Source organism: Medicago sativa, chromosome 5 (genome assembly GCF_051527215.1).
Source record: "Medicago sativa cultivar Bolivia chromosome 5, Bolivia_mono, whole genome shotgun sequence".
Lineage (NCBI taxonomy): Eukaryota > Viridiplantae > Streptophyta > Magnoliopsida > Fabales > Fabaceae > Medicago > Medicago sativa.
Genome location: NC_140753.1, coordinates 54,603,957 through 54,708,992, shown reverse-complemented (window position 1 = coordinate 54,708,992; position 105,036 = coordinate 54,603,957). Strand labels below are relative to the sequence as shown.

General features: G+C 33.0%; 4 protein-coding genes and 6 pseudogenes across 5 annotated transcripts; 6 read left to right on the top strand and 4 right to left on the bottom strand.

The window, feature by feature from the left end:
- Positions 1-4,595: 4,595 nt before the first annotated feature.
- LOC146923125 (F-box/kelch-repeat protein At3g23880-like) lies at positions 4,596-5,875 on the top strand. Its single transcript, XM_085710877.1, has one exon. It carries the CDS (start codon positions 4,703-4,705, stop codon positions 5,873-5,875), a length of 1,173 nt encoding a protein of 390 aa, XP_085567003.1. The 5' UTR covers positions 4,596-4,702.
- Positions 5,876-8,156: 2,281 nt separating this feature from the next.
- Positions 8,157-24,754, top strand: LOC146923124 (F-box/kelch-repeat protein At3g23880-like; annotated as a pseudogene).
- Positions 24,755-27,972: 3,218 nt separating this feature from the next.
- On the top strand, positions 27,973-29,382 carry LOC146923123 (F-box/kelch-repeat protein At3g06240-like; annotated as a pseudogene).
- A 1,504-nt stretch (positions 29,383-30,886) lies between these two features.
- Positions 30,887-35,448, top strand: LOC146923122 (uncharacterized). The gene is made up of 5 exons (XM_085715845.1): positions 30,887-32,361; positions 32,887-33,665; positions 33,863-34,255; positions 34,459-34,635; positions 34,780-35,448. The coding sequence occupies exons 1-5, from the start codon at positions 31,113-31,115 to the stop codon at positions 35,299-35,301; spliced, it is 3,120 nt and encodes a 1,039-aa protein (XP_085571971.1). The 5' UTR covers positions 30,887-31,112; the 3' UTR covers positions 35,302-35,448.
- An 836-nt stretch (positions 35,449-36,284) lies between these two features.
- Positions 36,285-39,631, bottom strand: LOC146923121 (putative disease resistance protein RGA1 pseudogene; annotated as a pseudogene).
- Positions 39,632-41,857: 2,226 nt separating this feature from the next.
- LOC146923120 (65-kDa microtubule-associated protein 1-like) lies at positions 41,858-47,719 on the bottom strand (annotated as a pseudogene). Its single transcript, XR_015010887.1, has 16 exons — positions 47,640-47,719; positions 47,477-47,545; positions 47,260-47,396; positions 45,751-45,841; positions 45,583-45,663; positions 45,353-45,495; positions 44,953-45,028; positions 44,791-44,865; positions 44,579-44,703; positions 43,947-44,040; positions 43,806-43,859; positions 43,503-43,718; positions 43,107-43,373; positions 42,775-42,990; positions 42,448-42,603; positions 41,858-42,368 (listed from the first exon to the last, which is right to left on the bottom strand). The product of XR_015010887.1 is annotated as a 65-kDa microtubule-associated protein 1-like (transcript).
- A 15,751-nt stretch (positions 47,720-63,470) lies between these two features.
- On the bottom strand, positions 63,471-67,736 carry LOC146923119 (protein FAR-RED IMPAIRED RESPONSE 1-like; annotated as a pseudogene).
- Positions 67,737-77,074: 9,338 nt separating this feature from the next.
- LOC146923118 (N-terminal acetyltransferase A complex catalytic subunit NAA10-like) lies at positions 77,075-77,998 on the top strand. The gene is made up of 2 exons (XM_085710876.1): positions 77,075-77,406; positions 77,654-77,998. Exons 1-2 carry the CDS (start codon positions 77,116-77,118, stop codon positions 77,810-77,812), a joined length of 450 nt encoding a protein of 149 aa, XP_085567002.1. The 5' UTR covers positions 77,075-77,115; the 3' UTR covers positions 77,813-77,998.
- An 18,979-nt stretch (positions 77,999-96,977) lies between these two features.
- Positions 96,978-97,606, top strand: LOC146923117 (uncharacterized; annotated as a pseudogene).
- Positions 97,607-102,732: 5,126 nt separating this feature from the next.
- Positions 102,733-104,849, bottom strand: LOC146923116 (uncharacterized). The gene has a single exon (XM_085710875.1). The coding sequence runs from the start codon at positions 104,734-104,736 to the stop codon at positions 102,889-102,891; it is 1,848 nt and encodes a 615-aa protein (XP_085567001.1). The 5' UTR covers positions 104,737-104,849; the 3' UTR covers positions 102,733-102,888.
- Between the last annotated feature and the right edge of the window lie 187 nt (positions 104,850-105,036).

The following is a 105,036-nucleotide window of genomic DNA, read 5'->3' as shown; positions in this document are numbered from 1 at the left end:
CCCAAGAAAGAAGGTAAGGAAAAAATCAAATAAAACATGTGGTTAAAAATCTAATTTCACCTATGATTTTCGTATTAAATAGAAACAACAGAGAAACAATAGAGTGTGAAATGAAGTAGTTTACAAATAAAAAAAACCACTTGATTTTTACAACGGAAATCGTAGGTGAAATTAGTTTTTTTTTTTTTGTTAAATTATATTACTTTTCTCTCTTGAAATAGAAATTACATCAAATAAACGATTTTATTTTGCTGAGTGTTGTGGAGTATCTGAAAATTAATAAAGAAACAACAAAGTGTGGAATGAGATAATTGATGCTCAAGTTTATGTTGTGGAGAGGGCAAAAGTTATGCTTCATATTTGGCAAGATGCACTTAGGATTTGTAAGACATCTTGTGCACGGTCGCGACAAGAAGACAATGTGAAATGGATCAAACCAATTGAAGGAAGATTTAAGTGCAATATTGATGCTTCTTTCTCCTAGCTTTCTCATAGAGTAGGAATAAGAGTTTTGTACAAGGGATGATACAAACACTTTTGTTTTGGCAAAAATTGAATGGGTTCATGTTGGCGAAGCTCTTGGATTACTATCTCCTTTATAATGGGTTCATCAATTGCACTCGAAACCAATCGATTTTGAGCTTGATGCCAAAAAAGTGGTGGATAATTTTTCATATACACATCAGGATGTTACATAATTTGAGATGATTGTCCATAATTGTAAAACTATTTTTAATTTTGAACAATATTATGTCAACTCTAGTGTTGAGTTTGTGAAGAGACAAGCAAATGTTGTAAAACATAGATTAGTTAAGGCGACCACATCCTCAGCTAATTTGCAGATTTTGGTAAAAATACCAGATTGTAACACATTTTAAGTAAGAGATTAATTAGAATACTCTGACAGTGTAAAATCACTTTACACTGTCAACCAATTAAAATCACTTTTTAAGACACGTTAGTTAAGTATTAATAAAATCACTTTTTGGCTAAGTATTAAAATAGAAAAAATCAAATAAAATCTAGAGTAATAATTGTCATCAGGCCACCTTTAATCTTTTACGTTTTTGATACAATTATTAGAGTGTTTTAGATCAATATGAATCATCATTAAAAAAAAACTGAGCTTGGTCAACATGAAGAAACCAAAAAAACAGGAGGTTATGGCACAAAATGACATCATCAACTCAAAAACTTCCCAATCAAAATTATTAATGTGCTCCCTATCTACCGATTTTACAATGATCCAACAAAATTACAGAAGAAAGCAACCATTTGTCATGAAAGCTTGGTATGAAAGGTGAAAGGATTAAGTAGCATTCTGAGTATCTAAATGAGATTGAATCAAAATTGTAAAAAAATTAAATGTGGAGTGATGACCATTAGTACTCAGATTGTATTTGATTATTTCTATTTTTAACATTTAACTGACGTGTCTTAATAGATGGTTTTAATTGGTTGACACTGTAAAGTGGTTTTACACTGTCAGAGTATTTTAATTAATCTCATGAAATGATATAAACTTCTTTCCTTAAAAAAGAAACATAGTAATATTTTTTTTACATGTGCTATTCATCATTTTCCTTTTTTTATATGCGTATTGCAACAACGATGAAATATTATATTTAAAAATATAAGAATGAAGGACTTGTATAATACGACGAACTTATTTTTTTTTTTTTTGAAACGGCAAAATTTTATTAACCGACAAGCCCGTGCGAGAAGCACTAATAAGCTCGGGTGGAGAAAAAAAAAACAAATATGGGGAAATCGGTTGCCATACAATCACCAGGCTCGAACAAAAACCCTTTAAAAAATCACCCAAAAACAAAAGAATCAACCCAAAGAGTAATGACGCAAGGATATACATTTGACGAAACACATGCATACCCCTACGTCAACACCAAAAGGCCACCCTAACAACCTAGAGGACCCAACAAGACCCCAACCGACTTCCACAACTACTGCAGCAAAACAGAATCAGCTAAGAACCAAACCAGCTGCTGCAGAAGACCTCTAACTCGCCACACAGTTCAGCCAAAAGGAACCATCTGCCAAAGAGCCGCTCCAGCAGAAGCCACCGCACTCCACCAGTCAACCCACATCAAACAGCAGAAGCAATCCACGCCACTACCGAACCCACTAACAACACCAACACAACACCAGCAGCAGAACAAAACAAAGGCCAACCACACAGCTGGACAACCGAGGGAAGAGAGCAAGAGACCAGCACCACTAACCTGCAGAAAACAGCGAAACCCAACCAACCGGATCACCCACCAAGACAAAAGCGCGGGTTCCAGCACCATTCATAAAACAAACAAGTTGCAATTTTCAATCTAGACAAGCTCCATTGCCATGACAACACTTTAATTTGTTCCACCAACTCCTCCACCCGAATAATCTTATTATTAAGGCTTAATTAATGCTTTGGTCCCTTAACTTATTTTTGGATTTAAATTTGGTCCCCTAACTTTAAACTGTCTCAAATTGGTCCTTTAAATCTTACACCGTTTACCATTTTGGTCCCCTCCGTTAGTTTTTTTCAAAATCTGTTAACCCTTTGTCCACATGTCATTTAAGATTGGTGATTAATGACTGAATTTAGAGAGCACACAAATATACAATGGACTCACAACATATGATTATTTCTATTGAATTTCCTAAAAATTAAAATTAAAATATAAAAAAAAAAAAATCTCTTCTCTTCCCCGTGTTCCTTTCCTCCTCTTCTTTCTTTCTCCCTCTTCTCTTGTTCATTCTCTTCCCTCTTTGTTCCTTTTCTCTTCTTCCAATCTTTCATAAAAAACTCATTTTCGAATTACAATCCTTCATCATCAACATCAATCCTTTCAAATTCCAATCTAAACCCATTTTTGGATCTAATCTAAACCCTTTCAAATCCCAATCTAAACCCATTGTTTTATGAACATTAACCCATTTTACTGTTGTTGTGTTGTTGTTGGGGAGCAGATTTGGGCCAGATTTATTGTGTTGTGTTATTGTTGTTACTGGATTTTGCTTTGATTTTTTTCTTCTTCTGTAGAATGAGCCATAGGTTTCCCTCGTGAAACAGCTCTCAAAGAACCATGGCTTCTTTCCTCATATACCCACAATTCAATTCTTCCAATTTTGAAATTTTGCTATCCAAAGGCTTCAGCTTCTTAAATCGCGCGTTTGTTAAAGGTGAGCTTGAGAATTACAGAGTAGTTTGGAGAATAGAATAATTCTCTTTTCCTGTGGAGTTGAAACAAACTCATTTTGAACCTAAAAAATTGGGTTTAATAAATGGGTGTTAGTTTTGATTGTGAGTTAGATGATAGTGGTGATGTTAATTCTAAATTTAAGGGGATGAAGATTGACAATCTTAGATTCAAGGATGAAGATGAAGTAGAGTTTTTGTTTTGATATTTTTTTTTTTTACAGATTGAATGTTTTGATTTTGTTTTGCAATATTTTCTGGAATTTGCTATGTTGGAGTTTCTCAAAAATAGCTATGAAATTTTATAATTTTCTGGATTTTGTTTAAGATGGATATGAATAAAGATGCAGATGAAGAAGATTGAAAGGGGAAGAAGATGAAGAAAAAATTAGGTGGTTGTGGTTCATTATAAGCTACAATAGATCCCTCCATGATCCAACCATTGATCATCAATCAAAACTGACATGTGGCAAAGGGTTAACAGATTTTTAAAAAACTAACGGAGGGGACCAAAATGGTAAACGGTGTAAGATTTAAGGGACCAATTTGAGACAGTTTAAAGTTAGGGGACCAAATTTAAATCCAAAAATAAGTTAAGGGACCAAAGCATTAATTAAGCCTATTATTAAAAATCCGATTATTCCTCGCCCTCCAAACCACCCAAACCACCGCATGCCAAATCAACCAAGCACCCCTTCGAAGTTTCTTAGAATACACCTCCCGCGACCAACACAAAGCGTGAATGAAAAGGTTGGGGGGTAATTAAATTAAAATCTAACCACCTCATTACCTCCCACCAAACTTTAGAAACCACCTCACAATGGAGAAAGAGGTGAACCGCCGATTCGACTTCAATATCACAAAAAACACATCGCTTCAATATACGACGAACTTATTATTTATGTTTATCCTTTTTCTTCTACTATATTTATGTTCCCCAATACTTTGTTTTTCTTTTTTCAATATTTATTGTCTTCAATATTTTGTTATTCTTTTTTCATAAACGAATTTCTAATTTATAAAAAATGAATAATAAGATTCAATCATTTATCTTTCAAAACAAAAATTCAATCAAAAATATATGACTTGTGATATTTATTAAATGACGTGAAAACATATCAATGAATTCAAACTCAAAACACCATAAAAAAAGGTTGTAAAACATTTTGATATTATCATATCTTTTTTTTAGAGAACATTACCGTAACTAGAAGTTAAACTTTTTTTCATCCTTATTTAAAAAACAAATTTTTCTCTCTCCAAAACAAAATTAAGTTTTTTTTTCATAAGGTATATTATATATTAGATTTTCCTCTCAAAAAATAAATAAATTAAATATTAGATTTTACATGGATTTAATTGTTACCAAAGTTTTTTTTTTATTTTTTTTAGGGAAATTGTTACCAAAGATATATACACCATATTTAATCTCAAAATTTGTTTTCTGTCTCTACACTGCCGTATTAGGGTTTAGCACTCTTCAACTCCAGCAAAGTTTGGATGAATCCCCCTCAACCCAAGTCCCCCAACTCCATCAACATTCTAATGTTGAGCGTATACCTCCCTGATGAACTCGTTGCAGAAGTCCTTTCATTCCTTCCTGTGCAATCTCTGATGCGACTAAGGTGCGTGTGCAAGTCATGGAAAACCCTTATATCTGATAAATCATTTGTCAAACTACACCTTCAGCGACCTTCAAGAAAGAAACACATAGCAGTAATCAAAAGAGAAGCAGGTTACAATGCCATAACTTTTCCTTTGAGTCATTTATTGGAGAACCCATCAGTAACCATCTTCAACAACTCTTACTACCGATTGGAGTACAAGGATTGTAGCAGAGTTGTTGGTTCATGCAATGGATTGCTTTGTTTGCTTGGTTATTCTTACACAAGTAATCATAATCAGGATGAAACAATCTTCTGGTTCCGTATCTGGAACCCAGCCACAAGGATAATATCCAAAAAATTAGGAACTTGTCACCAACCTTGCAGACCATACAAGCTCACTTTTGCATTTGGGCATGATAATTCAACTAGAACTTATAATGCGGTGGTTTTGTGTTCTAGTGAGGTGAAAGTCTTCCATTTTGGTGATAATATTTGGAGAAAAATTGCAAGTTTTACTCCTTATAACCTTATGGATACCCTTGGCAATAGTTATGTGAACCAAGGAGTGCATTTGAGTGGCACTGTTAACTGGATTTCCTTTTATCCGAAGGATGTTAGTGTTGAGAAGTTTGTGATTATCTCGCTTGATCTTGCTACTGAAACATACAGGAAATTGCTACCCCCTCCTGGGGCAGTTAATTTAGTGGCACCAAATATTGAACCAACTATTGCTACTCTGATGGATCGCCTTTGTTTTTCTCTCCATCTTAAGGAAACTCATTTTGTTATATGGCAAATGATGGAATTTGGTGTTGAACAATCTTGGACTCAATTCCTTAAAATTAGTTTTCAATATCTACAAGTAGATAAGTTTCCTTACTCGAAATATTATCTCTTCCCATTCTGTCTTTCTGACAATGGTGAAACATTGATATTCACAAGCAACCGAGTAGACAAAGCAATTCTATATAATTTGAAAACTAATAGAGTAAAGGGAGCTATTGGTAGTGCAATAACGTGGTGTTTTTCCAAGGATTATGTTGAAAGTTTGGCTTCGATTTGTTGAAAGTAAGTTTCTTTACAATGATTTACTTGTTCGAATCTATTCAAATTCGTGCATCTTATTTTGGAAACCATGTCATTTCATAGTATAAGATTGCAATAATATTTTATGCTAAATGATTAAATGTTGCCTACTTCGAAAATCAAATTCAGTTTCTCTTAATTAGACTGAAAAGTTAAAGGAGGAAACATGTCAATGGGAAAGTGACAAGTACGTTTAGACTTGGAAATATTTGTTTCTGGTAGAAGACTTAGAAATATTTATTATCAAGATATCATTACTGAGATGAGAAAAGGAAAAACCAGAGTTATTTTATTTCTTCAAACTTATATTAATTCAATTTGCTTCAAAATTTGCAGATGGTGAGTGTTTTGTATCGTATTGAAGTTTAAATTTGTTTCTACACACATTTCCTTTGTCACATTTGAGTGAACAGAGCTTTAGAATGCGTACATACTGCAGCTCTGAGCTCTTGAGAATTATGCATTCATTATTTTCCCGTTATTTTATTTTTACTGTGTATTTCAATGTATCACTCTCCTGTATTATCTGGCTCCTTTTCTCAGTGTATGAGTGTATCACTCTTCGGTACAATCTGACTCCTTTTTGAATTATAGGCCGACAACCCAACTGCAAGCGCATCAAGAGTTATTGGTGGCAGATGGTGGCATTATGGGAAGAAAGGAAGAAATAGTTTTAGAACTCATTTCATATAAGATAGTTATGGACCTGTTGGATGTTTCTTTTGGATTTCTTTGATAGTGTTGACTAATAGTGTTTAATACTGACTTTATTGGCTATGGATAAAATTTACTCTTCTTATTAATTTAGTGTCTTTTGGTTATTCCCCAAAGTTTTGTTGATTGATAATTCTCTAGCAATCTTTGAATTATTTCTGCTAATTCCAGTAAGCTCAACATCAAGAGAATATAACATGGTTTCTACTTCTGTAGTGTGAAAACTACATATGCTCTTATTTAATATCTTAACAGTTTCTTTTGTGTTGTTAGTCATATGCTTGCAGTGGTTTATTTTACAATCTATTCTTCTACTTTGTCTTGCACACTCTTGATGTTGTCAAACTCTCTGTTTTGAACTCTGTTAGAAATTATGAAAAATATCTGATAATGTCTTTTTTATATCTTAACATTGTTGTATATCATAAATAATTTGATATGATTTATTTTAATTAGGATTTTTATCATTTTCGGGCATATCATACCTTGTAAGTAAGAATTAAATCTCTTATGTTTGTTTGCATTTATTGAATCAAGTTGGTATAAAACAACATTCTGTTGTGTGGTAAGACACAAGAAGGAACAATTGTTTAACAATGTGGGCATGATAGTTTCTGCTTGTCTGACTAGGTTTCTGATTCTGATTTTGTATTACCTATAGCTGATATGATTTGGCATACAAGCAATAGGTTACGTGAATTCAGGTTTATTGTTGATGGTGCGATTACACGCGTGGTTCACCTAAAATGCTTGAATCATTTGTGTAGTTTTTTTGTTAGTCATTTGTGTAAATTTTGACTTAATTGTGTTCCAAACCAAGCCGCCTTAATTGGAGTATGTTTATGGCTAGCTGCTTTAACTGCTGGATTTGAGGGATGTGTTTAGTCACCTTACAAATGGTTTTGTGATTCGACCGATCACCACCTTACAAACAGTTTTGCGGTTTTGGTCAATCTTTCCTAGAAAAGCTGATTTTGTAGAGTTGAGTTAGACCTAATTTCGAGTTCTATCAACCTGTTATATAGTTTGTAGGTGAAATGATTTTTCCTTGATCCTATTGTTCATTTTTACCCTCATCTTGCTATATTTATTAATCATCCATTCAACATATAACCTAATCACATATTTGAACTATGTTAACGATCTAAATTATTGTCGATCTTAATATCTAATTTGTGTCAAAATATCATTTATCAAATTGAATATTATGTATATGTACGAGATTCCGGATTCCCAATGCTAATGTTATGTGTATGTATGTAAGAAACTACCAAAAATTAGAAGTACTGATGATCCTAATCCTGCTAGAGTGTATTTCAAACTGCGGGAACTGCATTACATGATATTAGACCGTAGATTCTAATTTGTATTTATTTCCAGTATTAGAATGAGGCCCATTAAACAAAGTTCATTATGTTTACACCCTATGCGTTACTTCCCTATTCACAAGAATTGGATAGACGTGAGCCATTTATGAACAGTTCGGATTATACTATCCGAACAAAGGGTATTTTATGGAAAATAAATAGGGCACCTAAGTAACACATATGGTGAAAAAAGTAATAGCCATTTAAGTATGTTTATTTCACCACCGCAAAAACAATTCAATATATAAAAGTAATACGCCGTAACTTTTTCTTTGAGACATTTATTGGAGAACCCGTCAAAAACTATCGCCGGCAACTCTTACTACCGATTGGAGTACTAGGATTGTAGTCGAGTTGTTGGTTCATGCAATGGATTTCTTTGTTTGCTTGGTTATTCTTACACAAGTAATTATTATCAGGATGAAACAATCTTCTGGTTCCATATCTGGAACCCAACTACAAGGATAATATCCAAAAAATTAGGATCTTTTCACCAACCTTGCAAACCATGCAATTCGGAGAATTTGGAAAATTAGGATCTTGTCACCAACCTTGCAACCTAGCTACAATTTGTTTACATTTGGGTATGATAATTCTGTTGGAACTTGTGTTGGGGATCTGCTGCAATAACTTGACCAAGAAGATGATGAAGATGAATACGATGAAGTGTGCACATAAATTCCAAAGATTGTTGTATATCTTGACTGTTGGGAAGAGGCTGCTGCACTTGAAACCTGAAAAGTTTAATGGTTATGCATGTAAACTCAAAGCGTATGGGGTTGCCATACTAACCTTTAGGTTCGATTCGCCCCCACCAATAACTGTATATTGGATGCAATAAGGAATGACTGACGAATCCCCTTCAGGATACTATGAGTTCCTTGACGTGTATTGCACAACCACACCAAGCGTATCTCTTAACAGTATTTTACAGATTTATGGTTCCAGCAATTCACTCATGCATTAGAGAATTGATGGATGATTTAGAGTAAGAGAATGAGGGAGAATTATGTTGTTAATGCAACAAAATTCTGTCCAAAATTGTGTGTTGTTGTTCTTTCTCTGTCAAACTAATGCCCAAATGCCAAGCATTTATAATGCATTATATAACCCTTCATATGAGAGAAAACACCCCTTTGATTTGAAACAATGTTATGGTTCATTAAACATCCCTTTCTCAAAGGTTATAATCATATACACTTGAATCAATGCAAAGGTTCATTAAGCACCCCTTTGCCAAAGGTTATAATCATATACATTTGAATCAATGCAAATGTTCATTAAGCATCCCTTTGCCAAAGGTTCCAATGTATATGAATGATTCCCATGAAGAGTTACAACTTTTGGTTCTAAAGTGATTCCATTATTTTGGAAATCACCAACAATCCCCCACCATTTTCAAAATACTAAATCACATAAATCCGGAAATTCCATGCCTTCAGATAATGGTATCTCGCGATTTGAACCATTACTTAGTAAGTTAAGTTTTCGCTCATTCCCAAATAGTATGGTAGGCAAGCTTTGAATCAACTATTCATTAGAACAAGTGTGCATAACTTACACGTAGAATCTCGGTACCATTGATAAAGAGACTTGTAAGATGACACATTAAGAAGGCCTTGTGTCATATATCCCTTTTCATGAGAATTTAAGAGTCAAACCCTTGAACTCCGTGAAGCGGCCAAACTTCATTCTCACATAGGTAGACTATATCGGAAATGCCCCATAAGTATGCATTCCAACAAATATATGCTATATATTAAGAGGAAAACCTCATCCTACCCTTTTTCTTCTTATGGTCCAAGTACTTTTGCCCCTTGGGATGTTATCTATTGTCAAGTACTTCAATTACTCTAATAGTGTACTTTCACCATTGAACCCAAGACTTGATGCTACTCAAGTGTGGATTGAGTTTCCACCATTGGTAATCAATTAGATTTGGGTTTGTACCACATCCCTAATAATGTCTTCAATGTATTCAACATCATTTCCAAAGACATCATTCCTTGTCAATCATTTCGTCAAATAATTGCAAGATTTTCTTTTAACTTTTATAAACTTTGAACATTCAATTATTCACATAGATTTTGTATTCTCACAGCTATGTCTATGGATCAACTTATATACTCTTGATAGTATTCACCAACTATCATCAAACCATGACACACTTTTGTCAATTGAGTATATTGTAATAATGCACAAACTTTTATGTCATTACACCTTTGCTATAACAATATTTAACATGCATTTCAATTTGAACTTCAACTTTTCTTTTATATCTAGCCAAGATATATCATACATTGAATGCATTAAACATACATAGCAAAATAAAAATTGATCATAAAAGAATGTCATAACCAAACTTCATAAGATGGGATTAAACATGTAAGTCATATACTCCACATAAAATTAAATATAACACAATCATTTTGATTTTAGTTATCATATAACTAATACATATATCATAAATTCATTGTGTTAAATTCAAGTTTATGTTTAAATATGTTCAATACTAAATTTCAATAAACAATGACATAGAAGAATAAACAATGAATCAAAATCATTAATATTTTCTATGACTTTCTTCCCTGAACATATATCAACTTACAATAATTCAAAACATACCCAAATTATTTTAATATCATGATAAACAAGAAATTAAGCATTACTTTTCATATTATCATGTAAATATAATATCAGCACAATATTAATGATAATAATTTCTTACACAAAGTAAATAATTGTTGGAACAAAATGTGTTTAACAATGAACCTTAAAGAGTTTTGATGATAACAAGGTATTAAAAATTGTAAATTGGACTAGCTAATATTTGTTCAAGTGTACAGGACCATAATTATAAAGTTACATCATCATTGGTTCTGAATGAGCAAATAAAGAGCTAAGGAAACAACAAAAATTTGAAGCTTGGACGCTCCTGAAGGCAACTTGTTACTGAAGTTAAGTCGCTTCTGAAGTTGGAATAGCGCTCCTGGAGTTAAGACGCTTCTGAAGTAAGAATAGTGCTCCTGAAGACAAGAAGTTCAGAAGTCATATCATCAGAAGCTGCATCATCAGAAGCTGCATCATCAGAAGCTGCAGAAGTCATCTCATCAGAAGCTGCCTCATTAGAAGCCATTTCACCAGAAGCTGAATATCAACTGGATTTGCAAAGAATCAAGAATTGAAGAATTATCAATGCAAAAGCTGTCTATTGGATTCGAAAACACAAACAAAGGATTAGTGGATTTTTGCAACGGTCATTTCAAAGGTGTTTGAAGGTGTGTGTTTGCAATTTGGACGAAAGCGTTGACATTGTACCCTGTACGAATTGTACAACCACGTTCTCCACTACTCTGTTTTGTGTCCACGCTACAGGACAAGAAAACAGCTCCAGAATACGGTTTTGCCTGCATAGATGTTCCTTTGGATAAGGAATGGATTTCAAATTTGTTCTTCATAGGACAACAACCATATCAGGCAAAAGATCATTGGTGAAAGATCAAGCTTCAACAACGACTCTTTGGTGTGCTGGCAATTTCACAACGTCTCTTTCACACCTCTATATAAAGGAGTGAAGACCTAGAGAATTGGTAATGCAAGAACGCTGAACGAAAGACTCACAAGATTTTCACAAGTACCAAACCTCTGCTGAAATTGTTCTGCATTCACTTAGAATTTCTGTGTCTCAAAGTCATATCTTAGAAATTCTTAAGTCCATTGAGTCTGTATCTGATTTGTATTGTGAGCACCTCTGATTGTATATCAAGTGTTCAACCTTAAACAATTTTCTGTGTAATTTTGTTAGTTAGGAAGTCTCTTGCAATTGTGCTTGAGCAGGAAGTCTCTTGATTGTGTTCTTGAGCAAAGGAAGTCTCTTGCTTGTGTGCCTGAGCAAAGGAAGTCTCTTGCTTGTGTGCTTGAGCATTTGTAATCAGATATTACTCATAGTGAAATATCCTTGGAAGTGCAAGGGGGACTGGACTACTTCCGGTTTGTGGAAGGAACCAGTATAATTGCTTTGTGTCGTTCTTCTTCTCTCTCTCTGTTTTTTTTTCCGCTGCACATAGATTCTGATCATCACTTCAGAAGCTGTCTCAATTAGCCTCTGATCAGTGTATTCAGTTGTTTAGAGAAACGAAGAATTTTTCAAAACACAATTCAACCCCCCCTTCTTGTGTTTTTCTTACCTTCAATTGGTATCTAGAGACTTGGTCTGTTGTGTAACACTTAACCGTGCAACAGTCAAAGATCTGAGAAAAACATGACTACTCCTCCTCCTAATGGTTCTGGTTCTAGTGATACTAGCTATAAAAATGTCTCACATGATTATAGTGATAGTAAGAAAACCAGTGTTGGAAAAGTTCCAAAGTTCAATGGAGATGCTGAAGAGTTCTCTTGGTGGAAGACCAATTTTTACAGTTACATCATGAGCCTGGATGAAGAATTATGGGATATTCTGGAAGATGGTGTTGGTGATTTAGTCCTTGATGAAGAAGGAGCTGCTGTGGATAGAAAGAAACATACTCCAGAACTGAGGAAACTCTACAAGAAGCATCATATTATCAGAGGAGCTCTTGTCACTGCCATACATAAAGCAGAGTACATGAAGATGAGTGACAAATCCACTGCTAAAGCTATGTTTGCTTCTCTCTGTTCAAATTATGAAGGGAGCAATAAGGTCAAAGAAGCAAAGGCTCTTCTGCTTGTACATCAGTATGAGCTATTCAAGATGAAGGATGATGAAACTATTGAGGAGATGTACTCAAGGTTTCAAACCTTAGTTTCTGGGCTACAGATTCTAAAGAAGAGCTATGTTGCTTCTGATCATGTAAGCAAGATTCTCAGAAGCTTACCTGCCAGATGGAGACCCAAGGTGACTGCCATTGAGGAAGCTAAAGATTTAAACACTTTAAGTGTCGAAGATCTTGTTAGTTCTCTCAAAGTTCATGAGTTAAGTCTTAATGAACATGAGTCTACTAAGAAGAGTAAATCAATAGCTCTTCCATCCAAAGGCAAGTCATCAAAAGCTCTCAAAGTGGTTGAATCTGAAGAGGAAGAACAGTCAAGTTCAGATTCTGAACCAGATGCTGCTGAAATGGCCATGCTCTCAAACAGACTTCAATATCTGGCCAAGAAGAACAGAAAGTTTCTCGCCAAAAGGGGTAACTCCAGAAGCTCAAGGAAAGAAGATCAGAAGGGATGCTTCAACTGTAAGAAGCCTGGACACTTCATTGTTGAATGCCCTGATCTTCAAAGAGAAAAGTCAAAGGACAAATCAAAGAGGTCTACATTCAAACCAAGCAAATTCAAGAAGCAGATTAAGCAGAGTTTAATGGCAACCTGGGATGACTTGGGTAGTGAATCTGGATCTGATAAAGAGGAAGCTGATGAAGATGCAAAGGTAGCTGTTGGGTTGGTAGCAACAGCAACTTCAGAAGCTGGATCAGATTCAGACTCAGAAGATGAAAACGAGGTATATTCCAAAATTCCCAGAGATGAACTTGTTGAGTCACTTAAAGAACTTCTTACACATTTTGAAGTAAGAACCAATGAGTTGAAGGATTTAAAAGAAAAATATGCTGATTTGGTACAACAGCAAAAATCAACTCTATTGGATCTGAAAGCTTCTGAACAAGGACTTAGGGGCTTTGACTTCATGTGTAAAACATATGAAGATCAGCTCAGGTTCTTATGTCAGAAGCTACAAGAAAAGTGTAATGAAAAACCTTTAAGTAATCATGAAATTGCTCTTGAAGATTTCATTATATCTGGCATTGACAGAAGCAGAGTAGCTTCTATGATTTATAGCATTTACAAGAACAATGGCAGAGGAATTGGTTTTCCAGAAGTGAAACTTGAGAAAACCAATCTAAAGTCTTGTTGTGAATGCATCAAGGAAGGTCTGAAAACATTCTTTGTACCAGAAGGGGCTGAGTTGGAAACTGTTGTTCAATTAGAACCTGAAGCTTCTAGTTCTAAGGCTAAGATTATTTCAAAGCCAAAGAACTCTAAGTCAAAGGCTATGATCAAATCTGATTCCAAGACTTCAAAGGTTAGGATCCTGAAAAGATCAGAACCTATTCCTCAGAGTCTGGTGAAACCAAAATCTGGGGTTCTGAAGTCTAAGTTTCAGAAGAAGACAGTTACTGCTTCTGAAGTACCAAAACCTAAGGTGATGGTTAATCAGAAGCAACCCAACTCACAGCACAAGGTACAAGAAGTGAAGAGTAAAGCCTTAAGTACTAACCTTCCAGGACCCATAGAACAATGGGTACCTAAAACTAAAAATGTCAATGATGCAGGTATGTCTAAGAGCAGTGCCAAAGCAAAGATCATGGTACCTAGACAGCGGTTGCTCAAGACACATGACAGGAGACAAGTCCATGTTCCTCAGCCTAACAATGAAAGAGGGAGGAAATGTGAAATTTGGAGGCAACCAGTCAGGCAAGATCATAGGTACAGGAACTATTGGTAATTCCTCTACCTCAATTAATAATGTATGGTTGGTAGATGGTCTTGAACATAACCTTTTGAGCATTAGTCAATTTTGTGATAATGGTTATGATGTACTTTTTGAAAAACCCAACTGTACAGTAATCAACAAGGAAGACAAATCCATTGTGTTCAAGGGAAAGAGAGTTGACAATGTCTATAAAATCAATTTTTCTGAACTGGCTGATCAGAAGGTGATTTGCCTACTATCAGTGAATGATAAGAAATGGATGTGGCACAGAAGGTTGGGACATGCTAACTGGAGGTTAATCTCTAAGCTTAGTAAGTTACAACTTGTAAAAGGGCTACCAGACATTGACTATCATTCAGATGCACTCTGTGGTGCATGTCAGAGAGGGAAAATTGTGAAATCATCTTTTAAAACCAAAGACATTGTTTCAACCTCAAGACCTTTAGAATTACTCCATATTGATTTATTTGGACCAGTAAGTACTGCATCCTTATATGGAAGTAGATATGGATTAGTCATTGTTGATGATTACAGCAGATGGACTTGGGTGAAATTCATAAAGAGTAAAGATGTTGCGTGTGATGTATTCAGTAGCTTCTGCACTCAAATTCAATCTGAAAAAGAATCAAAAAATTTGAAAGTCAGAAGTGATCATGGTGGAGAATTTGAAAATGAGCCATTTGAAGCCTTTAGTGAAGAACATGGAATTTTCCATGAATTCTCTTCTCCTAGAACACCACAACAAAATGGGGTTGTAGAGAGAAAGAATAGAACTTTACAAGAAATGGCCAGAACCATGATTCATGAAAACAATTTACCAAAACATTTTTGGGCAGAAGCAGTGAATACAGCATGCTATGTTCAAAACAGGATCTATATTAGACCTATTTTGGAGAAAACAGCATATGAACTCTTTAAAGGAAGAAAACCCAATATCTCTTACTTTCATCAATTTGGATGTACTTGTTACATTCTGAACAACAAGCTCTACCTAAAGAAATTTGATGCCAAAGCCCAAAGAGGAATCTTTTTAGGTTACTCTGAAAGGTCAAAGGCATACAGAGTGTATAATTCAGAAACACTCTGTGTTGAAGAATCTATGCACGTTAAATTTGATGACAAGGAGCTTGAAGATAAAACTTCAAAGCAAGATGAAAGTTTTGCAGAGATACAGGTTCCTGAAGCTACTCCAGAACCTGATCAGATAGTTGAGTCTGAAGATAGTCCAGAAGCTGAACCCACATCAGAAGCGCAAGATGAAACTGCTTCTGATGAAGCACAAGATGGCTCACATCAAGCAGATCCTCCCAGAAACACATTCTAACACAAGTCTTCACATCCTGAGGAGTTAATCATTGGAAACAAAGATAGTCCAAGAAGAACAAGATCACATTTCAGACAAGAAGAGTCAATGATTGGACTAATCTCAATGATTGAACCTACAACAGTTGATGAAGCACTTTCAGATGATGGATGGATCCTAGCTATGCAAGAAGAGTTGAATCAATTTCAAAGAAATGATGTGTGGGATCTGGTACCCAAACCTCAGCACAAGAACATTATTGGAACAAAATGGGTATTCAGAAACAAGCTGAATGAGCAAGGTGAAGTAACAAGAAACAAAGCCAGGCTTGTTGCACAAGGGTATAGTCAACAAGAAGGCATTGATTACACTGAAACGTTTGCTCCAGTTGCAAGATTGGAAGCAATCAGGTTACTTCTTTCCTATGCAGTTAATCATGGCATAATATTATATCAGATGGATGTCAAGAGTGCATTTCTCAATGGTGTCATAGAAGAAGAAGTGTATGTTAAGCAACCTCCTGGATTTGAGGATATTAAATATCCTGACCATGTTTTTAAACTGAAGAAATCACTATATGGCTTGAAACAAGCTCCCAGAGCTTGGTATGATAGACTAAGTAATTTCTTAATCAAAAATGATTTTAAGAGAGGACAGGTTGACACTACACTCTTCAGAAGGACCCTTGAGAAAGATATTCTTGTTGTGCAAATATATGTTGATGATATAATATTTGGTTCTACTAATGCATCTCTTTGCAAGGAATTTTCTGAGTTAATGCAGGATGAATTTGAAATGAGCATGATGGGAGAGCTGAAGTTCTTCCTTGGCATTCAAATCAATCAATGCAAAGATGGAGTCTATGTTCATCAATCAAAGTACACAAAGGAGCTTCTGAAGAAGTTCAAACTTGAAGATTGTAAAGTGATGAACACTCCAATGCATCCTACATGCAACCTGAGCAAAGAAGATGAAGGAGCTAAAGTAGATCAGAAGCTGTATAGAGGTATGATTGGTTCTTTGTTATACCTCACTGCATCTAGGCCAGATATTTTATTCAGTGTATGCTTGTGTGCAAGATTCCAATCAGATCCTAGATAATCTCATATGACTGCTGTCAAGAGAATCTTCAGGTATTTGAAGGGAACAACTAATCTTGGACTCCTTTATAGGAAATCCTTAGATTATAAGCTAATTGGATTCTGTGATGCTGATTATGCTGGTGATAGGATTGAAAGAAAGTCAACCAGTGGCAATTGTCAATTTCTGGGTGATAATCTTATATCCTGGGCTAGCAAAAGACAAACAACTATTGCTATGTCTACAGCAGAAGCAGAATACATTTCAGCTGCAAGTTGTTGTACACAACTACTTTGGATGAAACATCAGTTGGAAGATTATCAGATAACTGCTAACAGTATTCCCATCTATTGCGATAATACTGCTGCTATTTGTTTGTCTAAAAATCCAATTTTGCATTCAAGAGCTAAGCACATTGAAATCAAACACCATTTTATCAGAAATTATGTTCAAAAAGGAATTTTAGATATACAATTCATTGATACTGAAAATCAATGGGCTGATATATTTACTAAGCCTTTAACCGTTGAAAGATTTGATTTTATAAAGAAAAATTTGAACATGCACTTTATATCTGATTAGATGTTTGCTTGCTCCTGAATAGGATTTTAGGTTCTGAAGTTAGTTCAGAAGCGGTAGTCCATCAGAAGCTCTTTATTGAGGTTCTGAGGAAAACTCGCTTCTGATGATGACGTCAGCATCTGAAGTCCAGAAGCTGGATTTGTTGCTTCTGAATAGTTGAATTAGTGGAAACGTTGGAAGTTACCTTTTAAAAAGTAACTTCTGGCCCACTAACTTGGTAGTTACTCTGTGAACTTCTTACGTGGCCTGTATGTATTGGTGTATAACAAAAAGGGCAATGATGATTTAATAGCTTTGAAAGTACTTTTCACGCGCCCCCAATTTTGTCATTAATGTTATGTTTGTTTGTCTCTTTTGAATTGCAATCGTTTTACTTTTAACACTTTGACAATTCACACACTACTCACTCACAACAAACACATTTGCTCTCAAACCTCTTGCGAAGTAAGCGCATTCTCTCAACCTTAGAATCCTAAAATCTTCATTTTCTTCAAATCTTCGTCAATCATCAAATGGCATCATCTAGCTCGCAACGAGAAGATTCAGTATCTACTTCACGAATGGTCCCTGAATATGACTACAGAGGAAGAAGCATGAAATTGGAAGAATGGGATTTGCAAGTTCAGATAGAGAATCCAGTGGATTTTGATTCTCTGAATTTTCATAGGTGTTCAATCAGAAGCTACTATGAAGAGCAAGGACTCATGCATTATTTCAAAATGTTGAATGGACCAACATATGAAGCTCTGGTTAGACACTTCTGGGTAAGAGCAAAATTTTACAACAAAGCGGCATCCTTAGCTGAAGAAAGTCAGATGGTGTTAATGTATCCTGAATTAGAAGGGAAAACAAGAGAAGAAATGGGTCTTGCGCCATTTGTTGAAGATGAAATCAGGTCTAGCATCTGTGGTATTCCAGTAAGAATTGCACAATGGCACATAGAGTATGTTCTTAAGGCTGCAGCTTCTGGATACTACTCTGGAATTGATCTTTCAGATGCTGCTGAAAAACGCATTTGGAAAAAGCAAGCCAACTTGGTGATATACAATTCTGAGAAGGAGAAGAAATATGCTGAATTGAGCATGGAAACTAAGATGCTTCTGAAGATTCAGAATGAGAACCTGTTTCCATGTGGTGACTGTGTGAAACCAAATCTAGCTCAGAAGGTCCTTCTCCAGCATTTCATCAAGAAGGAAAAGGTGAATGTGCCCAAATACATGTTCAAGTACTTGGTAGAGTGTCTGAAACAGAGTCAGCTACTAGATAAACCCTGGGTTCCTTATGGAAGACTCCTCTCAGAGATATTCTATCAAGGAGGTGTCTTGGACAGTCTCAGTCAATCTCAAGGCTTCACAGATCAGCTACTTGACACAAAAACTGGAAAATTCATTAATGCTCATACTCTCTTGAATATGAAGCTAATCAGTGAAGTCACCAAACTTCAAACTGATTCAAGTGAATCTCTTGTTGTATCTGATCTTATGAGAGAATTTCCACCCATCTGCAAAAAGGATCCTATTGAAGTGCAGATGAGGTACATCAAAGATCACTATGAGGCAACCAACAAAGTCATCAGGTTGGATGAAGTACCTAAGGAAATGTTTGGTGGTGCTGTGCCTCTAGCAAAAGCCAGAAGGAATAAAAGGAAAATAACTGCAGAAGAATATCTGAAGGTTGAAAAGTCTGTTAAGAAGGCAAGAGTTGCTTCTGACAAGCTCAAGATTGGTGGTTCTTCAGTACCATCAATTGAGGAAGCTATTGGAGACGTGGATTCCAGGTTGATCATGGATGTTGGCATTTCTCTTGATCAACCTGCTATACCAAAGAGGAAGAGGAAGCCAGCCTTGAGGAGAACCAAGGATTTTCCTCATATCACCTTAACAGCTCAAGCTGCTTCTGATTTAGAGTTAAAAGAGTTACAAGAGAAGAAGGCGGCAGCTGAAAAAGTCTTGGAAATTGCTGCTGAGCTACAAGAGTCTGTAGTATCAGAAGCCAAGCAACTGTTGCAGATGTCCAGTGAGTCTGCTAAGGAGGATTCTGATCCTGAACCAGAGAAGGTAATTAATATATCATCAGATTCCGCATCCAAATCATTATCAGATTCTGATGATTCTGATGATGATATACCCTTAGCTCAACTGTTTCAAAAACCAGTAAAAAGCCAATCAACATCAACCAAAACCAACGATAAGCCCTCTCAGTCAACTACTTATGAACCAGTTGGTCACATAATTAATGAGAAGTTGGCTGAACTGGCTGAGCAGAGAGAAAGAGTCATTGATACTATTTTTCGCCTTCACCCTCAACCTCTTAACATTCAACCTCTCAACATGATTCCTCCAGAAAATGTTGAGTTTACCTCAGAAAAGGCCTCTGAAACAACTCCAGAAGCAGCTGCTTCTGAAAACGTTGTTTCAGAAAACCCCCATCAACAAACACCTGAACCACATAAACCCACAACACCCCCACAATCACCATTAGCTACCATTGAACCCCAACTCAACAATCAAACAACAAATTCACCACAACAACCAGCAACTGAAACTGAATTTCAACCTTTACCTGAACACTCTCCAGAACCAACTCCCATGGATGTTGACATCTCTCTAGTCAATGTTCAAGCCTCAACCTCCACCTCACACATTGTTTCTAACCAGCCTTCATCTTCAAACACACAAACACACCTTACCATTCCAGTTCCTAACCCTGTTCAAGATCTGGAAATCAGTGATTCTGATCTTGAAACCCTTGATCAACCACCCACAAACATCCTGGAATCTGGATATATTAATTCTGAGCTTCTGACAATTCTGAGTTAGATGCATAATCTGGTGGATCAAAGAAGGACGATTGATCTCACAGGTGCATATGAAGACTCCTGGGCATCTCTTCAGAACCGGGCAACTGAGCTTATCGAAGAAATCAAGGCTAAATGCATCAGAGTCAAGCAAGCATCAGTCATAAGGCTAATGGAGCATGTGAATCAGAGTCTTAGAGTAAGAAGTTCTACACTGCTCCTGGCAAACCAGCCTTTCTTCTCTGAAATGGATTACTTGACCAGAGAAGCAAGGTTGTGTAAGCTTCTGAAGAAACAGATGGCACAGCAGCAGCAAGAAGCTAGAGAAAGGGAACAAGCTCTTCTCCAGAGGCAACAACAACTTGAAGAACTGTTGCAGAAGAAGATTGAAGAAATGGAGGAGATGAAGAAACAACAACAAACCAACCCTTAGTTGCACACCCTTGTGTTTTACTTTTTGTTTGTTGTTTGTTTTATTTTCTTAGTCCTTGCTTCTGAAACCATCCTGTCTTATTTCTCTTGCTTCTGAATGCTTACTGATTCTGACTGTTTAGCTGCTTCTGACAATTGAATATACATGTTCATATATTTTGCTCTGATTTATTTAGTTCATTGCTTAGTATACTCTCTCATGTTTGAGTTTTTTTTTCTCATATCTTTTTGTCTTTTATGCTTATATATATTTCAATTTTTTTTGATAATGACAAAAGGGGGAGTATATGTGACAAGTATTTAAAGGCTCTGAGCCCCATTAATGGCATTTGAAATTTTTTGAAAAACTTCTATCATTTTTTTTACCTTATTGGTATAAGCTATGAACGAACGAAGGAGTATCAAAATTCAAGTAAAGTTAATTGAACCATTCTTCTTATCTATAAGTTAATTCTTTCAATGATTCAATTTTGTTTTTAAGCTCTGATAATATTATTGCGCGAAAAATGAATTTAATTAACCTGGATAGAACTTAGGGGGAGCTTACAAACCTCACCTTAAAGACTATCAGACTCAGGGGGAGTTTGAGCTTACAAACCTCAGATTCTGAGCTTACAAACCTCAGAACCCCAAAGTCAACTTGTTAATTAGATTAACAACAATTGATCAATTTTAAATACTTTTGTTTGTCATCATCAAAAAGGGGGAGATTGTTGGAACAAAATGTGTTTAACAATGAACCTTAAAGAGTTTTGATGATAACAAGGTATTAAAAATTGTAAATTGGACTAGCTAATATTTGTTCAAGTGTACAGGACCATAATTATAAAGTTACATCATCATTGGTTCTGAATGAGCAAATAAAGAGCTAAGGAAACAACAAAAATTTGAAGCTTGGACGCTCCTGAAGGCAACTTGTTACTGAAGTTAAGTCGCTTCTGAAGTTGGAATAGCGCTCCTGGAGTTAAGACGCTTCTGAAGTAAGAATAGTGCTCCTGAAGACAAGAAGTTCAGAAGTCATATCATCAGAAGCTGCATCATCAGAAGCTGCATCATCAGAAGCTGCAGAAGTCATCTCATCAGAAGCTGCCTCATCAGAAGCCATTTCACCAGAAGCTGAATATCAACTGGATTTGCAAAGAATCAAGAATTGAAGAATTATCAATGCAAAAGCTGTCTATTGGATTCGAAAACACAAACAAAGGATTAGTGGATTTTTGCAACGGTCATTTCAAAGGTGTTTGAAGGTGTGTGTTTGCAATTTGGACGAAAGCGTTGACATTGTACCCTGTACGAATTGTACAACCACGTTCTCCACTACTCTGTTTTGTGTCCACGCTACAGGACAAGAAAACAGCTCCAGAATACGGTTTCGCCTGCATAGATGTTCCTTTGGATAAGGAATGGATTTCAAATTTGTTCTTCATAGGACAACAACCATATCAGGCAAAAGATCATTGGTGAAAGATCAAGCTTCAACAACGACTCTTTGGTGTGCTGGCAATTTCACAACGTCTCTTTCACACCTCTATATAAAGGAGTGAAGACCTAGATAATTGGTAATGCAAGAACGCTGAACGAAAGACTCACAAGATTTTCACAAGTACCAAACCTCTGTTGAAATTGTTCTGCATTCACTTAGAATTTCTGTGTCTCAAAGTCATATCTTAGAAATTCTTAAGTCCATTGAGTCTGTATCTGATTTGTATTGTGAGCACCTCTGATTGTATATCAAGTGTTCAACCTTAAACAATTTTCTGTGTAATTTTGTTAGTTAGGAAGTCTCTTGCAATTGTGCTTGAGCAGGAAGTCTCTTGATTGTGTTCTTGAGCAAAGGAAGTCTCTTGCTTGTGTGCTTGAGCAAAGGAAGTCTCTTGCTTGTGTGCTTGAGCATTTGTAATCAGATATTACTCATAGTGAAATCTCCTTGGAAGTGCAAGGGGGACTGGACTACTTCCGGTTTGTGGAAGGAACCAGTATAATTGCTTTGTGTCGTTCTTCTTCTCTCTCTCTGTTTTTTTTTCCGCTGCACATAGATTCTGATCATCACTTCAGAAGCTGTCTCAATTAGCCTCTGATCAGTGTATTCAGTTGTTTAGAGAAACGAAGAATTTTTCAAAACACAATTCAACCCCCCCTTCTTGTGTTTTTCTTACCTTCAATAATATCATTAAGTCAACCACTTGATATTTTGACAATTTATCTACACTACTTTCATAAATAAAATAGTGTTTAAACATTCTTAACATATTACTATACTCATCAAAATTCATATACTTGAACAATTTCTAAATCATGTATATATATGTCACCACATGTTAAATCTAACATATTTATATTTACTTAGATACTATACACATGCATTTAGAACACCAAATATTATTTCATAATAGGTAATGTAATCACTTATATGCACATTATCTCATGTTCAAATTAACATTAAACAGATTTCAAACGATAAATTTTATACATATCAAAATTTATCATGCATATATTATCTACAACCACATGCAAATTTATCACAAACACATCATATATGAAATATTTATCCATAAATTTCCATAACATATATTCATAAAAGGAATTTGTTTACCGTTCACCGTAGTTATGGGTGAAAATATAAGCTTTCATCTCTTCCAAAAATTGTAACCATTAATCACAAGTAAATCATAAATCGAACCTAAAGATTGTTGGAACTTGTGTTGGGGGTCTGCTGCAATAACTTGACCAAGAAGATGATGAAGATGAATACGATGAAGTGTGCACATAAATTCCAAAGATTGTTGTATATCTTGACTGTTGGGAAGAGGCTGCTGCACTTGAAACCTGAAAAGTTTAATGGTTATGCATGTAAACTCAAAGCGTATGGGGTTGCCATACTAACCTTTAGGTTCGATTCGCCCCCACCAATAACTGTATATTGGCGAATCCCCTTCAGGATACTATGAGTTCCTTGACGTGTATTGCACAACCACACCAAGCGTATCTCCTAACAGTATTTTACAGATTTATGGTTCCAGCAATTCACTCATGCATTAGAGAATTGATGGATGATTTAGAGTAAGAGAATGAGGGAGAATTATGTTGTTAATGCAACAAAATTCTGCCCAAAATTGTGTGTTGTTGTTCTTTCTCTGTCAAACTAATGCCCAAATGCCAAGCATTTATAATGCATTATATAACCCTTCATATGAGAGAAAACACCCCTTTGATTTGAAACAATGTTATGGTTCATTAAACATCCCTTTCTCAAAGGTTATAATCATATACACTTGAATCAATGCAAAGGTTCATTAAGCACCCATTTGCCAAAGGTTATAATCATATACATTTGAATCAATGCAAATGTTCATTAAGCATCCCTTTGCCAAAGGTTCCAATGTATATGAATGATTCCCATGAAGAGTTACAACTTTTGGTTCTAAAGTGATTCCATTATTTTGGAAATCACCAACAAATTCAACTAGAACTTGCGGTGATTTTATGTTCTAGTGAGGTGAAAGTTTTCCGTTTCGGTGATAATATTTGGAGAAAAATTGCTAGTTTTACTCCTTATAACCTTGTTGATTCCCTTGGCTATAGTTATGTGAACCAAGGAGTGCATTTGAGTGGCATTATTAACTAGATTTCCTTTTATCCAAAGGATGATACTGTTGAGAAATTTGTGATTATCTCGCGTGATCTTGGTACTGAGACATACATGAAATTGCTGCCCCCTCCTGGTGGTGTTAATGAAGTTTCACCATATTTTATACCAACTATTGCTGTTTTGATGAATTGCCTTTGTTTTTCTCACCGTCTCAAGGAAACTCACTTTGTTATATGGCAAATGATGGAATTTGGAGTTGAACAATCATGGACTCAATTCCTTAAAATTAGCTTTCAAAATATAAATTAGCTTTCAAAATATACAAGTAGATAAGCTTGGTTATACTTGAAATTTCATCTCTTCCCATTGTGTCTTTCTGAGAATGGTGATACATTGATATTGGCAAGCTATGTTGATCACCTAACACTTCTCTATAATTTGAAAAATAATAGTGTAAAGCAAGCTACCGGCAAATTCAATATTATGGTGTTCTTCCAAGGATTATCTTGAAAGTTTGACTTCTATTTGTTGAAAATAAGTTCTTTACAATAATTTACTTGTTCGAATTTACTTGTATTTGTGTATGTTATTTTGAAATCTATGTCATTTCATAGTAAAAGATTGCAATAATTTTTTATGCTGACTTATATTCCTACATGATTATCTATTGCTTATTCCTAAGTGTTTGGTAATCTATAGATTGAATAAAAATGTTTTGATATTACATTATTGCAACTGGAAAGATGATTAAAGCAAATTCAATTTCTCTTAATAATAGACTGAAAGGTTAATGCAGGAAACATGTCAATGGGAAACATTTAGACTTGGAAATATACATAGAAAGATTTATTATCTATAAATCAATACTGAGATGAGAAAAGGAAACACCGGAGTTATTTTATTTCTTCAAACTTATATTAGTTGCATTTATTTCAAAATTTGCAGATGGTGAGCGTTTTTTGTATTGTATTAAAGTTCAAATTGGTTGAAAGTATGTTTCTGCACACATTTCCTTTGTCACATTTGGGTTGAAAATGGGTTGTGTGAGTCTGATCTTAGTGATGTAAATCAAAACCATTTATAGGCCTACAAATATATCAAGCTGTGTTTATCTTGTTTCTTTTCCAACGTAAGATTGCTATATGTTTAATATTGTTTGGATCCATTTTCTTAAGCTCATTGTGTCGTTTGTGTCCAATGTTTTTTCTGATAGTTTTAGTTTTCCCTTTTCTAAATACAATAACAACCAAGTTTATGTACTAATTAAGTGGGGTCGACTACATAGATCAAACGACACCATAATATTTTATCATATATCATATCTCTATCCAACTCATTAATATTTAGATCTTTCTCAATAGCTTCCATTTTCTAAATATTGCGAAAAATGATAAATATTAGACTTGTTGTTTATCAAGAAAATTCTATATTTAATTATTTAATGAATCAATTCCTGTCAAAGTGAACTTTGCTTTGTTCAGCTACCCAGTTATGGGCTTATGGCACTGCCAGAGCATTTTCATGACGTATTTTCTTACTTCTTTGTTGCATCATTTAAATATATGTCTTTCTCCATGATCTTTTCTGAAATCTTTGCATGACCTGTTGAGCTTTTTGAGGTAATTAGACGAGCTAATTAAAATTGTTATGCTTGATAACAATTATGTTTCGTTTCATAACAATTATGGGAAAGTGACAAGTACATTTAGACTTGGAAATATTTGTTTTCGGTATAATCTAGCTCCTTTTTGAATTATAGGCCGACAACTACATCAAGAGTTATTGGTGGCAGATGGTGGCATGATGGGAAGAAAGGAAGAAATAGTTTTAGAACTCATTTCATATAAGATAGTTATGGACCTGTTGATGTTTCTTTTGGATTTCTTTGAAAGTGTTTGCTAATAGTGTTTAATATCGACTTATTGGCTATGGATAAAATGTACTCTTCTTATTAATTCAGTGTCATTTGGTTATTCCCCAAAGTTTTGTCGATTGGTAATATTTCTCTATCAATCTTTGAATTATTTCTGCTAATTTCAGCAAGCTCAACATCAAGAGAATATAACATGGTTTCTACTTCTGTAGTGTGAAAACTATACATATGCTCTTATTTTATCTTGCACACTCTTGATGTTGTCCCACTCTCTGTTTTGGACTCTTAGAAATTATGAAAAATATCTGATAATATCTTTTTTATATATTAACATTTGTTTATATCATAAATAATTTGTTAGGATTTTTTTTATTAGGATCTTTATCATTTTTAGGCATATCATACCATGTAAATAAGAACATGGAGAAAGTTTATCATCACTCTCGCGCACCATTCGAAGAACTTAAACATAAAATACATCCATCATGCTCCCCAAATTTTTTGTCAAATATGTGTTTCGACAAATCAAGGTCCACGAGATTCCTAGTGTAGTGACCGAAAACCCGATTCTCTGTAGCATCGTCAATTATTAATGGTGTACCAAGACTCCCTAGCAATCTCAAAAAGAGTCTTTGTCCTCCATTACTCTGGTGGAAAATCCATGATATGTATTCATACATGTGCATGTGTTTGACACCATTTGTAAATTGAAGTCCAACGTCCACTTGGACAATTAACCTTAGCATCCCTAGCTTCAAATTCAACGCACCAACTGACCATACCTTTTGTTTATTTTCTGCATTTTAAAATTGAAACTCATAAAAGCCACAACCAAGTGAGATCAATATCCATCGTTCAATATCCTTCCATAAAGATCTCAACTTAGTAGTCAAAGTCACGTGCTGAGAAAGACACGACCGTGGAGATTGTTGCGACAATCTAAACCCATAAAATACACTTCTTACGAAATATTTATGCTCACAGAATCACCCTTAAGTCCTTAACACACAATTTTGAGAGATGACTCAATTGCACATCATAGAAACCAATAAGCGCATCAGCAAACGATAGAGGCTTGCCAATATTTTTTGTTGGTGTTTCATTCAGGGCGTTCTAGGGACGTTGGTTAAGAAATCTACGAATAGAATTTTTGTCTTGGAAATATAAATTAGAAAAAGAGAATAATGACGGAGAATCTGAGTGCTATGGTCCATGGATGTTTAATGTGCAACGCAAGAACATAAGTGGTAGGAAAGTTTCCAAAACCAACGGTAGTGATGGTAAAAGAAGACTAGTAAAAATGCCAGAATATTAAGTTGCCTACATTACATATAACAAAGGACATAATAAACAAGTTATTATTGTTGAGAAGAAGATGAAAAAAAGTGAGCAAAGTAATCTACTTGATCAAAAAGTAACATTGAAAGCTAGTTTGGTAGATGAAGCGCAAGGGCTAAAAGCAACATCAAAAAGCAACATTGAAAGTCAACATTTCTTGGCTAAAAGACTTCAAACATTAATATGCTATGTTTGTTATCATTTTTATTTTTAAATTTAAATCATTTTGAATCCAATATGCATATATATGTGTGTGTTACCAAAGATGTGTACACTATATTTAGGGTGCGTTTGTTCCAGCTTTAAAAAAAAAAATTATTTTGGGTTAAAAGAATCTAGAAATTTTTTTTTAGAGATTTTTTTTTAAAAATCTAAAACTATTTATGTTTTTTTTAGGAAAAAACTATTTATGTTTGTTTACTAAAATAAAAATAATTTTTTTAATATTTGAGGCTCTTACACACTTGAGTTCCTTGTATTTAGAAAAAAATAGATTTTGGAAAAGCTATTTGAAATAACTTTTCATTTTGAGGCTAAAAATGATTTTTTTAAACAAAATGGATTTTTTTTAAAAATCTTAAACAAACACTACAAAAATAAAAATAAAAAGTTGTAACCAAAAAAACAAAAATAAAAAAATGTGATTTTTTACTTGAAAAAATAGATTTTTTTTTTCAATAAAATCTCAAACAAATGGCCCCTTAATCTCAAAATTTGTTTTTGTCCACCTCGTATTAGGGTTTATCAGTCTTCACCTTCCACAAAGTTCGGATGAATCCCCATTAACTCAACTCGCCCAACTCTGTTCACACTCTAATGTCGTGCATATACCTCCCTGATGAAATCATCGCAGAAATCCTTTCATTCCTTCCTGTGAAATCTTTGATGCGACTAAGGTGCGTGTGCAAGTCATGGAAAACCCTCATATCCAATTCCACATTCCTCAAACTACACCTTCAGCGATCTGCAAGGAAGAGGCACATAGCAGTAATCAAATTTGGATCAATTTTGATAGAAAATAAACATCAAACATGTTGCAATGCCGTGACATTTCCTTTGAGTCATTTATTGGAGAACCCGTCAGTAACCACCGCCAGCAACTCTTACTACCGATTGGAGTACAAGGATTGTAGCCGAGTTGTTGGTTCATGCAATGGATTGCTTTGTTTGCTTGGTTATTCTTACACAAGTAATCATAATCAGGATGAAACAATCTTCTGGTTCCATATCTGGAACCCAGCCACAAGGATAATGTCCAAAAAATTAGGAACTTGTCACCGACCTTGCAGACCATCCAAGCTCAGTTTTGCGTTTGGGTATGTTAATTCAACTAGAACTTATAATGCGGTGGTTTTGTGTTCTAGTGAGGTGAAAGTTTTCAGTTTCGGTGATAATATTTGGAGAAAAATTGCAAGTTTTACTCCTGTTAACCTTGTTGATACCGTTGGCTGTAGTTATGTGAACCAAGGAGTGCATTTGAGTGGCACTGTTAACTGGATTTCCATTTATCCGAAGGATGTTACTGTTGAGAAATTTGCGATTATCTCGCTTGATCTTGCTACTGAGACATACAGGAAATTGTTGCCCCCTCCTGGCGCTGTTAATTTAGTGTCACCATATACTCAACCAACTATTGCTGTTTTGATGGACCGACTTTGTTTTTCTCACCGTTTCAAGGAAACTCATTTTGTTATATGGCAAATGATGGAATTTGGAGTTGAACAATCTTGGACTCAATTCCTTAAAATTAGTTTTCAAAATCTACAAGTAGATACGTTTGGTTACTATTTGAAATATTATCTCTTCCCGTTCTGTCTTTCTGAGAATGGTGAAACATTGATATTCGCAAGCTATGTAGCACACATAGCATTTCTTTATAATTTGAAAACAAATAGAGTAAAGCGAGCTTTTGGTAGTACAATAATGTGGTGGTTTTCCAAGGATTATGTTGAAAGTTTGGCTTCGATTTCTTGAAAGTAAGTTTCTTTACAATGATTTACTTGTTTGAATTTATTCAAATTCATGCATGTTATTTTGGAATCCATGTCATTTCGTAGTATAAGATTGCAATAATATTTTATGCTAAATGATTATATGTTGCCTACTTCCAAAATCAAATTCAATTTCTCTTAATTAGACCGAAAGGTTAAAAGAGGAAACATGTCAATTGGAATGCGACTTGGAAATATTTGTTTTTGGTATAAAGACTTAGAAAGATTTATTATCTATAAATCATTACTGAGATGAGAAAAGGAAAAACCAGAGTTGTTTTATTTCTTCAAACTTATATTAATTCAATTTGCTTAAAAATTTGCATTTCATATTGAAATTTAAATTTTTGAGCGTTTTGTATTGTATTGAAGTTTAAATCTGTATAACATGGATCCTTTTTGAAGTATAGGTCGACAGGCCTAACTGCAAGCACATCAAGAGTTATTGATGGTAGATGGTGGCATGATAGGAAGAAAGGAAGAAATAGTATTATTACTCATTTTCTATAAGATAGTTATGGATCTCTTGATCTCTCTTTTGGATTTCTATGAAAGTGTTGACTAATGGAGTTTAATATTGACTTATTGGTTATGGATCAGATGTATTCTTCTTATTATTACTTTAGTGTCTTTTGGTTGTTCCCCAATGTTTTGCTTGTCTGACTAGGTTCCTGATTTTCATTTTGTTGTATCATCTATAGCTGATACAATTTGGCATACAAGCAACAGGTTACGTGATTTCAGGTTTATTGCTGAATCAGTTGTGTAGTTTACTATGTATTTCATTTGTGTAATTTTTGACTTAATTGCGGTCCACGCCAAGCCACCCTAATTGGAGAAAGTTCATGGGTGCCTTAATTGCGGGATGTGAGGGTTGTGTTTAGCCACCTTACAAACAGTTTAGTGGTTTGGTCAATCTTCATCTTACAAGTTGATTTTGTAGAGTTGAATTAAACCTATCTCAAACTCTAAGAATATGTTATATAGTCCCTTTTTAGCCGAACAAAATGGATAAGAAACACATACTAAAATTTTGTAGAGTTGAATTTTGCCTTCTTAATTAATATTAATATCTATATACATTTAGTCCCTTTTTAGCCGTTATCAAAATGGATAAGAAACACATACTAAAATTTCTAAATTAGAGGATCCTAAGAAATTTTTAGCCAAACAAAAGAGTTTCCCAAAAAAGAAAGAGCTAAATTGCTATACTTCAATGGCTAACCATTTGTTAGGGAAAAAGACAATTAACTTTTTCACTTGTTGATCTATTTTCTCTCTTTATTCTTTCTTTAGCATTTTTTTCATGATGGTTTCTATGGACTCGGTAAAAAACATCACATAAATTTTTCTATGGTTGATCTTCTAGTTTGTTCTTCACCTAGAACACAAGTTACATTTTCATTTCATATTACATTTTTAATTTCAGCTTCCTATCCCAAACAATATTTTTTTAAATGGTTCTTCAATGGGGGTTTGTAACAAACATATTAATCCCTTTTGATTATTACTATGATGATTATAATTACTTTTTTGAATCTGGTTATGGCTAATTAAAATTACCTTCCATTTGAATATTCCATACTATTGGGTTGGTGACATGTGACAAATGCATAAAATACATGCAACTACGACGATCTTAAAAACATTATAGTTTATTCTTTGTACCTACATTCATAGAATCAAAGATGGGTTTGAATGCAAGAGACATGCAACGTCATTTGTTCAAAGTTCTTCATCTTTCAGTTGAAAAGAGCTATATTTTGATGAAAAATCATCCAAGAGTTTCATGTGCTTTGTTAGTCTTCATCATCATGTATATATTTCTTTCTTGTATATACAATTTCTTGGTTTTCTTGTCTCCATTTATTGTGTTCACTTCAATTTTGGTTAGAATATTTTGGAGTTCGGAGGAGAAACTTGTTAGATGTGTGGAGAAAAAGGGAGATGAGAAAAAGGTTGAAGCGAACAAACCACCTAAGGTTCCTAAGAATGAGAGACGCGGAATGCTTTATAAGTATCCATCACAAAATGCAACAAGTAGAAGAAGAAATTTCACGGGGAAGAAATTGGATGTATATGGCGATTTAGAACAAAAAGCTAAGAATTTATCAGCAGCGTTTTGTAACGAGTTCACTAGAAAGAACACCGAGATTAGATCAGGATTTAGATATTTTGAGAAAGAAATTGATCCTTTTGATTATAAATTTCCACCAAGAAAAGTTGATGGAATTGATCGTTTTGATTATAAATTTCCACCAAGAAAAGTTGATGGAATTGATCCTTTTGATTATAAATTTCCACCAAGAAAAGTTGATGCTATTGATACTTTTGATTATAAATTTCCACCAAGAAAAGTTGATGCTCCTAAAAATCAAACATTGCTTTCAGAGCCTTCAATGGTTGACCTTGTGACTTGTGGTACAAGTTATTATGATTGTCAAGAGAAAAGCACAGAAAAAATGGAAGATGAGAAAAAGGAAGTTGAGGATAACAGTACTAATAAAGTTGTAGAATTAAAAGAGGATGATCAAAAAAAGCTAATGGATCTTGGGATTTGTGAGATGGAAAGTAACAAAAGGTTGGAGAGTCTTATAGCTAGAAGAAGGGCTAGAAAACTATTGAAGTTGGAGATTGAGAATGGTTTAATTGATATGGAATCAATTACACCTACCCAAATTGCACCATTGTTTATTGCAGCAAGAATTAACCCTTTTGATTCTCCAAGATATTTTGATGACATAGAAATACCTGGTTCTGCTCCATCTGTTTTGAGAAGTCCATTTGATATTCCTTATGAGCCTTTTGAGGAGAAACCAAATCTCAAATGGGATAGTTTTGATCAAGAATTCACAAATGAAATGCTATTAGAACTCAGACAAGACCTTCATGTTAGAGAGAATAGAATACCAAATTCAAGAGTTAGAAGGCTTTCAGGTAATAATCACTTCATGTTTTCGTTATCCTTCTTTTATATCTCTTCCCTTTGAGTAAATAACAAAGGAAACAAAAGAGGATATGTCTATTTGTATAAATTTGAGAAATAAAGCTCTGTTTGGATAAACAACTTTATATTTTATGATAGATAAACAATTTAATTTGGTGATTATAGTATATACTATTTCTATAACAAAAGATAAAATAAAGTCAACTTATGAAATGTCATAATCTGTTTCCGTAAGCTCTCCCAAACAGTTTCAAAAGTGATTTGGTCAGTAGATAGGCTTGAATAAGTCAATGCAACCAGTCCATAAATTGAATGTATTTTTCTCATGTTGGTATGGGTAATCATCATACGCTCTCTAGGAGAGTTTATGGAAATAAGTTGAAAACAACTTATGGACAAGTCATAAGTTTTGTCCATAAGCTATCTCAAAAAGTTTCATAGTGCTTATGTCTGTAGATAAGCTCAAATAAGTCAAACTAAACAGTCTTTAAATTGAATATGTTTTGCTCATGCAGGTAGGGGAAATCACGGTAGGCCTGAAAAGTTAAACTCCAACGAAGGAAGTGAAAGTGAATTACAAGCTCCAAGTCCATCAAATGGAGGAGAGGAAACTACACATGAAGAGGAGGAGAAATGTAAAATTGACATTGATGGAACGAAAGGTGGGGAAGTAGTAGACAATAGCGATCCAACAAATTCCATTTCAGATCATGCAAGTGAACCAAACATAATTCAAACAACAAAAAATGTTGAAGTCCTTGATTTTCCAATATCTAGTACTGATGTTACTAACATAAATGATTCTTTGTATGATTCTCTTTCAACTCCTGAAGATAAGAATAAGGAAAACACGTTTACAAATGGGCTAATTCGTCATGCACCATCAGTTTCCTTAGCTTCTGATTTACAAGTTGAGTTTTCGGAAATTGGTTCACCAACATTGACAACTGATGAGAGTCATGAAGATCTGTGGGGAGAAAATGAAGTTAGCGAGCATGATGATATTTTAGAGGCAGACAATTGGAGTGACATTGGTTCTTCATCTATTTCTTTACAAAATAAAGATGAAGAAAATGCAGCTCATGTGAGTTTTATGTCATCAACATCCGACATACTTGACGATTCTCCAACTTATCCAATGAGTAGTGAGCATAACATCCTTGGTAATGTGAGACAAACTACTGGTGCATCTCAATATTCTTCGGATGTGTTAGGGCGTTGGAAGCGGTTGATGAGGTTGATGGATACTCGTGTTGATCATTTACCACAAGAAAGGCTTTCAGAAAATTTGGAGGTGAGTCATTTCGGTGATACTATAGTTGTTGAAATTGAGCTTTATAATCAGACATTTTGTGAATTCATACGTGAAATTCATGGTTTATTAGTATTCATTAGTCATACATTGAACATAATTGTATACATATTTGAAATGCGGTAATCGTGAGAATAAGACACTTCTAAAAAAAAATAGGATTCTTCTTTTTCTTATAGGGATGTAACCAGACACAGAATTTAATAAACAATGCACAAGTTATGAACGATGCGAATAACTCAGCAGTAACTGAGCAAGAAAATACAAAGGACTTGAGGAGTAATGAAGAGCCTGGTGCATCAGGAGTGCGGCCAGAAGTGGTTGATGAAGTTTCAACTATCACAAGTTCCTCATCGTCATCTTCATCATCACCAAGGTCTGTATTGCCAATACCACATAAGACAGAAGCAGACCAAGAGATAAACCTAGGTGTTCAACAATCTGACATGGAGAATGTGATACAAGAATCAGTAAACGGTGAAGGTTCACTTGAATCCATGTCTCAAAATGTTCAGCCTTCCATGGATGATTCAACTGATGAACCACATAATGGTGACTTGATTCATTCTCAGGTGTGAGTTCTGGTAGATTTTTGTTATCTGTTTTTCATTTATTTCAAAAAATCTTTAAAAAAACACAGTAGGAGTGCTTCAAAAACACAATCAAAAATCACAATATCATTTAAACATGCTTGTTACTTGGTTTTCCTTTCCTTAATGAACAAAAATAGGAGTGCTTCAAACCCTTGACTAAAGTTTTATTGGACACTGAATAGGAGGGAACTACTCTCTTCGAGAACTCCATTGAAGAATCAAATATGTCCAGTAACATGAATGATGCAGAAGTTTATAACCAAGAAGACCAAGAGTTAAAGAATAATGAAAACAGTGAAATCAAATTTACTTCCCAGGGTAGACAGGATACTTCAGAAGAACCATATAGACTAGCAGAGGTAATGACTTTCGAGGATATGAATGATAAATGAACAACATTATTGAAAACAAAAATGAATTTTGCATCTTTAAATTCAGTATATATATATTAGTACATTAGCCATTTCACTAACAGAGAATATCTTTCCTTTGTAACTTAATAGGTTCCATTGATTTCTCCAATTCTAGAATCATCCTCTGAAAGTCACATAGAGAATGAAGGAAAATCCCAAGCATCATTGGGAGAAGAGGCTATCACAGAACCAGTTATCAATGCTGAAGTAGTAGAGACAAGTTCTGATAATGATTTTGAAGGAAATCATAATGACTTGAATGAAAATCAAACCGAAAATCATAGTTCAAAAGAAGAGAACTATTTAAAAAATGAATCAAACCAAGTGGTTAAAGATCACATTGAAAAGGATCAGTCAGACAAAGGTGACATCTCTCAAGATCCTGCACTACCAATGGTCAATGAAGTAACCAATTCTGAAGACACGTTAGGAGAATCTGACAAGATGGACAAAAATGAAGTCACTGACGAAGAGTTAGGAGAATCTGACAAGATGGACAAAAATGAAGTCGCTGACGAAGAATTGCACAAAAATAATCAAACCATGGTTTTATCTGAACTAGAAGGAGAAACTGATAAGGTCACTGACATAGTACATACGAATGATCCTTAAGAAAATACTTCACCTTGAGGATATAACCTTAGCTATGTAGCACGACACATCATATTAAAGGCGAGACCGGTGTCTGACATTGACACATGTGGTTACATTAATCACTTCCATTTTCTTAAATTATTACGAGTGTTTACGTGTCAGTGCCAATACATCATAATAGCTCAAAAGGAAGTAGAGTGTTTCTGAATGGAAAATAGTGATAGTGATGACAATGAGAACTTTGAGCAGCCGAGGATCACCGATGCAACAATTCCAAGGAGAACCTTGCCAAGAATTTGTCAAATTGTGCAAAGTCCATTTAGAAAGTGAATTTGCTGCAGCCAAGGATCCCAGAAAGTGAAGTTTGCATTATTTAATTTTCGTCATCAGAGAAAAGTCATAATTTACCAAATTGAGAAGACTAAACTCAGATATAGATGCACTAATCAATTTTTAGTATATGGTTCTCTAGCTAGATGTTCATAATTGTATTCTATTAGTCACAGTGCACATATGTACTCTATCATATTCACAATCTAGGAACTAAGAAATGTAGAAGTACATTTGTATATCTTTTTACCACATTTTATTTAACTCAAACTCAAATCACAATCATTTTTTTTTTTTTTTTGTGGCTCCTATTATATAATTTTTCCTTTTATGAAAAACTGAAAAAAATTGTTGTTTCTGTTATGAAATTTTAGTTTCTAGACCACTGATTGAAAAAATATTTGTTGAATGATATACCGTTATATTTTGAACTTTGGAGTATTATTTTTAATTTTTGGGATGCTGAAAATACGTAGTAGACTATGCCTGAATTTGAAGATGAATTAAAATATTATCAACGAATAGATCTCTATACCTTGAATCTTGAAATGTATGCAGATGCAAAATGGTCACATGTTGTGTGACTAAACACAATTCTTTGGAATAAAACATAACAAAGGCACTAAGGTCAATAATTCAGGTATTTATTGACATTGCTAAATACAATAAAATGAGATTAACAAGACTTGTCGAGAATAGAAAAGTGAAGTTCTCAAGTTTGAATTATACATTACAAAATAATCCAATCTAGCGAATAGCTACATAATAAGTAAAAGAAAATGTTACTGCATAATAACAAATTCAATCAAAAGAAGGGTGGAAGGGAAGATGGAGCCTACCAGATCGGGTAACAAGTTGTACCAATGCTGTCCAAAAGTATACTTCCTTTTCTCCACGCTACCAAATCAGTAATTTTGGAATGCGTGCTATCTTTTCCCAATCCTCCCCTATTTCCTCCTCACACCGCTTCTTTAACGCAGAGCAACTACGAATAGTCAAAACCTCAACTGAAGTGAGGTGCCGGATACCTTCTGGCAAAGATCTCAATGCTTCACATTCAACAATATCGATCGTTCAAAGGGACCGTGGACCTTCCCAAATTTTCTCCGGTAAAGACTCAAGTTCGCTACAACGGTTGATACACAAATGCTCCAAAGCTTGGCTGAAGGGTTCATTTGGTAATTCCATCAATTTCAGGAAATCAGATATTGTCAGAGTTTGCAGACAAGTCAAGTTTCTCAACATGCCTTCAGGGAGGGTTGTCGCGTTTTCATTTCTGGTTAGATGAAGAGTGGAAAGACCATAGAAACTAGAGATTTGATCCAATAAATTTGTGTTACATCCATCTACAAATAGGTATTGAACAGATGGAAGGAGTTGCAACACAAGTTTAGGACAATTGATGATGGTTATATTAGAAAGATGGGGGAACATCTCTCCTCTTTCCACTTTCAACAACCGCTCTAGGTTTGGTAAGCCATCTAACGAGAGTTCCTCTAGAGATGGGAAAAACCTCACCTCCACACCATGGCGAGGTTCATCATTTTCCAAGTACTGCACATTATTCATCTGGCGTAAATAGATATTTTTTAGAGATGGTAGTTTGCTAAATGATGAAAGTTGCACACAGTTGTCACAGCTTGAAAGTTCAAGAGAAACTAAACTACTCAGAATACTGATCCAACTTGGTAAGCATAATCCGTCATAGAGATCTATTTTCAACCTCTTAAGATTTGAGTGCGGTTGAAGTGCTTCGATTACTTGCTCTGCACTAGTAGTAGGTCCCTCCGCAAATGCTGCACTTTTGCTCCATGATAAGCATAATTCTTGGAGGTCTTTTTTACTCATCAAATTGGCCTCATGAGCTTCAGATAAACTACCAACATTTTTTAGGCCTTCGATGCTAAGTTTGCCTCCCAGCTTTAGATCATGTAACTCTGCCAAGCTATATCCTATCTTTGGACGAACAATGAATACACTTAATGTTCTTAGGCAAGATAATTTTCCAATATTAGGAAAGAGAGAAAACAATGCATTACAATCTTCGATGACAAGGTGTCTGAGATTTTGTAATTGACTCAAGTGTTCTGGTAAACTTGTCATTTTCCAAAAGCTTTTAAATTTTAAGACTTCCAATTTTTGCAAGGTATGAAGTGAGTAAGATATGGGTTCAAACTTTGAGAAACCATAAATCTCCAAATATCTCAAATGAGTAAAACTTTTAAGTGAATTCAACATTGAACAATCTATGAATAAAACTCGCAAAGAACTATTTTTTGGGAAGCGACTAGAATCATAACTGCAGCAGTCATAAGATTTTATAGCATACAGAGTTCGCAAGGATTCAATTTTTTTGAAGGCACCTTCATTGATTGATAGCAAAGTGGGATAACGAAAGCTAATGTGGTGAGTGCTTCTTGACAAATCAGTGTTTGTGTTCTCCAAAATCATACACTCGGGCCCTGTAACAAATTGAGCTAGATCATGGACAAGATCATGCATCTTGAAAGAAATATCCTTTGAATCAACATCCATCTTGATGACTTGGAAGAATGATTTTTGGCACAATTCATTCCAAACCATACTTCCAACATCTTCAACCTCCAAATTTTCCCTAGCTGAAATAAATCCATTAGTCATCCAAAGATAATCAAATCTTCCTTCATTATTTCTGTATCTTTTGGAAATATTGCACAAAAAGCGAAACATTGCTTTAAGGTTGGTGTTAAATATATGTAGCTCATTCTCAAGGCGGGCAAAATCAAATTCTCATCACTCAAAGTCCAAATCTCACTATCTATAATTTCAAGCCATTCCTTTTTGTGACATCTTGAGCGCATTAGACTTCCCAATGCTTGTGCTGCAAGAGGCAATCCCCCACACTTCTTTATTATCTCCTTGCCTATTGCCACAAGCTCTGCCCGCTCTCCTTTCTCGTCTCCAAATGCATATTGTTTGAACAACAACCAACATTCCTCTTCAGAGAGACAAGATAGATAATGAGCTTAGCACGTTCCCATGATTGTGGCAACATCCTTGTCAGGAGTGGAAACTAAAATGGAAACACTTTTGGGTCCACACGTCAACACGGATTTCAACTTATTCCAATTATCTTGGCTTAATCCGAAATCCAATTCCTGATTTCTTTTCCATACATCATCCAAGACTAGTAAAAAACTTTTACCCTGCAACACTTCTTGCACTTTCCTTTGTATTACATCTAAACTGGAGTAATAACACTTATCTCTTGTAATAGATTCTAAAATAGAACACATAATTTTGTTAACAAAGAAAATCTCATAAACACACACCCAAACTCTTGTATCAAAATTAATGCTTACCTGATGATCATTGTAGACCAACTGAGCAAGAGTTATTTTTCCAACACCGCCTAAGCCAACAATGGGATACACAGAAAGGAAGTCAGCACCCTTTGCTTGGGTTAGAAGAAACAAGACAATCTTTTCTTTATCGTCTTCTCGTCCATACACTTTAGGCTCAGCAATAATTGAGGTTGTTTGGTGCACTTCAGCTACTTCAATGGACTTTTCTCTAACAGTACCACCGACGTGTAGAAGAAATTTGTTCTTACTTTCAGCAATTTGATCGAATCTTCTTGTAATCTCTTTGAACTTCATGCCAATCTCATGGCGAATCCTGATGTTCTTAAAAGGATGCTCCCTTGAGTCGATGGGACTGGATGGAACACTCATCAAGAACATCATCAAGCACGTAAACAACATCTTTGAGTTGTTGAAGCCATACCTTTATAGAATTGTTAGTGACTTGTTTGTGCTCAGCATCTTCAAGAACAGCGTTGATGAGATCTAAGGTGTTTGACAGCTTTTGAGCCTTTGAATTGATACCAGAGATGGTTGCGAACTCGCTTTGAAGAAGAGAAAGCAAATTCTTAAAGACAACATCAAGCAAGGCCTCGACCATTGTTGAGAAATGGAAGAGTTGAATGAAAAGTAAAGTGAAGATAAAGGACTCGTTTAGCTCGGAGGATGAACAATGCTATGAGTAGAATGCAAATGTATCAAGTAGCTCTAGACAATTGGAAACGAAGAATATAATAAACGAAAGCAGCATCCACGATGCAATAGAGTAATAATATTTTAACATTGGTCATCTTCAATTATTGTTGTTCAATAATTGAAAAAATAACAATGATAAGTTGAGTCATGTGCCACGTGAAAGTTCCAATATATTAACGCTGGTGAACATGGATGACTAATCTTTTTAATTAGTAATTTTAGTTTTGACCAGTGAGGACTAGAGCTGGATTAGCGCGTCCGCGGATGATAATGAGTCGTGATCAGGGCCGTATCTGACGCAGGGTGAGGAGGACGACTGTTCTAGGCCCCAAAAATTAAGTACGAAATTTGAGCCCCAACAAAAAAGAATTGGTGATTCATTAGGCCCAAAATAATTACTTAAATTCTAAAGAAAGGGGTGATTATTAGTAATGAGCTTATTTCTTTGTTGACCTTGTTATAATTTACTGTGATGGTATAATATTTTCGCGAAAGCATGCATCATCTAGTAATGAAAAAAGGAAAGAAAAGGAAAGATTGTTAGAATAAACAAAATCGCCGATTTCCAAAGTGTGGATGGAACACTCATCAAGATCATTATTCAAACAAGGTCGCCGATTTTGAATCCAAATTTTAGATTTGCCTTAGGCCACCAAAATCTCATAAATGGTTATGGTCGTGATATGTTGATTTAAGTTCGCCTTGTTGTGATGTCCAAGGTTAAAAGAGTTATGCTATTTATAGGTTATAGCAAACAATTCATTCCTGAAGGCATCACGATGGAAAAACTGGTCAATCACAATCTAGTGCTTAGTAGAATACATGGGTGGTGGTCGGAAAATATGAATCTCAACAAATAAACATCCAATGAAAATATATAGTCTGTTTGCATCGTGATGGCTTCGCAAGTCTAATAATTCGTGATCAATAGCATTTTCCAGGTTAAATAGGTTGATTCGTGGATCATAACAAAATAAATTCAAAAATTACATTGTGTAAAAACACTAAAAAAAGTTGGTAATTTGAAAACAGGTTTTATAGAAGAAGCAATAAATAGAAAACTACTATTGTTATAATTTTATGTTCCAACCAGTAATTCCTAAGTACAAAATAAAAAGTGTTCAACGCAGTTTTAGTCTTCAAATTTTTTATTAAACCGAAATTCTACTCATCCTATTTTTAACTTTATAAACCATTAAAAAGAGTTATAAACTTTAGTTAGAAATTTGTTATCAAACTCTTAAAAAAAAAAAAAATTATCAAACAAATCTATTTTGATCATATAAACTTATAAATTATTTTGATCTTATAAGATATCCATGTTGACCAACGTTGTGCAGGACAAAGAGGCAAATGTGGATTGTTGTGCATCGATTATTCAAATTTTCTCTGTTGCTTTCAATGATGCTTCTTTGAATTAGCATTTTTTTATTAGCTACTTGCCACTATTGCTTCAACAATGATGCTTCTTTGAATTAGCATTTTTTTATTAGCTACTTGCCACTATTGCTTCAACTCATAGTTCATATTCTGAGCCTAATCTTCTTCACTTTTCATTCATCCATTCAGTCGACTCTTGCATTTCACATCAATCAAAAAATAAAAAAAATAAACTCTTGCGTTTCTCAATAATGGCTGAGGCATTGCCTGGTGTTGTGTTTGAGAAATTGCTTTCTTTTGTTCAAAAGGAATTTGCAACAATTGTTATGTAATTAGAACCAATCTGAAATTTGTCTCTCTTGAATGAAACCCCTTTTTTGATTAGAAATAATAATTAGGAGCAACAAGATCAAGTCTTTCAGCAATGATCTTAGATATAATTTTGAATTTAAAAGTGGCTAAATCAACGCTCATAATAAACCTCCTATATTCTTTCATTTGTATAAGCGTGAATGGAATCATTCGATAGTCTCGTGTGGTCACATCCTCGAGGTTTAGGATTCCTTCCCTAGAGTCGCCGGTTTCACTAGTTTGCTAGTGTTTCTTCGGTGTAGTAGACACCGTTTTTCGTCCATTCATTCTCGTCTCCTCCTTCCCTCTTTGAACTTTTATGCCATGAGAGACGTACAGCTTTTGTGTCCTCTGATTTTCGTGGTTCCTACAGTCAACGGTTTTGACATAACTATTAAAGTTATTCTTACAAAGTAGTGCCGTTGCAAATAAGGTGTGATATGCCTGAATTAGATGTCGCGGTGATATCTCCAAAATTAAGAGAATAAGACCATATAAATAATATTCTTTGTTGCAATACCATCATCTTAAAGTAAAAAAAAATTAAAAATTCATAAATACAAGGTTCAAGAAATTAGGAAAAGAAAACAATACGAGTATCAAATGCTAATACAATAACTAATTTGAGAGTGAATGTCTTGATTCACCCCTCTCACCAAAACTATACAATACCAACCACATAGAAAAATTGCACAAGGCAGATTATAATTACCCGATAATAGTCCTCAAGCCACCTCTCTTCTTCACATGCTGACAACCAACTATTAACCCCATCCAATACATCCTTTCGGCTTAAATCTTCATTTTTCGCTTGTTCAATTTGATTGTCCATGTCAACAAGTAATTCAGTTGGTTCAATATCTCCAGAATTCTTCTCTCTTGCAGCATCCATATCTATTTTTATAAGAGCATCTGAATATATCTCTCTGAGTTCTCTTCCTCCTTCACCCTTTTAACCTGTTCAAGTCTCTCAACTTCCACTTCAGCCTTCATAAAAAATAAAAAAAAATCAGTTAGCGTAACTTTTGGAACCCAAACCTTTAAACTTCAGAAGGTCTTTTAGTACCTGTTTAATCAGATCCAGAGCAAGGGCGTTAGGAGTAATGACTTCATCGACAGAAGCTGATATAGTGTAGCTAACATCGTCAACCAGATTCCTTTCCTCACGAGGAGTATCCATTTGATTCCACAGACGATTTAACTGAGAAGCTAATTTTTTGAACTGCACATGTTGAAGGAAAAAAAAAATTATACCATAGACTAAAAGCCAATCAGAAATGAATTCAAAATATTAAAGGTAAATTCGCTTCCTAGTATGAATAAACATGAATATTTTGAGATAAAACCACAGTTCGCAAAAATTACAAATAATTGAAAGCATACAGTTAACAACCTTGTGAAGCCTCTGCTTTTTCTCTTCTTTCAGCATCAAGACCTTGCCATCAAGTTTATCTAGCGTGGGAATGCTTATGCTTTTAGGTTGAGCATCAGTAAAATCATTCAAGCTTGGATGAACCTCAGCTAAGATACTGGAGGAGTCCATACCCAGAACAGCACATAGATCACACACAGTGTTCACAAAACCAGAAACTTTTTCCAACCTTTCGTTCTGTCAAACAAAGAAATGCAACAAAAATCTCAATGGGCTGCTTAGTGAACCAAATCAAATGGAGTTTTCAAACCTGTGACTGACTGATATAATATTAGACTATGCAACCAAAATACCTTTTTATTTTGAAGTTTTTGAAGCCAAGTGCGATATTCTTCTAACTTGTTCTGGGACAGGATATAGTCATCAAATTTAGGAGGAACGTCATCCTCATTATCATCATTACGCTTCAAAAACCCAGCTATCTCATCTGATATTTTAAGGATCTGTAACAGTACAAGTGAATATTCCGTATGTCTTGCTTTCTTCTTTTTCCTTAAGTCTTTGAGCGTTTTACTTTTATCTTCAACAAGGTCCTTGATAGTTCGTACAGTTTTATCAGGCTGCAAAAGAATAAGAGATATGCATAGTAAATTAGTTCGTAATTTATTATTTTTAATGCATAAATCATAAAGCTGTATATGCAGTGTTGCGTGCTTATGATAAAATAACAAAGCTAAGAAGTTACGAACAATTCCAGCAGGCATCTTTTCTCCAAGAGCTGATGATAGAGTAGAAATTTCAAGTTTAACAGCATACAAGTATCTCCTTAGATTTGTCTCCCAGGCTATGACCTTGACAAGCTCATTCTTGAAGAATTTACTACACCTACGCACGCACTGTATCTCTATAGATGTAAGCAACTTGATCTGTTGATCATAGCTTTGAGCATACTGTTCGCATTTATTCTACAACAAATATAGGAAACATAACCTTATTAATATGTCAGTCATGCACATCGAATGTGGCAAAGATGAATAACTGAACGAAGTTACCTTCAACTCCACAAAATCTACATCATGGTTTGCATCAAGCTGGACACAGGTTTTCTACAACAAATAAAGACAACATAAGCTTATTAATGTGTAGGTCATGGGCATCTAATTTGGCAAAGATGACCAACTAAATGAAATTACCTTCAGCTTCCTCAACAAGGAACCGCAGCTGTATTCTCCGATACAATGGTCAGGATCTTCATTTATAGGCAATGAAGTTACAGTGAAACCTCGTCTGCAACCCCACAAAAGAAAAAAGAAAGAAAAAAAAAAGATATTCATTTCTTAACTAACAAACAAAAAAAATCTCTTCTGTGAAGATCAGATAGAAAAAATAAAACAAATATCGAAAGTACAAAGCAGTAGTAAAACTTAAAAAGAGAAGAAAAAACATAACAGATCAAAAGTAAAATAGGAAGAAAATACATAACGAATCTTTGTGAGCAAAAACATAATACAAGGAAGAATAACTGATATTTATACTCTTAGAAAAGAAAAAGAAAAAGATATGAGGAATTTCAGCAAAAATCCTAATAGCGGTCGGTAGTGATAGCTGCTCACGGGCGAAAAGCCTCTATGTTATTCCGCTGCTATAGTGCACTATTGACAACATAGGCAGAGATACAGTACTAAAAATCAGTGTAGAGAGGATCACAACAAGACGATTTCACCAAACAAAAAAGAGAAATTAATCCATTGAGAAAGTAACAAGTAAGCAAGAAGAGTACATTATGGTCGTGATTAAAGAACAAAAATGCAGTTAAAGGGGATACCTTGGGTTGGTTAAGAGTTTCTTCTTAAAGAAGAATTCCATGTACATTTTCAAGTACTTTGTTTCTATCTTCAAAAGCCTTGAGCTTTGTTCCTTGTCGCTTAGGCCAATCTGGTCCCATGCTCTCTACAACAAATAAACACAACACACCCTTATTAATTTGTCGGCCATGCGCATCTAAGATGGCAAAGATGAATGACTGAATGAAGTTACCTTGAGATACAAATAATCTAAACCATCAATGACTGTCTCTTCTTTTTCGTCTAGACAAAGCTGGAGGCATGTTTTCTACAACAAATAAAGACAATATAACCTTATTAATCCGTAGGTCATGCGCATCTAAGTTGGCAAAGATGAATAACCGAATGAAGTTACCGTTAGCTTCTTCAACAAGGAACCAGAGTTGTAACAATCTTCATTTACAGCTACTGAAGTTCCAGAGAAACCTAGGCTGCAACCCCACAAAAAAAATAAAACATAATATATTCCTCTCTTAACCAAACAGATAAAATAATAAGAGAGGAATGCAATTATATAGAAGTCAAAACAAAGTTCAAGTTTAATAAGAGAGGAATGAGGAAGAAGCAGATCTTAGTATGAGAGGAAGATCGTGAGAGAGAGTGCGTACAGGTATAGTGTGTTTTTTGCGAGTGAGTCCATCCGTTCGTGAAAAAGTGATGTGAATGTGAGTGTGTGTGAGTGTGTGTGTGTGTGTGTGTGTGTGTGTGTGTGTGTGTGTGTGTGTGTGTGTGTAACATAGTTAAGGGGGGGATACCTTGTAGACTTGTTTTCATTGAATTTAATTATGTCCTTATTCTCGTTGAAGATATCCAAGCACTTATACAAGCACTCTTTCTCTATCTCTAAAACGATCGTGCTATGTTCCTCATAGTTTTGACCAAGCTGGAGCCAAGTTTTCTATAACAAATAGAGACAACATAAACTTATTAATATGTCGGCCATGCACATCTAAGATGGCAAAGATGATTAACTGAATGAAGTTACCTCCAGCTCCACAAGATCTAAATCATTCATGAATACAATGTGTTTATAATCGCTTAGTCGGGCAAGCTGGAACCATTTTGTCTACAACAAAGAAAGGCAACATAACCTTATTAATATGTAGGTCATGCTCATCTAAGTTGGAAAAGATGAATGACAGAAAGAAATTACCTTCAGCTTCCTCAATAAGGAACCTGGGCTGTATTTTCCATGAAGATCGTTATGAGCTTCATTTACAATTACTAAAGTTCTAGAGCAACTTCTGCAACCCAACAAAAATAATGTAGGATATTCCTTTCTTAACAAAACAGATAGAAAAAGAGAAGAAAAAAAAAAACATAACAGATCTGATGTAAAAGTAGGAAGAAAAAACACTTGCTAAACATCACAGCCACGGATTAAGATCGGAATTTAAATAGATAATGTTATATACTCCCTCCGTTTCAAAATGAGTGTCGCTTTAGCCAATTGCACACATGTTAAGGAATGAAATAAAGTAGTCAAATGTCATGGTAATTTTACCAAATTATCCTAATCAACTATTGGTTTGTTTTTCATTAAAGAAAAAATAATACTTTGGAAGTAGTGTAACATAATATTAATTGAATGGTACAATTGAAAAGAAAAAGTTATTTTGCATTGGAAACTAAAAGTGACATTCATTTTGAAACAATTTTTTTTGGCTAAAACGACATTCATTTTGAAACGGAGGGAGTAATATTTAATATATGAACCTAAGAAACTAGATTATTGTCCATACTGTGCTAAAGACCAAATAACTAGTAAAAGAAAATAAGCTTCAGAAGACAAAGGGATATGAAAGGGAACTATAAGAAAATGCAAAACCACGCCCCCGGAAGGAAAAGGAAAAAATCATTGAACTACTTCAATGTGAGCAAAATTATCACAATTTTAGAATGGATATATCAAATAAATTGCTACTAATCTAATTTGTAATTAAAAAGTAAGACATGTCGATTTTGCCCAAAAAGGCAAAAATAGAAAGAGAAATGGAAAAGAAAGTATATTTTAAAAAGGAAGTGTTAGGATGGCTAATGGAGTGAACTGAAATGTAATGGAATGGTTATTCTATCGATGTTTGGATATTATAATGATAGAATAGATAAAGATTTGTTCTGTGCTAATTCCATTCCTCCCGAAATGCAAGGGGAGGAAAATGTAGATAATGATTTTCGGCCCAAAACCCTAATATCGGACACGATAGAGGCTCACGGCCCAAAAACAGCTACGCTATGTCGCCGCTATAAAGCACTACTAACAACATAAGCAGAGATACGGTGATAAAACTTAGTGTAGAGAGGATGACAAACAAAACAATTTCGCCAAACAAAAGGGTGAAATTAATCCATCGAGAGAGTAACAGGTAAGCAAAAGAGTACATTGCAGTCGTGATTAAAGAAAAGAAAAGCAATTAAATAAAAGTCGAAACAAAGTTGTGATTAAGTAAGAGAAGAATGAGGAAGAAGTAGATCCTGAGAAAGAGTGGAGAAGTGTTTACCGTATGAGGCTTGGCTAGGGTTTGTGATTCAAATTAGAAACAGAGTGTGTTTTGTGAGTGAAGGTGAGCACGTACACACACACACACACACACACACACACACATATATATATATATATATATATATATATATATATTATAACATAGATAAAGGGGGATACCTTGGGTTGGTTTGGGATTTTTCCTTAATAGTCTTCTTCAAGAATTTGAAGCACACATGAAAGCAATTCAACTCAGATGGTAAAAGCATGAAGTTCTGGTCCTCGTCACTTGGACCATTATTGTCCCATAATAATCTCTACAACAAATAATGACAACATACTGTTATTAATCTGTCAGTCATGGGCATCGCAAAGATGGATAACAGAATGAAGTTACCTCCATCTCGACAAAATCTAAACCATTCGTGTTTTCTTTTTTTATTAGATCAAGCTCGAGCCATGTTTTCTACAACAAACAAATAAAGACAACATAACTTATTAATCTGTAGGAGGTCATGCACATCTAAGTTAGCAAAGATGAATTAATTGAATGAAGTTACCTTCAGTTTCCTAAATAAGGAACCACATCTATAATGTCCAATAACATGATTAAGAATTGTTGCAGTCATTGTAGTTACAGAGCAATCTAGTCTCCAACAATAACAAAATAAAATTAGAAATATATATATATATATATATATATATATATATATATATAAAGAATAAAGCAATAAAACATAAAAAGTAAAAAATAGGAAGAAAAACATAACGATTGTTTGGGGCCACAACAACCTCTACTGGCTCGCAGCCAAAAATCCGCAACGCTACTATGCTACTATAACGAATTATTGACGACATAGGCAGAGATACGGTGATAAAACCTAGTGTATAGAGGATCACAACAAAGCGATTTCACAAAACAAAAAGGCAAAATTAAAAGTAACAAGTAAGAAAGAAGAATACGTCACAATCGTGGTAACGATGCAGTTAAATAGAAGTCGAAACAAATTAAGAGAGAAGAAATGCGGAAGAAGAAGATCGCTTACCGTATGAGGCTGTGTGTGCGCTAGGGTTTGTGGGGTTTCAAATTTGAAATTTAGGTTTTCTGCACGGTTACAGCGTTGTTTTTAATGTGAGCGACGAGTAATAATATGTAGAGAAATGCTATTATCAAACTCTCTGTCAAACTTTTTTGAACACACTCTCCTACACAATGCCACATCACCCCTCTTTTGTTAGTGTTTTACTTATTACACTTTCTCTAAGTTAAAAGGGTTATTATTATTTTTTTAATTCAATACGTATTGTGAAGTAAATGCAATAGTTATCTACATCTACAATATAAACAATTCAAAGCTCTTTCATTATAGTACACGTGGCGATTATTGGCCTGATTAACATTTATTACTTTTCTAAGTCAATGTAATTTTAATCAATTAATTTTAACCATAATCGTTTCATTTATTTGTTTGACTAAAGAATCATTTCATTTTTGTTTTCAAAGGGAAAAGAATCATTTCATTTGTTTCCTGTTTAATTCCAATCAATTAATTACCTAATTTAGACTTTGTTTTAAAATCCCAACAAAGCTCAACTCAACATAAATCACGGGATATAAATATCACAAAATATACATTACAAAATACAAATACGCTCTCATCAGCTACAAAACAAATTAGCCCTTAATAAGGTCATTCCTCAGAAGTAGAAAAGGATGAACAAGAATATATGGTATTCCGCAAGGTCAAATATGCATTACAATCAAATATACCTCATTTGACTTTGAAGAGCCAATAAATGGTGATTTTAAAAAAATCATTATTACTATCAAAGACTTTTTTAAAAACATATTATTTCAAATCTTCATTAATTATTATTTTAATGAATGCTAATTTTACCGTTTACATTTTTCTCTTTCTTTTAATCATTGCATTTTTTAATATGTGTGTAAAAATATTAAACGATTTTCATTTTGAAATGGAGGGAGTAATAATCTAGCCAAAAATAATTGTTATCATGTGTTCTTGCATTCATTTTATTACTCCTCCGGTCCTTAATATAAAAAAATTTTCAAACAAATTGTTTGTCCTACTTATAAGAAAATGTCACAAATTTTAAGGTGTAGTTGTTGGTTAAAAGACTTTTCACCCCTCATTTAATGGTTTTTTTTAGGGAACCCCTCATTTAATGGTTGTCTTTTTAATATTAGTGAATGTATTTAATGTTTCACAATTTTTTATAATGGTATATTTGTAAAAATATCTAAAAATTACAACATTTAATGATTAAATTGATTTTGATAATTTTTGCTTTTTCTTATTAAACTAGTTTGGACACCCGTGCCAAGCACGGGCTAGAATTTGATTATACTTGACATAGAGAATATTATTATGTATCATGTATCGATTAAAGCTAAAGATTTGATAAAATAGTGGAGGTTGAACAACAAACAAATGGAAAAAAAACACATACTTAAACCTTAAAGTTTTGAATGAAGATGTGGTATCATTCTCACCTGTGTGGTTGTTCTTTCTCCAATGTGCTGATCCATACCAGTGATGTCTCCCCTTGAAGGTCCAACGACGGTATCATATCCCGGTTCAACATTGTGGGGGAGCGGTTCTTGGTAGTGGATCACGTATACAGAGACTATGATACTTAGTGGAGAGATGTTAATTTGTCAACTGTGAGTAACAATTTCACATTATATGCAAGAATAGATGTCGAGCAACATATAAGTATGGTGACTCATATATCTAATATCTTACGATTGGTGCAATATCAATTTCACTTATATGACTGGTCTTAGTCTAATGTGATGATACAACCCATTGTAGGCTTCCATAGAAGACATAATATTATGATGATTTTTTTGTTTCAGTTTTTGGCTGTCATTTGTTGAATTTTTAGCCTTAAATTTTAATTTTTAGATGTCATTCGCTTTCATGCAATTTTTTTTATTCAACCTTTGTTACTATAAATTTCTTTACTTTTGGTGTTTGGTGGAATCATAGTGGAAAATATAGATGTGTTAGGTCACAAAATACATGTTTATTAGACAGTTTAAATTGATGTGGTATTTTTTTAATGAGTCTAATATTTTGGTAGCATAATTACCAGCAATCGCCAACGCCTTCAACAAATCCAAAAACTATCAGTAACTCACTATATTACCTATACTCTCATGGGTAAAACATACTTTCCTTAGTTTGTTCCCTCGTAATTTCTCTCATGTTCAAATTCATTGTTCATCTTCTTTCTTTTTTTAATTTACTTTCTTTCTTCGCATGAAAGAAACAAACAAAAACACTCCTCTATGAAACCACCACCAACCAAATTTTTTTACGACGTTGTATCTTTGATCTGATTTCGCTATCTCACTATAACTAATGTGTTAAGATTTTGGTGATGATGTGGTGTCAATCTCACTTTTATAGTCACACTTAGCTTAATGTGTTGTTCTAACCTATTTTAGTCTTCTTCAAAACTCCGAACATTATGATTAACTATTTTGTTAGTTTTTTGATGTCATTTATTTCATTTTTATATTAAATATAAGTTTTTGGATGTTATTCATTTTCATGCACTATTTTTTAATCAATCTATATTATTTCAAATTTCTTCACTTTTGATCATTGGTTGGATTTAACTATAGAAAAATTCTCACGTAGAATGTTGAGTTGACATAATTCGTGCTTATTAAAAAGATTTAAATGTTGTAGTGTTTTTTAATTAGGTATAATTTTTTGGCAAATTAATTACCCAAAAATATCAAACTTCTTCGATAGACCTATAAAATTACCAGCAACTCACTTTATTTCTTATAACCTCATCGACAAATACACAATTCTTTTTTTTTTTTACCTGTATCATTTATCTCAATCTCAAATTTATTTTTCATCTTCTGTCTTTCTTCTTTCTAATATATGATAGATAAATTAGGGAAATAATTTGATGAGTTACATGTATACGCAAAACCTTTGATTAGTTTTAGGATTAATTAGAAGCTAACCCACTTGTGTTGTTTTAATTTTTTGTATTATCCGTTTAGGGTTGACCTACACTTTTGCGTGGATTTACTGGGGTAGGTTTATGTCCCCCTAATTTGTATTTGTATCTCCCCTTTTTTTTAATAATATAATATACATATAAACAAAAATGAATAAAGTCTAGTTGAGACGTCATATATTCTCTTTAAATTGTGCTTTTAATTTAGAAAAAAAATTACAAATATGATATGTAAAATTTACATTTAGATGTCAACGTATATTGAAGGAGGACACAATCGAAAACCAAACTCTCCACTCAACGAAAAAGGGATTTGAGAATTCGAGAAGAATTTCAAATTTTAGAATGAACTTTAAATTTTGAAACAGTGTGAAAATGTTGAAAGTTAGAAACAATATTTTATAAAATAAAAATCAATTAAATAACCTGAATTACCCCCTTCCCCTCAAAAAAGAAAAACATCAATTACCCCTTTAATTTTGTGATATCATCAATGTATGGATATCTTATAGGATAAATGCATAGTTGACTAATGATATGATAAATGTCTAATCTTAAATATCATATTAATGTATTCCTTTCTCACTAAAAACTGAAAATGTACATGCTGATGTGGATTAGTTTGATAACATTTAGTGAGCTTAAGCACCATATATGTACACGTGTACTTTTGCATTCTCTGAAGTCAAATCTTTATAATAGAGAAAGTTTTTTTTATATATATTAAAACACATTTATGTGCATTTGTAATTTTTTTTTTTTTTGACAATTACGTGTTATTAAAACATATAACATAATTTTAAAAAAAATCAAGATAAACATTGTAGGAAATTCGTAAAATTGAAATTTGAAAAATTACCGAGTTATTGGTAAAATTTAATTTTAGATATCATTCGATTCTCCTTTTAAATTATCTTTGTTATTATTATTTGACAAAAAAAATTCCTTTAGAATCTGGCAAATAGACTTTAATTTTACATTAAAAAAATTTAGGACACATCAAGGTCAGGACATGTCTCATGACTCAATAAGCACTTACAAAAATTTTAGAGATCCCTTGTCAAAGAGATCTTCACGCTAATAGCGGAGATTGAATCCACACCCTTGAAATTGAGTCAACTCATTATTAGCAAAATCAATCTTGATTAGGAATGCTATTATTAGTATTAGTAGGGGTGTTCGCGTGCGGTTTGGTTCGGTTTTAAGGGTAAAAGTCATCTGAACCGCAAGATAAATAAGTACGTGGTTTGGTATGGTTCGGTTGACTTTTAAAATAAAATCCAAACCAAACCAAACCAAACCAATCCGGTTTGGATTGGATCGGTTGGTGCGGTTTTTTTAGACAATAATATATTTTTTTTGTTTTCAACTTTAAAATCAAATTAAAAAGCTAAAACACAACATATTTTCAGGAATGTTTTAAATTTCATCCAACATTATAATTTTATTTTCATCCAACAATGTTTTCAACTACGTAGACCAAATTAAAACGTGGACAAAAAGTAATCCTATTTTGTAAGAAATACAAAAGACTAAAATTTTAATCATTCTCTAAGAGTTCAAGTAGCACATAAATAAATTTTTGATAGAAAAAGCAGCAAAGTAGAAACTTAATAAGAGAAAAAATATGTTCTTTTATTAAAGTTTCCATTGAATTTCTATGAGTATTGATCTAGATGATATATATTTATTTAATTAGTTTTTTTTCTTCTTATATTGTGGTTTGGTTCGGTTGGTAAAATCAAAACCGCAAACCGAACCAAACCATGCGGTTAGGTAAAAAAAATGATCCGAATACATCCGAACCAAATGCGGTTTTTTGCGGTTTCGGTTTGGATTGATTCGATTAGCGGTTTTTCATTTGGATTGGTTCGGTTTTGAACACCCCTAAGTATTAGCAGCAAAAATAGTGAATCAAAACATGATATCATATAATAGTATCATTTAAATAACATTTTTTCATCTGACTAAATAAATGAGACATTTAACAGAATCATTTTAATTTAAATTCCACATTAATGACTATTATTTAAAGAACCTTTTACTCCCTCCGTCCCTTAATGTAACCCCCCTTTGCATTTTTCACATTTCTTAAGAAAAGTTGTCAGTGTAATTAATGTGTCTGTTTTGTGTATTAATATTACCAAATTGTCCTTTGTTTGTATGTGTATTAAATTTGACTATTCATATTTCAAGACAAGTTAGTATTATTAATTAGGGGTATGTTTAGGAAAAAAGTAATAAATGCATCTAGTAATTTGAAAAGGGGGTTACATTTAGGGACAAAAATAAAATCAAATGAGTGGTTACATTAAGGGACGGAGGGAGTATTTTTTAGTCTATTATTTGTCTGACCTATTAAATGACAAAGTTTAATATTTATTGGATCAACCCAATTAAAATGACACATAAAATATAATTATTTTAAATTATAAAAATATAAATTTCAAAATTTAATCCATTCAAAAAAAATCAAAATTTAATGAATTTTTTTTTGTGAATTTGTCAAAAACTTTTTTATGTAAATTAAATACCCCCTTAAAACAAATGAATATAAAACATTAATTAAAAGGTTAAAAGATTCAAATAATTCATTTTTTTATACAGATAGGAAAATCGAACTATTTGAATTTTAAATGTCTTCCCTTTATTTGTTATAATATACTAATTCAATATTTGTTTGTTTCCATCTTTTTTTTTTGGTTTAGTTGTTTCCTTTTTTTTTTTGGTAGTGTTTAGTTGTTTCTTTTAATTAAGGGTTATAATTAACGCTATCATTTAATTTTTTTTCTTCTGTTTCCTGTCTGATCCACCAAATGAGGCATTTTCATTCTAAATAATTAAATGACACATTTTAACCTTTATATAATCATTCTAATTTAAATGACATATTAATTACTCTTAAATTGCTTTATCATTATATTATCCTTAATAAATGCGAAAATAATTATATTTGAGAACTATATTAAATTATTAAGTATACAAAAATACATGAAAATTTTGTGTTAATATAATTCATTTTGTGTTATATTTGAGAACTATATTAAATGGATTTTTTTTCTCAAAAAAAAAAAATCATTTTGGCTTGTTAAAAATACCAAATACGTGAAACTTAGAAAGGAAAAAAAAACAAAAAGAAAAAAGGCATGACATTGAGACAAAAGATTGAAAATAATACAATTTTTGATTGAAATGGTGGGTGGAATTGCTTGCAAATGGATGATATTTATAATAAAGGGTAGATAACAAAATTAACAATATTATTTAATAGTCCCCACAAAAAAAATTATTTAATAGTAACTATCTAATTGACAAATTAAAGGAGAAAAAGTCATATATTGATTGTCAAATAAATAAGATGAAATGACACTTAAAGGATTGTGTATTATCTCATATATGGTCAAAAGAAATAAAAAAGAAACCATGTATATTGCTCAATGGTTGATTGAAGCTTTTGATACATTCTATTGAAGAAACTATGATAAGTGAAAAGCCGTCATAGTAAAACATGATGATTTAAGATGTATTCTTATTAGAAAATGTTTGTCCAAATTAGATGATGTGAACCAATTGTATGCAACCTTTATGATGATGTTTAACATGTCCGGAGATGTATTTAAAATCATCAATTAGGATTCATCAAATAAGAGTTCATGTGTAGGATTCATCAAATAAGAGTTCATGTGTAATATACGTTTTTGTGCAAGACAAAAATTCATAAAATAGATATAGATAAAGGCTAAATCAATTTATTGAGATTAGTTTATCGACATATAAATTCATTAAATAATACTCAATAAACCTAAGGTATCTAAACTCTAACATCTTGATTCTATATCAAATACAAAACATTGTCTTGACTAAAAATTATATTGTTGATGTTGAACATCTTGAAGTCGTAGAATGTAGACACATGCTCTCCAATGAGATCCTGGGAAAGTAACATTATCCATTAACAATTAGATACAAATAAAAAAGAAAATTAACCCCATAATCTACGACCAAGTGATTAAACTTCTATGATTTCAAAACACATAAAAAATAATGAAAAAAATAATGATTTGTTGATGGGGGAAGAGACACATGAAAATAATGAAAAAAAATTGTCTATATATAGGGAAAAAAATCATGGCTTGATCAATTTTGATTGGTTGATGAAAACTTAATGAGTCATTGTCCATCTTGATTGGCTAATAAAAAAACAAATGAGTCATAATTTAATTTGATTGGGTGATAAGAAAACATTAAATGTGATGAAGAATGTGAAGATGCCACATGTACTTTTGTCCATAGAAGTATGCTTTTGTATTATATAAAGATTAAGGAGAGGAGGGAGTAACATTTATAGCTCTAATCAACATTTTATTAATAGCAATTTTTGAAAGAAAAAAAAAAGCGCAACTATCGCATTAATAGTTTCCATACCGTTATCTAAATGATTGCTTAATGATAAATTGTGGTAATAAATTCTTTTAATTTTGTACGTTCAAATTTTAGCTTTTTATTTTTCAAAATCAAAATAACTTTTTTTTTATTTATATTAGTGACAGGTTGATGTATATGATCTTAACAATTGATATACACAATTATTTTGGTTTGTAACATGATACTTACTATTTTACACCATTTTAGCTATATGTAATATGGACCTTTTAGAAAATGGTCCAAGGGTAAACCATTTTTGTCCATATTAGACACCATTTATTTGTATTCTTATTAGATTAGATACCTTTATTATGGTATTAGTTATGTTCTACTTTTATGCTCCAATTTGTTGTAGAACATTGTAGTATGCAAGGTGTGGTCAATTGATTAGATTAATTCTTGCTTTGATAGATTCATACATTGTTTACTTGACCATATAATTTTGAAGAACATTTTGCAATCATGCATGGTTTAACCTGCATTTTCTCATTCTTTATTTATTTTAATTTCATATATTACTTTTCAAGATATGAATTATGAGAAGCAGGTAAATACTAAATAATCTTATTTCTCTTATAATTTGGATGCACATCATAAAACACTCAAAATTATTAAAAACTACAATTATATTCATTTTATTTTTATCTTGAATTTGTAGATTTTAATTTGTTTGTTGTTAATGTATCTTCAATCATAGTAACGTTTATGTGAGTACAAATTGATATAAAATAATTTTTAGTTATACCTAAAGTTCAAATCATAAAACTATATCATTATATATAGTAATCATTTTAAAAGTTAAATTTGAGTACAATCAACCATTTTAAATTTGAAAGAAATACACAATATTTTATATTCCATCATGAAGTCTATTTTCTTAAAAGGATACCTATAATTTGACAAGTTTGGTAGATATAAGGAATAATTGGATTGTAGAAAAAGACAATGAGGAACATATCTTTGTGTCATCTATGATTTAATAATACACTAACGCCTCTATTTTGTTTTTTTCCTATTACCGATTATCGATAGAATATTATTGATTGGTAAACCAAGAGTTGCAAGTTCCTTAATTATCTATCTTATCCAATGATAAGATGAAATCACATTCAAGAACTAATTAATAACAAAAATGATATTAACTATATTATTAAACCAACAATCACAATATCTCTTGATTTCAAAAAACCCTTCTAGATCAATGGTAGCTAAATTAGATCTTTTCAGAAAATCCTGGTGTCTATTCTAATTGTCCTAGAACTTGCTCAAATTGGAAAAGACAGAGACAATTAAAGAGAGCACAACATATTTTAGTTCATTGTCTTGCCAAACTAGGATGATCAATTTGTCGTTCTGATAGTTTGGAGTTGGAGGATTTCATAACAAGTAGCAATTGTCATTTGAAATAGGAGTGAAATCAAAGTCCATGTTTTGGAATCATTCTTGAACAAAATAAAAAAAGGGTAACATGATCAAACGAAGTTGAAAGGGTGGCGGTGTGCGATGGGAGAGAGGGAGAGAAGTAGGATAGGCGAGAGAAGGAAGAGAGGCATGATCATGTTGGAGGAGAGAGAGAGAGAGAGAGAGAGAGAGAGAGAGAGAGAGAGAGAGAGATTTAGAGGAGGGATTGAACGAGCAAGGTAGAAATGTTGGAGAAGAAGTAGTCAGATTAAAATTAAAGACTTCAAGGGTAAAATGTAATTTAGTTTTAAAAAATCTCATTTTCTCTTATGATTCAAAGATGTATTTTGTTAAGTTTCTCTCACATATTTTCTTTCTCTCTTCTCCCTTCTTTTAAACCAAACACATATTTAATTAAAATATCTCTCATCAATTCCCTCTATTAAAATCTATCATCTCTATTAAGTCAATTTTTTTTTTGTTACAAGGCTAAAGAAAAAAAACAACAGAAAACAAAGCAGACAAAAAGAAAAGAGGCTAACGCCTTAGGAAGAGAACTCCCAATTCATCCGTCCTAAGCAAAGGCAGCAGGCCCTCCGGGAGAGAAGAGTGGAGAGACAACTCGACATCATTCGAGGCTCCAAGTTTGGCTAAAAAATCCGCACACTGATTGCCCTCTCTGAGCGAATGGTGAAGGTAGAAATTACGGGAACTCATGATGTCTTTGATGTTTTGGATAAGAACAGCATACACATGAAACTGATTTAAATCATCTGTAATGAGATTAACACCAAGAAGGGAATCTAAATAGCAAGCCAATTCTTCACAATTGAAGCTAACCGCCAACCTTAAACCTTGATAGAGAGCTGTGAGCTCCGCAAACAAAATGTCCTGAGAGTGACTTATGGAGCCCGAATAGCCTGCCATGCAAGTACCTGATTGGTCGCGAAAGACACCTCTATTAAGTCAATTGAACCATAAGAAGTATGAAAGGTTTGAAAGCGTGAAAGGTTAGAATAATTGCATGCTACCCCACCAATCAACTATTGAACTAGACTCGACTTGCAACAAAAAATACTTTACAAAATAATTTTTTTTTAAACATAATACTTTACAAAATAATCTTGAACCTTTTATTTGAAGTAACATTATCAACTTAATTACTATGAATTGATATTTGGGTAGAAATAAAATATTAACACCTTTTTATTTATAAATTAGCAATGTTATTTTGTTCTTATATAAATAAAACCTTATACATGGGAATGAATATTTATAAATATTTTTTTTAATATAATTAACATTTTTTATTTAAAATATAAATATTCTTTAAGTATAATTTATATTTAAAACCCTAGACACATGACTGAAATTTTCACAAGTAAAAAATTATGAGAAAAATAATCGACCTATCTTAGGATGCAATTCAAAGTTGAGTTTGTCACATTGTGATTAAAATGACTCCAACAAAGGACCATGACATTTATATTAATTTCATTAATTTTTTTTATATTCGGATAAAAATATATATTTATGCATCATAGTATCAAATTATATATAATTTTATCAATGAATTTTAATCTCATTCTTGACAGTAAATTTGTTGAATCTATAACACAACCATATTTAATTTGAATACGTCGATAATAGAAAAATCTTTTACACACATTCCCGACCAAATTAGACCATGATATTTTTAAGTTAGTTCCAAAAATATTCTTTAAAAAAAAATTTGTTCCTAAAATATCACAAAAAAATTATTTGACGTGATTTAGTTGCATGGTCAAAAAAATTATTTGACCATGATACATGAAGATTAATCTCTAAAACTAAATTATTTTCTTATTAGTGATTTATTTACCCATGTTTGGCACGGGCTCCATGCTAGTATTTATATGTGTTAATTATCTCTTTCATTTTCCAAGCTATCATAAGAAAAATTATTGCTCATCCATTACCATCCCAATTTGCTGTGAATGAACAATTATCTGAGAAAAAGAAAGAAGCAAATAACTCTATGCCAGAAAAAAAAAATTACATGGTAGAGTTTATTTGAGGGGTGGGGTTAAGGGAGACTTATATCAGTTTCCTTTTCCGACCTGAACACAAATTTTGAAGTAGATGGGGATATTTTGAAATGATTTTGGGATTGAAGAGTGAGGTGATTGATACAAGGGGTAATGATAATTGACAGAAGGTTGGTTTTGATCCTAATATTTTTATTTTGAGATTTTCCTACTTCTATTCACATATATTATATATCTTCTTATATATAAAAGTCAACCCGGGTGATTATTTTAGCCCTAATTTTAACCTAAAACCTAAGCTAACTTTTACTGTATTACCCCTGACCTATTTTGAGACCCCATACAATCTTCTTATATATAAAAGTTAACCCGGGTGATTATTTTAGCCCTAATTTTAACCTAAAACCTAAGCTAACTTTTACTGTATTACCCCTGACCTATTTTGAGACCCCATACAATCTTCTTATATATAAAACTTAACCCGGGTGATTATTTTAGCCCTAATTTTAACCTAAAACCTAAGCTAACTTTTACAGTATTACCCCTGACCTATTTTGAGACCCCATACAATCTTCTTATACATAAAAGTTAACTCGGGTGATTATTTTAGCCCTAATTTTAACCTAAAACCTAAGCTAACTTTTACTGTATTACCCCTGACCTATTTGGAGACCCCATACAATCTTCTTATATATAAAAGTTAACCCAGGTGATTATTTTAGCCCGAATTTTAACCTAAAACTAAAGCTAACTTTTACTGTATTACCTCTGACCTATTTTGAGACCCCATACAATGAACCAAAGTTCACTCCAAAAGCCAAACAATTTTTCCCTATTTTCCCTCCTCTAATCTGCTAATACTAATCCCAAAACCCAACAAATTAGATATGCAACAAATCAGATACGCAGAAAATCACGTTATTTTTTCTTAATGTGATGCCTTTCATCAAATTTTCTTCTTATATATAAAAGTTAACCCGAGTGATTATTTTAGCCCTAATTTTAACCTAAAACCTAAGCTAACTTTTACTGTATTACCCCTGACCTATTTTGAGACCCCATACAATCTTCTTATATATAAAACTTAACCCGGGTGATTATTTTAGCCCTAATTTTAACCTAAAACCTAAGCTAACTTTTACAGTATTACCTCTGACCTATTTTGAGACCCCATACAATCTTCTTATACATAAGAGTTAACTCGGGTGATTATTTTAGCCCTAATTTTAACCTAAAACCTAAGCTAACTTTTACTGTATTACCCCTGACCTATTTGGAGACCCCATACAATCTTCTTATATATAAAAGTTAACCCAGGTGATTATTTTAGCCCTAATTTTAACCTAAAACCAAAGCTAACTTTTACTGTATTACCTCTGACCTATTTTGAGACCCCATACAATGAACCAAAGTTCACTCCAAAAGCCAAACAATTTTTCCCTATTTTCCCTCCTCTAATCCGCTAATACTAATCCCAAAACCCAACAAATTAGATATGCAAGATACGCAGAAAATCACGTTATTTTTCTTAATGTGATGCCTTTCATCAAATTTTCTTCTTATATATAAAAGTTAACCCGGGTGATTATTTTAACCCTAATTTTAACCTAAAACCAAAGCTAACTTTTACTGTATTACCCCTGACCTATTTTGAGACCACATACAATGAACCAAAGTTCACTCCAAAAGCCTAACAATTTTTCCCTATTTTCCCTCCTCTAATCCGCTAATACTAATCCCAAAACCCAACAAATCAGATATGCAACAAATCAGATACGCAGAAAATCATGTTATTTTTCTTAATGATATGCCTTTCATCAAATTTTCTTTTTATATATAAAAGTTAACTCGGATGATTATTTTAGCCCTAATTTTAACCTAAAACCTAAGCTAACTTTTACTGTATTACCCCTGACCTATTTTGAGACCCCATACAATGAACCAAAGTTCACTCCAAAAGCCTATCAATTTTTCCCTATTTTTCCTCCTCTAATTCGCTAATACTAATCCCAAAACCCAACAAATCAGATATGCAACAAATCAGATACGCAGAAAATCACGTTATTTTTCTTAATGTGATGCCTTTCATCAAATTTTCTTCTTATATATAAAAGTTAACACGAGTGATTATTTTAGCCTTAATTTTAACCTAAAACCTAAGCTAACTTTTACTGTATTACCCCTGACCTATTTTGAGACCCCATACAATGAACCAAAGTTCACTCCAAAAGCCTAACAATTTTTTCTGTATTTTCCCTCCTCTAATCCGCTAATACTAATCCCAAAACCCAACAAATCAGATATGCAACAAATCAGATACGCAGAAAATCACGTTATTTTTCTTAATGTGATGCCTTTCATCAAATTTTAATCTCTATCTATTAATCTTTCGACCTCGATCATTTTTGTGTTATTCTATTTGCCTCATCTTTCTCATTCCTTTTGTATTTTCAATTTTTCTTAATTGATTTTCTCTGCAATTCCTTACTCTAAGCTATGCTGATATCTATCAGGTAGAGATTTTGTGTTTTGTTATATCTTAATCATGATTTTTGGTTGATGTACTTTTTCATGGTAACGCAGGTGGCTGTTTGTTGTTGAGTTTATTAGTGGGACTGAAGTTCCTTTTCATATTGCTCTGGGAGGAAGGAGAACGTGGTGAAAGAGAAGGAGAAGGATAGGAAGGTCAAAGAAGCTAAAATTGAGGAATCTGTTGATGCTGATCAAGAACACCGTTCATCCAAGCAAGAGGTTGAAAATAATGGTATGAATTTGATAACTTGGATTCATTCATTTGTGGTAGTTTTGTGATCATTGTTCTTGAATTTATTGTATCATAATTTGATTGTTTTGAACTGAAATTCAGCATATTTTGCATTCTTATTAAAAATGATTAGAATCACCATAAAATTGGTACCAAGTTGAATAGGAATAAACACCAAGTTTTTAAGAGTTCTGCAATTGTTTGTGTCCGATTTGCGTTGCCGCTACTTTCAATATCAAATACCAATTTTTGATGATGACTTGAGTAGCAGACATTTTGATATACATGTTGTATAAGCTGATTGAATTTCCCAACCACGTTTTTCAATCTATTACCCCTTACTCCTCCGCTTCTTCCCTAACTGCCATAACTGCACTCTTTTTTTTTGGATCTATATCGTACAATCGCAGGAAAATTGCCGGCAACTGGAAACGGAAGATAGTTATGCGCAGAATTTGTGAAGCTGCACAGATCAAGTTGGGTGCTCTGATGGTTGGCCGAAAAACAAAGTGACAACAACTAATCCACACACCCACAAAAACACAAAATCATCCGATCCTAACAAAAGCATGACTCTGCTACACAGAAACAGCAGCAAAAATGCTGTCAAAACTGAAAAAATGCAGACAGAAAAAATCCAGCCAGCAAAACGGTTGCAAAACTTGCATTGATATAACTTGATTCTATTACGACATATAAGATAAAGTGTAATCATTGTTCACCTATGGTATAACAGGACTCTCTTTTGAAGGAATTGGTCTCAACTTGCTCCAATCAAAGAGGATATGATGTGTTCAAACATCTTAGTTAGGAGCGTTTTTGTCTCTCTATTTTTACTCAAATGCGGAAATGATCCCCCATTCAAAAATACTCACTTTTAGTCGTTCTTAAAGATTTTTAAACTTAAAAAATGGTACGACTTATGTGTGAACTTTCTTTTATTTTGGAATAATATGTTTTTCTTGACAAGTATTAAAAACAGACGAATTGGTGTCTTTTTAGTCGGTAAGACCCGTGCGGAGCACGGGTCGGTGGTCTAGTTATTATAATCTCTGAACATTTGTTTTATACCGTACAAAACATTTGTCTTGAAACTGTCTCAAATGAATGTATGCTTTTTGTGGAAAATGAAGAAGAATTGGACAAGGACTTGCTGGAAAGTATGAAAGCCGCAAGAGATGCTGCTCAATCCAAGTCATTCACATCGGTAGCAAATATTGCCTATCAAATTTCTTCTCCTCTCACATTCAATTTACTCGATCACCAACCTGAATTTAGGTGTGCAATCATAATGTTTCAGAGATAATTCGCCATAAAATTTGTCGCTCAGCCAGGTGATAAGCTTTATTGTCGTCTCACGGTGAACACGCAACTCCATGCCCGAATCTCCCACCTCCTCAAAGTTGGAAGAAACAATTTCCGACCTACACCAAGGTTGACTCCTCTGTGGTACAAATTGAGCCAAGAAAGCCGTGTGTCGAAGTTAAGCAGAAGGAGTGGAGTAGATTTTTAAGGATTTGTTTTAACAGAAAGAACAAAACTCTTGGTTCATTGCATAGACAAAAGAATGTGTTATCTATGCTTGAAAAAAAAACTAATAGTTCTTTTGAATTAATTAAGTCTAGATCAGAAACAAAGAAAAATACAACATCCATAAACTGACCAATAAAAAATTCAAGCTGATTATAATATTAACATTACTAATCCTAATAGTTCTTTCCTTTAAAAAAGCTGACATCATAAAAATAAAAGATCCATAAACTGGTTCATAAAGAGAGATAGCTAGTCTGCACATAATTCCAGTAAATCAAGTTTCCAAAACAACTTTCTAAACTCCCCGAACCCTGTTGATTTTCCTGTGAAAATAAGAAAATGAAGGACAATTATGTGAAATCTCAAAATGCATCTACTAACCAAACATTATATCACGTAAGTGTGTCATACCATTCTTGTTGGTGCAACTATCACTTCATCATTGAGAACATCTGAGGTATTTATTGCTTCTCTTTGAACAATATCAGACTTCAAATCACAAAAAATATGATGTTCTCATGCTAAAATAAGATCATTATACAAATTTTGATAAAGTGAAAATCATCTAACCTTTTTGATAAAGTGAAAATCATCTAACCTTTTTTATTTTAACATTAGATGTTCTCTTACGACCTTTCTCGATTCCACTCCTCATTCTTCTTGGAGCTCCTTTAGTTTTTGAACCTTTGGGATTACGTAGTGGCTTCTCATGTAAACTGTTTTGACCAACACTATCCTTATCTACTTTCAAAGATTTATTGATAGTTGCACATTGTTTCAAGGTCTCTTCAAGTGCATGACATGCAAAATTGTAGCTCTCAAAACTTAATGATCCTTCCTCAAGCAATTCAATAGCATTCTGATATAAATGATCTTATCTCTCCTTACTAGAACAAACATCTCTCATTTTCCTTTTGTGATGCTTGCTTCTAACATCCCTTGTCCATCTTCTCAATATATAATGTGATGGCACAGCGAAGACACCAACAGCTTGGAGTGCCATTAATGAACGTTAGTAAAGATACCCATTATACTCAAATAAACGACATACGCATGATATTTCTTCTTTCAATACATCACACTCTACAATAAACTCTTCATTTTGCTGAAAGTCAAAGATTTTAAAAGTGGTAGCTAGACTACCTTTATGCTCTTCTACAATACAACATCGAGATTGTAACGACCCGATTTTTAAATAATTTTCTCTTTGAATTTCCAAAATAGTAAATTTTACATCAAAAATATAATATACCTAATAACAAGACATTCAACCTTTTTCTACCAAAGACTACACCTAGCTGGTCAAAGTTCTGGATGCTTGTGAAAAGTTTTCTCAACAAAGCTAATACCAGTGTCTGAATATATCAAGCCTCCTGATGTGCACCACCACTTTACTTGCGTCTTCTTCTACTGTATCACTTTACCTCCCTGACGTCGCCGTCAAGGAGGAAACACAGATTGACGATCATCTGTCCAAAAGTAAGGGTCATCTCCAACTAACAAACATGGTACAAATAGGCATGCAGACATAAATTTTATAACGATAAAAATACAAAAAAAAAATACGTACATGACACATTACTCCAGTTTATTATCATCACACCTATCCCCAAGATACAACCTAACTAAAATGCGTTAGTCCCTATTGGTTAATCTATATGCCAATGCTCATGATCCGGATTTCACCTCTAAACTGAGCCAATTGTCCCACTATTGGACAATATACCCCACCATTGGGCAATACCCCACCATTGGGTAATAACTCCTAAAAATTCGATGTTCAGTACCCCACGGTTGGGCATTATTCTGAATCACCTAATGCATATGAATCGCCACTACCCCACCATTGGGTAATGACTCCTAAAACTCGATGTTCAGTACCCCACCGTTGGGCATTTTTCTGAGTCATCTAATGCATGAATGTCTCCGTAAATACCCCACCATTGGGTAATAACTCCTTAAAACTAAGTCTAATATCCCACCTTTGGATATAGTTTAGAATCACCATTCAGTTACTCAAGATTATGCACCCATAAGTAGTATCCATGTTACAGCAGCACCACACAAATAATAATACATGATATTCATATCAAAACAAAACCACCAAGATAATTATCACAACACCAATACATAACACATAAGCATTCATTTCAAAAAACACCACTATGATAATTATCACAACACAAATATATATATACACATATACACATACGGAAGCGCGTGGAGTGATGCCCTTACCTTCGCAACAACTCTTAAACTCTCCAAGCAACGGTCTTTGTTCCAATATCTCTACACCTTCACAAGTTCAATATTTACGATCAGACTCACTCCTACAATATCTATCAACTAATTTAGAAATAACCCCTAATATATATACAACCGAATTTTATTTAATAAAAAGCATTTCAAAGCTTAACTAAAGTTCAAGATAAACAAGATGATTATTTGTCATCCTTCTTCTTCCACTAACTTTCTAAATTATGTGTTTGTAGTAACTAGCATTTTCAGTGAATGGAATATAAGAATACTTATAGTTTACTACCTGTCAACAAACATGTATTTTAATCCATGCATACTTACAAGTTTCATATTACTTCAAGTCATTTTTTTCCTTTATCCCCAAAACTACTCATTGCCGAATTACATAGTAAATCTTTTCTATACTATTGAATGAATCTCCATATTATGATATTAACAAAAGACCAAGCACTGTCACAAAATGTTAGGTTTCTTAGCAGACAGAAAAACTTTAGATAGGAGGTAATTCTTGAAGTAGTTTTCACCTATAACTTCAAAAGTGATTTTCCAGAAATTTAACTATGTTGATAATTTTTTCCTAACATTTAATTCCTACTAAAATAAATCAAAGGATGTGAATAAGTGATAATTATCACAACAAAAACTTTATTTTCTTAATTATGAATAAAAATAAAACTCTAATAATCATAAATTTCATGGCATAATGGAGAATTACTTCCAATCAGTCATATTATAAAGTTGTTTTCAAAAATCCTAATAGCTAATTGGTTGTTTTCTAATACCCAATCACCATTAATTGGTTCTATAGTTCTATGTGTCATTTATAAAGAAGAAAAAAAAAACAAGGTTTTCAATCATAGACTAGTGGAAAGAATTTGTTTTACTAACAACAAGATTGATATTCAAAATAAAAAGGAGTATTAGAAGTTTTCTTACCTACGGTGACGAGTCTCAAAGATGCCTATACTTTCCTTTGAGTTTTCTCCCCTTTACAAATCTCAATTTATATTTATTTTACTCCACCAATAGTTCTATCAACTCTACAGAACAATTATTTCTCTTAATTACGGTTACGATCCGAAACGATGAACCAATTCTTTTATTACTAAAACCATAACATTGGTAAGACAGACATGGAAGAATTTGTTTCTCTATAACCCCAATTCTCCTATTACTAACATCAGAACTGTAGTAATAAGACAGACATGGCGAAATTTGATTCTCTATAACACCATTAATAAAGAAAAGATAGCAAGAGGAATGGTATTCTTACGTGTCTCCTTAAGGTGAATTTCTTGTTCTCTTTCCTTTCTACTTCAGACTCCTCTACGTTCTCCTTTTTTTCTCTATGTGACCCTTTTTATCCTAAGCAGTGGAATGAGTGTGTGAGTGGATGGAGTTGGCTAGGTAATTAGGAAGGGAAGTTGAAACTTAATTTCAATCATGGCGACGTGTACTGGGTGGAAAAGTGATGTAATCTATCTCACTACTTGCACATAAATAATTAAATAATTAACTATTTCTATTATTGACTTAATTATATTAACACAGCCAATCATATTATCAACATGGTCTTGACTTCTATAAAAAAATTAGTAGAACACATTTAAATAAATAGCATAAAATACGGGATCTTACACAGATAATCCCAAAATTTCAACCTGGAATTTCTTGAAGATTTCATGTGTATATATCACTGACATTTGCTTATCAAAAGGAGACGGAGTCCTAAGAACAGGTTTCTTGTGCCATGTTTTAAAATCAGCTTGCTTTTCTGCTTCATCTCTATCCTGTAAAGCAACTTTATATTTTTCAACAAATTCCTTTAATGTAGTTTTCTTACATACATATTTGTCAAAAAAAAAAGAATTAATGCTCTCTGGTCTTTGAGTAGTTAACTTGCCACAATAAAATGTATCTTTCATGTAAACAGGAACCCACTATTCACGTTCCTCATACAAAGAGTGAATCCACTCATCTTCCAATAGTTGAAATTTTTCTACCATTTTATGCCATTTATCTTCAAATTCCTGTTTTGACCATGACTTATAAATGCACATATTGAGATATGTCATGAAGTCTCCATGTTTTTTAAATACATGACTAAGTTTTTCGGGTACCCATTGAAGTATATGTCAAAGACAAAAGCGATGTCGAGCACCTGGAAATACATCTTCAATAGTTGCTTTCATTGCTCTATCTTGATTAGTTATTATTGAATTTGGAGGTTTTTCACCCATTGTTAGGTTGTTCAGTTATTATTTAAAAAGAAATAAGAAATTGTCGTTAATAAAGATACACCATCTATACGTCGGACGCGTCGTTGAACGGTACTTCATTTGTGGATACGAGAGAAATAAGAAATTCAAGAATGATTAATGATTGCAACCTTGATAGGAGCAATAGTATAAGAAGCACAAGCAAGGTATAGAGGAAAGAAGTATTTTTGAAGGCGTAAATAGACATGGCAACAAAGCCCATACCCGCGGGTACCCGCCCGAACCAAACCCAAATTGAAGGGTTTTCTCCGCTTTGACTGGGTTTGGGTATGGGTTTGAGTTTTCACCGATTTCAAAACATGGGCACGGGACGGGTAATGGGATGTAAGTACCCACCCCGAACCCATACCCAAACTCGTCCCAAATGTAAAAAAAAATCAATTTATGTCCCCTTTTATATAAATAGAAACTCAAACCCTAAATCATTTCACTCACATAACCAAAGTTTCCGTCTTTCAAACGACCCTCACTTCTCAAAGTTCTCTTTCTTCTCCTTCCACATCTCACACCATTAATCTTTTTCTTCTCCATCACCATAGCCATTGATCACTGATAGGGCCAAACCGCAAGTGCACGACCTATCGAAGTAATAGTAGTAAGTAAGAGTATCGTTCCGCTAGGGAGTTGTTCAACTTAATTAACTTTTTAAAGAATGATTAGAGGAGAGAAAGTTTAGTAAAAAGGAGTTTGATTGCTGAAGGTAAATAACAATATTAATAAAGAGCCTTAGGATTATTGGTTTGTCATAATAACAAACCCTTCACTAGACAAGACTTAAACATCTAATTTCATGGTTTACACACTACTTTCTAAAGACCGGTTTCCCTTAGCCCCTCACCTTTCCGATGAAAGTCCGGTGAGAGATTACTTCTAGTAACCAAGCCTATTTCGCTGACTTGATTACTAGAAGATGCATAGAGGATTGAAACTACTCTTTGTCTCAATAATTGCAAAGACTATTTCACTGTTTTGCAATTATTGTCTAGATTCACTTGTTCCAACATCAAAACTCCGCTCTCGCTTTATGAATTGATGTTTGGGATGATGGATTAACGATTATCAAACCCTTCGCTTTCGCTTCCACAGTTTGATAATTGTTAATCCACGTTAAGACGGTGAATCTAGATTAGAAATTAGGGTTACATAGAAATTAGGGTTTAAGCTTGGTTTGTTTAGGATTATGTCATTTAGACTCCCCAACAATCCTAAGACGAAGAAGTCTACTCACTCATGTTCATCGTAGACATGGGGGAAGAAGAGAGAAAATAACAGTAAAGTAAAATTGCGAGAAAGAAAGTAAAGAAATAAAGACTTTTATTGAAAATAGAAATATTCTAAGCAAAGTAAAGGATGTATGTTTATGGTGGAGAGCTACTCTATTTATAGCTTTACAATCGACTTAGAAACTAAGCAACTAAAATGATAAAACGGTAAAGCTGCAACAGGGTAACTTGGGCTTGAAGAAAAGCAGCAAAAGTGGACTCTGGGGACGGGCACGGCCGTGCCACATGTTGGCACGGGCCGTGCCAAGCTTCTGACTATGTGGGAACATATTTTTGTCCCGTATCTTCGTATTCTTGCACTGTATTTGCTCCAGTCCTCTTTCTTTTGCTCCAAGACACATTCCACCATATATTCGTTCCTAAAATATATAATAAAAAGCAATTTAAAGTAAAATATTCTAAAAGGAAATAAAATGCAATAAAATAAAACTGAATCTTTAATAAAACTAAACTAAATAATGCATTAAATTAGACTAATCTATGACTCATCAATCACCTTCATCTCTTTGTTGCATAATCCATTACAACATAGAGCCCGGGGCTGAAAAATACTTGTTTTTTTATTAAAAATATTATCCACTGCGGGGATGGGGATGGGATTTGATATGGGTAGGGTCATGGGTATGTATTTAGGAATAGGGTATGGGGACGGAGAAGGTAAAACCCGTCCCCACCCTGCCCCATTGTCATGCCAAGGCATAAATAAGACTGCGGGATCAGAAGAGGACTTGATATAAGAAAATTATTAGACGATTAATGGAATTTATAAGCGCTCAAGAGAAGTAGAGGATGTAAGAAGAGATAGACTCAAATGCTCAGGATGAGAAGGATTTTAATACATGAGTTGTTAAGTGAATTAATTGGAAATTAAGTAAATTATTTTGGAGCAGATGTAGATGACCCCTTTATGCAGTCATTGAGTGGACAATGCAAGCCAGATAAACTACGTTAGATTAGTCGCATTTCGGAGTCTTAAGTGCTAGAGTTATGAATCAGGAACTGAAGATGTTATGGAGCCTAAGAGTTAAGAAGGATGTATAAATAGTAGTAGAAAGATCCTTTACACATTGGAGTACGATTTGGATGTACTTTTTATTAGCAAGGAATTGCATAAAAATTAAACTAAAAAGAATTGTACACTAAAGAAATTAAATCAGACCCCACGCATCTATCACAAGTTATTGAGTTGTTTTTTGAACTAAGAAATACAAGTTTAGCAGTAAGTGGATATGGACAAGATGTAATTTTTGATCGAAAACGGAAAAATAAAGATTTAATAATAAGTGTTCGGAGTTCAGTGAACTAATGGATGAATGATGTCAATCTATATCATCATAATGTTGAGGACGAGAATGTGTCAGGGGTTAATCATGATTTTGGATTTATTTTAAGGTTCTAATATACAGAAGATTGCCGCTAGTGCGAAAGAGTTAAGAATGAAGTAAAGTAATAAGAGTTCAATATTTTCATTTGATGATTTTTCTTATACAATCCTGAAAACCAAAAGATTGATGTTATCGACTAAAATGGATTTTCGTAATCGAAGTTATCTTAGAGGAGATCATGAGTGTAACTGTCAAGTATATTTTAGTATGTAAAAGACATGAATGTGGGAATCATTTAAGGAACACTTTGCGAGAACAAGTACGTAGTTCATGTTTAAGGAAAAATGCAGTATTTAAAAATGACTCTACAGTGACATAAGTTTATGCTTGAAGCAGCAAGAAGTGTAAAATTAGTTTCTCTGTTCATCACATGTAAACTTCAAAGGATGACTTGGAAAATTGGATAAACATGTGGTAATGAGATTGAGAAATTTTATAGTATGATTGGATCAATATGCCTAACCGAAGTAAGTTGATAAATATGAGTAGCGCAGCGAGGAATTAATTAGCAAAGAAGTGACAGAATATGAAGCAGTCTAAGACTTGGGAATTAAGATATTCACGGAATGTAGTAAGTGGTGACAACCCAAGCATTTAATGGTCCTTAATAGAAATTAAGACTTGGGAATTAAGATATTCACGGAATGTAGTAAGTGGTGACAACCCAAGCATTTAACGGTCCTTAATAGAAATCTTAAGAGAAGAAATAAGGAATTTTCCAAATTACAGAATTCAGAGATAATAGGACTCAAAGTAGTCGAAGAAAACATGGTGAGAGTATGACAGACGTGTTCCCCTTGCGTTAAATTTAAAGAATTTGGACTGGAAGTACTAGTTTAGTCATAAAGGGGTTGCGTTTGAGGCAACAAATACGAATGATGTATCCAGAGGATTTTACCTTAGACTCGAAGTACCATTTTAAAAATATTAAGTATAGTAACAGGTATCTGAGTGGAAATATACTATTCAGAATAAGAATGATGATACCCGAACGCAATTTTAGTTGTGAAGTTTAAAGAGTTTAAACACGATGTTTGAGAAGTAAAGAAAAGAATGTTTCCACACAAGTTATAAATTCATTTGTGACCTATGACATGGGACGACACGTGTTTAAGGCATGAATCAGAAATTAAAGGAAAGATGGGATAATATGTTCCCTAAAGTAACAGCTAGAACAATATTGTTCAAAAATGAAATGTGTATTTTGAAAAGATAAGTTCAAGAAGAGATCCATGACTATAGATTCTACTCATTTTGATATGATCAAGGTGTTTTTTGATTGATTTAAGAATATTGAAAGCTTAGTATAGCTGAAGTAAAGTCGGATGACTACAAATATATGTCATGTATTAAACCATCAGTTGTACTACCTTATGTATCGTGTAATCGTCAGTTAGTGCACTATTTTTCAGTCAAGAATTATATTTAATGTACTCGCCAGTTAGTAAATTTTGTATTTAGATATGATCTATGGATTGTACTCGTCAGTTAGTACTTCCATCAGATGTTTTAGGTAGTACCATGTTTGGATTCATTCCACAAAGAACAGAACAGATATCAGAAGTAACACGTCCTATTTATGTGTTGCACAGTGGAGAAAGTTGAAACAATTCTTACATTCGTTGGAATAAACTTAACGTCAGATAGGGATGATCTTATACAGAGAATGGTATGATCATTATTAAAAGACCTCGTTATGTGGGGAATAGTTCAGAAATAATTTTTTATTATAATGAGTCGTAGTATGAAGGACCACTCAAAGGTTGATAAAAATCGACAGATACGATATAAGTGTTACTCCAATAGGCGTATGAGATTTTTTCAAAACTCAATAAAGGTAAACAAGTATTAGTAACCTAAATTAGATTTATAAGAAGTATGTGAAACCAGGAATTTACTTGAAGGATATCAGATGCATCAGTTATCTTTGCTTACCACTATGTCCGGAATGTATTCCACAATTCACAGTTAAGGAGGTTATTATTGAAAAAATTTTGACCTGTGAGATTGGAAAACCATGTTCTGAAATCAATTTCAATCAATCAATTCAAATCAGTTTGTATTATGGTTATGTAGTCAGGAAACCTTGTGTAACGATGGAAATCAATATTTGAATCAGACAGAGAGAATCAGTTAGTAACAAATATATGTTGGAAATTAATGCCAGAGGTATACAGGAATCAAGTCCGAACATATTGTTGATCGTGATGTCAAATCTCTGAGGAACAAAAAGATTCCCATTGTTAAGGTGGTGATATGGAAGTGTTCTCCTGAGGGTGAAGCTACATGGGAATTGGAATTTTGAGATGTAAGAGAATTATCCGCATTTACTCTCAGGTAAACTCTAAATTTCGAGGACGCATTTTTCTTAAGGAGGGTAGAGTGTAATATCCCGCTTAAAAATACTGTCAACTATCTGTGTTAGTTATTTTATTTATGAGATTTTTTAAGCAAGGCGAAAAATGGTAATCTTATCACCCAAGATTATTTAAGTGAAAAATCTACCATTTTCACCATTCTTCTACACCTTTCCTTTTACTAAAAACATAAAACTTCTCCTCCCTCTCCCTCAAAAAATTCGGTTCACATCGCCACCACCTTGACCTCTCAATTTTTCACCAAAATCACCGTGGAGTCATACAAGAATCATGCATGTGAGTTCCTAGGAGTGAGCTAAGCAAGAATCATAGTTCAAAATTTCATTGTCCCTCCAATTTCTTACAAAACCGCCCCCTCCCATAATCCTCCATAATCTTCATTTCATTCATACCTCATGGGGTATGACTTATGAGCCTGCTTCTAGGGCACCTAAGAGTGGATTAATCACAAGGTAAGTGGAAAAAACTCTTTCCCTCTTCCTTATTAGAGCTAGCCGAATTTCCCCACCAAATGTCCAATTTCACCTTTTGTTGGAAATTGCTTAATCTATGCTTTAGGAATGTAATTATATGATATGAGTGATTGTGTGGCTCAGAAACCAAGAGATAATCCACTCTCTAACTTTCAAATGAGAAACTCAAGCTTTTATATATTTCAATTAATTGATTATACATGAAGGAAGTGGCCTTATTTATAGCAATCCGAGAGGCCATAGACGCAATTGTAGAATGTTGAAAATTAATGTGAATGCAGGAACTAAAATGCCAACATAAGTAGCTAGATAGTTGTACGTCGAGAACTAAGCAAAATTTTTTTGCCTTCTCACTATTATCAAGATAGTTTTATTCAACTACAGAACCTTCGTATTAAAAACTTGTCTGTAGAAGAATACTCTAGAGAATTTGAGAAGTTAATGATGCAAGTGAGAAGAACCTATGACTACTAGGGTGGTGGAATGGGAAAGCTAGCCTGGTAGGTGGTGGCTGCAAAGTCTATGCATGGTAGGTGGCGGAATGTTTTGATCTGTATCATCCTCCTCAGATTGAACAAAACTCGCCCTCGAGTTTATATTTGTTTTCTAACAAAAACAGAAACCAAAACCAACCCAATAATTTTAATAAGGGAAATACATGAAAATTGTCTAACGCCATATATCTTTATAATTATATTTTTTTCCCTTTAAATCTGCATATGATTCAACGTGATTCATAATGATGCTCCAACAAAACCACCGTACAGAGGAAAAGCTCTCTTCTCTCTCTTAAGAAAAAAACCACCGTCGTACATCTTCCTTCATCTCCCCTGTTATCCAAACTCTTTAACAACAAGATGTAGATCTAAACTTAGGTGGTGTGACGAGATCCGACTCCGCACCACCTTTCTAGCCACTTGACGTCAGTTTTTTGGGTTTTCCTCCGGTGGTCGTCACTATCCTCCGTCGTTTTCTCTAAAGGCGTGGTAGGGGATGGTTTCGCTCGCTCACGGCTGTTTTTTGCTCATTTTTGCTTCCTATTTTAGATACAATTTCAATTGGATCTTTTGCAGTTTTCACGACCTCAAGCTTCTCTATTCCAAGCTGGTGGTGCTAGCTCACTCTTCCGCCGTCGATGGCTCTTCCTTCTTGGTTTTTCTGTGTTTTTTGTTTTTGTTTGCATGTTCGTATTTGTTGTTCTGTTTGTATTGTATTATGCTTTGTTTTTTTGTTTATGGGGTTGCTGATCAGAGATTGGAGGGCATGGTAACAGTTGTGACCTGTTTTGGTGGTTCTGTTTCGTAAACCCGAAAGGGTATGGTTCTTTAAACCCATAAGGGTTGTTTGGTTACTAACGTGTGTTGGACTCATCCCATGATCTAGGATCAGACACGTCTGAAACTGGTTATGTTGGTGGTTTTTGCTTGATTCTCTGATATTCCAGGTCTGTTGAGATTTGCAGGTCTCAAGGCGTCAAGACTGCTTCCTCTCCGGTATCGTTATGCTCGAAAGAGCTATTTTGCCTGCTGTTTTGTTCAGGAGGTTTCTGGTACGTGGATCTTAATACCGTGTTGACGGTCGATCCATTCGCCAACTATTAACCCTTTTGATCAGAATAGATGCTCACTCTTCATCTTTTTTGTAATCTGGTTTCGCACCCGTACGCGGGTTCGCTAGGTTGCGCCCGTGATGAGTGTTTACTTTGTTAAGATTGATTAGGGCTGGTCAACCCAGTTTGTATTTTCACGATGTATTTCCGTTTTGGTTGTAACTGGGTCAGGTTTAATGTCCCCCCAGTCTCTGTATCTTTTATTTTCTTTAATATATTTATCCTTTTTGCCTAAAAAAAAAAATCTGCTTATGATTACTTAAGTCAACTATATTCATTATAATGATTATATTTACTTACTTATTTATTAAAATAAAACTCTTCTTATTTATAACCTCCACAAATTAATATTGTTTTCCATCAACTCCCGTGTCCTAAACTTTATTTTCCATAGTTAAACATTATTTTTCATATAGATTCATTTTTGACAAAATGAATGTCCTAACCATTACTTTTGAAATCAAATGTACAAAATAAAATTGAAATAAATTTGAACCATCAAATTACTACAATGGTAGCCCTAACCATTTGAGCAATATAAAAAGAATTGGATTTCTAGAACTAAACATATATATAATATGAAATCAACATTTTTACCTATTTTAATTTATATCTTGGATCTTCTAACCCGTTTGTAAACATATTATGTAGCAAGAATATGTTTTCGGTGATGTTTAAACGGTGGCAAAGTGGGTGGTGGCCAACGGGAGGGTTAGCGAGATTATTGGTGTTTCTGTGGTGTGATGGAGATAGCTGCTGCGTGATGGTTGTGGGTTTTTAAAGTTGTGGTTTTTGCGTGGTGGTATGGATGGGGTAGGCTTGGATAATCTAGTTTTCGGATTTTGTGGCGGCTTGTGAGGATGTTTGAATGATTTGGCACAACTTTTGTTTATGTTGGTGTGTGGAGGGTTGTCTTCGAATTTGGTGTTCCTTTTACTGTTTTCGAAGATAGTCCTTTGTTAGGTGATGTTTCCTGTGGGTTTTTCAGATTGTCTTAGATGCACGGGTCTATGGGTTTACAATTGGGTGCTCCCTATCTATCATTTGTATGTTGCTATTTTACGACTCCTGACCTAACACCTCTTGTGCTGGTCAGGACTCATTGTGACTTTAATAAATTCAATTTTAGCTTCTTCAAAACAAAAAAAAAGAATTTCATTTTTAAGGAAATGAAGCATTGATAATAATTTTTATTTTTATTTTTTTGTTTTTATATCAACATCGGTTTCTATAGTTCATGGGAATTTATTACTATTAATGTAAGGAATTATTATCTAGACAAATCGCACTATTAAAATCAATTACTCAACGGGCTTCGGCCCTCTTTGTAATAAAAAAAATCGCACTATTAAAATCATTTACTCAAAAGTATTAGAATAAACTCAAACAAGTAATTCACAAATTCAAATAAACAATTAAAGCATCCATTTTACTAGTGAAATTACGTCAACATTAAAAATATTCAAGAAAAAAAAATGTATATTTTCCCAATAAATAATCAAGTTGAATCCTTTCATTGGAAAAATAGTTTTACTCTTAATTAAAACATTTTTTTTCAAAAATAAAACCATTTAAAAAAAAATTTAATCATGCATCACACTTAAATACATACACAAGCATACGTCATACAAGTTCGTCCCACACCCCAAAAACATTTGTCCGAGAATTATTGCTATGATACCATAATGTAACATCTTGGATTTTTAATTCAAGACATCACACCTAATTTATTTTAATTAAGGACTACATAATTTATTTTTAAAAAAAAATACAACGCTCCTATTTTTTTTTCCTAAAAAAAACCTTGGTTAAGCAACGTGTGTGCTTGGTTTGGAAGAGAAATTGTGAAGAAAGAAATAGGTAAGAGAGAGTGTGGGAAGAGAGAAAAAAAAGTGAGAAATATAGTAAAATTGATAGGTTGTTTGAAATAAAAGAAAGATAAAAGAAATAAAGAAGAGAGAAATAGAATGATATTATAAATTGACAAAAATGACCTTATCAAATTATAAAGGAAAAATATTCACAGGTGATGATGTGTGGGACCATCTTCTTTTCATCCTAAAAAACTAGGGCACAAATGGAAAGTAATAAAAAACAATACTCTCAACAATACTCTCTTGCCACTCGGCTACTGTCTCTTGTTCGAAACAAGCCGTAATAATCCGAAATCGTACCCTAACCGAATCAATAAAAAATCTTTCTAAAATCAACAATGTCGAACGTGAGCATAAGAGCTGCAACATACAACGACATGTCTGAGCTTTGCCGCGAATATGATCTTATCTTGCCTTTGAGTACTGGAGATGAACATTTTCACGTCGCGGTCAGGAACAGCGGCCGTCGCAATATCGTCGGTTATGTCTGCTCTATTAAGAAGGAGGAGGAGGTTAAGAAGGAGGTTAAGATTTACGCTGAAATCAGTCACGTCGTGGTTCTCGCAACCTATCAGAGACTTGGTATCGCTACAAAGCTTGTGACTGCCGCCCATAAGGATTTGGAACAGGTTTGTTTGTTATTATAAGATTTTGTTTCAATTACTTTGTTTGTTATATCACAATGTTTTGCTCTGTCATTGATATATTTGTCACAGATCCCTAGTTTTGTAATTCTATATGTTAGGAGTTAGATTTTGTTCAAAAATATAAAAACATGTTAGAAGTTAGATTTATTTATCAACTTTTGTATAATTAATATGTCTTCAATGTGTGTAAACTTTAATATCGTTGCTGTTACTACTGTGTTTGTCACAGAATTATCATCCTGAGTACATCTCAGCGCTCGTCCCGAGGTACAACATTCCAGCTTTCATTTTGTTCCAAAAGGCCTTGGATTACGATATTTATGAAGCTGATTGTACGAAAAACAGTTATCACTTTTATAAGCCGATATCTTCTCGGGAGACCAAATGAAATGCAAAAGCCACCTAATTGTGAGACGATCCCCCCCTCCTTTTGTTTCTTGAATGTCTTTGTTGTGAAAATAATTCGATATTTATTGGCTAGTTTGATTCTGGCAAGATGGTCACTATTGTCTGTTTACAATCTGGATTATTATTTTATTTTATTTTGAAAGAATGCACTTGTTTGTGGTTTTCATCTCTCCATGATTGATTACACATTTAAATATCTATGCTTTCATGTCGTAGGATATACACACACACAAAGTGAGGCTAGAGAGAGAGAGAGAGAGAGATATTACATAGCCTATTAATGCCTAATTAAGCAATTCTATAACCCAACTCACTATTCTGTTAAAGCTTGTCAAAAATAAAAAATAACTAACAACTGTTGAGAGTGTCGAGAATCTTAACCAGCTAAAGCCATGCTACTTTACCTTGTTAGTCAGTAATCTGTAGGGAATAAGAATTTGCTTTTTTGTGGAGATTGCCAATGTAAGTATCTATCTATTTTATTACTTGATTCTGAACTAGTCGACTTCTTCATCCTTGGATAATATGTTCTTTACATGGATTGATGCAATTTGACTTATGCCCATTGTAAGGTGGGTGTGAGGTTTGAACAATCCTAGAGTTTCATAGTAGATAATTTACCTTAATATGAATTGTCTTATGTTTGGGGACTTAATTTGATTTTCCTCATGTGTAGTTGTAGTGGGAAATTTAGATTTGTTGTAGATTTAGTTATCAGTGCCCTCTATTTCACTGTAGTGTACTAGTATACTATTGTGTATTGATTTTCGATGGAGGTAAAAAATTAATAAACATGTTACTCTGCATGATGTTACTATAATCTTCTATGGGCGACTTTCTTAGATAGTGGAAATAAATGTCATGATTAAAAAAGTTTTCCACATACTCAGTCAAACATTATATGTAACTTCTAACCATTATATTTTGAAAGTTTACTATTCAGAGTAAGCGTATAAGATAGACATCTTGTAGAAACAAGCAGTATACTCTTAATTTGTCCCAGAAGCATTCTCCAGTTGGTGTGGGTTTATTCGGTTCGGTTTGGGTATGACTCTCTCTCTCAGAAGATGTTTTGGGGGCGGGAAATAGGGTGTCAGAGTTGTCTCATTTGCTTGCAGGGGTTTGGAAAGAGTTGGGCACCTTCCAAACTGTCATGGTGTTCTCTTGGCGGCTTCTATTGGATAGGATCCCAACTCATGCAAAGCTTCATGTTTTTTCTGAGGCAGCTGGTGTTGTGTTTGCTCTTTATAGGGGGTGCCTTGAGTCGGTGGATCATCTTTTTGTTTTGTGTGGGGTGGCCTCTAAGGTGTGGTATGTGATTTTTAGATGGTTAGGCTGCTCTTCGGTTTTACCAAGGGATTTGGTCAATCTTTATGAGGGGTTTTTAGGGTTAGCTGATGGGTTTAGGATTAGGCTTGGTTTTTGTTGATTTGGCATATGGTTGTGTGGACCCTCTGGATAGCCCATAATGATCTTGTGTTTTCTGGTAAGACTCTAGATGTGGAGGAATTGGTTCATAAGATCCAATTCTCTTTGTGGTATTGGTTTTTTTTTTTGGGTCTCACCCTAGTTATCATCCTTGCTCTCCCAATTTTGTGCTGGAGCCGGCAGTTCTCTGTTTGGGTGCCTTTGAGCGGGGTTTTTGGTTTGTTTACCTGGTTTGTGTCTTATCTTTTAGGTGTTATAGGCTTGGTTCATCTTGCTATTGGTTTTGGTCATTGGGCGGGAGGGTGAGGGGCTTTTCTTTTGTGGTTGTGTTGGTTTCGAGGTGTTTTCTATCTAGTGTTGGTGTTCGTTTTTGGTGTGTTTCTTATATATAATATATTTTGCCATTAAAAAAAAAGTTTATTTAATTTGTCTTCTTTAAAGATCTAGGAATAATGTGCTTGCTATATGCTATGTATACTGTCAGTGTCATTAGAATCCCGATGACATTATTTACAATGAAAAGGATGGAAATGGTTAGGCCATCATGCAAACTCTAGGGGCTTTTGCTGGTTATTTGTTTTACAAATCTGTTTAGGGGTTGAAATTTGTACTGCCTTTTTAAATGTGCCATTTTAAATGTGATCTGCTATTTGTTCTCTTGAAAAATGATATTTGAACAATCATTTTGTGACAACTCTCTCATATACTCACATCATGTTTTTTTTTTTCTCTTCCTCTATTGTTTTTGACCAATAAGATGAGAGAAAAGGAAGGTTGTCACAATAGTTGCCACCAAATGGTTTTACAAATATCATTTACTCTTGTTCTCTTAATTGATATGCTACACATTCTCTTTCCTATAAAATTGTAGGACCAAAATGGAACTAAATAGCATAAATACAGTTACAGATAACATCTACGAAGTGACCTCACTAGAGAACCATGCATGCATTTAGATGTTGAGACTTGAGACCAACAAGATTAGTGTTATCTTATTCTCAAAATAAACTAATAATAATATGGTATGTGGCAAGTGTTAAATTTTTCCAGAAAAGCAATTCTCTCTTCCGTTTTCCAAAAACGTGATTATGTGAGAAAGTGATTGAAGTTGATTTCACTCTCGCTTCTCAGCGACCCACTTCAATCTTTGAGGTAAATTTCAAAACTTGCAATGAATTCTTAACCATTAATTGTTGATAGTATTGAGTTGTGGGTATTGTTGCTGAACCTGTAAGCAGCACAAGAATATAATTTTTTTTGTTGATGATGGCAATTTTGAGGTTGAGCTTTAGGTGAAAAAGTTTGTGTGGCTGTTGTTGTTTTGTCTTTGCGGGTGGTGTTTGTTAGAAGTTTGTGTGGCTGTTTTTTTGTAGTGATGGTGTGGTTATGTTCTGTGCTGCAACAAGACCGCTCTTTTGTAATAGGTGTTGTTCATTGTTATTTTGCAGTGGATTGGCTTAGGTGTTTAGAAGAATTTTATGTTGTTTATGTATTGTTATTTGCATTTAATCCGGTTCATCATTGTAACCTAAAGTTAGTAATTTAATTGTTTTTGCTGTTAAAGTAAGTCTTTTTTGTCTCAAGAACCCTTTGAAAGCTACTTTTCATATAAAAATTTGAGCTTGGTATCTTATATTTTTTTTGAATGTCTTCTATCTGTGCAAAAGATTTATAAGCCGTTAAGTGTTGATTTTCCATTGTCACTGATCATAGAGAATCTTAAGGAAAAATTGAAACAATTCTAGGTCAGGACCACAAAATATTGAGAAAAGCTTTAGGTTTCCATTTTTGTGGTAACCCTTTGTCATGTATTGCTTTGAATTTGAGTTATTATTTTGTTTTGGTTCTGATTCAACAACAACTAGTTTTGAAGTTCATCCATTTTTCTTGATGTTCTGTATAGAGTAGACAATATTAGTTTTGCATTTATGTTTCTGCGTGTTTCTTTATAATCGCGTTCTATCATGGCCATTTGGTTCACCGGTGTTGTTACATCAAAATGTTTTAGGAGAATAGAGTTGATTACTGTGAGGGGAGAAATGAAGGTGGTGGTGTTGTTGTTTGCATAGGAAAAAAAAGGGTGCTTTTGTGTGTGTGTGAGGGAGAGAGAAAGAGAGGAATAAGGTGTTGTTGTATACGAAATAGTGTGTAAATTCAATTCATTCAGCAGCAGCAGCATAGCAGTGCTTTTATGCTTGAAAAGAGAAGCTTAGTTGGTTGCTTGTTTAATTATCTCATGGTGTCAATGAATGAATGAATGAGTATAGACTTGTACAAGTAGTATCTTTATCTTTATATATATAAAAATACCTTCTTAAAAATCAATAGTACACGTGACATCTTCACATTCTCTATCTCATTAAATGCTTTCTTATCATCTTTATTTTATCTTTATCTTTATAATAAACAGTTGTTTTGCCTAAAAGCACATTTTAAAATTATCATATTTCTACTCTAAAAAAAAAAAAAAATCATATTTCTAATTCAATTGTGTACACATGGCATTTTAAAATTGAATCACTCATTTAATGCTTTTCTAACATCATATTCCTCACATCAAAATTTATTATCGTTATCGTTTTGTAGTGATTCAAATAAAATAAATTGTTGTCTAAAAATGAATTGTTCATGGTGTGTAATATGTGCATTTGACAGATCCGTTTACTTAGTTATTTAATCTCAACAAGAATGCACCAAAGATCTTACACAAATCTTCTCTCCTTTTTTATTTTCTTTAAGATAAAAAACGATGTTAATCCTTTACCTATATGTGTGTGTGTGTGTGTGGGGCACTCATAGAAATTGTTATATTTAAATAAACTAAATAAATGTTTCATAAAATGCTTTTTCTTTTAACAAGCCAAAATGAGATATATAAACAACTAGGTCACTTCAACCCGCACAAGGTGTGCAAAGATGGATTCACCCAAAAATTACAAAGTCATTGATGCCATAATAGTGTCGGTATCAACAAAAACAACGAAAGAAATTACAAGTGGACACCCATACACAAGAGCGGATGTATCCACCAGTCGTGAAAACTAAAAGTAAATGACATTTGTTTAGGTTTCATCCACAAGAAGGAGTTTAACTTAACCTTCTCTATGAGAGCTGAAGGATCTAAAGTTGTGTTTTTGAAAATACGGTAATTCCTTTCCTTCCAAAGGACTCATACACAGGCGAACCAGATAGCTAAAAAGAAAATATGTGAAGAGCGCGGCATGCCTGTCATATAGGAAAACTGAGCAAAATGTTGTTGAAGCATATTAGGAGCCACAAAATCTATACCAATCCAGCTCCGCACATGCTGCCAAACATTGTCAAAAATCGCACAACTGAGGAAATGATGTTGTGTCGTTTCTGTATCACCACAATTTGCGACACACGCTAACTCATTAGAATGAAGAATGTTCCCTCGTGCCAGATTGTCTGTAGTTTTTAAAATGCTTAATCTACTACAAGTCAAGGGTCCATTTAATCAACAAAAAAAAAATAGACCGATTTGTTATAGTTTTTTTTGTGAAGAAAAAATGTTTATGAATTGATTATTGTTTGTAAGATTTTAAAAAATGTGTTTATTTCAAGTTATATTCGTAGATTTCTGAGACAGAAATTATAAAAATATACATGTCTATGTTTGTTACAAGTATACTAAATTTTAAATATACATATCTATGTTTGTTACATGTCTATGTTTTTTCCTGGGAATAGAAAGACAAAAAATTCCTAGAGGGCATTTGTTTCAAGTCATATTTCATGGGAATATGATAGCAGGAAAGTTATATTCCTATGCTTGTTTCAAAATTTTATTCCTGGGAATAGAAATTTTCAGGGAATGTTGTTTTGTTCCTAAGGAAATTGGGAGGAATAAAGTTACCATGAAGGTGGGAATAAAATCATTAATTACTATCCATAAATATTGTTTTATCGGTCATTCCCAAGAATACTTTAAATACTAACCAAACACATTTTCTCAATAAACCCGGGAATAAAACTCACATCCTTATATTCTCATGATTATATTTTGTAAACTTGAAACAAACGCACCCCTAGAGAAAACGGTGGGAATAAAGTTCATATGAAGATGAGAATAAATTCATGTGTAACTACCTACTATAATCCTAATTTTTAAGGATCATGAAAATATTATAATGTTAACCAAACATATTTTTTCTAAATATCTTGAAATAAAATTCAAATCACATTCCAAATAATGTTATTCATAGGTAACAAAAAAAATGTTATTCATAGAAATAAATTTGGTATAACCTCTAAAACGAATAACATTCCAAATAATGTTATTCATAGGTAAACAAAAAAAATAATGTTATTCATAGGTAACCAAACACATCTTAAAGGTTGTGCATAATATAACCTCTAAAAAGATCTAAGGTGGACATTAATAAAAAATTAAATTTTATAATAATAGATAATGGTCAATAAAAATAAAAGTTTACTCCTCTAAAAAAAATTAGTACTAAGAATGGTTATGTTCGCATTTGGATTGGATCCATATTAGACACACCAAAATATAAAGGTTTGTTTGGTAGTTTATCTTAAAATTTATTTTTCGGTATATGCAAATTTCACAATGGTAAACAAATAAAAAAAATAGTTTCTTTCTTTCAATCAAATCTCTAAAAGATTTAAAAAAAAACTCGGTATCCGGTTCAATGACTACTAATCTGGATAATCAATCTCATGTCCACTATTGAGTGGTCCATTTAAAGTCAAAACAAACTCTGTAGGTCTAGCCTACTCAAATTTGCATCAGGGGAATTCGAATCTGATACCTTGAGATGATCGCATTTCAAGGTGTTAAACATACACCGTTGGTTCGACAAAATTGTCTAAAAAGGATAATTATAAAAGGAATATACTAGAACATGCCATTATAAGAATAAGGTTCATGCTAAATTGTGTCCTTATGGCACAAGTTAAGAAGCTAAAATTAGAATTAAAAAAATAATTTTTGTATTGAAAAAATAAATTTTTGAACTTTGAAACTAAAGAATATACAACATCCAAAACTTCATATAAACGTCATGTAACTCACATCTATAATCTATAAATTTGAGACCTTTTTTTTCAAGTTTCAATATGAGATTGACATGTGGCACTCTTGAGAAACACTCTTGATAAACCAAGCATTCTCAAGCATTTAGATTTCAATGACCTTCCATGTAGCATTCTCAAGCATTTGGATTTCAATAATTTTCCATATTTATATTTGTAACCATATATATCATTTGTATTATAATTTAATGTGATATTAGTACTAATAGTATCTGTCAAAAAAAAAAGTATTAATAGTAATTTTTTCTAATACAAATTATTAGTGCAACTATGACCGATTGATACCCTATCAATTTTATTTTTTTTGTCAATCCATAAATTTTTTTATGCGGTAATGAAATTAATGAAATGAACTACTATTCTTATTTTCATGATGATAATGTACTAATGAAATGAACTAACTTATATTCTTATTTTTGATTTTTTTTTGTTACATATAATTGACATTTAGATAGTAACTTTTTTTATTTGAGGGAAGATAGTAATCGAAATTTGATATAAAAAACAAATTTTTTAAGAAAATATTTTAAATGCATTGAACATGCATTAATCTTATTTTTAATTTGGTCAATGATTTGCATAAGTTTTTTTTTTGCTAAAAAAGCTTCAAATTTCAAATAAACATAATTTGGATATAATTATGCATTGAATTACTTTAACACAACAATAAAAAAGAACCTTATCAATCAATAATTGCCTTGATACACGTCCTATTCTTTTTTTTTTAGAATGTTAATAAAAATATTATTTTACCAAATTACCCTAAGAAATATGTCTATAAATACCAAATTACCCTAAGAAATATGTCAATAAATTAGACATATGGTTAACATCATCTCACATCACAACTCCTCTCACACTTTTTTCTATTTTTTTAGTTGTTTAGTATTTGTTCTTCGTAGCTCTTAACAACCAAATAACCCTCAAATACACTTTTGTTTCTGATATTCTAATTGTTTGCTCTTGGCTTGTGGAAGATATACACAAAGATAAACTCCTTTACTCATTGAAAATGGTTATAAAGGATAGCAAGACTGTTTTACAGTTTTTAATGCATTCAAATTATCAAAATCAAGAATTTTACATGTTATAGTTCTTCGTTCAATTTATTTTTTGTATTTACATTTTTATATTGTTTGTTTTTTCGTTGTTTTGTATATTTAAATTATTTATTTTGTTTTTAGATGTGATTAAAAATGGTGACTCGCTCGAAGAAGAAGAGTCATATAATGAATCCTTAAAAAAAAAGTCATATAATGAAGCATTACAGAGAATTGAGGAAAAAATGTATTTATTCTATTGAAAATTTTAGTTTTTTGGGTTGTGAATGCGCCTTTTATTCCCATGATTTGTAATTACTAATTAATTGTATATGACATGAACATGAAAAAAATCAAAATATGAATAAATGTGTGTTAATTTACATTTTTGTATGCCCCGTCACTTAATATTTATAAATCTCTATCTCTATTCTCTATATCCCTCAAAAAAAAAATCTCTATTCTCTATTATAAACATTTGCATTCCTTAAAATCAGAAGTACATGTGACATCTTCATGTTTCTCATCTCATTTATGTTTTCTAATCATCCAATCAAAATTGATTATGACACATTTATTTTATAACAACCAATAAGAAAAGGATCAAGACTCATTCGTTATTCTTGAGCCAATCAAAAAGGATCATGACTCATTTGTAAATTAATACATGATTCTTTTGCCTATATATAGACAATTTGTTTTTATCATTTTCATCTTTCTCCCATGAAAAATGCAATGTGTGATTTTTTTTTTTATTTGCATCTAATTGCTAATTCTACTTTTTGAGGGTTCCGTTGGAGAACATGTGACTGCAAATTCTGAAAATTTGTTCAATTTCTCATATCAATCCACTATATATTGTATATTTCATGTATGTTGTCTAAATACGGAAGTTCATTCTATGATACTCAAGTCCTAACGACTATCACATAGGTGTAATCGCATAACTTGAAGATGTTTATATACTCAAGTTTATTTTTGACGTTTTTTTTTTTCATTTAGACCGATGTAATGTCTGATTTTATATTCTATTGGAGTTTTTTTTTTAGATTTTTGCTTATTCCTTTGATTTTTTTCAAGATTTTGCAATGTTTGTGCATTTATTTCTGTTTTAACTTATTCTATGAAAAATGTTATTTTTTGTGCTATTCTTTTTTATATAAAATTATTGAAGTGTGATATATTTTTTTAGGGATTTCTTTATTGAATTGTGAGTTTTTATAGATTTTATTGTGTAATTCATGTATTCGTTAACCTGGATATGAAAATACGATTTATTTTAGGCTTAATTACTCTTTTGGTACCTTAACTTATTTTTTGGTTTCGTTTTGGTCCCTTAAGTTATTAACGTTACAATTTGGTCTCTTAAGTTACTTTTTGGTTTCGTTTTGGTCTCTTAACTATTAAAAGTTTCGTTTTGGTCCCTTAACTTATTTTTTGGTTTCGATTTGGTCCCTTAACTTATTTTTTGGTTTCGTTTTGGTCCCTTAACTTATTTTTTGGTTTCGTTTTGGTCCCTTAACTCTAATACATTCATCCTAACGTAAAGGACCAAAGTGGTTGACGGAGGAAGAGTTAAGGGACCAAAACGAAACCAAAAAATAAGTTAAGGGACCAAAACGAAACCAAAAAATAAGTTAAGGGACCAAAACGAAACTTTTAATAGTTAAGGGACCAAAACGAAACCAAAAAGTAACTTAAGGGACCAAATTGTAACGTTAATTACTTATGGGACCAAAATGTAACCAACAAATAACTTAAGGGACCAAATCATTAATTAAGCCTTTATTTTATTATGTAATATTTTTAGATTATTGTTTTGTTGGTTAGTATTAATGTGCAAATGCATTTTTATCTTTCACGGATTCACAAGAATTAATAATTATGTTATTGAATATTATTTTATTTGTAAATCTCTAGATCAACATCATAAACAAGAACTTTTGTTTTTAGCCAACAAATAACAAAACAATTTGTGTTTCTTTTTATTTTATTGTCACAAAATGACTCTGATTGATAAAAAAAAATGTCCATATTAGGTGTGTTTCAAATTCAAGTTTTAGAAAATTAATTGTATTTTGAAAACTGATTGCAAATAGTAACATTACATTGGAAAATTAATTGTAATTTGAAAATTAATTGTAATTTGAAAACTAATTGAAAATATTAATATTATAAATCGATTATGAATAATTAAAGTATTTAAAATTCTATTTATTGGGTCATGTTATTAACGTAAATTTTTTGAACAAGGTTATTAACGTAAATTACAATGAACTCTGATACATTTGGTAACACAATAATTGTAATTGATAACTTATAAAAACATTAATTGTCAATGTAATTATATCTTTCTTTTTAGGGGAAAGGTTGAATTATACTTATTATTTTTTGGAAGTTAATGATATTTATTTTTTCACGTGATTTCAAAAAATAATGGGCGAAATTTAAGGTTTTTTTCATCTCTATAAAATAAAAAAAACTTAAAATAAAAATATTGATAGCATCATATTTTTTTGGTAGTGAATATTGATAGCATCTAAATTAGGCACAAGATGTGAAAATCAGAGATAAAAAAACAAATATAGCATGTACCAACATAGTTGTCATAATTTTAATAAGGAAGCAAAAATCTGTAGAATCAATGTTTATATTCCACATAGGAAACATCATTTAAGGGTCAAAGCAAAACGTTTTTGTTTTCTCTATAAGGAATGATTTTTTTTTTTTGAAGAATCTATAAGGAATGATTTGATGGTGTATAAAAAACATTGATTAAGTTCATATTATTTTTTTCCATTAAAAAGTTCATATTATTAGTAGAAGAAAAAAATTAAAAATAATGGCGATAAGAAGGGTCAAAGAAAAAAGTATTTTTTTTTATAAGTTCATATTATTTGTAGAAGAAAAAAACTAAAAACAATGGTGATAAGAAGTTCCAAAGAAAAACTTTTTTTTATTTAAATATGGAATAATTGAATTAATGGTACTTAAAAACATTTTATTTTATTTTTTTTAAAAAAAAACATTATTTAAGTTCATATAGTTTATGGAAAAAATAAAAACAATTGTGGTAACTATAAAATAAATTTACTCATACGTTTTTTATTTACTCATATGTTTTTAATAACTTTACACCATTTTTTTTCATTTTCACTTCATGTAATGTTTTTATAATATATATTATAAAATATTTTTGTGACAAATTTTGAATCTATACGTTAATATAGTGATTTTTCTTGAATTTTTTCTATAGTTATTGTTCTAATTTCACCATTCTTCACACAATTCCGGTAATGAACCAAAGAATTCAAAATTCTTTTCAATTTTATTGTATTTTTGGGTTTTCAACAATGCTAACTATTCCCCTCCACACAAAAAATGCTTACTATTTGTCAAAAAAAAAAAAACTCAATACTCTCATTTTTTCAGTGGGTCCAAAACCAATCACCTTAGAGTTTGGTTGTTCGTATATCGTTTGTTTTTTATGTATCAAACTGTAAGCATCTATCATCACTAGACATGGTGATGATGGATGCATTTTTCTGCATTTGCATTAATTATTATTATTATTATTATTATTATTATTATTATAGTTAATTTATCTTATTCGATTAGTTTCATGTTTTTGTCTTCATTTTCAGTTATTGAAGTGTCAAACTAGCACATAATAAGAAATAATACGAAAATATTCGGAAGAAGAATATAAAAAATAGTACGAAAAATATTGAGAGGAAGAAAGAAATAGAGAAAGAATTAAATGAGTTGTTGAATTACTGTTTGAGAATAATTGGTGTTTAAATATAAGAGTTGTTAAAAGACATAATTTATTCATTAAATCCAGATAAAATGAAGGGTGTGGATGTGTAGTAACTTTTTTTTTTTGTGAACCCTCTGATTCTCATTGAAAGAGATCTGTTAACCATCAGCAAACCCTATTGTCTATTGTTAAATCATTTTATATATCATTTCTATTTATTTTAGATTAAATTACTTAAATCACTTTCGTGTTTATTTTTATTATATATTTCCAAAAATTAATTTTTCTACTAAAAGTTAAAATTATTAATCTTTTAAACAGACTTTACAAATATTAATTAGTCGATAATTAATAACAACCTATTTAGAGAAAGAAAATTTGCTCCACACATTTATTTTGCCTTTGTGCTGGTTTCTTTCTTTTTAATTAGGCAAATATTAGTTGTTAGTAAATTTATAGAGGGGAGGGAAAAATGTAGATTTTGGGGTGTGAATCTAAATCTCCGACTTAAATTCTTTTTATCGTCCATTAGCTCACTTTCGTATTGTTAATGGATTCTACAAACAAATTAGGTCATCAAAATAATTAAAGAGACAATCATGTCTTGAAAATAATAAAAAAAAATGATAATTACGTCATTGAAAAGAATAAGTAAAAAGGATAAAATTATATCTCTGGTAATCATTAAAAAAAAATCGATGCCTTCACAAAAGATATTTGGCTAAACTGCACTTTTCGCCTTATAAGTTTTAAAATGTTGCGATTTGGGCCCCCTGTTAAACAAATGGCAAATTTGGCCCCTTTCGACCAAAAATTGCTGAGAAGAAGCCATGTGTCCCAAAAAAGGGGGCCATAATCGCAACTTTTTGTAAAGATAAGAGGTCAAAAAACATATTTCCCTTATGTTAGGGGGTCAAAAGAGCATATTTTCCTAAACATGGGGTCACTTTTTCCATTTTTTTAATATGGGGCCAAAATCGCAACATTTTAAAACTTATGGGGCAAAAAGAGCAGTTTAGCCAAAATATATTTACGCATAGTGAGATAGAAACTAGATTTTCTAATTTATTTTATGGAACTAAAAGGTACTTTTATTTTTTCTTAGCAACTAAATTGGGTCTCAATTGTTACGAGAAACTAAATTTTGTCTTCACTCAAAATTCAATTGTGTCATCATTTACTATGTTAAAATATAAATGTAAATATTACAATATCATTTTTTTTAAAACACTGCAATATCATATTTCTAATCAAACATTTTTTAGAAATATATAATATCAATTAACAGCTAATTATTGTATTTATAACAATATCAATGACAATCAAATGGTTTCAATGTATTTCAAAAAATGTGGATTTTCATTCCTTTTAAATTTGAAACATTGACCATTATTTCCCTTATTTGTGTTCCCACATATTTCATCCATTGCAGATCAAAATTTGAACATTTTTTGTTGTTGAGTGCATATGTAACTCATTTACCAACGACCAAAAGTGAAGGAATTTAAAATAATATAAGTACGCATTTTGTCAACTCATTATAACGCATTGATGTTTTTTTATGGTTTGTTCCCCACCAAAGAGCAAAAGTGGAGGAATTTGAAATAAAATAAAATAAAATAAAGAAATATTTTTTATCTAATATAAAAAAATTAGGCAAATGACATAAAAAAAAACTACGAAAGCAATTCATCATAATGTTCAAAATTTTGTGGGAGTATACAATGAGTTGGATCACCACATGTGGCTAAGAGAATTCCCATAAATGAGATTGGCACCGCATTTTGACCCAAGACCTTAATACATAAGGTCTATGGGTCATCTCACTAATATTTTGTTTAACATCTACTCTTGCATCCAACATAGAAGTTTAAATCACACATGACACATTAACATCTCTCATTTAAGTGTGAGACTCTTTGTATATGTGAGTTGGTTAGATAGCCTAATAAAGTCAGAGGCACAACATAGTAAAAAAAGATGGGTTGGTGGTGATTTCAAACACATGGATGTTTTTTTTATTTCTTTAATGAGAAAAGAGAAAATAAATTAGAAAAAGAAAAAATATGAAAAAGGAATTTGAACATAGATAAATAATAAGGGAAAATAATAAATTGTTGTTAATTCTATGTGTTTGTTGAAGGAGTTAGAGATTACTGAGTAACTATACTACAAAAATATTATACTTATTAAAAAAAAAAATTCTATATCAATATTAAATGTCTAATAAACATAAATTTTGTTAAGTTAGTATAACACATCAACATTTTTCTTTGGTAAGATCCCACAAAAGACTAAAGGTGGAGAATTTTTTTATTTTTTTTACTAAATGAATAGAATACAAAACATTAAGAGAAAGTTATGACGTCTCAACTAGGTTGACACCTCATAACTAACTTTATCCTTTATCTGTACTCTAAAAAAGGCGAATAAATTTAAATTAATAGAGGTTGAAAAAAATATTGTCTTGACAAAAAATTGCACAAAAGTGAATGACATCAAAAATATAAATTTAAGATAAAAAAAAAGTAGCATAAATGACACCCAAAAACTAACAAAACATATCATTATAATGTTATCACCTCTCATGGAGCTTACATTGGGTTGTATCATCACATTAGACTATATGATAAACAACACAAGTGAGATTAACATTAAATCTTCATTCAAAATATCTAGGCATATATATATGGGTCGTCTCATGTATATGTTATTCAACATATACTATTCCATCAATTGTAGAACTTTAACTGATATTTGACATGTTAACATCTCCTCTCCAAGTGTACGACTCTCCGTGTCCGTATTTATATGACACAGTCTAATAAGGTCAAACAGAGGCACAATAAAATAAAAAATGTGGGTTGGTGGTGATTTAATGGAGGGAGATTTTTGTTCCTTTCTTTCATGAGAAAAGGGAAAGAAAAATAGAAAAATGAAAGAAGATGAAAAAGAAATTTGAGATTGAGATAAATGATGTCGGTAAAAAAATGTGTGTTTTGTCCATGAGGTTATAAAGAATAAAGTGAGTCGAAGGAGTTGGAGATTTTTGAGTAATTAATTTGCCAAAAATCACACTTAATTAAAAAAACACAATAACATTGAAGAAATTCTAATAAACACGTATTTTGTTAATTCAGCATAACAAATTAGAGTTTGTCCATGATTAAATCCCACCAAAGACACAAAGTGAAGAAATTTAAAAAATAGGGATTGATTAAAAAATTTGCATGATAGCGAACAACAACAAAAAATTTAAATTTAATATAAAAATTAAATATCTATTCTTATATTGGTCATTTCATTTATATGTGTCTCAACCTCTACTATTGCATCTAATGTGGAACTTTAAATCACAATTGACACATTAACATGCCTTTCTTAAGTGTGAGACTCTCTGCATCTGTAATCTGGTGACATGACCAAATAAGGTCAAACGGAGGCATAACATGGTTAAAAAGGTGGATTGATGGTGATTTCATAGAGATGAGTTTATGATTCTAACTTTCACGAAAAGAGAGAAATGAAACTAGGAAAAGAAAGAATATGAAAAGTAATTTGAAAATGAGAGAAATGATGAAAATAAGTAGTGAGTGTTTCGTTCGTTGAAGTATTGAAAATAGAGCGAGTTATTGGTAATTTTATGGTTTAGTTGGAGGAGTTGGAGATTTATGAGTAGTTATTCTACCCAATAGAAATAACCTCAATAAAAAAATGTCACATAATTTTAAATTGTCGCTTTGTCAACTCAACAAAACACATGCATTATTTCATTGTTAGATCCCACCCAAAAACAAAAGTGAAGTATTTTAAATAATATATAGAGGTTGGATAAAAATATTTGCATGAAAGTGAATGACATCCAAAAACGTATATTTAATATAAAAAAATTAAGAAAACGAAATCCAAAAACTAACAAAATAATTCATCATGATCTTCAAAGTTCTTATAGTGCCTACAATAAGTTTGATCGTCACATTTGACCAAGAGAAACCCCACATGTGAAATTCACACCACTTTTAAACTCAAAACCTTAAAACATTGGGTATATTAGTCATCTCACTTATATGTTGTTCAATATCTACTCTTACATATAATGTAGAAGTTTAAATGACACATGACACATTAACGTATTTCCCTCAAGTGTGAGACTTGAGATAATCAAATAAGCTCAAAGGGACAACAAGGTAAAAAATGTGGTTGGTGGCGGTTTTATATAGGGATGTCTTTGTTCCTTTCTTTCAAGATAAAGGAGAAAGTAACTTAGAAAAAGAAATAAGGTGAAAAAGGAATTTGTACACGAGACGGAAAAACTAAGGAAAGCGTGCTTTACTTGTGAGAGTATAGGAAATAGAATGAGTTGCTGATAATTTTATGAATTTGTTGAAGGAGTTGAAAATTACTGAGTAATTATGCTACCAAAATAATATATTCATTAAAAAAATGCCACATCGATTTAAAATGTTTAATAAGCATGTATTTTGTCAACGTAGCAGAACACGTCTGTATTTTTCTATTGTCAAATCATTCCAAAGACCAAAAGTGAAGGAATTTAAAATAATAGAGGTTGAATAAAAAAAAATGCTTCAAAGCGAATGACATCCCAAAACTAAAATTTAAGATGCAAAATTAATCAAATGGCACAAAAAAAATAACAAAACAAATCATCATAATGTTAGGACTTTCGTGGGAACCTTTATTGGGTTGTATCATAACATTAGGAGAAAAGCAAGCACACAAGTGAGATTGACATCACAGTTTCACCCAAAATCTTAAAACATTAGATATATGAGTGATCTCACTTATATGTTTCTCAACATCTACTATTGCATTCAATGTGTTATTTTAACCTACATTTGACACATTAACATCACTCCATTAAGTATGAGACTCTCCGTGACCGTAATCCACCACCACGAACCACTTCCGCTTCTCAACACTTGTGTGAATCGACACATTGCAGAAAGAGGAATCACAAAAGTGAGAATGATGTTACATCTTCATCCAAAATTTTAAGGCTTAAGTATATGATTTTATTTTTCACTTATTTGTTCTTCAACCTCCAATGTTGTATCTAATGTGGAGATTTAACTGACACTATACATCACAATTTCATCTCCTTTAAGAATGACGAAATTCTAGTCCGTGCTTGGCACGGGAGTCTATACTAGTTTGTATTGTTTATGGGTTATGTGATAAAAATTGGGACATTAACGATAATTTAAGAAACAATTATGTCTTGACTATGATTAAAAATTTAAGAAACAATTATGTATTGACTATGATTAAAAAATAAGTAAAAAAGGAGACAATTATACCTCTGATAATATATTAAAAAGAAATAATTAGATGCCCCGACAAAATATTTTTAAGCATAGTGAGATAAAGACTAAATCTCCGGTTTATATATATTTTTTTTTACTAACATGTACTTTTATTTTCTTAACAACTAAATTGGGTCTCAATTTATATACAAAATTAAATTTTGTCTTCACTCAAAATTCAATTGTGCCCTCCTTCACTATGTTAACCTATAAATGTAAATTTAAAATATCATATTTTTAATCAATTATAATTATTAATTATTTTCTTGAAATGTATCATACCAATTAACCATCCATTATTGTATTTATAGCAATAGCAATGACAATCATATGGTTTCAATTCAAAGATATACATATGGAAACATGTATTGCAAAATAAATGAGGATGCAACTTTCTTTCCTTTCGTATTTAGAAACCTTAAGCATTCTTTTGTTTATTTGCATTCTCATGTACTTCATCTACTATAGTCCATAATTTGTTCTTTTTTATTTGCATGCATAAGAAACTCATTTATCACCTATCAAATTATTAACCTTATTTATAGATCATAAAAATTTATGAAAGGCATGTATTTTGACAACTTAGCATAATACATTAGCATTGTTCCATGGTTAGACCCCACCAAGACAAAAAGTAAAGGAATTTGAAATAATATAAAAAATTGAAATAGTTTCTATATTGAATATAAAAAAATTAAGCAAATGACATCCAAAATCAAACAAAACATCTCTTTTGCTAAATAGTTTCTATACATTAGCATTTCATGAGAAGACCAAAAGAGATAAAGGGTTTTGCTGCTTTCAAACTTGATCTTGAAAAAGCGTTTGATAATGTTAAGTAGGCTTTCCTTAAATCTTGCCTTCAGGACTTTGGCTTCCCAGACATCACCATTAAGCTTATCATGCATTGTGTTACATCATCTTCGATCTCTATTCTTTGGAACGGGAACAAATTGCCTCCTTTCAAGCCTTCTCATGGTCTTAGACAAGGGGACCCTTTATCTCCTTATTTATTCATTCTTTGCATGGAAAAGCTCTCCATTGCCATCAACAAAGTTGTTCTTCAAGGTGATTGGAACCCCATTAAGCTCTCTAACAACAGGCCTCAATTGACTCATCTTCACTTTGCTGACGACGTCCTTCTCTTCACTAAGGCAAAAAATTCACAACTCAGATTCATCACTGATTTATTTAACCGTTTCAGCAGGGCATCTGGTTTGAAAATTAATTTGTCAAAGTCTCGAGCTTTTTATTCTTCAGGTATTCCTCAGGCCAAAATTAATAGGCTTACTTCTATTTCTATCATAAGAAGTACCACATCTCTTGATAAATATATTGGCTTTCCAATCCTTAAAGGAAGAGCGAAGAGAAGTGATTTCCTTTTTATTATTGAAAAAATGCAAACGAGGTTAGCATCTTGGAAAAACAGGTTGTTAAACAAACCCGGGAGATTAACTCTGGCATCATCCATCCTTTCATCCATCCCATCTTATTATATGCAGATTGCTTGGCTCCCTCAAAGTATTTGTGATAGCATTGATCAAACCACGCGCAATTTTATTTGGAGAGATAGCAGCAATAAAGGTATTCATTTGGTTGGTTGGATTAAAATTGTCTGCCCTAAGAATCAAGGCGGCTTGGGAATTAGAACAGCTAGGGAAACTAATATTTGTCTTCTTGGGAAGCTTGTTTAGGATTTGCTTCAATCTTCTCCAAAACTTTGGGTGGATCTTATCTCTAACAGATATGTTTCTGGGCATAAAATCCTCCATGCTACAAATCATCCCAAAGATTCACCAACTTGGTCTTCTATAATGCATGCTAAAAATGCTCTCAAAGATGGTTTCAATTGGCGCGGGTTATGGTAATTCTTCCTTTTGTTTTTGTCCTTGGATCTCCCTTGGCTTCTTACACTCCATTGTCCCCTACATAGACATTCATGATTTGCACTTGACTATTAGAGATGTCCTCTCCACCAATGGTCCTCATACTCGGGACTTGTACTCTCACCTACCTCTTATGGCAGCTGATTTTATTAATAACATGCACATCAAATTTAATCCTTCCATGGAAGATGTTTTTATTTGGAGTTCCAACAAAAATGGTGTCTACACTACCAAGTGTGGTTACAATTGGTTGATGTCTCGTACAAACATGGTAACTCATTCCAACACTATTTCCTCTTGGTCTTGGATTTGGAAATTTAAACTTCCTGAAAAGCATAAATTTCTTTTTTGTTTGGCTTGCCACAACTCTGTCCCTACTCTCCTGTTGCTCAACTATAGAAATATTGCTCCTTCGCCTCTTTGCTCCCGTTGTGGTCTTGAAGATGAGACTTTCCTTCACTCTGTTCGTGATTGTAATTTTTCTAATATTATTTGGCACCATGTTGGCTTCCATGATGTAAACTATTTTGTGAATTTGGATGTAATTGATTGGTTGAAGGAATGGTCTATGGGCCCTCACTCTTTCCTCTTCGCCGCTACTATTTTGTGGGCATGGCGTCACCATAATCTTATGTGTTTAAGCAACGAGAACTGGCCTCTTTGTTGCCTCTCCTACAACATTCATAGCATGGTGGACTCCTTCATGTCTTCTTTTGCTACTAATCCCAGAATGGTGTCAGATCACATTTTCATAAAGTGGAACAATGGTAACCATTCTTGCGTCATCCTTAATGTTGATGGTAGTTGTCTGGGCGCACCCCCTTGAGAGCTGGTTTTGGTGGTGTCATTCAAAATGATGCTGGATTTTATTTATTAGGTTTTTCCGGATATATTTCTGACTCATCTGACATCTTATATGTTGAGCTTTATGCTATCTATCAGGGCCTAATTTTGGCAAGAAACTTAAATATTGATGTTTTTGTCTGCTACAGCGACTCTTTGCATTGTATCAACCTCCTTAAGGGTCCTATTTTGAATTTTCATGTCTATGCGGTTTTGATTCAAGATGTGAAAGATTTGATGGAGCAAAACAATGTCCCTGTTTACCAGACTCTTAGAGAAGGTAATCAATGTGCGGATTTCATGGTCAAGCTTGGAGCCTCTTCGGATACTGAGTTATTCTACCATTCTTCCCCTCCGGATGACCTTCTGAATCTCCTTAGGATGGACGCGGCTGGGACTTTCTTTTCTAGAGATTAGTCCTTTTTGTGTTTGTTTTCTGTTTTTCCTTTTACTCTGTTTCCGTCCCTTTTGCATTGTAACCAAAAAAAAAAACAAAACAAAACATCTCTTCATAATGTTTGAGATTTTGGGGAGCCTACGATGGGTTGGAACATTACATTTGGCTACGACAAACCCTATAAGTGATACTGATAACATATATTCATCAAAAACCTTAAGTCATTAGATATATTTGCAATCTCACTTATATGTTGCTCAATATCTAATCTTGAATCCAATGTAGAAGTTTAACTCACATATAACACTTTAACATCTCTCCCTTAAGTGTGAGACTCTATTTGTCTATGATATGGTAAAACAGCCAAATAAGACCAGATGCACAACATGGTAAAAAAATGTGGGTCGATGGCGGTTTCATAGAGGGATTTTTTTTCCTACTTTCTTTCATGAAAAGAGAAATGGTAAATTAGAAAAAGAAAGAAGATGAAAAGGAATTTGAACATGAGAGAAATGATGAGAAAAAAGACCGAGTTTATGATAATTTTATGAGTTTGTTGAAAGAGTTGGAGATTAACGGGTAATTATGCTATCAAGATATTAGACACATTAAAAAAAATGTCACATTAATATAAAATGTCTAATTAGCATGTATTTTGTCAACTCAATATAACACATCTCAATTTTTTTTTCTAGACCAAAAGTGATGAAAAAATATGAAATAATAGTTATTGAAAAAAAGTACGGTTAAATATCTTTTTAGTCCTTACATTTTGCGCCCCTTTGAAGAATAGTCCTTACATTTCATTAAATGATTTTAAAATCCTCACATTTTATCTCCGTTATCAAAATTAGTCCATGTTGTTAATTCTCTAACGGAATGATGATGTGGCAGTTAGTGGGTCCCAATTATTTTAGGGTTAAATATGTTTTTTGGTCCCTACTCTTTGCGTGACTTTAAAGAATAGTCCTTACATTTTGGGACCCACTAACTGCCACATCAACATTTTGTTAGATAATTAACAGTAGGGGACTAATTTTGATAATGGAGATAAAATATGAGGATTTTAAAAACATGTAATGAAATGTAGGGACTATTCTTCACAGGGGCGCAAAATGTAAGGACTAAAAACATATTTAACACAAAAAAGTATTGTGTTGACCAAAATAAAATTGCATGAATGTGAATGACATCCAAAATCTAAAATTTAAGATAAAAAATTGGGTCTTGTTAACGAGTTCCCCGGGGCACTCTTTAAGCTATCCAAAATAAGAAATTATTCTTTAAAAAAGTCAAATATTTCGATTTTCATAACATACTTACTACTTATGGTCCTCAAAGAGTGCACCGGGGGCACTCTTTGACATTTCCCTAAAAAATTTAAACAAATAACACCCAAAAACTAACAAAACAAATCATCATAATGTTGGAATTTCCAATAGAGCCTACATTGGTTTGTATCGTTGTATTAGGTTAAGAGACGGTACAAATTAAATAAGATTGACACAACATTTTTATATAAAAAAATTAGGCACATGTATCTAGGTCATCTCACATATATGTTATTCAATATATTTTCTTCCCTCCATTGTAGAACTTTAACTCATATTTGACACATTAACATGTGCAACTTTATGTGTCCCTAATTATGTGACATAATCAGATTAGGTCAAACGGAGGCACAACATGATCAAAAAGTTGAGTTGGTGGTAATTTAGTGGAAAGAGGTTTTTGTTTCTTTTCTTTCATGGGAAGATTGATAGTAAAATAGAAAGAAGAAAAAAACATGAAAAGAAATTTGAAATTGAGAGAAATTATACTTGTAAAAAACAAGAGTTTTTGTCTATGAGGTTATAAGGAACAGAGTTATTGCTAATTTTATGGGTTTATTCAAGGAGTTGGTGACTTTTGGTTAATTAATTACCAAAAAACTGACTCAATTAAAAACCACAACATTTAAAAATGTATATTGAGCACATATTTTGTCAACTCAGCGTAGCACATCAGTGTTTTTCTATAATTACATCCTACCAAAGATCAAAATTGAAGATATTTAAAATAATAGAAATTGATTAAAAATGTTGCATGAAAGCAATGATATCCAAGAACTTAAATTTAATAAAAAAAATTAAATAAATGACATCTAAAAACCAACAAAAATAGTTCATCATTATGTTCTGAGTTATGAGGGAGTCTACAAATGGTTGGACCATCTCATTAGGTTAAGAGCAACCACACAAGTGAGATTGAATCACATCATCATCCAAAATGTTAAGAAAATAGATATATTAGTCACCTAACTTATATGTTTTTGAACATCTACTCTTACATTCAGTGTGAAACTTTAAGTAACAATTGACACATTAACATACCTCTTATATGTGAGACTCTTTGTGTATTAGAAAAAGAATATAAAAGTGAAATTTGAACATGAGATAATTGATAAGGGAAAAAATAGTGTATGTTTTACCTTTGGAAGTATTAGAAAATGGAAATAGAGTGAGTTACTGGTAATTTAATGGATTAGTTGAAGGAGAGTGAGATTTATGAGTAGTTATTTTACCAAAAAATAAACTCAATTAATAATACGATACATCATTTTAAAATGTCTAATAAACATGTACTTTGTCAACTCAGCTTAACACGTATGCATTTTTCCATTGACAGATCTCACCAAAGACAAAAAATGACGGCATTTGAAATAATCGAGGCTGGATAAAAAAAATTGCATAAAAGTAAACGACATCCAAAAACTTATTTTTAACATAAAAAAATAAGCATATAAACATCCAAAAACTAAAAAAAAATAGTTAATCATAATGTTCGAAGTTCAGGGAAGCCTACAATGGGTTGGATCATCATAATTGACTAATAGAAATCCGACAACTGAGATTGACATCACATTTGCATCCAAAACCTTAAAATATTGCGTATATTGATTATCTCATTTATATGTTGTTCAATCTATTCTCTTGCATTAAATATAAAAATTTAACTCACGCATGACACATTAACATCTTTCCCTTAAATGTGAGACTCTCTGCATCTATATCTGATGAGAGAGGCAAATAAGGTCAAAGACACAACATGATAAAAAATATGAGTTGGTGGTGGTTTCATAAAATGATATTTTTGTTCATTTCTTTCATGAGAAGGAGAAAATAAAATCGAGAAATAAAGAAGATGAAATAGGAATCTTGATATGAGAAAAATGAAAAGGGAACAAAAATAAGGAGTGTGTGTTTTATATGTGAGAGCATGAAGAATAGAGTGAGTTATTGATAATTTTATAAATTTAATTTGTTAACGTTCGAGATTACAGGGTAATTATGCTACCAAAATATTAGACGCATTAAAAAAAATGCCACATTGTTTAAAATGTCTAACAATTATGTATTTTGTCAACTCAGCATGACACATCAACATTTCTTCATTGTCAGATCCCACTAAAAACTAAAAGTGAATAAATTTAAAATAACCGAGGTTGAATAAAAAAAAATTCATGATTGCAGATGACATCAAAAAAACTAAAATTTAAGATAAAAAAATTAAACAAATGACGCATAAAAACTAACAAACCAAATGAACATATTGTTGGGGTTCCATGAATATTAGTCTAAGAGGAACCACACAAGTTAGATTGCCATCACATCTTCACCCAAAGTCTTAAGACATTAGGATATGAGTTATCTCACTTATATGTTGCTCAACATATACTATTTCATACATTGTTGAATTTTAACTCACAATTGATACATTAACATTTCTCCATTAAACTTCAAATTGTCAGTGTCCGTAATTCACCACCAAGAACCACTCCCACTCTCCTACAATGTTGAAATGGGTTATGATACCACCGTTAGGTCTTTTTGGGGAGGCAACACCAATGTGGATTGACACATTGGAGAAAGAGCTGTCATACAAGTAAGAATGATATCACTTTTTCATCCAACATTTTAAGGCTTAAGTATTTAAGTTGTTTCCCTTATTTGTTGTTCAACCTACACTTTTATATTCAATGTTGGGTTTTAACTCACACTTGATACAATACAATATTCTCTTCATCAAATTTAATTTCCCCATACTAGTTAGTAGTATATATTTGTATTGTTGTCTTGGAAATGGGTGAGAATAACATTGCATTAAACTTGGGATTGGGATTGAAGGCTTTGTTTTGCTTTAACTAATTAAATGTATAGAAGGCTCTCCAGCTGCACTTAAAAAATGGTTCTAGCGATAAAAATGATTGGCAATTATTTGGTTTAAAGTATGTATATCAATGTCAATGTTTATCTAGCTTTGGTTGTATCAGTTTTGAAAAATATCTCAAGATGCTTCCCATAGTTGCTGAGTGCTACATTTAGCTCCTTTTGTGTACTTCCATTTGGCTAAGTGTAGCAATTTTAAGTAAACTATCCTTCAGATCAATCAGGATAGTTTTACAATCAATCACATAGTCAAAGTATTTGTTCAAGTAAACTATCCTTTAGATTTGTCATTATTGTGTATATCAGAAAATTGATTATTGTCATTCAATTTACAGGTTTGTGAAAAGCCGAAGATTGTAAATTTATCTGCGAGAGAGAATTAATCCAACTGGGAATTTAAATTTTGAGCCGTTTAGGTGTGGTGATTTTGGATTCTTTGTATGGCAACTGGGAATATATGTTTGTGCTTGTCTTTCTGGCAGAGAGAATCATTTGCAATCAGCAGCATACATTATCAACTGTGGCAGTAATTTAAAATTAATTATCAAACAAAACTAGTTAATTTGATTGGTATGGTTAATCTGGTATGCATGAAACACTTGAAAGAATAAGAAGAAAAAATAGGATAGGGTTAAACACGTGAAGCATATACAAATTATTCCACTCCATAGCACACAAATTGATGGTGTTAAGCATTTAGTAGAGCATGAACAATATCTTCTGATGATGCCTTGACCGCAAGGTTATCACAAGGATCTAAGCCTCCTTTATTCCTTACTAGAACCATCAAGCTGGAGATCACTCCTTTATTCCTTACTATAATACAGGGAACGCAGGGAAGACTGCCAAGGGGGCAGGGGAAAACAAAAGTTAACGGGAGTTATTCAAATGGAAAAGAAACAATGACAAGGAGGTTAGTATTATAGGAGAACCATGTATAAGAAACTGTATGTAAGTTTTTCTCATTTTCATTCCATACAAAATTTCTTACTCATTTGTGTAACTCCCAACAGATACAAAGTTACAAGAATATTGAGCTATGGCATTGCTAAAGTTGCTGCACTAAATAAGACACTAAAAATTACAAAAGAAAATTAATCTAGAACAACTAGTTTCTGATACTCAGGGCCAGCAATGGCAGCTTCCATTGCTTCTTCAGGGCTGATTTCGCCTTCATTATCCAAGAACAGTTTCAGCAGATTCTTAGAGAATCCACTTACCAGCGTCACTCCTCCTTTCCGAGCAGCCAGCACTGGGGTGACCCTTGAGTTTCTCAGATTCCAAAAAATTATCCGAGGCACAGCAGAACCAAACCCTTTCTCTCTATACTTCCTAGTGATTGCTTGGTAATCGGTCTCCCAATAGTTTGCAGACGCTTTAACAAACTCCATATCACTGAAGACAACGATCTTCTTAATCATCTGATCCTCCTTGAGGTTACCATTTACAGCTACATCCAATATGCAATCAAAAACCTTCTGGAAATCAATGTTCATCCAATCAACCATGTTCCTCACAAACTTTGTCTTGGACTTTAGATCACCCCCTTGAATCACATGAAGCTGAGGCTCCTCACTGAAAGTAATAACCTTCCCTTTCCACGGTTTTTCGCCCAATTCAGACACCAACAACCCCAATGCCACAGACACCTCCATAGGGGTCCCATGCATACTCCGAGACACATCACACACTGCAAGACAATTTTTCATCTTTCCGTTCTTGAGCAAACCATCAACAGTTCTCTTCCACTGCTCTTCAACACTATCTCCATCCTCCAAATACTCTATAATCTCACGAGGAAGCAAAGCAGCAGTAGTATTTCCTGCCTTCACATCCTTCAAGTACTTCTCAAACCTCTCCTTATCATGCTTCAAAAACTTCTCCTTATAAAACTTCATCGCCACAGAAGCAACTCTATTGTAAGGAATCGAACCCCATTGATTAGCACTAATAAACACCTCAGGCAACTCCAACGCCTTCCTCAACGGCACCAACACATGTTTCCTCAAACGATCACGAACCCTATAAAGATAATGCGCCTCCTCCACACCTTCATACTCCTCCTTGGGGAAGATCCTCTTGGCAATGCTCTCACACAACAACAATGATCTGTCAAAGGATGAGCCAAGAGAAGGGCACCATTTAGCAGCAAGACTGATTTTTGTGAGTGACCCAGATTTCAAAAACTGAAGATCCTTCTTCAAACAATCAGCAAAATGAGTACAGATGCTATCGTAAAGACACTTAAATTTGGGGTCGGTAGTGTAACAATCATTAAACTTCTTAGCCAAGGCAAACCTCTTCTCTTGATGCAAATCCTGAACAGCTTTTTTCTCATCCTTAACTCTCGCTGCCACGGCTTCAGTCAGTTCGGAGTCTTTCTTGGTACCCTTCCACCCTTTGTTATCCTTAACATCATTGTTCTTCTTCTTCTTCTTCTTCTTCTTCTCCTTGTCGTATACAATTACAACAAAAGGGGTTAATCTTGATGAAGATTTCATGTCCTTCAACTCTTCAGGAACATTGTAGATGATCTCTGATCTTGATGAAGATTTCCTTTCATTCCACTCTTCATTCTGCGTTTTGCGAACTTCAGAACCATTCAGAAGACGGTAGAGGATCTCAGGGAGATCTTTGAAGCAACCAAAGTCAGCAAGTGAAGGAACATTGTAAGCTAGGGTTTTAGGGTGATTTTCATGAAGCCATAGAGCGGCGGAGTAGAAGCCTTCTTTATCGGACTTGCCGGTACCACGAACCTCACGGAGGTTACAGACGAGTTTGAGGGTGGTCAATGAATCGTGGGACCATGCTAGTTTGAGTCTCTCGACGAGTGTTTCAGAGGGAGTATCACGGAAAACATATAAAAAGAAATTGACGCAAGGGTTACCCACGGTGAAAAATGTTGGTATCAAGTTGGCCAGCTTTTGATCATTCGAAGACATCGTTAGCGGTTGCGGCGGTGGTAGGGTTAGGGTTTGATTTGAGAGAGTAGATCTAAGGTGGGCCAACGAGAGTGACGGCGGCCAAGGAGAAATGAAGTCCTTATTATATTAAGGAAAATTAATTTGCACCAACTTAGGCGCCTAATCCCTTCCTCAATCCGGCCTAATGTCACGTGCTACTCAATAACTATTCTAAGCAGTATCTTTTTAACATACCATTCTAAGCAGTATCTTTTTAACATACCAAGCTGAGAAAGGAAAAAGATGAGAATTTGATATCTCATCTATTCAAAACCATAT

Bases quoted from the DNA above. Each gene is read 5' to 3' on its own strand.
- LOC146923122 (XM_085715845.1), top strand. From the start codon at position 31,113: ATGGGTTTGAATGCAAGAGACATGCAACGTCATTTGTTCAAAGTTCTT. The intron at 32,362-32,886 runs GTAATAATCACT...TTGCTCATGCAG, and splicing joins AAGAGTTAGAAGGCTTTCAG to GTAGGGGAAATCACGGTAGG. The intron at 33,666-33,862 runs GTGAGTCATTTC...TTTTTCTTATAG, and splicing joins GGCTTTCAGAAAATTTGGAG to GGATGTAACCAGACACAGAA.
- LOC146923125 (XM_085710877.1), top strand. From the start codon at position 4,703: ATGAATCCCCCTCAACCCAAGTCCCCCAACTCCATCAACATTCTAATG.
- LOC146923118 (XM_085710876.1), top strand. From the start codon at position 77,116: ATGTCGAACGTGAGCATAAGAGCTGCAACATACAACGACATGTCTGAG. The intron at 77,407-77,653 runs GTTTGTTTGTTA...TGTTTGTCACAG, and splicing joins CCCATAAGGATTTGGAACAG to AATTATCATCCTGAGTACAT.
- LOC146923116 (XM_085710875.1), bottom strand. From the start codon at position 104,736: ATGTCTTCGAATGATCAAAAGCTGGCCAACTTGATACCAACATTTTTC.